The sequence below is a fragment of the Gallinula chloropus genome (genome assembly GCF_964237585.1).
Source record: "Gallinula chloropus genome assembly, chromosome: 10".
NCBI classification, from domain to species: domain Eukaryota; kingdom Metazoa; phylum Chordata; class Aves; order Gruiformes; family Rallidae; genus Gallinula; species Gallinula chloropus.
This window is the reverse complement of record NC_140095.1, coordinates 21,799,806-21,910,653: the sequence shown is the minus strand read 5'-3', so window position 1 is coordinate 21,910,653 and position 110,848 is coordinate 21,799,806. Positions and strand designations below refer to the sequence as shown.

The 110,848-nt window shown below is 51.6% G+C and overlaps 5 protein-coding genes across 6 annotated transcripts; 2 read left to right on the top strand and 3 right to left on the bottom strand.

Annotated features, from left to right (window-relative positions):
* Positions 1 to 23,577: 23,577 nt before the first annotated feature.
* On the top strand, positions 23,578 to 24,477 carry SPRY4 (sprouty RTK signaling antagonist 4; the record flags this gene model as incomplete). Its single annotated transcript, XM_084268587.1, has 1 exon — positions 23,578 to 24,477. The coding sequence occupies one exon, from the start codon at positions 23,578 to 23,580 to the stop codon at positions 24,475 to 24,477; it is 900 nt and encodes a 299-aa protein (XP_084124713.1).
* A 27,045-nt stretch (positions 24,478 to 51,522) lies between these two features.
* Positions 51,523 to 68,327, bottom strand: NDFIP1 (Nedd4 family interacting protein 1). 2 transcript variants are annotated; one of them, XM_084268743.1, is made up of 8 exons: positions 68,154 to 68,327; positions 58,601 to 58,688; positions 57,314 to 57,444; positions 56,318 to 56,405; positions 56,035 to 56,159; positions 54,981 to 55,047; positions 54,293 to 54,398; positions 51,523 to 51,685 (listed from the first exon to the last, which is right to left on the bottom strand). In XM_084268743.1, the coding sequence occupies exons 1-7, from the start codon at positions 68,196 to 68,198 to the stop codon at positions 54,295 to 54,297; spliced, it is 648 nt and encodes a 215-aa protein (XP_084124869.1). In that variant the 5' UTR covers positions 68,199 to 68,327; the 3' UTR covers positions 51,523 to 51,685; positions 54,293 to 54,294. The 2 variants fall into 2 exon arrangements, with proteins under 2 accessions (XP_084124869.1, XP_084124868.1); XM_084268742.1 differs by having other exon boundaries at positions 51,523 to 51,682.
* A 5,433-nt stretch (positions 68,328 to 73,760) lies between these two features.
* Positions 73,761 to 78,553, top strand: GNPDA1 (glucosamine-6-phosphate deaminase 1). Its single transcript, XM_084268393.1, has 6 exons — positions 73,761 to 73,973; positions 74,054 to 74,155; positions 75,257 to 75,439; positions 76,002 to 76,186; positions 76,795 to 76,969; positions 77,248 to 78,553. Exons 1-6 carry the CDS (start codon positions 73,850 to 73,852, stop codon positions 77,343 to 77,345), a joined length of 867 nt encoding a protein of 288 aa, XP_084124519.1. The 5' UTR covers positions 73,761 to 73,849; the 3' UTR covers positions 77,346 to 78,553.
* Positions 78,554 to 80,635: 2,082 nt separating this feature from the next.
* On the bottom strand, positions 80,636 to 87,198 carry RNF14 (ring finger protein 14). Its single transcript, XM_084268633.1, has 9 exons — positions 87,157 to 87,198; positions 86,526 to 86,665; positions 85,854 to 86,016; positions 85,227 to 85,366; positions 84,380 to 84,901; positions 83,732 to 83,960; positions 82,782 to 82,954; positions 82,132 to 82,262; positions 80,636 to 81,015 (listed from the first exon to the last, which is right to left on the bottom strand). Exons 3-9 carry the CDS (start codon positions 86,005 to 86,007, stop codon positions 80,955 to 80,957), a joined length of 1,410 nt encoding a protein of 469 aa, XP_084124759.1. The 5' UTR covers positions 86,008 to 86,016; positions 86,526 to 86,665; positions 87,157 to 87,198; the 3' UTR covers positions 80,636 to 80,954.
* Positions 87,199 to 88,557: 1,359 nt separating this feature from the next.
* HSPA4 (heat shock protein family A (Hsp70) member 4) lies at positions 88,558 to 106,191 on the bottom strand. The gene is made up of 19 exons (XM_084268851.1): positions 105,947 to 106,191; positions 101,891 to 101,948; positions 100,144 to 100,284; positions 98,920 to 99,042; positions 98,345 to 98,444; positions 97,839 to 97,972; positions 95,734 to 95,978; positions 95,285 to 95,361; positions 94,407 to 94,558; positions 93,360 to 93,466; positions 92,942 to 93,075; positions 92,376 to 92,557; positions 92,005 to 92,094; positions 91,359 to 91,511; positions 90,757 to 90,882; positions 89,962 to 90,069; positions 89,528 to 89,647; positions 89,043 to 89,204; positions 88,558 to 88,809 (listed from the first exon to the last, which is right to left on the bottom strand). The coding sequence occupies exons 1-19, from the start codon at positions 106,051 to 106,053 to the stop codon at positions 88,612 to 88,614; spliced, it is 2,517 nt and encodes an 838-aa protein (XP_084124977.1). The 5' UTR covers positions 106,054 to 106,191; the 3' UTR covers positions 88,558 to 88,611.
* Positions 106,192 to 110,848: the final 4,657 nt, after the last annotated feature.

Sequence of the window (110,848 nt, the reverse complement as noted above, 5' to 3'; positions counted from 1 at the left end):
TCTCCAACCTCCAGTCCATCAAATCCTCATCCCTCTCCCATCAAAGGGTGAACTCTCCACTGCTAAAAATACACCAGACCGGCCCACACTGGCTGCTGGAGCATCCTTAAATAGTGGTTTGGTGTTTTGAAAGCCACACACTTCCATGTGTCCACAATGTGCTGCTCGACTTTGAAAACAAAAACACTTCCACTGGAGATACACACTGTTCCATCAAAAAAAAGCCTGTCCATCCCATCCCTACAGCATGAAACCCTCAAACCAGCAGAGACTGCGACCAGGACAACAGCCCACCGACAAAGCACCAAGCCTGGGATACAGGGTCACAGGATCACAGAGCTGTAGGGGCTGGAAGGGACCTGCAGAGCCCATGGGGTCCCACCCCCTGCCAAAGCAGGGTCCCTAGGACAGGGCACACGGGGTGGCATCCAGACAGGGCTGGAACCTCTCAGCCCCCAGGGCAAGAATACGGTGGCATTCGGATCCAATAATTCCTGTAGGTGCTGAGGTCACTGGATGGAGAGTGGGAAAAGAAACCCCATCACTAACATGGACACACTGTAGGACTCTGCAGAGCATGTGGGGTGCAGGACAGGCCCTGGTTAGGGCTGCCCTGAATTTTGCTAGGCTGCTGCTGGACAAAGCAAAAGGAACATTAGCATCTCTGCTGAGTCACTGTGGGCACACAGAGAGGGCATGGGAGAGTGACATAACCCAAGGGGTATGTGACATCCCCCTGAAGTCTGGGGTAGGGGAGGAAAAGATGTGGCAGAGTGATGAGGGGTGTGGAAACCAGGAGAAGGGGAAGGTAAGTGGTGGTTTCCCCTCAACTCTGGTGTCTCTGCTCTACAGATTTCACTACAAACTGCTGCAGAGCAACAGCAAACCCTTCCCTGCAGCGCTGTGGAGCTTCCCGGGGCCCACGGCAGCTGGAGGAGGGCTCCTGCCCAAAACACCCCTGGGATCTTATCAGCAGGACAAAGCCACACCATTGTAGTAATCATATCACTGACTCTGCCTGGATGTGACAAAAAATGAGGAGGTCTCCCTGCCCCTTCAGCTGCCAAGCTCCTGTCAGCAACACCAGCTTCCAGAATTCAACACTCCTGCCTATTCTTGGGGCCAAAATGTAATTTGATTGTGAAAACTCAGGGTACTTTCCAGACTGTAACCATTCCATAAGCGAGGCAAGTTTTGAGGTCAGGTCTCAAGCATCTTTCAACACACATGTAACTGAACAGGAATTTACAAATCCAATCAATAAGCAGGTCAAAAATCTCTACAAGCAACTTTCCCCTTTGAAAGGATCCCAGGGTCCCAGCCAACCTGGCCTTGAACACCCCCAGGGATGGGGCACCCACCCCCTCTCTGGGCAGCCTGTTCCAGCCCCTCACCACTCGCTCTGGAAAGAACTTCCCCCTAATATCCAATGTAACCCTTCCCTCCTCCAGCTTCACTCCATCCCCTTGTCCTGCCAGTCTCTACCCTTTTAAGAAGTTCCATCCCTGTAACTCAGGCTGATCAGCCCTTAACCTATTTTCACATCGAATTCTCTCCTGTTTTCCATTTCCCAAACATGTCCCATTTGTGCCACAGATAAGAGCAGCTCCTACACCAACACATCACAAAGATGTGCACGAGGACTTCGGAGTGTTTCCCCTCAGAGGAACCTGACCAGCACATCCCATTGCATTTGTAACTCAGGCTATTTTTGCCCTCATGCATCATTCAGCACTTGTCCTCACCAGCTCTCCCCTGCCAGGACGATGACTAACTTTCTCCCTTCACTTCTTCCCTCCACCCCTGAGAACATCCACATCCATCTGGAATTCCTCACAACAAAATATTTTTAAGCAAACCAAAACACCATAAACCAGCATCAACCAACATCAGCCACTCGTCCCTGTGTCCCAGTGCAAGACAGCACCGGGCTGGACCTGGGGGGGACCCTGACCTGGGGCTGGGGGAGGGTCCCCTTGATGCCAATGCCAGGATGCCCTGAGCAAGAAGCCCTCCCTCTTTGAATCAGGGTCTGTACAAGCCTTTTCTTAACCAATTAGATCCTGTTCATTGCCTACTGTTTAATTTAACCTCCTCATTTTAAAAGGAAGGAAAGAGAAGCCCCCCCTTTCCTCCCTCTCCAAACTCCAGAGCCTCCTGTAACGCCCCATCCCAGCAGGAGAAGGATGCTCAGAGGGTACTTTACCCAAACTCCCCATATTCTACCCAAAGAACAGAAGGCTAAGGAGGGACAGAAACAAAGGGATGCTATTAACTGACCAGGAAGTAATTCCACTCATTCTCAAGTGGGAACTCACCAAGAGGCAGCAGGGTTAAGCAGCAGCAGAGGACACAGGCTTTGAGGTGTGGGAAAGTCCTGATGCCCAGGATCAGACCAGGACCCGCCACAGCCCCTTGTTTCCCCTTCCTGTGCATCCTGCTCTGAGCCTTAAAGTCCATATTACATGCAAGTATTGAACAGTTTCCTATGGCAAAGTGATACAGAGCTGACCACTTCCTACCCCCAGCTGGTACCAGCTTGCAGAAGAGCTTCATGTGTCCCCCCTGCACTGTACACAGGTCCCCCAAACACAGCCCAGGTCCTGAGCTGCGACCCTGCCCCGACCCAGCACGGTGCTTCCCCACCTCCCTCCCACAAGGTCAGAAAAACACCTCATGCAAAAGCAAACCCATATTAATTCCCAGTGCTGTCTGCTTCTGCTCATCAGTGGCCCAGCTAATTACAACGCTGAGGAAACACGCTGCCTGGAATTGGTTGCCCAGGCTGTGAGTCTCTGACATCATCATCATCATCATCATCATCATCATCACCGGCTGGTGGGGAAAAGGGAAATCTCTGAAGAGAACCAGGGAAGAACAGGGAGGTGCCCAACAAACATCTCAGGAGTAACAAAGCAAGGGGGGGGGGGGGGAAAGAAGGGGCTTTTTGAGATCCATTAAAGGGAAATCATTTCACATTTCCTTTCCTTTCCGCACCTGTTTACAGTTTCCACATTACTGCACCATTAATTAGGCCCAGCTACAGGAACCAATGGGTGTTTGACAGAGAGGAGGCTGCTGGACTGGGCCCAACAGAGCTGTCATAACACTCTGACGTACAACATTAGGGTGCTGTGGGGTGGTGGGTGGGTTTGCCTTGGTTTTCTTCAAAAAAATCCCAAGACCCCTCCCAAAAAACCCCACCCCAAACCCCAGTAACTCTGTGAAAGGTGATGGGTTAAGGGTGCAAGGAAAACTGGGGTTTGGTAAAAAAATTTTGCTTTGAGATCATATATTGTGCAGCCTGTAGCTTTGTAATGGATGGAATCTGGGTATTTTCAAAGCAGAGACAGGAGGAAATTAGTCAGGGAAATATTTAAGTGTTAGAATATGGTAATTATACACAAGTATGTGACTCTAATGCCCAGCAATACTTCAAGGGAGGAAGGGCTGGGTTAATTGTATTCTACTGCCATACCCCAGGGGAGAGTACCCACACGTGGGATGGAGCAATAGTGGGGTTGGAGATGATCCTACTGGGAGAGAGAGACAGACACCCCCCTCCCCACTACCTACATGGGTCAGGGGGTGAGACACAGCCCCCTGCCCCGCAGCCCCCACTGGCATCAGCCCTTCAGCAGACGGGAGCAGAACCACGGGGTGAAAACAAAGCCCCTGGGATGTTCTATTTTGCTCTCTTGTTTGTTAATTAATTCATTCATTCAGAGAAATCAGGACCTACTGACTCATCTGCCTGCTGAGGGTCAGATCTGAGCCCGGGAAACTCTCCCAAGGGCAGCAGTGACCTGGGGGGGCTTCATTTTATGCTGTGGGCTAAAGCAAGCTCAGCTGGGAGAGGGAAGGTCAACCTTTAGACCAAGAGATAGAGCTGGAAGAGCCTGGGGAAGGCAGTGCTTTCAGTATGCGAGGAGAAGCCAGCCAGGCACAGGCAGCCCACTCCAGCTGGCTGGAGAGGGAGGAGCAGGGTGTTCATTTGGCACCTCTTTGGAAGGAGGTATTTTTGTATGTGTTGGCCAAGGCTTTTCCTTCAGCAGGGTGCACCAGCACAGCCACCCATCACCCAGCCCAGGCGAGCCAGAGGGGAGCAAACACCCATCAACCTGCTGGGCAGTCACACCCAAGGTTCATTGGGAGCAAGCTTGCATCAGTTGCTCAAGTGATGGAAGGAACTCGAGCTTGGAGGAGTACTTTAGCTTGTTCCAGAAGTTATAAATCACTAATGAAACATTATGTTTCAGCCTGTGCTATTGTAACGTGGGTTATATACACACATCACATCCACAGGGATGGAAACAGGAGCCACATCAAACCACAGGAGTGTTACAGGGCACAAAGGAGCTATGGTTAAAAACTGCAGTTAATCATCACCAATCCTGGGGAAACAGCAAAGAGCTTCCACACAGCACAGCATCACACCCCCCCCCCCCAATTGTTCTCCATCAGCACAGCCACCATCTCCAGCAAAGCTGCAGCACTTCCACCCCTAACCCCAGGAACAGCACAGAGGAGTTTCACAGAAATGCTGTTAGCTGCTGAGGTGGAATCAAGTTTATGAAACTTGCAGCAAAAGGAAGGTATTTAAGCCCAGAAAGGCAACAGGAAAGAAACATTAGTGGTGCCTCAGCCATCGAGCACCAGTGAGTTACACGCTCCCATCGCAGGGTTCCAGGGCTCTCTGAGGAAACAGCCCCAACGATTTACCCAACAAATCCTAACCAAGTGCCACAAAAAGATCTTTTTAAAGCTGAAAACAGATGATTTCACGGAAGAGACCTGGGAGATAGTTTTGCTGTAGTCTTTTTTTTCCAGGGAAATCTTGATTCTGCAGGGAGGGGGTGAAGGAAGAACACAACAACAGCAACAACAACAGCAACAACAGCAACAACAACAACAACAAGGTGTTTGGGTTTGTGTGCAGTTCATCCAGCGTGGCTCTTAGTGATCGGTATCCCCATCTCTACCAGGCCTTATTCCTGCCAAAATGAGGATGGATTTGCTGTCTGCTTTTGATCACTTCATTGTAATATAAGCACAATAAAAAAGGAGTTGGTATTTAAGTGTTTCATTAATTACATCACACCCAAAGGGATGCAGTGAAAAGTTATGTGGCTTTTTAGGGAAGAGGGTTTTTATTTTCAAGTCGTAGCTGGGTATTAGTGAGGCTTTCAGGGAGGGATGCAGCATTTTTTCAGGCTGCTGTCAGGAATTTGTAGCTCTCTCTACAGATTGGTGCTGGCAAAGTGAGAACAATCCCAACACTTGGATTTTTTTTCAGGATGGAACTGGTCTGCTAGAGCAATACAAACACCAAAGGGCCCACGAAGCACTGCTTTACAGTCTCTGGGACTTTTAATGTCAGTACTTTTCCACAATGTGGCTTTGTTTGCCAGGGAACACAATTTCCTCCAGATGAAAATTCATTTTCTTAGTCACAAGTAAACTGAGAGGGGTTGAGACAGGAGTGCCAGCAGGTAACAGGCTGGTAGCATCACTTCTTCCTCTGCATTTCAAAAACACAGATACCAACTATCACCAGCCTATAAATCCATTCCAGACCCAGTGGATACAAGGGGCTGTGCCATGCCAGGGACCACCATCCTTCAGCAGCAGCACCTGCCACATCTGGCGGCAGCTGGGCAGCGGCACCCAAAGGGGCAGTGGCACCCAAAGGGACAAGCATAAAGCCTCAGGCAGGTCTAAGGAGAGGTTACATGATTTGGAGTATTTCAGGAGTGGATTTGTCAAATCCTATCAGGCTGAACACCAGCCATGGCAGCCTGGGCCCTGGGGTCCCCTACCCACTGTGCTCCTGCATCCCCAAGCAGCTGTGGGCACACAAAGCCCCACGTGGCCCATGGGGACACAGGACAGGGAAAGGATGACACTGGCATTATGAAGGTGCAGGATGGCAAACATTCCCATACCTGCCTTATACACACCGACCATTCAGTTGCAGAACCCCCCCAACACAGGGTGCTCCACAGAAGGGACCCCCTCCTCATGGCATTTCAGGAGAGCTGGGGCCAGGACTCCCAGGCACTCGTTGAGAACGTGAATAACAACACTTCCACTGCCCTGAAAATATGTTTGCATTTGTTCACTTAGTTGCTAAAAATGCCTGAGTCACATGGGAAGGCCTGGGAAGGCAGCCCAGGAATTCCATTTGTAAGCAGAATTGTGTTTCTGGATATTACTGACCTGAACTGTAAATAAGCATTCAGGAAAAAATAAAAATATTCAGAATTTATGGTCCTTGAGATGAACTATTCCATCAGAAACATCTCCTGCAGAGCCCTCAGTGATGTACAGCCAAGCATCTGAGAGCTGCAGTTCGGTGAATAACCCACAGCCCTCCCACAGACCCACCTCCAGACCCAGAGCCTACCCTGGGAAAGTCCATATCCCAGGTTTAGGGAGTCTCTGCCTGATAACAAACAGTGCTACTCTGCCAGCTGCACAGCAGGAAGGCTCACAGCAGCTTCAGGATCCTGCTTAGTCTTTAGAACGGGGCTGTACCTGCTCTCGACCCCAGGGATTTCTACCTGTGCAAACTGCAGTCAGGCAGAGCACCAGCCTGACATCTGTGTCCTGGGCAGGCACCCACTGCAGAGTTTGCATCGATCACAATGGGATTTTTTATCCCAGCAAGTGGCAAAATCCCTCTGATACACCAAGTACAGATTAAGACTAAGAGACAGCCAGCACGAGCCATAGAATCCCAGACTGGTTTGGGTTGGAAGGGACCCCAAGGGTCACAGAGCTCCAACCCCCTGCCACAGCCTTCCAGTCCCTGAAGGGAGCAGAGAAACAGGAGGGGAATCAGCTTTTTAAAAGGGTAGATAATGGCAGGACAAGGGGGATGAATTAAAACTAAAGGAAGGAAGGTTTAGGTTAGATATTAGGGGGAAGTTTTTTTACACAGAGAGTGGTGAGGGGCTGGAAGGGGCTGCCCAGAGAGGGGGTGGGTGCCCCATCCCTGGGAGTGTTCAAGGCCAGGTTGGCTGGGGCCCTGGGCAACCTTGTGTAGCTCCAGGCCTGGAGGTTGGTGTCCCTGCCTGTGGCAGGGGGTTGGAGCTCTGTGATCCTTGGGGTCCCTCCCAACCCAGACCAGTCTGTGATTCTATGATCCTCATCTTTCATGACCTGAGGCCCCCAAAGCTGAGGCTGATTCCCATTCCTTGTGTTAATACCCAAAAAACAACGCTGCTTCCAGAGCCAGGTAAGAGCACAGAGCAGAACTGCAGGGGAAGGAAGGAAACGAAGCCCAGTCGGTGTTAATTATGCAAAACAAGATGTGACTTAAAGGATGTGAGTAATGTCTGGGTACAGGCAACAGGTGCCTGATAAGAGAGGAAGAAGCCCAGACCTTTCATCCGCGCCACAGACGCGGGCAACTGCGATAGCTTCATTTAGAGCAGAGATAACACTGCCAGGCTCAGGAAGTCATTTCACAACAAGAGGGGATGAGCTGCCCCCGTGTCAGGGAGAGGCCCCCGCAACATGCTGGGGCCTTTCAAGGCAGAGATAACGCCCAGGAACACTTCCACGGTCTGTCACTGCATGGACGGGCCCAGCAGTCACAGCATCACAAGATGATGGGGATGGGCAGGCACCTCTGAAGGTCACCCAGTCCCACCCCTCCCAGAGCAGGGTCCCCTTGAGCAGTCTGCACAGGAATTCTGTGGCTAGAAGCACCACAAGCATCAAACACATCACAAAGAACCTGGACACCGACCTGCGCCCTGTCCTAGGGACCCTGCTTTGGCAGGGGGTTGGACCTGATGAGCTCTGGAGGTCCCTTCCCACCCCTACAGCTCTGTGATCCTGTGAAACACATGATGCTGCTCTAGATGGATTTTGCAGCAATGTATTCCCGTGCAAGGGGCATATCATCTCAGAGGATTAAAGGACAACGATCCAGCTATCCGGGTTTGATGAACTATTTTCAAGTTAGATGCTAAAAGACTGAAATTCCCTTTTCTCATTTTTAATAGGAAATTATAATCTGTTTCCATCCTTTCCCTTTATTCCACAGAAATGGTCAAGTAAATAATGAGAAGGAAACATTTTTCCTGTTTATATCACCAACACGTGGCAAACCCACCAACAAGGGCATCCTTTGGTTGCCAGAGGCAGGGCCAACCTTAAAACCCACCTCTGATAACTTGAGCCCACTGCAAGCAAGTTAGGAAACTCCACATGTGATACCAGTTTAGAGGGGGAATCAGCTCCTTCCTCAGGCAGGAGCACTGCTCACACACTGACTTACCATAAGCCCCCAAACACCAGCCAGAAAGGCTTGGGAGCTACAGGAAAACCTCAGCAGATAAAGGCTACACATGTGCTCTTGATCCAGCCCAAAAGGCAGCGGAACGCCAAGGAACCCACCCGAGATTCGAGGCAGAACACGGCCACACACTGGAAACCTCTGGGAAGCACAAGTCAGGCGTCCCCCAGGGGGCTGCACTTTCACTTCACCCAACTGCCTGCATATTTGCTTCTTTCTGGTGGGAGATTTGGAACCCTGCATTTCCTTAAACCACCGGCTCTTGGGCCAGACACACACACCCCTCCTGGGGCCCTGCCAGCCCACGCTCCCAGGAGAGGCAGATCTGGAGCCCCACGGTGCACCCAGAGCTGCTCCGGGCCGAGCCCGGGAACCGGCTGCCTGCGGCTGCCAGATGCTCCCACAGACCCAGCGCCCTTGCCAGGCAGGCAGGAGCACAGGGGAACGGAAGGAAGCTTGGCTGAGAGGTCTGAACCCTCGGACACAGCCCAGGGCTCAGTCTACAGCAGCTTCTTAAATCCTTGTACAATAGTTTCACGACTGGGAAGGCACGGGTTTGGGAGCTGAGGATGATGCTCGTGTTCCCTGTAACACACCTGACTTCAGGGGGGCTTTTTTTGTTTTAAAGGTAGGGGAAAAGACTGTTGCTTTAAAACCATGTGGGGCAACCCCCATTCCCCTTCAGCAGAGGCAGCTTCTGAGCCTTGAAACCCCTGTGTGCTCTCAGAGGCAGGTTACAGGCATGCCACACAGAGCAGGCTATAAACCCTTAATGCAAAACCCCTCAAAGAGTCTATATATATTCAGCTGTCTGTCTGGTGCTCGCTTACACACATGGCTTCTTCACACAGCATCATCCCCCACTGCAGACAGTCAGGAAGAAAACTGCTCCAGCGGTCCCTGGGTGTGAGATGCTTCCGGACCCCATCCAAAAACAAAAGCCCATTTCAGGTGTAGTCAGGCCATAGGATCACAGCTCTGCTACTAACTGTAGGACACATAAAAGTTGACTGCAGGGTGTTTAGGTGATGAGGGTGAGCATTTTCTATCCACATTAGGAAGAAAAATCCCACAGGCAGATATTGGAGGTTGCAGGAACAGGCAGCATTAGCTGGACAATTATGCTGCTGTTCCATACAGTTTCAGTAAAACAAATAACATGACCTGAACCTGACAGTCAAAGGAACACAAAGCCCCACAGAAGATAAGGATGTGGCCTCTATCACAAAGCACAGGGGACCTCTCAGCTGTTCCAAGGATCCACAAGAAGAAAATCAAAGTATTTCCTTTCCAGGCAGTGCCACAATTCATCCCAGAGAAGAAATCACATTCAAAAATCTTCAGCCCTTCCAGGGTTTAAATGTGTGTGAAATGAATAAGCAATTAATTTCCTGCACAAGAAAGGGCTGTTGAGCTCTGTATCACTGGTACCACCACCACAGACAAACACATTTCCCATCTCAGGGTAAGTGGTGTTTCTCTTAACACGGCGGCTCCCAGAATCACACAATACCCCGATGCTCCTCCCTGGCACTTTTTATCACCCCCCCAGAGCCCTCACTACAAGGACAGTCCCATACTCATCATCTTTTACAGAAGAACAAGGAGATCTGAGGAGCAGAGCTGAGCCTGGGGTGGGCAGCAGAGACACCAGCCCTCCCACACACATCCCACCCCATCCATGTGCACATCTTCAGCTCCTCCTGTTCACAAAGAGAAGCCCAATGAACTGGGAGGTCCTGGAGCACAGATAACCCATACACCACCCTCGTGCTGGGGTTTTGCTCCAGACCCACAGCTCAGCTTCCCAACCCGGACCCAAACCAGGGTCTGCTGGACCAAATGGGAAGAGCAGCTTGGAGGTCCAAGGTGGCCTGACATGCCAGAGCACAGCAAACAAAATAAGCCTTAGCAAGAATCACCTGTGTCTATAGGGAAGAACGTCAAATAGGTTTTAATTACATGTTAGGGACAGAGGCAGCAGGAAGGAGATGGGTTAACTCAAGGATTTATCACCTCAGAACCCCAGGCTTGAAAACCTTTCATACAACTCCCAGAGATACTGGCAATGTCCCGTGCTCTCCCACTCTAAGATTTCTCTCCCTGGCCAGACTCCACTTCCTCCTCACCCCTCCCTCCACACACAAATAATCATTTCTATTTACCTCCTTTCAGTTTTATTGCTGGGATTTTGTTCAGTGTGCTGTCTAGCCAGGCTTCACTGTTAATTACAGCCTCAGCCTCCTCTGCTCCTCCACAGCAGTCTGCAGTTGCCACACGGGTGCCCGGGGTCTCGCAGGGAGATGCTTACAAAGAGCTTCCCCTGCACACAGCCTACACGTGGCCCTGGAACACAGACCTCAGCTCTGGTGTGTGAAAACCTTTCATTCCGAGGTGCTAGACTCTCACCCCACTGTGGGGATACAGCACCCCTGCAAAACTCAAACCAAGGTGCAGAATTCACAGTTCACATGGTGTTGAAAAGTGAGGGGAGCAGAGCAGAGGGTTTTTTTGCCCAGGCATTTGAAGACCTCAGCTCTGAGCTGGTTTCCAACACTAAATGCAGGGAGATTTTTTTTCCTCCTCAACACCAGCTCTTTTAAATTGCATTTTCTTCCATTATCCATTTACTTGCCAATCTTCAGAAATCACAGGCACAGTATATCTACGCTTGCCTGTCCTTCAGGCAATATTATGCTACAAAGAACATGACCCATAACCAAGCAGCAGTTTTAACAGCCACATTCTACTTATTCTCAAAAAGCAAGCATCTGCCTTGCATATTTGAAGTCCAGCAATATTCCACATACTGCTCTGATAAGCTGCTCTTGAGTCTCCTTCTTCTGTCCTTTCCTTGTGAAATTGCATTTGCCCATGACCCGTGAACGCTGCTCCCACTTGGAAAGGTCTCTGCCCTCAGAGACGAGCACGTACATAGCTAAACAATCAGTCCCAGAGCACACACTCCTGGAGACACATCTTTGCTGTAGGGTGTATCTGCAGTAACACACAGTGTTCTGCCACTAGATGTGTTTTAATTACATGTTAGGGACAGAGGCAGCAGGAAGGAGATGGGTTAACTCAAGGATTTACCACCTCAGAACCCCAGGCTTGAAAACCTTTCATACAATTTGCAGAGATACTGGCAATATCAATATATAATATATAGCATATAATATATAATAACAGCCTTTCCCCTTCCCTCCCCCCTGGTGCTGTGCAAGCTTTTAAGTAGACATGCCATAAAATACAGCAGGAATCGAGGCAGGGGCCTGGTTTATACTCTGAAGATGAGTCTTCACATATATTAAAAATACATCATCATCCTTATTGCCTCTCCAGCGTGAAGCAACCTGCCCCCAGGGACCCCAGCACACCGTGTGCTGAGCCCCAGCCACGCAGCTGCTCCCACACCAGCTGCAAAGGGCGATTCCCCATTTGCTGAATGGCAACGGATGCAGGGGAAGGACACGCCAGAGCTCTCAGCCCGCAGTCAGGGTTTTCAGGGTAGGGGGCTCAACACTGCGCTGCGGAACCGCAGTTGTTTGCTGAGGACCATTGGAAACTCTGGCTCTGGGGGCCTGCCTGGCGTTGCCAGCACAGAGCTCAGGGTGAGGTCCAACCCGACTTAGCAAAAGCTAAACATGGAAAAAGCTGCGAGGCTGAGAATAGTGCGGGAATGGCCACGCTTCCACGAGGCAGGAGCATCTTCTGGCTCCGGGTGGGTTTGCGGAGCCGGCACAGCTCCGTCCTGCCTCCCTGAGGGGCGAGGGCCATAAAACACAGCTACATGTTGCACACCCCACACACAAGCCCAGCCGCGGGGTTTGCCTGCGTTTCCATACAGATATTGCCAGCGAATCGCATCCGCCGCCGCGCGCAGCGGAGGGACGGGGGGTGCGGGGGGGGGGGGGTGTGCGGGGCGGAGGGGGGGAGTGAGGGGGGTGGTGGTGACGATACTGCAGTGAAAAACGCACCGCAGGTCTAAGCGCAGGAAAACGAAGCCGAGCGCTGAAGGAAAACCAGGAGTATCCGCTCGCTTCACAGCCGCGCGTCCCAAAAACGGGATCGTTAAATCCACCAGCCTGAGGCAGCCCCGGTGCCCCCACCCCGGCCGCACCAAGCCGGGCCCGGACAGAGGCTGCGAGGCACCCCCGGCTCCCGGGGAGATGCTCCCGGAGAGATGCTCTGCCCGACCTGTCGCCCTCGCCCCGCTCCAACGGGGCGCGGAGCGGGGATGGGAGTCTGGGCGGTGAGGGGGAGAGAACAGGGGGGACACCGGGGTGGGGACACACCAGCTTTACCGAGCGGCTCAGGGCACCCTCCCAGCTGCTCTCCGCGGGGGGAGGTGGGGGGGTGAGGCCAGGAGAGGAGCAGCCAGGGCAGGGCGAGCCCGCGGAGCCCGGAGGGGAGCGGAAGGCTGCGCGGTCCCCCCCCTACCCCACCCCCCGGCTGTGCAGCAGCTCCCCCCGCCCCCGCTTCCCCCGCGGCAGCGGCCGCCGTTACCTCCAGCCCCGGGCGGGGGGCGCGGTGCATGCGCAGCTGCCGCCTGCCCTCCATTCATAAAAAAAAAAAAGCGCGAGCCGTTCCCATCCTCCGCAGCCCGGCGCGAGCCGCTCTCCAGCCCCCCATTCATAAAAGGCAGCCGGGCATGCGCGCTGGCGCCCCGGTGCCCACCCATTCATAGAGTCGGGAGGCCGCGCATGCGCAGGAGGAGCGGCTGCCCTCCCATTCATAAAATAGCCATTTTCCCAGGCGGCGGCGGTTGCAGCATCGCGGCCGGTGCTGACAGCGCCGCGCTCGCAGGTCCCTTCCCCGCAGCTCCAGCCAGGATTTTCCCAGGACCGGCTCCTCTCGTCCGCCTCGGATTTAGGATTAACTCGCCTATGGAGAGATGGTTTTAGCTGGATTGTCTGAAGTAAGTGCGAGATCTGCGTTTGCCAGCCGGTGTTAGAGGGGTTTTAAGCAGGGGAAAGGAAAAATAAAATAAAGCCTGATCCCCGAGGGCAAACCCTGTGCTCTGCCGGGATGGACTTGGCTAGTCCCTTAAGGACCGCGGATCACGGGTATATTTCTGCCTATGACTTTTCTAACAGCAGTTATCCGTAATTATATATAGTGGGTAGCTGCCGGGTGCTTCGCAACCCGAAGGAGACGTTGTGTTCTGAGGAAATATCCTGTTTCTTGCAGAACTGGTGTTTTGGTGTTTCTTGTTTCTGCCTCTTTTCTGTGCCCTTTCATCTACATCTGCATCTGGGGTACGTATATGGCAGGCAGGTTTCACCAGACTTGCGTCGGGTTTATTTGCAGAGCTTTTATAAGCAGAATAAGGCTCCTCTTTCAGTTGAATGGGATGTCTTCTCCTGCATCCATTCTTCCTTTCCTGAAAAGAGAGTATAAATACCTGTTCACCTGGGCTGACAAATAAGAATTTGATATTTCTTGCTCTGGAAAACTGATGATACGCATTTCCTCTCTTTTCCAAAGCCTGATGTCTTGTTAGTGTCAAGTAGTTCTGAGCTGTCTCCATAATAGGACACTTCAGAGATCAGCCACTGGTGTGTCAGATCTTTCCTGCATGACCTTTGCTCTTTAGTATTTTATTTTGTACAGCTGTCTTTTATTTGGCCTTTTTTGTGGTTTTTTTTGGCCTTGGTGCCTTACGCCATCCCTGTTTTGCTCCTTGTCTTGCTGTATACTTGGTTGCTTCAGTGTTAAATCTGGGTGGATTACATCTTTTAGAGGCTAGATAAGTAATAAAAAATGTGTACCTAGAATAATTTCATAAGGGTATATGAAATATGTTTTACATGGAGGGGAAAACCTGTCCTGGCTGCTCCTCTCTACCAACTGCGTAGCAAAGATAAGCCTGGATTTTATTTTCTGGTACCAGTCCTGGCGTCACAGGAGAAAGACAAGCCTAGAGACGACATGTTCTGAAAATTCATTATCAGAGGGGGAATGGGAAAAGCAGAAAGGGGCATATAAAAGGCACAAAGGTCTTAGAGGAAAGCAGGGCTGGAAATGCAGACCTTGGAAATGGCAGTGCAAATGAATATCAGCATTGATCGCAGGAGGAAAAGGCTTCGCTCTTTTTCTTCAAGTGGCCAAGGGCCTGATTTCTTGATTTAAAGCTTGTATAGCCCCAAGTTTTTCCTTGAAGGGTGAAGGAGAGAAAGAAAGAGAAAAGGAAAAGCATCCCCCAGTTATCCACAGTAGGAAAGGCACATTCTAGAGTCTTTAAAACTTCTTCAGCTGCTGCCTTTCTTCCACACCATGCCAAGGATACAGTCCCTCAGAAACCAGCTCGGGAATTGCTGTTTAATTAGGTAAAGAGAAACCCAGATTTCCCAATATTGAGGCTTTCTTCCCCCTGCCCCCCCTTTATTTTGGGTTAAAGAATAAAGCTACAATTTGTGCACTGAATCACAATGATCCTGATGACTAGCTTCCCCCTTCTCCATATAAAAATGAATGATAGCAGGAGAGGAGGGGTTGTTCTCAGTTATTGGAACCCCGCTGGGGATGTCTCATTGATAAATGTGCCATTTTCCATGGGCTACTGTGTTTTCTGTTGCTAGAAGGGGACTGTGTTGGCATTATAAAATTAAAAGGACTATTTCTGAACGCTGCAGTCCTTTTGAAATTCTCCGTGAGGTATGTGCAGGGGAGAAATTATTTGTTCTCCTCCTGAAACAGCAAAACAGAAGCTGTTTTCATGGAATCGTGACTAATTCCCAAATCATACTGGGAAATGAAGCATCTCAAACAGCAATACCCCCCTCCCAAAAAGAAATCCTGTTATCAGACTTCACTGAAGCAAAATTCCCCACCTTTGCAGCACCACAGCAAGATGTAATGCCCAGGTCTGATGGTTTTCCAAATATTAACTGTAAGACAGGGGTAAAAAATTAAATTAATTAAACATATTGCTATATAATTTTCCAAATCCAGCCCAGTACTTAAAACTGCCTTTTTATAGGCAAACAGTTGCAGGATCCTTGCTTGGCTGGGCTGTTTATTCCTTTTAAATTCAATACAACGCGTTTCCTTGGGAAAACAGAAAATCCTCCTGATAGGGTTATCATTTAGCACCATTAGCTTAATAGATCATAGCTGCGTGTGGTTTTCTGGCCTTAAAATTAGTGTTCCTACCCAGTAAAAAGCCTTGACTAAGGAATCTGGGTCCCCAGAGATCTGAAGGTTCGTGGGCCAAGACGCGCTTCATTCACTCGCGCCGCAGGAACAGACTTTAGCTGGACAGAGACAGCTTCTTGGAAGTCCACAGGTCTCATTTCCCAGCTTCTGAATTTCCACGTTCTGGCCAGAATTTAGTGTCTTGTTATAAAAATGGCAGGTTTCCCCCAATAGGCTTTCTAATTTTTTTTCCCCCTTATTACTCACAGAGAAAATTCCAGCTGTCCTCAGGTAGGAGAGGCTGCTCGGGAGGGGGACAAAAGGAACGAGTGGGGATGTTTTGTTGATAGATGCTTTATGGAGAAGAGTTTGGGGTTTTTTTTTCCCCCTTTTTAAAGCTTTTACAGCCTGGCTCAGGATTCAGACAGCCTAACTCATTCTTAATGAACTCCAATGTTGTATATTATTCTTAATCACACGTTAAACACACATGCTTACTGAAAGGTCTCCTCTAACTTCGAGTGTAGCCGTCCCTCATTAAAAGCTTTAATTGAGCCTTTCGCCTTCCTTCAGCAGCGCCGCGTCCCTGGCCGCTGCTGGGAGGTCTGGGTAAGAGGATGTCCTTAATTCCAAACAAAGGCAACGGCAGAATTTGTTCCCTTATCAGCTGCTCCTCTGCTGGGACTCGGGGGAGCGAGTCCTTTATCGATCCCTCTCCTGTGCTCGGGTGGAAGCGAGCGCTGCCCAGCACCATCCTGCCTGGTCCCACGTCCCTGCTCTGCCGGGGCTGCTTCCCCCTTGGCACACACGCTCTAGGAAGCCCTATAGATCTTCTCTTTGCCAAGTGCTTGTTGATAGCCAGGTCAGATCCCAGGTACCCTGGCTTCGTTTTCCATGTGTGTCCTGGGTATCTCCCTCTCCTCCAAAGAGCTGTACATTGCTGGTGAGTCCTGGCCTCACCAGGACACCAACAAGGTGAGATTTGTGTGTGTGTCCCAGCATGTGATGCAGCCATGATCAGCACTCTCTACATAAGGTCTTCTAGACTATGTAACCACACCACCAGAGGAGAGAGAAGAACCACATTTGCTCTAAAAGCAACGAGAAATCAGGAATCTTGCACCAGTCACTGTCACTCCTGAGTGGTGGGACTCACACAGGCCTTGGAATATTGGGCTCCCTTGATGTGATGCTCCTTCAAAGCACAGTGCTTTCCACTGTGATCATCTCTGTCAGTAAAGGTTCTATTGGTCTCTTTGCTTTCTTCCTGTTGCCCAATTGGTTCAGAAATTCCCCTGTCCCATTAAGCAGAGAAAACAGGCAGCTTTCTGCAGGACACTCACTGCCATTGTTGCTGCCCATATGTGACCCTCTATGAGGTGCCTGTCACATCTCCTCCAGAGACTGTAATTCAGCTTGCACGTGGGTAACAACAGGTCTGGGATCGTAGTAACCAGTAGGTGTGACCTGGCTGGTAGGTGACAAGATTTGGATGTCTCTGGTCTATCCCGTGGTCATCACTGACCTGCAGAAGAATGAGGTGAGTTCAGGCCATCATGCAGCCCCAGTGCACGACTCCCACTGGCATCCAGGGCTTGGCCTTTCATCTCTCTCTAGTCCCATCTCTTCTTCACTAAAGCTTGTGATGTTTCAATACTTGGAAAATTCCTGGAAACCTGTGATCAAGAATTCTTACTGAAAAGTCAGGTTTGGTTTTTCTCTGCTAGAAATCACAGGACTGTAGGGGTTGGAAGGGACCTTGAGGTTTGCCCAGGCTAAAGCTCTTCCCTGACCTTCAGGCTGCTCGTGAGGTGTAACTAAGGTGCAATTCATTGGAAGGAGGTAAAGTGCCCCCTGATCCAGGACCTGCAGCTGACAAAGGATAGAAGGAGTTGTCAGTGGCCACGTTTCTTCTCTGATCATACTGGTGGTCCTTCTGATAGCAAACATGCTCCAGACACCACGTTTGGGGCTCTTGTTACCAATAGTTCAGGCTGAGTCCAGGTGTTGGCATGTTGTGATCTCACAGGGAAATTTTCTGCATCCCTCAGAAATGTGTTGGGCGAAGCTGTGACACCTGGTACCTGCAGCAGGGTGGGCAGGAGGTGGGGTGTGGGAGCACGTTTCCCATATTCCTGCTGACTTCACCAGGCCTGTGGCACTGGGGATGTCTCAGCATCACACCAGGGCCAGGATTTGCAGGGTTGCCTCCATGTAGGACACAATTCTGGACTCTGGAGTCCCTATTCTCATTATTCTTCTGTTCCCACTTACATCTGGAATGTTGTTAAACATGTGAGAAAGAACTTATTAAAATTATTAACTATTAAGTAGCTGAGACAGCTATAAATATTTTATATGTCTGCATTCACCAGGTATTTAAGTCAGGATCCATTTAGTTTTTCAGTAACTGGAAGACAAGTTACCCAACCCCACCCTGGAAATGAAGACACTGGAACCTTGTTGCTTCAAGTAGTGTTCTGAAGACATTAATGAGATGGAGTTTCCTGGGGGTTTATGTGACTTTCTTAGGGAATTGCCTGCAAGGATATAGCTTTCTATGAAATTATGTAGTCCAAAATCCTCTTAAAACATGAGATTACTTTTGTTTTCATTTCATGTGACTAAAGAATCTTACAAAAACTTTCAAGCCTGAAATAATCCCAAAACACTTTGAAATAACAGTCGGTTTCCTACAACTCTGGGACTGGTAATTATCTAGTACAATAGTAATTTGAAGCTGGCAATACCTTGATGAGGGGATGAAACAAGCACTGCAGCACACTTAGGAACTTGCCTTTGGAATCCCATTCTACTCCCTTGGAGGGAAGTATATTTTGACTTGCAAATTGTAGGTGGTGAGCAGCCCTACCGCCCCTGGATGGCAGGGGGGAAGAGACGTTTTCCCTACATGGGAGTTTGTTGACGTTTCTGCTGTGAAAAGAACTCTGCTGTTCCACCTGCCTGGAAGGAAGGAATAAATCCTGCTGGAAGAACACACTCAGGAATTTTTCTTCCCATTTACTTTCAGAAAATCACCTGCACAGTTGCACCCAGTGACTTTGTGCCCACCTCAGAGCTATAGTCTGTCTGTAACTACTGGTCATCGTGTTCACAAATATTCCTTATGGCATTTTTTCCTCAATTAAAATGCAATTTACAGTCAGGCTGGGTTAGTGTCGTGCTCAACGAAGTCACTGCATAAACTTCTGTGGCTTTTGCAAAGTTACGGTGCTGAAATGCCCTAAACTTTCTATTCTCTTTTATTATTGTCATCTCTTATTATCTTTTTAATCCACAATTTTCTTCAAATGACACCTCTTGCTACATGAAATCTGTTCAGTCTGGGCAGTTTTGTGTCTAGCAGCCCCCAACTGTGCCAGGAGGAGAAGGTCTGTTCCCAACCCAGCATCACAAACCTCAGCCCTGTCCGAGCGCAGCGGATGAGCCCAGTAGCAGGAAGGTTCTTCCTTAGGGGTTTGGTGCTCAGCCCTAGTAACCATCCCCTTCTCTGTCAGCCAGCGTGGCTGCCTGGGCAGCTTCAGACACTGACTACAGGAGGAGATGGACAGCTCAGCCTGTTCTTTCCTGCCTTCCTTGCCTGGCACAGTCACCCAGCTTTGTCACCACTTCACCCAGGGCTGGTTCAGGTGCACAGCAGCCAGGTCCACGTGCTGCATGCTGGGTTAGGTCACTCCATCACCTGAGCCAACACCAGTAACTGCAAGATGCAGGTGCCCTCTCTGCCCCCTCCTTGCTGACCTGCACAGGCCTTGGGAGCCAAGGCAAGAGTCCCAAGGTTAAACACTTCAGCTCTTGTCCTCTTGCTTGGTCTTAAGCTCTGCCAGGTCACCCCAAACACTGACTCTGAGGTGTTGTAGTTTCTAAGGTACCGATGGTGCCGCTCACAGTGATGTCATCTGTGCTGCCAAACACCCCTTGTGCATAACGGGTTCCTGGTGAGGAGGGGAGGTGAAGGAGGGCACCATGTCCCCCTCCTGCAGTGGGGATGAGCTTTCCTGCTGCTGAAGGGACGGGCATCTTAGCCTCCTGATTGTTTGCAGGAGTATCTGGCGTCCTCACATCTGCCTGCAAACTGACTGTGTGTCAAAGGATGACTCGCTTCATTGTTCCCCTCATCCTGGACCAGTTTCAGACTGGCTGCAGCTGCAGATCTTCCTCTGGGGAACACCAAAAAAGGCCAAGTTCTGATGCCTTTGGGCAACGTCCAGGGAAGTCGCCAGGGTCCATCCATGTACCCAGCCAGGCACACCCCAGCCTGGAAGACTTGCTGGGAGCAGTCTGGCTTCTTGACTTGCTCCTGATCCGGCAGCACCTGAGAACTTCCCTGGACTCTTCTTCTTTGCCATGGGAGATGGGGTGCTGTGTATGTACAGAGCTACCCAGGGCTTCTGGCTCAAGTCTTTCTCCTCATGGGATGCAGACGTAAAGCTTAAAGCAGAACCAGCACGAGGCGTGTGCCAGTGGAAGCAACAGACACCAAAACTGAAGCAACCAGACCATAAAATATTGTCATCACTGTCATCGGGGCAGATCCCAGAGCAGGAGAACCTCCTGGCAGAGCAAATGCCACGCAGCTCACGCTCTAGTTCAGTATTGGAGGTGTTTGACCTGAATCTGTCTCCAGCAATCTTATTTCACTGCTGAAACTTCAGCTGACAAGGCCATCAGCAGCAACACAGTCACGGTCCTTGGAAAAGTCCCTAAACACCAGAAATTTGTGTAGCTTAAGTGACAGCAGTTGGCTGTGGAAACCTTCTGCTCTGGAGTGAGAAGGCAGGGCAAAAGTCGAAGGAGCATGTGTAGCACTAGCACCAAAACCTGGTGTGGGGTGTATCTGTGGTGTGTTAAAGGTGGTCTGCAGCAAGAGCAATGTTCTGTCCAGAGCTGGGGTCTGGGAATCACCAGAGCTGGGTCTTGTCTGGGTCTTGTCTTGTCTGGGTGTCTTCATTCCAGAGATTTTATCCAGGTAGATCCTGTGCCCAAATACCTGCAGGGTCTCTGAGTTCACCACCTCAGGGCTTCCAGTCCCCTTTCTCTGCAGAACGAGGTGCCCTTAAGAAGGCAGTTTGGAACAGCGTTACAATGGGGAAGGCTGATGGATGATTTTCAGCAGGAACCATCCCAGAGCGTGGTGCTTAGCCCAGGGTTCATCTCCTTGCTGTGATAATTAACTCTGGTGTTGGTTAAAGCATCTTTAATGTCTGCCTGGCATGGCCATGCCCAAGTACCAGGGGTTGGGTGGTTTAAAGGTGCCTATAATCCTTCCCCACATCAGCCTGACCGCGTAGCTTCTGCCCGGTGCCATCGCTAGCTCTGGACCATTGCGGATGGTGCACACTGCCTACATGCCAACTCGGGGGTGCAGCTCCCATCTCTGGGGTGCTGCTCTCCATGCTGGGCTGAGGGCCTCCCCGTGTGGTGCTGTGAGGGTGCAGAACAACCTCAGGGTGCCCCACATGCCAGGGAAAATCAGCATCCGAGCAGCCTCGCTGCATTGACAGAGGCGGCGGATGCTGCCTAAGGGTGAACCTGCTCTCCTCACCACCTGTGCTGGTGTGCCCCAAAATAACCAGTGGCCCCCAGGTCCCGTCTAAGCCTGCTGTGGACAGTCCAGGCTCCAGGGCCTTGGTGACAAGCGGGACTGAGCTCAGGGCAGAACACAGAGCCCTGTGCTGGGGGGTCTTTAAAGACGAGGGAGAGGTGGTGACGGCAGCGCTGCGGGTGACATGAGGGACCAGGCTTGTAGCATCCTTCAGTGCCACCATTTCCTCCAGCTACCTTCCAGCGAGTATCAGCTCTGCTGCACTTAGTCCTGGCAGCCAAGGCAGCTGCATCTCTCTCCTTATAAAAACCACCCAACAGACAAACAGCGAGATCCGAGTGCTCCTGCACACGCCCAGCACCGAGCTGCTGCTCTGCCCAGCTCTGCCTCGCAGCAGTGACTCTGATGTCGTGACACTGGATGCTGATGGACAAAAGAAAATTGAATTCTTACCCCTCTGCATGCCTGAAATTGCCAGAATCACTGCTTTAAAAAAAACCAGAACCAAGAAAAAGGAATAGCTACTGTAAAACCTCCTTGTTTTTCAGTCAGGATGTCAACGAGCTATGAATAATGAGGGGGGGAAAGCATTTGCATGAGTGGCTGAGCCGCAGCAGATAATTTTAACTGGTGCTGAGGAGCAGCAGCAGGACTGCATGACAGTCAGCAGCATTGCTGCTGGGTAAAGCACCTCTTGCTGCGCGCCTCGCCCGCGGACAAGGGGAGCGGGGCGGGCAGGACGCGGTGCCCCGCGCCGAGGCGGCGTGTGCCGCGCTGGCCGCGCCTCGCTGCCCCGTCCCGCTGCCCCCGCCAGCCCCGGCTCCTGCCCACCTCAGGGCAACGGCCAGGTTCGGTTTCGGCCCCGCGGATGCAGAGTGCTCGATCAAAGCAACGACTTACAAACACTGTAGTGCACCCCAGTAGCATTTTCTTCGGTGGGTAATAAGCCACTTCCCTGTCTCCTTCCTGAAGTGCCTGGTTAATTAGTTCAGGGTCCAGCTTTTGTAGCGGTGTGTTCAGTTTGGAGGGGGGCTGTGCTTTTGCAGGGGGGCTGCATGCAGTCACTCAGTCACCAGGTTAGAAAAGCCCTTTAAACCCATCGAGTCCAATTGTCCCTGTCCTGTGCTGACCCAGCTCCCTGAGCACCTCATCTCCCCTCTGTTAAACACCCCCAGGGGTGGGGACTCAGCCCCCCCCGGGCAGCCTGTGCCACAGCCCCACAACTCTTCAGTAAAAAAATCGACTTGCACCCACACTTCTTGGTTCCAGTTCTTTTCTTGACTTGGCTGCAGTTTTTCCCCCTGACTTTCCTTCCCAGGCCGCTGTAACATTAAACTCTGTCATGCTGCTGGAAAAGGTTAATTTGTTTTCTGAACACAAACAACTGGCAGTGCCTTAAGCTGTTCACCATTTCCTTTTTCTTGATACCAGAAGCTTCCCCCCCCATCCCCAGCCTGGCCCACGACTGGCTCTGCAGCCTCTCTCACTGGTGCTTTAAACCCATCCCCGACATCATATTATTTATGAATAAAGGTCACCCAGTGAGGAAATGGCACATCTACTAGAAAACAATGTGCACTTTCTAAATTTGAACGGAGCCGTTTCCGTTCTTTGATTTAAGTTTAGTTACTTCCTGTGGTTTCTTGTCCTGCAGAATCTCTGGATGGCCTCCAGGAGAAATTGCACTCCTTCCATGAAATTAGAGACTGCGGCAAGAGGCGGCTTAGCCAGGACAGCCAGTAAACAGCACTTGGGCTGAATGTTGGTCTGCTTAAGTGTTTTGATGAAGAGTGCTTAATTACCTGCATGAGATGACAGAGCAGGTCTGGCCCACGTGCATCCCTGTGAGCTGCACCCATCTGCTCCCACCCCCCAGTTTGCAACCGGGCTGTGGAGCAAGAACCCCCACCTCCCATGGGAGGGTTGAAAGCAGCCTTTGAAACCAGCAGCAGCTCCCAATGGACACAGGACACTTCCTTGCTGATGCTGAGCCACTCTCCTGTAGGCAGAGTCTGGGTTAGCAAGGACAAGTGCCCAGCCCCGTGCTCCAGAGCATCTTTGTGCCAGCCCAACACTCCCTCGAGCCACAGTTTTGTGCCAGGGGTTTCTATAGGGATCAGGGTCAATTGGGAAAACCCCCACACCATAAATAAGTCATTTCAGGCAGTCTGCTGACAAACTCCCCTATGAATATACACTGGGAACACTAAGATGGGCTTTCCCTCAGTAAAAATCATGAGCAGGCAATTCAGAAGCCCACAGGAACCAGTGCCTGCCAGGGACTGGAGGAGCTGTACAGGGCCAAGGTTAGGGAGCAGAACACAGTAGCAAAGGAGGAGTGATGCACTTTACACCTGAGCAAGGGCTCTGACTCCCTTGGGCACAAGTTGACCTTATGAGACCTTCTGCATAATAACCACCTCAGCAAAGAGCCCTGTTCAGGCTGGGTTGCAGGGTAACTCAATAATGATGTGACCTTTCTGTTCCCCACCCCTTTTCTTTCTCCTTTCCTCCCCCCAGGATTCTTCAGGACAGGTTTTCCACCAGTAACCAGACTGCTTTATCAATGGAGCCCCGGGTTCCCCACAACATCACTGTTGTCCCCAACTCTGTGATGGTCCAGCCCTTGCTGGACAGTCGGATCCCCTATGGGCGGCTGCAGCACCCGCTCACCATCTTGCCCATCGACCAAATGAAGACCACCCACATAGAAAACGACTACACAGACAACCCCACTGCTTCCCAGCTGGCAGCCCAGAAGCGCCCCCGAGCCCCCCATGAACTGGTCTTGACCAACCAGCACCTGCAGCGCTGCGAGCAGGATGTCACCCACCCCTGGATTTCGTTCAGCGGGCGCCCCAGCTCCATCAGCAGCAGCAGCAGCACATCTTCAGACCAAAGGCTCTTGGACCACATGGCCCCGGCCCCCGTGGCCGAGCAGTCCTCCCCCAGAGCGGTTCGCATCCAGCCCAAGGTGATTAACTGCAAACCCCTGGACCTGAAGGGACCCGTGTCTCAGGAACTGGACAAGCACTTTCTGCTGTGCGAAGCCTGTGGGAAATGCAAGTGCAAGGAGTGTGCGCTGCCCCGGACTCTGCCCTCCTGCTGGGTGTGCAACCAAGAGTGCCTCTGCTCGGCACAGAACCTGGTCAACTACTCCACCTGCATGTGTCTCGTCAAGGGCGTCTTCTACCACTGCACCAACGAGGACGACGAGGGGACCTGTGCCGACCACCCCTGCTCCTGCTCCCACTCAAACTGCTGCGCCCGCTGGTCCTTCATGAGCGCCCTGTCCCTGGTGCTCCCGTGCTTGCTCTGCTACCTGCCAGCCACCGGCTGCGTCAAGCTGTCCCAGAGATGCTACGACCACGTGAGCCGGCCCGGATGCAGATGCAAAAACACAAACAGTGTCATCTGCAAGGCGCTGCCGGAGGGCAAAGGCAGCAGGGCAGAGAAGCCCTTTTGATGGTTGGGGTGGCCTGGGCTCTTTTTCACAACCTGTGTTCTGAGGATAACGTTAGCCTTTTGCCTTCGGAGAAAGCAGAAGCGACTGTTCCCACAAACTGAAGCACTTTGGGGTATTCAGGGTTTTGGATGGAACTGGTCAGAATTGAAACAGAAAGGGGCCAAAGGAAGAATCTTAATGACTCAGAGTGAAGGCTGAAAAACCTACGTAGATCATGAAGTACAGCTGCTTACAGACTCCTGGGGCTGCCAGATGGCTGCCCCCCACCCCATGCCTGCACACCACAGGACCCACTAACTGCTCGCTTGGCAGGCACGGCTGCACAAGCAATACCCACTCCCAGCTGCAGAAACCTGCCTTGGATTCGCACTCAGGGTGGGCTGCTTGGTTTCACCTTCCTGCCAAACTGCTTTGCTGCCATCAGCCTGTGGAAGGGGATGGGTCAGCTCCCTCCTTCCCCACCTGCACACCAGTAGAAGGGCCGGTCGCCTCCCGTGTCCCTCAGATTTTGAGCCAGGAAGAAAGATCCAGTTTGGTTGTTTAAGGGTCTCTCTAACATTAAGATTATTTCTTTCTTTGGGCCCAGCTGGCCATGTTGATTTGGACCCTGTTTTTAACAGCTAGGTGGTAGCAGGGATGCTCCCTGACGGGGAGGAGCAGTGGCAGGCTGTGTTCAGGCAGTAGCACACACACTGCCCTGCTCTGCCCTAAGCTGATCTGTAGGAATATTAGTTCTACACCGACAGTACGACCCTGCTCCATCCCAGAAGGATGTTGGCTGAGCCCCACTTCCCCGCTGCGTGCGCTCACCCCACCAGGGGGGAGCCAAGGGGGTCTTAACTCACCCCCCCAGTGAAGACACTCAGTGTTTGTTCCTCTAAACTTCTCACACTGTGTTCAGAAGCCACAGAAACTTAAGCATAAGGTACACACAGGTGCACAGGTGTATTTTTATAGGGATATCGATTCAGTACCTCCTCTCCTGGAACAAGCTCTTCTTTGCTCATCAAACATTAAGATTTTAATTATTTTTTTTGGTCTTGGGGAAGAATGGGGTTTGCTGAAGTACAGCCCATTCCCCCATCTCCATTGCTGCTGTACAAAAGTGTGTCCTTCTGAATGTCCAGAATGCTTTCAGTGTTAACAGATGCTAGGGGAAGCCAGGGGAGGGAAGAGAGCGTATTTAAGGAACATGCCCACAGCTTTCAGTAAGTGAGTACCATTGGCTTTGTCCACATGCTCATCTGAGGGCCAGCTCTGCACCCCCTGAAGATGCAGGAACCCCCTTTTGCTTGGCAACTACAAGGTGCTAAATAAGAAAAACCCTATTGTCCAAACATGCAACACCGTAATCAGGAGGTAGGTACTTGTTGCATGCAGAAAACTCATTAGTGTCTCTCTCTTTTTTCTCTTAATTGGAGGAAGTTTCCTCAGTCAGTGCACAGCAGTGACAGTGAAATGTCATCTCTCGTTAGAGAAGCAATAGGCAGAGCTCATGTAGCATTTCCAGGAACCCCACTGGCTTGGTTGCAGTACAGTTGCTGTGAGGGGTTGGCAGGAGCGCTGGAGTCTTTTTGTTTTCAGAATTCCTTAAACCTGGATGACTTGGAGCTTAGTTAAACTTAATTGTAGATATTTATTGAATGGGGAATTTAAAAAAAGTGAAAACCCACAACAAACTCTCTATATTTATAACATTTGCTAGCTTGTATTTGATAAACCCTGGGAAAAGGGATGCTACGTCTGTCACCAGACTCCTGTCATTTATCCTTGTGTTGGCTATATGGGGACACCAGAAAGAAGGAAGCAGGTGGGAATCCAGAGCTGTATATATTGTCTTGCACAAATGTGACAGGAAAGGGTAAAAGGAGAACCAACCCCAAGCTAGCTGAGCTGTTGGTTGAATGTATAAGGTGTTGTATTTAATAAGAGAAGTGATTTCCCTAAGATGCAAACAGGCTGGAAAGCACAGGAGGAGGGGTCTGTACCTGCTGCCCTCCTCTGCTGGGACCACACCTATCCAAACGGCCTCCACCAACGGTTGTTTTGCCTTTGTGACCCTCTGTCCTTGGCTGCTCCTGGGGGATCTGTGCTAAAAACCTGCACTAGCAAAGCCTGTGGCTTGAGACGCATGGTCCTTGCAAGCAAACCCGGCGCTGGAGCGGTCACCACCGTGCCAATCTACACTCATGTATATACACCCAGCAAGCCCCTGCGGATCCCCTCCCACTGTACATAGCTGTAAACTATTTCTCTGTTGGTTTCTTTTAATATAGAAGTCCTGCTATGGTGTAAGCCTGTCCCACGCCGGGAGGCTGTACAGCGTTAGTGGATGTGTTAGAGCAGTGGTAAATGTAGCAGAGCATCCCTCCCTGGAGCCCCCAGCGCAGCGGGCAGGCTCTGCTCCATCAGCTCCCAGCCCCGGGCACGGCAGGGAGGCGGCTGGGCTCTTTGTGGGGGGCCTGGAAGGGCTCGGTGTCGGCCGAAGCGGGGGCTCTGCCACGGAGGGTATGTCTCCGGTCAATAATGTCTTGATTCCCCTCTCTTCCCCCATCCCAACACCTCTGTTCCTCCAACCCCTTTTTTAAGGTACTTGGGTCTCCTGCCACCCCTCAGACGTACCACAGGCACGGGCATGGTGCCCTGTACCCTCGGCCCCGGCGCGGGCACAGAGGCGGCAGCTCTGGCCACCCCCTTGCAGGTCCTGTCCCCCTTGCAAACTGATGAACAGCTGCTAATTAGCACAAACCCAGGGTGTGACATGTGCTCTCCAGCACGATGGGACCACAAAGGCAAGAGGGGAGGGGAGGGCAGGTTCCTCTGGGACAGGCACTGTGCCACCGCAGAGCAGCTCTGGAGGAGGAGGAGGATGTCAGGGCACTTCAGCTTTCCCACCCTGAACTCCTAATTGCTGCAGCAGGGTCATTGCTGGGCTTTGTCCTCTGCCCACTCACAGGAGCAAAGCCCTGGAGAGTCGGAAGAGGTGACTTCACAGGGTGCTGGTGATGCCACATCCCTGGCTGGAGCTCACCAGCAGCAGGGTGGCTTCATCAGCCAATTAAACCCTTATGGCACCATCAGTCCCAGAGCCTGACGGGTGCCAGGAGTGGCTACTAAATTCACATCACTGCTCCCAGGCACCAGCTTTCCCCCCAGCCCAGCCCTTGCCCTTTGGCAGCACTGGGTATTCCTCCTCTCCTCCCACTCTCAGACACGCTGACAAAGGTTTCCCCTCTCTCCTGTTACCACCCCACCACATACACACCCTGAAAAGTTACCACAGAAGGTTTTCTTTGTATAGAATATTTATTTTGAAGCTCTATTTTAATAGTATTTATTTTAGAAAGTCTACTATTGTAAGAGTTCTTCTGTTTGTGAAGAAAAACAAGTACTGATGAATGTACTGATCTAGAAATTATATATATATATAAATATATATTGTTAAATATACAAATGGCTCTTGTGGTTATTTAAAAGAAAAAAGAAGTCTCAAAGAATGTTTATGGCAATTGCTCTAACAATACAAGCAGGAGGCACCCCCAGTCAGCTGCCTGATACTACCCACACCGGAGTGATCGAGGGAGTCCCAGGTGGGACACAGGCAACATACCAGCACATGGGTGCAGACACCCCTCACCCAAACAGGACTCACAGACCCCAATACAGCCCACTGATGATGGGATACCCCCTGTGTGGCTGCAACCACATCACAAGCCCCCCGGGGAAAGGGGCACCCTGAGCCCCTGGCATGGTGGGGAGCTCCCGCACTGACAGAGCCAGGACAAGGGGAGCCTGGCTGCCACTGGAGCCCCAAAGACATGTGGCCCTCAGTGGGATGCTCTCTGGCCCCCTTTTATTCCAGCTGAGGGCCCCAAGGTGATGCTGAGGCTGTTGAGCCCCATGGCCTGGGTGTCAGGGTGCACATCCCATAAATACCCTGCAATTCACCTGCAGTGGGAAGAGCTAGCTCCTCCACCAGCCTGTCCCACTCTGTACACTTGCAGGAGCAATTAACTCCTTCCCTCCTCCTCTAAAACATGCCAGGGAGACTTGACTGCTCAGGAGCCACAACCACACCGACGGGATGAGCACGGTCGGACCACACGTCCCAGGGATGGCTGTTGGAGGTGGCCAGGAGGGCTCTGCCTCCTGCAGCTGCCTCCTGTGCTCATCCAGATGCTCCTGACACAATGAGCACGCGGCCCCAGGCAGGTGTCATTTTCATAATTTATGAGTCTCTGGGAGAGGAGGGGAGGGGAGCTCCAGGCTTTACTGTGCTTGCACACATTTCAGCTGCCTGCATCCCACCATCACCCACTCACACCTGCCACCTAGGATTAGGGACACCACTGCACATGGGGAGCAGGAGGAGACTGAAGACCCCCTCCTCGCTTCCCCAAGTCATTAGAAACTCTCCCCACATTGCCATCACCACCAGCTCCCTGCAGCTACAGCCGTACCCAAGCCTCTCCCACAGGTGGGTACCACGAGGCAGGATGCAGACCCCAGCCCCATTCCTGGCAGCACGTGGGGCAGGGGGCACCAAGCACAGAGCCAAGGACAGCACCAAGTTGCTCACACAAGCGGCTGCTCACACACAGCCACCTCATCAAAGAGCCAGGCACCCTCTCCCTCACAGTGATTTATCCTTAGAGAGAAAACCCCAAGCTGCTCCTACAGCCCGACACCAGCAACAGGCACCACGGGGGCGGATTCGGAGCATCCACACTCCCAGACACCAGCACACACCACCCTGCCTCACCCCCCAGCTTTGGCTGCTGCCTCATGTGTCACCAGAGTCACAGTAAATGGCTAAAAATAGATTATCCAGGTTATTTTTCCCCATCCCTGTTATTTACTCGCAGGCGCTACGGAGCGGTGACTCATTAGAAGACACGGTGTGCTTGTGTCACCTGCAGAGGCAACCTGAGCACTTCACCTGCCCTGAAATCATCTTATTGAAACAATGATGCTGATCAGTCACCAGATCAGATAAAGGGACAATAATGCACTGTATGGGTCATGGCATCTGGTGACAGAAAATGTGCGATGAGAAGATGCTGAATTGGTTACGCTGCTGGTGGTGAATTGGTTATGCTGGTGGTGGCTGGGGTTGGGCTTTATTTAACATGCTGAACCAGGATGTATAAATTTAAATGAGAGTTTGGCAACACTGGCTGATGTCTTGCACATAAAGCTTTAGAAACACCAACTCGGTGTCTGCGGGTCTCTGTGGGAACCAAGCCAGAGCTCTCCTGTTGGTTTGACTAATGGATGTGCAAGTAATATTTTCTCAATCAGAATTATCACCCTTTTTAAAATCATTTTTTACACCATTTTCAGTAAGTGACCACTGAAGGAAACCAATTCCAGCACCACAAGCCCCTGTTATAAGATGGCAGAGAGAGAGATAGAAGGGTACCAGACTCCCCAGTTCACTGTGGGGTCTGGAGCAGCCACAGCTCTGGGAGGTCAGACTGGGAAAAGGGAATTTCTAGTTCCATCAGGCAAAGCAGCAATTCTGAGCGGGTCATAACTTATGGAAAGGAGATGAAAAGCTCATTTTGACACTTCCTTTAAAGCTATTTTGCTAAAATATGCATTTAATGAACACACTGAGCTGAGGGGTTAAAAACCCCACCCTCCATGAGATGAGACTCGGCAGCCAGGGAAGGGGACAGGGGAAAAGCTGCATCCAACTTCGCAGCCAAACATGGAATCCCACAGCTTCACACCACAAACTAAAGCCCTGAAGATGGGGCTTTTTATCCCCTGGCAGCTCCGAGGTGGGCTGCTCTGCCTGGGCAGCGGGACGCATTCTTCCATGGTGAGAGAGCCCAGGGAACAATAGGCACAGGGTGATCCAGGAAAAGGCAGGAACTGCAGCAGCATCACATGCCCAGTTTGAAAGCTGGGGCTTGGGCTGTGCAGGGCTCGCTCAGCACCCTCCCAGCAGGATCCAGCCCTTCCCAGCAGGATCCAACCCTTCCCAGCCATGTGCACAGCACCACTTGCTCTCAGCCCTGGGACCAAGGCAGAACCCGTCCCCCACGTGCAGCTTGTTGGGGACATCAGCACCAGCCTGCCCAAGCTTCTCCAGTCAGGGAACTCACTACCTCTTTGCAATCACACACGTGTCCCAGCGTGTGTTCACACACCAACACAGACACAAAGACACCTGCACGGAGCAAGAGGGGAATCAGTCGGTGCCGTTGCCCCCGTGAGCACCTCGCAGGGACACTAGGTAAGGGATTCAAGGTCTGGGCTGTCTTTAAATTAAAAAACAACAACAAAAAAAGGTGAATGAAAGGCAGCAGATCCTCCTCTGTGATCATGGCACTGGTACAGGAGCTTTCCTTTCTCAGCTTGCCAGGTGTGATGCTGGGGGAAGCACGGCAGGCACGAGCCCAGCTGCGGCATGGGAGGGCTGCGCTGCTCCCACGCTCAGACCACCTCCCCCATGCCTTCTTCCCCAGTAATCAATAATTTCTCTCACTGGGCTTAGATGCCAGCAGTGTGTGAACAAGCCTGACAGCAGCTCTGCCCAGGGGGGCGAGCCCCGTGCCCGGGAGCTGGCTCCTCGCAGGGGTCCAGACCAGCACATGTCACCTAGGGATGGATGAGGTTTGGCCTTTTGTGAGCAGCAGACAAATGGTCAGGGGGAAGATAAATTGCCTTCACATCTTGTTTTACTTCCTCAGGACAATAACCTCCTGTGTGAGGCGGGAGGGCCTGGGCTGCCCGCTCCCAGCCCCCCTCCCCCAGTGCTGTAAAGCTTCAGGGATCTCCTCAAAGAGCCCAGAGCGACCACGACCCTTCAGAGGGCACCTGCGCTCCCACCCGAGGAGGGTGCTTCCTGTTGGGGGCAATAAGGTGGATAGAAAGGTCAAGGCAGCACCTTTCAGCTGGGAGATGTGGGTCTCACCCCTCCTCTCACACCCCATCGAGCTCGGGGCTCGGCTCTGATGCAGAGTGGCACCCATGGCCTGAACAGAGTCCAGGGCCCCAAGTTAGACACCAGGTTTTGAAGCAGAGGTGGAGGGGGTCCACAGAAGCCACTGGTCATGTCAGGGCCACCAGAGCCTATCATGGTCTCAGGTAAAGCAGCCCTGGGCACACCAAGGCTTCCAGGGGTTGTTATGGCAGGTTGAAAACAACCCAACCAGCAAGCTGAGGAACAGCAGTCAGCAGCACGAGCTGGGGAACTATTCTTCATGAGACTTTTTACAATAAAAACGCAAACCATAATCTTTGGGTGTCCCTGGTGTCAAGACAGATGCATCTATATCACCTGGGCTTGGGCTGAACAACGGTCGGGACTCAGAGCCCACCCCTCCACAGCAACCCCCCCCAGAAAACAGCAAAGGGCACAGCATGGGGGCTCTGAACCCAGCAGCCAGGGGTTCCAGTCTCTAATGTTTCTGTCCACTTCTGCCGGATCATCACCCCACCAACCTGCATCAGCCCCAGGGCGGGCACCCTCCCAGCATCTCTCACTCTCATCACATCCCACCTGGGTTTGTGCTCCCAAGCACAAGGAGCCAGGAATTTCTCAACAGACAGCAAGGAACAGTTTGTTTTGCTGTTTACCTCGATGGAGGGGAGGTGGGGATGTGTGCTCCCCACTGCACTGCAGCTTTCCCTGACGCTTCTCTCCCCTTACAACAGGGAGCAAATAGGAATTTATGCATGAAGAAATCCATATGAATAAAGCATAACCCCACGCTCAGAGCAGCACCAGGTGTGTCTGTGATTATGTGAGGTGGTTATGTAACTGGGTTTTCCTAATCACAAACGGGATATTCTCAGAGCAGGAAGCTGGGATGTTCTGCCCCACATCACTTCAATTACCTCACTGCAGCATCCGACTGCGCCATGGAGCAGCAAAATCCTCCACTAACAATTGTCCTGACTACAGCTACCTGAAGGGAGGTTGTAGAGAGGTGGGCAATAGTCTCTTCAGCCAGGGGACAGGAGCTGGGACAAGGGGCAATGGGCTCAAGCTGCCCCAGGGCAGGGTCAGCTCAGCTGGGAGGGCAAAGTTCTTCCCTGGCAGAGTTGTGGGGCTGTGGCACAGGCTGCCCAGGGAGGGGCTGAGTCCCCACCCCTGGGGGTGTTTAACAGAGGGGAGATGAGGTGCTCAGGGATCTGGTTTAGCACAGGACAGGGACAGTTGGACTCGATGAGCTCAAAGGGCTTTTCCAACCCTGTGATTCTGAGCTGGGAAGGAAACAGTTCACGTTGGCTCTTCAGCAGGGCCATCTTGCCCAAAGACATGACAATGGGAACACACACTTGCAACAAAGCCAGCGAGCTGTCAGCACAGACTTTCCTCTTTAGACCCTACTATGGCCCAAAGTGCCTTGGGCCCCACCAATCCCACACTTCCATCATCTCTCACGTTGGAGCATGAGGAGTCATGGTTCTGTTTCCCCCAGCTGCCCCATCCCTCCGCAGCACCTCATCACTGCTGTGCTATTGCAAACAGCTCCAAGGCTCTCCCCATAGCCCTGCAGGGAATCCTTACAGACACAACTATCAAAGTCAGTCTTTCCCTTTACATGGGTGCCTGTATCTGCTGCTAAGTGAAGCCCAAACACCTTTCAGTGGGGAGCTCGTGCCTATCCAAGTGGGATTCAGCTGCTCTGAATAGCAGGTGGGAGAAATCCCAGCTCACCAGCACCAAGGTGAGGATGTGAATTAAAGCCAGAGAGAGCTTCACTGCACCTGGAGGTGAAAGCATGGTTTGGAAAGACCCCATGCTGCTGGGAAGTGATGGGCTTTTCTGCCAGTCCCAAAGAAAGGAGCAGAAAACAGGAGTTAGGGCCCCAGTGAGGCAGCAATACACCTTAACCATCCCTCAGCCCGCTCCTTTCCAGGCTCAGCCTGGCCGAACGCTGCAGGCTGCAGAGGAAACACTGGGCAGCAAACAATTGTAGGAACCTGGAAACCCAAGTTCCCCTGGATTTCATGGGAAGTGCAGTTTTAAATGCTGCGACCTGTCTGTCTGGGGGGAAGTGGGCAATAAATAGCAGCCTGGTTGTTATCGGGAGGATGTGAGCTATTTATAAAAAATTCTTGGGCTTTTTGAACTCTGTTTAAAGAGGCAATATCCTTCTCCTGGGTAATTGGGGGGCTGAAACGCTAAGGCAAACAAGATTACTCAGCCACCTTGGGAAAGTTTAGTGCTTACTTGTGCTTTTCTGGAGCTTGGGGTGTATTTAAACAGCTGTGCTGTTATTGTCCTGGAATCCAGAGGAGAGCGTGAAGGGGCCTTTCAGGCCAGTGCCTGTGTGGGGACACACTGACAGCCAGGAGCTGCTCCCCACAGGCAGGGATTTCACCCTGTATCCAGCTGCTGTGTCACTTGATTAAATAATACCTTGTATCAATGAAATCTGAAAAGCGGCTTCTACACACCCTGTGGTGTGCTGGCTTCCCAGCAGCATTAAACCCTCCACAGCTCCCAGATGAAGCGTGGGTATCAGCTCACAGACATCGCAGCAGCAGGAGAGGGAGAGGTTTTGGTGGGAGGGCAAGGGGAAGAAGAAACAGGCACCCATGTCAGGTGGGATGCTTCGACAACACACGTCCTCACAAAGCAATAAGGACCCCATGAATTTAAGGGAACCTCATCCCATCCCTCTGACAAGGGTTTAGGATCATTTTAAAATTAATTCTGAACCTCTGCCACCTCATCTGGGACAACCAGCTCCCCACCAAGCCTTCCTCAGCACAGAGCTGCACCAACCTTCAGGTGCTTCCAGAGAAGCCAGGGCTGAGTGCCCGGTGCAGTGCCCAGAGCCATGGTAGGCACAGCCACCATGGGAGGGATGGTTAAACACCAGCATGGTGCCCTTTACCCTCCCAGCACTGTGAGACCAGCCAAGAAGTGATGGGTTTAGGGTTCTTCAAGTGGGGAGCTCTGCGTGCAGCCTTCGTGAGGTCTGGACCTCCGTGGTGCAAAGCTGACACACGCTGGGGAAACATCCCTGCTGCCCCTTCTCACTGCCCCACTGTCTCCCACCTCAGGATGTGGCCCCGAACGGAGCCCTCAGGGCTTTCCACTGGGTGCTTTTTTTATTCCCTGAGGGCAGACAACCCTGCTGCTGTGTGGGAACCACACACACAGCGTCCTGACAGAAGGATGGCATCGCCTCAAATACACAAACAGGCTCAAAAGAAGGAAAAACCATGAAAATTAAGGATAACAAACAACAAAGAGAAACTCATACACAGAATCTGTTAGTGTTTATGAGTCACCACGGCCTTCCTGTCTCCTCTTACAAACTGTGGGAATCCGCTGTGGTCCATCCTCTCCTCACAAACCACCGAGGTGCTATTTTCCTCACAGCCCCAGAGCCCAGGGCCTGGGTGGGGGGAGGGGAAGATGCTGCACAAATGAAAGATTTCTTCTATTTTTATTTTTTCCTTTTATTCTTTTTTTTTTTTTCCCCCCCTTCAAAGTCAGAAACCAAATCTGAGGAGCCAAGGCTGGGAGGCGTGTAAACAGAGGCGCCTGCAGCAGCCTGGGCGATGAGATCACCCAGCGCCTCGGCCGGGCGCTGCTCTCCAAGGGCTTAACAATGGAATGGATGGGGGATGCCAGGAAAAGTTAAAGAGCTTTGGACACGAGGTCTTTGTCAAAGCTCATTCTTTGTTATTAACAAACAACTTCTCCCCATCCTCCTTTTCCTTACTCCCTTCAGCAAAGGAGGATTTTCTTTCTTAAATTTAACTCCTTTTTAATCTCAGCGTTCTGAGCCTCTCCCAGTGCACCCATTCTGCTCCATTCAGAGTGCCCCACCGTGCTGGGGTGCTGGGGCACCCACACATCATGCCAGCACGCACCTCCAGTGACACCCCACGCCGTGCTCTGACTCCAGAGCCAAGGTCACTGATGGGTTTGGGGGACGGCACAGAGCCCACCAGCCCCTGCTCAGGGCTGTGGAAACGCCACCTGTAACCCCAGGGAAGGGTGCTCAGCCCACACCCCCTGGTTAAAACCTGGATGCACAAACTAGAACAAGGAGCAGCCAGTCTCTGTGGATACTTAGGTGACAGCCTCACACAACAGCCTCAGGAGGCTTTGAGAGGAGCCACCCAAACAAGGGCCAGCCTTGAACAGCTCATCCAGGCTGCAAGTAAATCACCAGCTAAACACATGTACCTATTTAGGGACTTCCAGAACCTTCTTGGCATGTGGAGATAAAAGTGGCATCATCAGATGCTCTGTAATGGCCCTTGACAGCAGAAGGCAACCCCCAGGCTTCAGGAGCACACAGCCCTGCTCAGCACCTCGACACAACACAGCCTAGAAAGCCCAAGAGAGACACAGTCTGGTGGGTTTACTGCCAAAATTCCCTCCTTTGCCTTTTTCCTGGGGAAACACCACTGGCCAGTGAGCCCTTCCTTGATTCCTAGAGCTTCAGAGGAAGGACAGCTGGGAGCAGGAGCTGTGTCCTCTGCCTGGAGCAGGTCCTGTGAGTGGGGGGCTCTCACAGCACACCTCCACTGGAGGTTCTGCTCCTGGCAGTTCACAAAACAGCTTTCCCCTTCCCTCTGGATTTCTTGGTTTCCACACCACAAGCACTGGAAATAAGATTATTGTAATAATGATTATGCTCCAACAAAAGGGCTACCCCCAAAATTACACCCTTTGGAAGAAACAAGGGAGCTGAAAACCCTGACATGTCGACCCAGAGTGCGATAGTTTTATGTTTGCACTAATGGGGGACATGCCTCAGCAGCCCCTTTCATCACCTGTAGCATCTCCCTGGCATCCCAGTCAGAGGAGCCCAGGAGGGGGGACAGGCAGGGACCCTGCTGCTAATGAGGAAGAAGCACCAACAAAAAAAGGATTCCAGCATGAATGGTGTGGGATGTGGAGAGGAACCCAACCAGGATTTTTACAGCTATTTTTGTAGCAGTGCAAACAACTGCAGAAGGAGCAGAGCATCTCATGGGTGCCAAACCCCACTGGACCCAAAGTGGGTCCCATGTCTCCATGAGATGGGTGTCTGGAGCTGAATTTTTCATTTGGGCTGAGTCATTCAGAAAGTTGGGCCATTTTATGTCAAGAAAGCCTCCTTCACCCCTGTGCACAGCATCAAATCCTGTGTGGTGGCTCCTGGCTCCTCAGTGGGGCTGGTGTAGCACAGGCACAGCCAGAGCATCCAGCCCCGTGCCCAGAGACACCCAATGCTGTGGGTGCAGGTGTGTGTTTGGGGAAGGGCTGGCAGCACCACTTGAAACCTCCCTACAGACTGGCAGTCCTTGGGAAACATTCCAGAAGCCTCTCCATTCCCTCAGGAGTATTACAAATAAACCCAAACCCAGGTAGATACCTGCAGCATCCTCACAGGTTACAGTTTCCAGGGGGCTGGGACGGGCAAGTTCATTCACTGTCAGTTGTTTCAGTACCCTATCAGTGGCACAGTAACTGAGAATAGAGCCTGGGAGCCCCATGCCATAACCCTGCCCACAACCCCATCATCATCCTCCTCACATCTGCAGGGAGCTGCCGTGTTCACGAGCCCCATCCCCGGCCACCAGCAGCAGGTGTGGGCACAGGCACCCCTGGCACTGAGCATCAGCCTCACTGGCTGTTCCCACCACAGGAGCACTGTCTGCACACAAACCCACCCTCCCCCTCCTGGTGTTCATTTGCTTCTTTCCCCTGCTCCACACAGAACCGGTGCCCCATTAATCCCACAGTAGGAGTGCTGGAAACTCACTCGCCCACCCGAAGCCGCATCTCCTGCCTCCTCAGGAAGGGAGAGGATGGGGTGGCATCGCCCGCATGACACGGGCACGTGGGTGGCACTGCCAGAGACCCTGGCTGGAGGCACCGAGCTTGTGCCAGCTGCTGGGCCAGCCCTGCCACCCCAGCCATGCCCCAGTCCCAGACTCACACCAGTCCCCTGGGGTAAAACCCCGGCGTGGGTCCCCGGCACCAAACCCCCACCACACCCCCCCCAGCCCCAGTGGCTCGGTGAGGCAGCGCATGTGGTGGGCGCTGGGACAGGCAGAGCTGCCAGAGAGCATGAATAAAACAATAGGTGCCGCTCATCCCCCCAGGGCTTCCTCATCCCGGCACTTCACTCCCCTGCGAAACAAAGAGCAGCTCCCTGCATCGGCTGGGGATGAGCCCTGGGCTGGGTCCCCGGCGCAAACACACACACGCAGCGTTTCCTCTCGCAGCTCTGCCTTGTCCCTTCCATGAGAAGCCTCCTGAAAGCCAAAACAGCCCAAAACACGCAAAAATGTCACACTGTTTCCCATTAGCTTCCAGAGCAATTCACTGGCCGTTGGAAGAAGTGGCATTAAAACGTCAGAACAACAAAAATCTACTATGTATAGAAATAAATATGTATATGTGTAAAAACACCCATTAACAAACCATCTGGTGTGATGGAATCAGTGAGGAGCAAGAGCATTGTGGTGGGAAGAGCCACTCTGGGGCACAGGACAAGGGGGATGGAGTGAAGCTGGAGAAGGGAAAGTTTAAATTGGATATTGGGGGGAAGTTCTTTGCAGAGAGAGTGGTGAGGGGCTGGAAGGGGCTGCCCAGAGAGGGGGTGGGTGCTCCATCCCTGGGGGTGTTCAAGGCCAGGTTGGATGGGGCCCTGGGCAACCTTGTGTAGCTCCAGGCCTGGAGGTTGGTGTCCCTGCCTGTGGCAGGGGGCTGGAGCTCTGTGACCCTTGGGGTCCCTTCCAACCCATCCCAGGCTGGGATTCTATGGTTCTACGGGGCACCTTTGTGTGGGGATGGCTTTGGTCTGGAAAGAGCTGCAATGCTGCTGCCCTCCAGCAGAGCCCACGGGCATGAGATGATTAGGGAAAAACCAAAAAAACCCCAAAATCCCCCTTGCTCATCCCTCAAGAGCCCTGCCTGGGGCAGAGGGCTTGTGCCCTGGGATGAGCTGCAGAGCCGGAGCAGGTCCGGGGTGGGAGATGCTCTGGGGAGCACAGGGGGACAGAGGAACCCTGGTGGGACTTGGCACAGCCACACCAACACCCTGCCTGGTCTGGGGAAAGCCCCCTGAGAGCCTGGGCAGGGGTTGGGTGGGCAACACACTCAGCCCTGACACAGGACACAGTGTCTGCATGTGAAGGGTAACGTGGTGCTGGATGGGGCAGCTCTGTGCAGGCAGCTGCCAGGGGGGCTCAGAGACCTGTGCCTGCCTCTGAACCCCCAGGGCATCACCCCAGCTGCCAGCAGCGAGGGCTGACAGCTGTAAAGCATCCAGACACCAGAGCGTGGCCACGGGGGAAGGGGCCATCCCCACCCTCGATCTGGAATAGCCCTCACAGGCCAGTAACACCCTGGGAGAGAGTGGGGCTGCGATGGAGTGAAACCCTCCAGCCTCAGCAGGGCGGGAGGGCGTCCTGGAGAGGTTTTTCTTGGCAGGAGCCAATGGGGCTCTTGCTTCCTGCAGGGATGGCGCATCCCATCCCATTCCCTACCTCCCTTGACTCCAGCCTGGCCAGTGGGGAACAGGCTCTACCCTCCAGCCACATGGGCATGCTGCCCAAAACCACCCCCCAAACCCTACCAAAACCCACCAACGAAACATCCAGGCTGCCACAGGAAGAACAAGGAGCACTTGTGGTTTAAACCAGGGTCTCTCTTCGCTTCCCCCACCCTTCCCAATGTATTTATAAACTACCTGGGGGGCTTGTAGGGCTTTTTGTCATCCTGTGACCCCAGCAGCTTTGGGAAACTGGGAGTAAATATTTCAAAGTGTGACCTACACCTACAGCCTCCTGTAGGAATGGGACAAGTTCTTGGGGAAGCTGATAGTGGACTGAAAAGAACCTTTTCCGACTCGGATTGTGCCAAGCAGCTGCAAGAAAGAAATACCAGCAGGAATGGAAAAATGTTTCCACTTATTTTCCTAGGCCACCTGCCATCACAGAGCCCCTGGAGCGGGACAGGGGGCACAGCAAGGACCCCCCTCCAATCTCCAGGTGCTTGCCCCATAGCCTTGGCTGGGGGGGTGGATGTCCATGGCATCGCCCTGCAAAGCATCAGGCAGCCCCACCAGCCAAACCAGGGGCAACCTGAGTTGGGGAAGGGGAAACCGGCCCCTGCTTTGCAATGCAAAATCCAGTAGCTAAACTTTAAACCACTTCCTCTGCCTCCTAACAATGCACAGAGGAATTTCCACAAATCCCAAGGCTGCCCCGACTTCCATTTCTAAACTTGGAAAAAGAAACACCAGGACATTCCTTTGTTGTTCCAGCTCACTCGCTGTTTGATCTGGGGTTTTTCTCCAGCTGAGCCAATTAAAGAATCACCATTTCCCCTGGAAAGAAACGTAAACTGGGAACAAACAATGTCCTGGCTGCTTTGATTTTTAACTGATTGCTTTCGGGTTGGACCAAAACCTGCCCCCTCGCCCTGGTCAGGGTGGGTTAGTGCCTAAACAGCGGTTTGGCAGAGAGGAGAGAGTGACAGAGGCATTTATAACCACATTCCTGCCCTCTGCAAGGAAACAGTCTGGTGCTGCACCCCCTGAACAGCATCTCTTTTGGATCACAGAGATGTATCCCACCCCCAAACCTCAGCTAGTCCCAGCCAGTGCCCAGCATGGCCCTGCCATGGTTGCTGAGGCCACCTCAACCCTTACACACGTCCCCAGGGGAACATTTCCATCCCTTGCTTTGATTTTCAGGGGGTTTGCCCACTTGTCTCCCTTTCCCACTGGCCATGCTGCCTTCCCAGCTCCCTGCCACCCATTGCTGCCCACCAAGACCCCCATCTCCCTACCCCTCCTCTATCCCTTGGCACATTCTCTGCCTGTTCCCTCTCCCAAGGGTCCAACAGCTCCCACACCCATCACCCACACGCAGCATCCCGGCCACCCCCAGCCCACCACAGGGGCAGCCCCTCCACTGGTGCCTGCGACTCTCTGCCATGGGAGCACTGGGCCCCTGCAGAAGGAGCTGGGAACGAAAGCAGCAAGGCAGCAGCCCCAGTGTTTGTGTCCTCCCCTGTCCCCCCTTGGCACTGGGGTGGGAAAATGCCACTTCCTTGAACCTAGACAGAGCCCGGGGCACAAATCACTGCGCTGAGATGCACAGGCTCAGATGGGGAGCACTGCCCTTTGGTGTGCTCCAGGAGGACTTAACAGCCCTTAGAGGAAGTTGGGGAGCCCCAAGGAGCAGGTCTGGGTGCCCAGGCTGAGCAGAGATGAGCACCTTGGCTTGCAGGGGGGGGGGGAAGCTGCTCATCAGCAACTCTACAGCCAAAAGCAATCCCAGCAGCCGCCTCACCACAAGCGAACAGCGGAGCTCGCGGGGTGAGCCCTGCCTGGAGCCTGAGGAAGCATCTATTCTTCTGCCAGGAAGAGAGGGAGACGCGAACCTTGAACTTGAGGAGGAAGGACCGGGTTCCTGTTGTTCAGCTCGAGTAATTAATTGCATATGTAACGAGAGGGGCCAGGAGGGGAAGCACGTGCTGCCTGCGGGAAGGCAGCGTGGAGCCCCCGGCGCTGGCGGGCGGCCTCGGGGACCGACACCGGCTCAGCCGCGGCTCTGCTGGGAGGTGCCGGGGGCTGAAGGGCATCACCACAGCCAGGGTCCAGCTGCAGACCCGCTGGGGCTGGCAGGAGCCCCACGACACAGGCAGCGAGTGGGTCCTCAGCGGGCTGGAGCCTGAGTAGACCATAGGAGAGAGAAGCTGCACCCCAGCGTCCTTGGGTGCCACCAGTGACATTTTCTTCCTGGGACAGGGCAGAGCTGAAGCCCAGACCTCTGTCTGTCAGGCTGTTTGGGTTTTTTTTTCTCTTTTTGGTGGTATCTTATCATCCAAGAGCTCATTAGGCAGGAATTCCTCGTGCTGTTTATTTTCCATCTGTCCATATGCTCCCCACAAGCTCAGCCTCCTCTCTGTTTCAAGTTTATACTTAGAAGCAGTAATTGGAAGGGATGAACAAAGGCACGAAGGCAGGCAACACAAGCACAAACAAACTCACCAGATGGTTTGGATTCCTGCATTTCCCCCAAGAAGCAGGATCCTTAATGGTTTGATCATGTCATCACAGCACAGAGCAGTTGCAGCCCAGAACACCACCCGCTCCTCTCCTCTGACTACTGGCCACAGCGACAGGAATTCAAGTCTCCATGAGCAGCCCAGACCTGCTCTTAGCGCCAGCAGAAGCCAAAGCTCCAGCTGTGCCTATTCAGCATCAACATCTACAGTGGGATTGATGGGTTTGGATTCGGATTTGAGGCTGCAGGACGAAGCCAAACTCCTCAGTTGGTACAACCAGGATGTAAGGGAGACCAAGGGCTCGCCTGGCCCCACAAACCAGCACCGGCTGCAGAGCCCAGCCCAGCCCAGCCACCCTCCACCCCTCTTGTAAACTCTCCTGCCCACTGAGGAGTGCCAATGCCCCAGGAAGAGCCATTTGCAGGACAGACAGCTGACCACCCACTGGTTACAGGACCGACAGGGGCAGCTATGCCTGCATCTCCTGAGGCTCTGGAGGGGCTGTCATGTACACCCTTCTGCCCCCAGGACCATTAGTCCAACCAATGCCACCAAGAGACTCAGCTCTTGCCTGCACCAGCCCAGGGAGTGATGCCAGGGAGGGCCTGGGGCTCTGGCTGAGCTCTCCTGGTGCACAGACACGACCCAAGCCTCCCTCCTCACATTTATCATGTTTAAAATACACTTTATCATTAGTTTGTTTGCTGCTAGTGCAAAGCCCTGCAGCCACCCTGGCCTCTCAGTGTCCCACCACCACTGTGTGTCCCCCCGGCTTCATCCTGCTGCTGCCCCAGAGACAGTTCTCCCAGCTAAGGGGAGTCACATCCCCAGGGATGGGCACGGCTGTGTCTTCTGCAGCTAAAGCAGCTGGTGCAGCCATGTAGGTGTGAAGTCATTTGTGTGTTTCCTTAGTTCAGTTTGAGAGTGCTTTAAGGTTTATGCCAACCTGAAATAGACCTAAACATCACCAAAATAAACCAGTTTTAACCTGAAACCAGGCTCTCCACGAGTTAAATTAAACAGGTGGGTGTTTGCTTGCAGATAAGGCTTCATTTTTAGGCACAGCTGTTGCTAAAGATACCAGGGGGTGCCCACAGCCCGAGGGGCAGGAGAGGAGATGCAGTAACCTTACGGCTCAGAACACAGCAGTGGAAACAGGCCCCAGGATGGAGGAGAGGAAAACCTGTGATCACAGCACAGAGAATGGCTCATGCCCACCTGACAGTCTTAATTTCTAATCTGGAAGGGTAATTTCCTGGTGGGCTGGATTCGAGTTGTTCCTCTGCTGCTGAGCCCATAAGGGTCCAGCCACCCCGAGCACCAGGTGCTGCTCCTGGTTAGTGGCTGAACGAAGTCAGCCCCAAAACCTTCCCAGCTCTACCTCAGGGATGTGCCAGGGAGCACAGGCTGGGCATGGAGAGAGAGAAATGCAAGGCAAAGCCAAACCCCTCCAACCTGCTGCGGGGCACCTGGGGAGCAGCTGAGCCCTGCAGACCCCACGCTGCAGGAACCCTCTGGGTACGTGGAGTTAATTAAAGGGAGAGCTCTAAAAGCAGGGTGAGGCATGGAAATCCTGTACTGAAGCACAGCTCACATCAGGATCGGAAGGGCAACTTCCCAATTTGATTGCAGAAAGCAATTTACTCCAATTAGCAGGGGTATAAACAGAGTGCTTGCTTAATAGGAGTGTTGTGACTGCAAAAAGATCAAGTGCTCTCCTGATTGCATCTCCCCCCTGGCACTCACTGGACTGCCCAGGCCCCTTTTAGGAGAGGAGGGCTGGAATAACCCTTGGGCTATTGGTCAGTGGGCTGGGCAGCCCTGCCCACACCTCCAGCTGGGAGGCACATTCCTACTGGGAGACTCCCAGTAAGGAGAACACATGTCATGACACAGAGAGTGCTGAGGGAAAAGGCAGCAAGCAGAGCCTTCCTCTCCCATCACCTCCTTCTCCTCCTCCTCCTGGCAGAGCCCTGCCCACGATGCTCTCACTGCTGCCAGCCTGATCGGGCTCTGCTGTACATGTGGATGAGGCCATTCCCAGAGGCTTTGGGAAGTTTGGGCTCTGAAAGGGCTTCTGCATCCCTGTTTGCAGCTGGGGAGTTGGGGCAACAGACCCAGCCTGCCTGTCCAAAGCCCTTCTGGGAAACCAGCAGCGGGGCAGGACCAGAGGCACGTGTGGTACCCAGCACATCCCACCCTGCACTGGAGCCCAGCACCAGGTTGATCCCCGGTGCTTTGGAGCTGCTTTACAGTAAAATCCCTCCAAAAGCTTTACTGTTACTCCAAACTAAAACCAGCAAGAGGTGAGGATACCAACACAATCACCTGCATGACCTGCAGGAGCCAGAGGCTCACCCAGCAGCCCGGGTACAGGGCTCAGGAGCCAGAGGCTCACCCAGCAGCCCGGGTACAGGGCTCAGGAGCCAGAGGCTCACCCAGCAGCCCGGGTACAGGGCTCAGGAGCCAGAGGCTCACCCAGCAGCCCGGGTGCAGGGCTCAGGATCCAGAGGCTCACCCAGCAGCCCGGGTACAGGGCTCAGGAGCCAGAGGCTCACCCAGCAGCCCAGGCACAGGGCTCAGGAGCCAGAGGCTCACCCAGCAGCCCAGGCACAGGGCTCAGGATCCAGAGGCTCACCCAGCAGCCCGGGTGCAGGGCTCAGGAGCCAGAGGCTCACCCAGCAGCCCGGGTACAGGGCTATGCAGCCCACGCCATGGGAAAACCATTCCTTGGGAATCATTTTGAACCGCGGGTCCCACCGTGCCAAGGGGCAGCCCCTGCTGCTCACTGCCCACCTGCCAAACCACCCCAGCACCAGGGAACAGCACTGAGAGCACAGCTTTGCAGCTATGATGCTCTGTGGAGCTGTGGCTGAGGAAGCAGCAGCTGCTCAAGGACGGGACTGTCCCTGGCTGGCTGTGCCAGTGCCCCTGCTCATGCCTCAGCCTCTCGCCCCGGGGAGCAGGGATGAGACAGTTCACCTGACTGTGATTCCCAGTTCCCCCACAACAGCGCCCTGCTACAACAGACAGAATCACTTCACCGACTGCGGAGCGTTCCCAGGGCTGAACTCGTGTCACCAGGACGGAGCGACGGGCCCGGGGCAGCTCAGAGCTGCAGACGCCGGGTCACACATCCCGACCAGGAGCCACGGCCCCCCCGTGCCTGCGCCCGGCTCTCACTCACCTGGGGCTGGCAGGGCGCTGCTTTGACATCCCTCTGTGTCCGTGCTGTGCTCGTCCCCACCAGCTCAACAGGCCTTGGCAAAGCCAGGCAGGTCTGCAGCCTCTGCTGGGATGCAGCCCATCACCTCGCACCGGGATGCGGAGACCCCTGGAAGTGAAGAGTTAGTGAAATCACCGGTGGCATCCTGCAGCGACGGAGGAGGGAAGAGCAGCAGGAGGCTGCCAGGAGCCCCAGCTCCACACTGGTAGCCCAAACCAAGCACCAAGGGGAGCCCAGCTCTGCTGCAGGCTGTCCTGTGCTTCATGTTTTAACCTCCAGCTACTACAGGGGGCTGAATCTACTCTTTTGGGGGTAGTTTTAAAACATCACACAGTCAAAGCTGAGCTCTGTGTAACTCTTCACATTACTGATTGCACCTGCCAAGCTTTAGATGTGCTGGGCATCACTGGGGCAGGGGCTCGGTTTTGAGGGGTTTTTGCAAAGCCAGGGCTAAGGCTTTGGTTAGAAGGAAGTTAAGGTGGCTTTGCTGCCCACTCCTGGGGCACAGGGTGCTGCCACTAGTCCCCTGTCCCACCCCCACAGCAGGAACCCAGCCTCACTGATACCTTCACCCCAAAGCAGCTCCCACACTGAGGGGCAAATCCTAACCTCAAGCACAGCCTCATCCAAACACAGAGCACACCTCACAGCAAGGTGAGGTGCCACTGCAGGTTAGAGCTGGTTTGGGGACCCCAGAGCTGGGGTGGGGGGCTTGGGGAGCTGCCTTTCCCCAGGCAGAGCTTCCCATTACCTGCTCAGGCACAGAGGCTCCAAAGCAAATGATCCCTGGGCACAGCTGGGGCTTTTGGGCTGCCCTGGGGCTTTTGGGCCGTCCCACCCTGGTCCCAGCTGAAGGGAGTCAGCAGTGACTGCAGCTGTGTTCCAGCCAGGACCCCGCGGCTCCAGCCAGAGCTGCTGCCTGGGGAGTGCTGTGGGGGCAGCCAGGGGGGCTGCAGCTCCCATGACCCCTGTGACCTCTGCCACCCCTGCAATCCCTGTGACCCCTGCAATGCTGGCAAGCCCTGCAGCCACTGCAAGCCCTGCAATCCCCACAACCCCTGGGACCCCTGGAGTCCCCACAACCCCTGGGACTCCTGCAGCCACTGCAGCTTTCCAGCCCCAGCCCCAGTCTTGCTGCATGTCATGCCTGTGGCAGCGGTTGGGTGGCCTCAGGTTCTCCATCCCGACCCCCCAGAGCAGGAACAGCTGGTTTCAGGGCCAGCATTGGGGATCCGTGTCCCATCACACCGACAGAGCAGCCAGGCCCTCTCCCCAGCACAGAGCCTTGTGTTTCCATCCCAGGCAGGAGTGTGTCTGGAGAAGGTCAGGGGCAGCCCCAGCTGGGCACAGCAAGTGATTTCCCCCGTGGAAGCCAGGGTAGGAGCTCACCACCACGTCCCCTCACCACACGTGTGTGCACGGGGCTGGCAGAGCACGGTGCTGCCGTGAGCAGGGTGTACCCTGTGGGCAGAAGGTACCGGGAGCATCCTGGGGAGGACGGGCAGAGCTGCAGCAGGGAGGGACCGGTGCTCAACCGCTGCACATCTGCAACCCCTTTTCTCTTCTTTCTGTTCCACCACCCCCCGCCCCAAGACCCCTTTAGAGGTCCAGATTAGGGCATAATTAGAAAAGCAATTAAAGTGGGGACCTGGCGAGGGCAGTGACCTTTGGCAGTGGCAGGAAGCGGCAGCGGTGGGTGGGCTGGGGGTGCAGCCCCGCTCGCTCTGCGCCCGATGCCCAACAGGCACCCGGGAGTTGTGCTCGGCTGTGAACGCTCCGTCTCCAGCCCCCATCACAGCTTCAGTGCCGCCCTCTGCTCCAGGAAAGCGGGTGAAACAGCCATGCTGAGCTGTGCCGAGCACCCACCCCATCCCTGTCCCACTGCTGTGTGCAACACGCCCTGTCCTCTCTCCATCCCTCGGCTGGGCAGCACCAGGTCCGACCCATCACAGGGTCTGCCTGGCCACCACTCGCCCCCAGCACGTGGCTGCTGAGCTGTTCCCATCTGCCCCAGGCAGGGACCAGCACCGTGCCCCTCTGCGCTTGGCCATCGGACGCGGCGCAGTGTGTGTCCCCACGCAGGGATGTCTGTGGCTGCCACGGGCCCTTATCGCCGCCGTGACCTTTGCTGGTCCCAGATTAGTGGCTGGAGCCAGTTGGATTTGTTTGATTTCTGTTGATGGTTATTAGGCAGAGGAAGTGCCAGAAGGGATTTTGACCTCGCGTTTAAACCTAGTCCAATTAGAGCTACTGAGCCTTTAATTACCACGCTCCAGACACTTCAGTTAAGGCAACAACAAAAACAAACACAAAATCTGGTTGAAAAATGGGATTTTCTTCTCATCAGCCCTTCAATCTGCTGCCTGCTTTGTGGGTGTGCTGCTGTGTGACTGTGGGCGTGGGGTGTCACAGCCCACACAGCCCCTGGTGCTGCAGGTGACAGCGCTCCGGGGTGATGCCCATGGGTGGGGAGCACGTTGCCCTCACCCCACCGCCCCACACACCGCCCACCACTGCCCGAAGGATGCTCCCAGGACCATCTCTGGGTGCCCAGATGGCTCCAGCCAGCAACCCCCCCAAGGTTATGGGTCAGGGACCCATTAAAGCTCCCAGGGTGGTGGTGGGTCTTTTGGAAACACAGATTTCTTACTCAGCATCACTTCTGTTGAGTAATTCAGCTTCCAAATAAAGCAGCACAGAGCACCCATGTGCTTTGCTCCCCTTGGCCCTGGGACACGGATGGTGTTTTCCTGGCCCCTGGGACTACAGCCCCTTTCGGCTCCCGGCCTGGCCCCTCTCTGGCACCCCAGGCAGAGATCCCAGCCCAGCCTGGCCCCTCTCTGGCACCCCAGACCCCAGGCAGAGATCCCAGCCTTTTGCTTTATTTCTGACATCCACTCCAGACGAGCTCAGCTGCTCAAAGTCGAGCAGGTAAACTGCAGGAACAACACACCCAGCTGATGCTCTGAGTGAGACTTGTGTTGGTTTGGAATTTAAAAATCAACCCAAACCGCACCAAAGAGTGTGTTGGTGTTTACACACAAGGGGCTTTGTACTGTGAGGAGACCAGCTCAGAGCTACTTGCAGGAGAAAACCCGTTGTCTGAGGTCCCTGTAACTCTCACCACAGTGTTTCCTCAGCCAAATGTGTGGTAAGGGTGACTGAGAACACAACCCTTTGGGCAACAGGGATACCTGAAATGCAAATACACACAACTTCACTGACCCACTGCTGAGGGACAGATGCTGAACTGATGTGAACTTACTAATCGGAGCAGCGAAGGGACTCGGGTGTTAGCAGGGTGAGCGTGGGGACCCTGCCAGCACTCACACTGTGAGTGTTTCTATGTGATGAGTAGTGAGCATCACCACTAAAAAGGGCTCGTAAACCCTCTGCGTCCGAGGAGGTTTTATAAGGTTCATTAATCCAGCTGCTCCCAGCTCTGGCTTATCACACGCATCCTGCAGCGTGTTTCTCTTCCCTCCCAGTTGAAGCTCTGCCCTCCTTTCAACACAGGGCAATGGAAGCAACAGCAGGTCCCAGGAAAACTTCCTTCACCGTGTAAAAAGGCAACAGCAGGTCCCACAGCCCCTCCAGACACGGTCTGGGCACACTGAGGCCCCACAGCCTTGTGCTGGCTGTGGCTGTGCTCTTGGCTGAATGATGTTCTCTGGCCCTTTCAGGTGCTTCAGGATCTCTGGGCTGTCTCCTCCACTGTCACACGTGTCTGGAGAGAGGAAAGCACACAAGGCCAGGGAAGAGGCGCTGGTAACCCAGGCTGTGAATCACTTCCACTAACAAGGGCACCGAAAATGAGTCAGTCCTCAGCTTTGTGTGGGCAAAGCAGAGGGCGATGGATGCACCGTGGATGCACCGTGGAGCTCTGCTCCTGGGCAAGGGCAGCAGAGCTGAGGGGGTTACAGAAACCATTAGCAACCCCAGCAATGGGAAATACCACTGTGTGTGGAGCAGAGCAAGAGGAGAGGAGGGAAAAGTCCCTTCCAGTAAGTGGGAGGTCTCCCATTGAGCTGTGGTGCTCCTCAGCTTAATCCCCTGTTTCCCATGGATGCCAGGGACAATTAGCACCGATCTTTCCACTGGAGCTGGGGGAAGAGCAGGGACAATGGGCAGATCCCACTCGCTTCCTACCTTCTCTGTGGGCAGATTTGATTTCCTCCAGCACGTGCTGTTCCTCCTTCATCTGACCCTTCTCCCCTCGGGCTGCTTTTCCTTCTTTGCATGGGAACTGGAAACAAGACCTCAAGATGCTCTTGCTGTAATACCTGGGGAAGTAACCTCAGAGCCACTTGCAAACGACTGCAAAGTGTTCAGAAAAAATCAGTTGTACAAACAACTCCGGAATTTGGACCAAAACCCCAGCAGCTCTGTCAGGCAGCCGGGATTTCCATGCAGGGCTGTTACTGAGGCCACATGGTTGAACCATTTTGAGCCTTGCCATGGAATAACCTGTGCCAGCAGCCAGGGCATCCCACCCACAGCTCCCCTTCCTCACACACGTCCACACCCATCTTCCTCAGAGAAGGTTGCAGAGGTGTCTGCTCACTCTGGTGCCCAGCACAAGGCTGGCTGCAGACCCTCTGCCAGGCTACAGGGAGTCCTAGAGAGCCTGATGCCCCCCACATAGAAATGGTTATTAAATTCGGAGTGATTTGCTACAGAATCCCTGGTCAGGTCTTGTTACCCCCTCTGAGGGCCGTGGCAGAGGTGCTGTGTCTGTGGGGTCGCTCCCACCCAGCACCTCAGTGGGATCATCATCATCACAGCCCGACCCCAGCACGGCTCCAACAGACGGTCCCAGTGCAGGAAATCCCGGGGTTATCCACGTGGAAGCGAATCTGAATCGGGGGTGAGGGGGGGCAGTGCTGGGGTGCTGAGACTTCAGAGATGCTGGAGCAAAAGGTGTGATGCAAACCCCCACCCCAAGCCAAGGAGAATCACGTTGCTGGGTCTCCTGCAGAGGCCACTGAGTGAGGCAGCACCTCCTAAACCATGCTGAAGTCACACGTGTCGGCTGTGGTGAGGGCTGAGCCAACACAGCCCTGTCCCCTCTGTGGAGGAGGATGCATGGAGCACCCTGGTTTCCACCTATCAGGGGGGTCTGAACCCTGTCTGAACCTGCTCAGAGGTTTATGATGCTGGAACAGGAACCCCTTGCTGATGGGATGTGGGCAGGACGGGCAAAGGTTTTCATTTGGTCACTGCAGCTCACCCCAGACCTGCTGGGTGATCTGCAGCCACCTGTGGCTGCGCTGTCACCAGCCCCAAATGCTTCTCTGAGCTGGGGGTCGGTGTCACCCGCCCACTGCCTGTGAGGAACCACCGGCAGTAGGTGCTGGCAGCTTCAGGCCAGGGAAGGAAGAGAAGCAGGAATGCCAAGTATTCCGGTTCCCTGAGTCTACAAGACCAAATAAGGCCCAGCTGCCACGGGAGCAACACCAGGCTCATCCACCAAGTTTGGGCAAATGCAACTCTGAGTTCCCCACACTACAGATTTTTGCCGTGTGGGACAGACTTCATGATTCCCTCTGCATCCACTTGATTCTTGTCCAAAAAGGAAGGAAGTCTCTGTCTAAGTCCTAAGCCCAGTTTAGTGAGGACTATACCCTGGAGAAGTTCAGCTGTGAACCAATCCCATGAGCAAACTGCTCTGGGAGGTGGGTAAGTTGGGAGATGTGAGGCCAGGAAAACCCCAGCACACCCCAAACCGTAGGGAATGGCTGTTCCCCACGCTGCCAGGCTGGCACTGGGGTCTGGCTCAGGGTTTGAACACCTGGTTAGGGAGAGGAAGGCAGACCCACTGGTGATGTGTCACAGCTCCTGTGGAAAGGCAGGGGACAAACAGGTGCTCTGCACTTGCAACCCGTTGGGAACGGCAGGGAAGCTGAAACGAAGCGTTCCACAGCAGCTCTTACTACAGAAGTGACATTTATTCATGTTCTGCTCTATTTACAGTGGGAACACAGCGAGAGCCCGAGGGGAGCGGCCGCGCGGCAGGACGCAGGGGAGGGCACGTCCCGCCCCATTCACACGCTCCGGAGGCTCGGCGAGCACAGGGAGTGAAGCAGAGAGCTACAGGAGGATGTGAGGAGCTGCCCCACAAGCCCCCAGCCCAAGGAAAGCAAAAGGCCTTTTGTTTCTGCAAGGGAAGTGTTTGTACAAAGTTGCAGGGTGACCTTTGATTTGTACACCAGCGTGTAAATCCCGACCTAGTCCAAAAAGTAGGCAGTAGGAAAGGGAAGTGTGCTACAACACTGAGGATACGGACGAGTAAAAACCCCTAACGCCGGTGCCACTGCCACGACGATGCTCTCTCCTGCTCACACCCCCAGAACCTGCCCTGCAGCCACCCACCTCTCTGGGCAGCCCCTGGGCAGCCGCGGGGTCTGAGCAGCAGCAGCATCACGAGGCGCTGGAGTCACAGCGGGGCTGGAGTCACAGCAGGGCTGGTGTCACAGCAGGGCTGGTGTCACAGCAGGGCTGGAGTCACCGCAGCTCTCCGAGCTGGCTCCTGGGGCAGGCAGCTGTCTGCGGGCTGTGAGGACAGAGCAGAGCCCAAACCCATCCCGGGAGGGAGGAGGGAGGAAACAAAGCAAGCCTGTCCCCTGCTGGCCCCGGGGCAGGGCTCATGCTACCCAAAGCACTACAGCAACTATGGATATAAGGCTTTATTAGCACGTCACAGACTCGACTGCAATAGCTTTTCCAAACATTAGCCACTAATGATTCGATGATTACAGAATTCTGCATTAATTATTAAAATTTTACACCTAGAAACAAATAGAAAGAAATGCTTCTCCTCTTTTCTTTTTAATTATTTCCAACAGTACTTTTATTTCTTTATTTTAAAGCAGGTGATTCTTTTTTCTTCTACTCCAGAGTCTTGATTCACTTCCTGCAGGTGTCCTGCTGCTTCTTGAGGGAGAATTCACTAACGCAGGAAGACATTAGCCAGAAAACATCTGCTGGAGAAGGATATTGAATATTGAAACTATAGTTAGACTGCTATTTTGGCCAGCAGAAGGATGTAGCTCACAAAGAGTGCAGGATGTCTACAGGCTTGTGAAGCATCTCAGCTCACAATGACGTGACTCTAGTGTGATGCTCAGGAGCTTCGTGTGTATGTTACGGGGCTGAAGGGTTTAAATTCCTTGGGGGAAACCAGACACTGAGTCAGGCAGCGCTGGTAGAAACACGTATGGGTGTGTGAAATCACAGGATCACAGAGCTGTAGGGGTTGGAAGGGAGCCCATGGGGTCCAACCCCCTGCCAAAGCAGCTCCCTAGGACAGGGCACACAGGGCGGTGTCCAGACGGGGCTGGGATCTCTCCAGAGAAGGAGACTCCACACCCCCTGGGCAGCCTGTCCCAGGGCTCCCTCACCCTCACTGGGGAAAAGTTCTTCCCCAGATTGGGGGGGAACTCCCTGTGCTCCAACTTGAGCCCATCGCCCCTTGTCCTGTCCCCAAACTGCCTCTGCACAGAGAGAACACCGTGTGTCCCACCCTTAGCTGCTGTGCTCAGCCAGGATGATTCTGAGTTTCACCTCTTTCCATCCAGCTGCCTGTTCTGGCTGTGCTGGACAGGGCTGTTCACACCCACATCCAGCCAGTGGAAACGCTGACACGTGTCCTGCCCATGGATGTGCCCTACCTCAGATAAAGCCCTTCACACACAGACTGAATACTAAACACCAACCTGTCAATTAGACTCATTTTCACCAGCTATTATTACCTGATCTGCACTAATTATTCCACTCTTCTTCCCCTCCTAATTTCCTAGAGGTTCTCCCTGCTCTAACATGACACCAGTCGCTCTCTGTGCCCTTTTCATCAGTGGAAATCCAATCTTAAAAACAACCAGAGAGGGAACATCGAAGTCTTTTGTGGTTTCCCTGCTTGTAATTTAGGATTAAAGATTTATTTTCAGGGGAAGTGTCAAAGCTGGAATATTCAGAACTTATTCTAGGTGTTTATCTCCAGATACCTGTAAGAGCTACAGCGTTTTGAAAGGGCTGAAATGACAAAAAAATAAACAAATAAAGAAAGAAAATACTGAAGAAACCCACACCTCCATCCTCACAAGCAAGGAGCCACAAAAGGTCTCAAACATCATAGAATCCCACAGGCAGGGACACCAACCTCCAGGCCTGGAGCTACACAAGGTTGCCCAGGGCCCCAGCCAACCTGGCCTTGAAAAATCCCAATTTCAAACACAGGAAAAGCCTGTGCCACAAGAAACTGCACAGATCCTTTGGCAAATGAAAAGCTCCACTGCAGGAAAGAAGCAGAATTAAAATAATGTTCAGTGAGAACAAAGGACAGATGATGAAGGTGATGGCTACACACACTCTGTGACCATAAAGGAGGGGGAAATAAACCCTGGGGTGACTCAGCAGGAATCCCAGAGGATATTACAGATCCTGGAGGGGCTCACAAACTGTAACTTCATTAAACAGAACCAAAACACTTCAACAAAGTGACTGAACTATTTTTACCCAATATCACCAGTGGAAAAGGAGCTGGGAAGCACTGGACAATGGCTGGTTTGTGCAGCCTGTGCTCACTGCAGAGGAGAAGTGAAGTGGAGTCTGGTGCAATCTGCAGTTTCCAATAAAAGGAGAGCACGCTTGGAAAAAATCAAGCCTCAGGTTTGAAACCTGCCCAGTTAAATGAGCCCTCAGTTTAAAGCTGGGGCTTCCTGGGTTTCTCTGTACCACTGTCCCAGCTGCACTCATCTCTAGCCTGTCTTGGGGAAAACCAGCTGTTTCTAAAGGGAGCATCGTGTTGCAGAGCCACAGAATGAATCCCAGACTGGTCTGGGTTGGAAGGGACCCCAAGGATCACAGAGTTCCAACCCCCTGCCATCTGGGAAGCAGCCTGTTACAGGATTTCCTTCCCCTGCAAGGCCATTATCTGCCTGAGCAGGAAATGGGCCAGAAGGGTTCAACTACTTAAGCCTCCTTCTTCAGAGTCCCATTAAGAAGGGTTCAGCCTCCAAGGGAAGGGCTTGTAGGCATTCAGATGTTTGGAGAGATGGCCAGGCAGGCAGGACAGTGTGCTGGAGTACCTGGGACTGGCTTTCACAGAGCAGAGGTGTGCAAAGTTTAATTCCTGGAGGAACGTGGCAGGAAATTCCAACAGAGAGTGAAATTCAGGCAGATTGTTCTCTCTGGGACATAAGCCAAAGACATCAGCACCATCTTCTACTGACACTTTGTGACCTTTGCTCATGTTTGGGACATCCCACGTGTTTCAGGCACGTGGTTTGTTCTGACACTTGCCAAGCACAGGGCAGTACCAAAGGGCAGTGACTTCGTTCTCAGGACTCAATCATGGATATTCATTAGATTCCAATTCCTCAAGGCAAAAACTCAGGAAGAAATGACAAATATTCTTCTGCTCCCCAAGTCAGTGGAGACTGTAGAACAGGAGCTGTGTATGGGATGCCAAAACACAACTGTTTCCTGCTGCTTTGTGTTCCAAAAGCATTCAAGCACAGAAAAGTCTCACTTAAGAGGCACTAAATAGTTAAAACCAAAACAGAACAAATTTGGGGAAGCAGAATGCTTACCTTTAGTAAATAAAGAGAACTCTGGTTCTGGGGAGAGTGGAAAAAGTATCTGGCATCTTCCTAACCTTTGCATAATTAATAAATCCTCTGAGAAACAGCAGAAAACCTAGAGGGAAGAAACAGTTCTCCAGTTAACACAAGTGCTGCTTCTCCAAAGAGGGAGCTGTTCAACTCACCCTGGCTTGTGTGGAGTCACTGGGATGCACAGCAGCAGCTTAAATGCAAGGTTATTGTATTTTTAATTAATCTTTATTTTTATTGAATTTTTTATTTTTAATTAATCTTTCTGTTTCAGGCAATCTGAAAGGAAACTTGCCTTAGGCAATCCCAATGCTGTTGACTCCAAATAAGATGAGACACTTCCAGAGGAGGAAAAAGAAAAGACAAAAGAAAGAAAAGTGCCACCCACTCTTCCACTTAAAATAAAAATACAGATTCAACATCAGCTGCTTGGAAGACAAGCACTGTTCTTCTCTGCTCCTTCTGGATGATCAACAGGATGCTGCCACCAAGGAATGACAACAGGGACAGTGTTTATGCCCACCTTTAGAAGGTACATGGCATCCAGGAAGAGGAGGGGTACTAAGGGGGTCCCAGTTTGACATCTGTGCACACATATTTTAGCAGCCAGTGAAGCTGTGCTCACAGAGGCCCTACCTGCACTTCAGGGATGCATTCAGACACTCACCGAGTACAAGGAAGACCCACCAAAGCCAGTACTGGCCATCAAAGTAACCAGGGAAATAGGTGGAGAACTGAAAAAGGAGGAAAAAACAAAAATATGAGTTAGAGCACATGGCAGTTCCGGTACCCAAATGTCACCAAGCTCAGCAGTAACACAATCAAGCCCACTGCATACAGGAGACCTCAGAGAACACCACGTTTCCTCAGCTGCACAGGCTGCAGGGAACAAGCCACTGCCACAAACTTAAGGAAAACCTTAAGTGACACCCCAAACACTAACACCTTCTACTTCTGCTTACACACAGCTAATGAGATTTTTTGCCTGAAATTCAGACTTTGGCCTGGGGTGTCTGCAGGCCCTTTCCAGACACCCTCTTTTCACAGGCTTTCTGGTGTTTCAGATACCTGATATCTTCTCACTGTCCCTCCAGAACACACTTTGACTTTCCCACACACCCCCCCAATCCTTCCAGCATCAACACATCTCTTTTGGTGGTGGTGTTCTCCAGAAAGGTTTCTCTTTCTCCCCCTCCAAGTTTTACAAATACTACACCAGCCTTCCTTGCTGCTACAGGCAGAGCTCTGCACCCAGACTCTCACACTACCAGCCACCCCCGTCCTCTCCCTGTGCGATGTGGTGGAGGGGAGCACAGTGGATGTTCCAGCAGCCTGGATGTGTCCAGAGTTTACAGGGAACTAAAGGAAAAGCGGGTTTCCTCTGCTCCCTCCTGCTTGTGCCGCAGGCGTGTCGCACCAGAGGGCACCAGTGGGCTTCTCCCATCCGTGGGATGAAGCAGTGGCTGCCTCTTCCTCCAGAGAAAAGCAAACCTCACACCTCCTGATTTCTGTGCCCCTGCTTCCCTCTCCTCATCAGCCACCCCACATTTGAGAGAATTTTTCCCCAGAGGAGCAGCACAGGCACATCACACCAGGTAGAACCAGCACGATGTTGTTTAAAAAAGCTTCATTTATAACCAACTACAGCGTGAGAGAGATAAACAAGCCAGGGAAAAGGAGCACCAGGGGCTACATACGTGTTTTTTCACTCCACAACTTACCCTGACAATAAGGATCCACTTAATAAGAGACAGACCAAAGCCAGAAATGGCCCCGTATCGTCCCGCGGCCGAAGTAGTCAGGCAGAAAGACAGGAAGAATCCAATCCAGTTGAAGAGGAATGCCACTGAGAGCAGGAGAAAAGCAGCAGGTCAAGCTCTCTTCGTGTTCCAAGTGAAGTAAAAAACCTTTGCACACAGGTCTTTTCCTGGTGCTACATAAAGATAAGTGTGAACACAACCCCAGCTCTCCTGGGTCAGTGCCTGGGGAAGAGGAGGTACTTACTGAAGAATGTCAGCATGAAGATGCCATCGTTTCCTATCCTCAGCTGGTCGGTGTCATCAAAGTCATCCCGTGTCACAAAGTCCTCATCCTGCAAACCCAAGGGAGACAAGACAGGGGGGGATTTCAGTCAGTCCAGTCCCAGTTCTGTGTGTGGCTCTTGGTGAGCAAAGCAGCAAGGTGTACAGCCCTCAAAAAGCAGAGTGCAATGGCAGGGTACACAATGCTTTGCTTACAGTTAAGGAAAGCCCTTTGTCTGGGGGATCCTAAAGCTCAAAAGGTTACAAATGCAAGCAGGAAAAATCCCTGCTTCTCACCCTGAGAGGATGCAGAGCATGGAATATTAAATCACTGGTTGTATTTTTGATTTTTGAAAGAAAGCCCAGATCCAGCACGATGTTCTTCTCGCTGGAAACAACTCCCCTACTCACAAAAACACCCCAAAACTCCTCATCTCAGCAAGGAATTTGGGTTCTGTGGAGGAGTACAATAAGGAGTGGACATCTAATGTTAACAGAGGTGGGGGAAGAGGCTGGAAAACAGATAATGTTAGGAGAAACAAAAGAAATAAAAAATGAGGAAGCAGTTATTCTGACAGAATGGTTTGAGCATCCTTTCACCAGCTACACTGACCCCTGGAAACATCAACCAAGCAAGCAGCAGGACTATCAAGGGTAGATGTGCTAACTGGCTGAACAATTCATCCTCCATCTTTTTGAAAAAAATCCAGCAACAGTGCACACACAGAGTATGGTGCTTCTGTCAGCTGGCCAAAGTGATGTGGAGAGCACACGCTGGCGTTACTGAGATGCCTGACATCATCATCACAGCTGCCCAGAGGAAAGCTACAAAACCCCAACAAAATCAGCCACTGAACCCCTGGGAGCGTGTGCCATCGCCATGCAGGAGAGCTTGAAGCAAACCAGTCAGTAATTGACTCTTGATCAGCAGGAGTTCAAGCAGAAACAGGACGGATGTGCAGCCAGCCAAGCTCCTCACCCTTCCAGGAACCAGAGGAATCGTGGCTTCAGCCTTGGTTCTCTCCGCCTCATCGTAGCTCGGCAGCGTCGTGGCCACGTTGTAAGATGGAGGCTTAGGGAAGCCTGACTCATCCTTGTAGTCAAAATAAGCTGGGGAATAAAAAAAAAGGAATACAGAAGGTAAGTCATCAGTTCCTTAAGAACACTGTGTTGGGAATGAGAAGCATCTCAGGTGACTTCAAAGACCCCATTATCCCAGACTGCTGAAGCCTCCCCTCCTGCCCCCTCCCCTCCCTTCATCATCCCAGAAGGCAAAAATCCACAGGAACAGAAGGAAAAAGCCTTATCTACCATAAAGCAGTATGCAGAGTGCTGCTTCAACAGGCCTGGCTGGGTTTATTTTTAAAACAATCCATGCTGTGACTCTCCTGGCTTCAATAAACAGCAGCAGTTGTATTTCCAAATTCAAGTGGTTCGAGTGAGCCAGAGAAGGATCACTGCAGGCCTTCAGCCCCCAGTGACCAATCTGTCCAAAGAGAGACTCCCAATTGTTCTCTGAGGGTGAGGAGAGGGATTGGAACAGAAATCAGACAGAGCATTTCTGAGCCCCAGTCGCTGAGGCACAGCAAGGCCCCAGAACTGATGGGTCAGTGTGCCAAGGCAGCACACACCATGGGCAGCTTGAGAAACAGGAGATTCCAACTCCTGCCCCAAGCTGGATGGGAGACTGACAGTTTGTCACATTTGATTCACACTCTTATTTGAACAACTGACTGCAAGAGTTCTGGAGGGAAAAATATGAGATTTACCCAAGCCAAAAGGCTCCAACACACAACCAAGACAAAGCAAGCTGTACTGCTAAAAGCTATTAGCAACAGGACAGTCTGATAAATCACAAGTATAATCCCTATGACCAAGTCCTTAGTTATTGACAGCTGCAGGAAGAGTGGATTCTTTAGTCCCTTTTTAAGTAACAAGCCCTTTTTGGAAGGAGCACAGCATCTTCCAAACGCCAAATAATGAGGGGGGAACCACAAATCCTCATAGCACTTTGATTTTAACTGTCTTCAATCTATTAAGAACACTGTGAAATGTAACTGCAACACCACTTGATGGGATGACATCAGATGAACGGAGCCAAAATGCATCTCCTAAACCACAAGTAACAATAGTCTCCCTGGATCAATTCTGATCCTCTGCAGCCTTAGCAGGGATGCTGCAACACCATCAGTCAATAAGGAGAACACTTAAGAAGGTAAGAAAGAGCAAGAGAGCAAATCTAGCTGTTGCTTTCAGTTAAATTTACCTGTGTTCTCAGCTGAAATGCTGCTGTAAGGCGGAGGGGCATCGCTCACCACTGGCGCAGTCTCACCTGGCTCCTCTTCATTCTGCAGCTGAACAGACCCAAACATGAGAGGTGTTAAGGGGGCTTCTCAACTCCTGTGAAATTCATAGAATCATAGAATCACAGGCTGGTCTGGGTTGGAAGGGACCCCAAGGGTCACAGAGCTCCAACCCCCTGCCACAGGCAGGGCCACCAACCTCCAGGCCTGGAGCTACACAAGGTTGCCCAGGGCCCCATCCAACCTGGCCTTGAACACCCCCAGGGATGGGGCACCCACCCCCTCTCTGGGCAGCCCCTTCCAGCCCCTCACCACTCTCTCTCTGAGAGAAATCCCCCCTGTAGTTTTAATTGCACCTGGCAGATTCTTCAGGCAGACAACTGCTCCGTGGCATCAGGGGGCAGTCAAGCAGCTGCTCGGCTCCACTCCCAATCACTCCCACTCGCAGTGATCAACAGCCCACCACAGCTCCAACGTGCTTTTTAACGGCATCCTCACACACCCAACTTCAACAAAGCCCAGCAGGTATCTCTTCAGCACCTCTCCATTGCCCTGGCACCCCCTCAGACCCCCCAGCCCACACTGCTTAGGAGCTGCAGTGTCATGTTTTACTCGAGGAAATAACCATGAGCCACCCAGCTAAAGACCCCGGAGCTGCCCGAGGCTTTTTCCACGGACACATTACATAATGACACATGTACTTATGGATCCTGCCCTTTCCCTTCACCCTGTCTCACTGCATGACTGAGGAGAGGGTTTATTCTTCCCACAGAGGCTGTATAAATAACCACACTGAATGAGGGGGGTCGCTTGCAGGAGGCAGGTTCACAGACACAGGCTTTGATCAGAGATGCTGACGGTACCAACCCAGAAGGGTTGAAAGCAAAACACATCAGAAAGGAGTTTACCCATCAGCTGCCATCTCAGGTTCTTCTCCTTCCCATTTCTCCACATCTCACTGACAAAGCTGCTGAGGTTTCATGCAGAAAGACAACTCCTTGCTAAAAAGCACCGTGGGTCTGAGTCTGAACAGAGAGGCAACACTCTCCCTCCTTTTAATCACCATGGAACAGCAGCAACCCTGCAGCTTCTTCCTTAACATCCCGAGCTGTCCCTCCTGCACACCCACCCCCTTGAAGCCATCCCTAATATTGTGTTAGATTTTGGTTCTGGAGAGAAGTGTTGCCACTCAAACGCTGCCCAAGCACTTAGCACAGGGGTGGGGATATTCCTTATTTTACCTGTATGTCTTAGCAGGAAGAAAAAACCAACCCCAAACCAAACCAATCAGCTCACACTTGTAAATGAAGAGCTTGTGTTATAAAGAACTGTTCTGTGTCTTGGGCTTTTCTTGCCTTTGCTGCCTCAGATCACACCACATCCACGTCCTCTTGAAAGCCCAAACTTGTTCAGATGTTTTAAGGGCAATTCATGGGATGTTTGCATCCAAATCCCATGGTCACATCTGACCTGTGAGACAGGTGAGTCCTGCCAGCTTGCCAAGAGAAGTGTGGATTGTTTCACTTTCTCTGCTGTTAACTGGAGAGCCGCCCACCTCCATCCCCTCCACGGCCACCAGTGTACATGGGATGAGCAACCAGTCAGCTGCTCCTTGCATGGCAGCCAGGCACTGTGTCCCCACCGGCTTCCCACCTGCTCAGCGAGGATGCTGCTGGCACAGTCGGTGTGCCACAGGTCCCTACACCAGTCATGGCACAATGGTTTTAAACACACCTGCTGTTAAAGGCACCTGGCTTGGGTGACAGGTGAGGACATGAGGGCAGGTCCAAGGGGTTGGCCCAGAGGGGCAAGGGGAAAGGACCACCACCAGGACACCCAGGAAGCATTCAGCAGCACTGTCACCATCGAGCTGTACTGAAACAACAGCCCCTCACAGAAACGGGGCTCTGTTTCACCAAATGAGGATCATCTTGCTGCTCTCACAGCGAGCCCCCATCCTCCCCCTGTTAACACTGTCTAAACAGGAAAGGTAGGAAAAAAGAGGGAGCTGGTCAGCTCCAAACCTTCCGGGTAAGAGCTGTCCCTTGTGGCACAGAGGCAAACTGCCTCCTTCAGGAATGAGGATTTAATCGAGTGCCCGATGAACGTTTAACCTCCTGGCCCAGACGCCAGTGCTGACAGCAGCACTGGAGCCCATCCCTCACTGCGCCCCAGGAGCAAGGCCATGGGGTAGCAGGGCAGAGGTGGCAGGTACCTGCCTCTGCAGCTTTAATTAGCCTCAGGGTGCCAAGCAATTAACAGGAGAAGCTGCAGCGGCTCCTACAATGGCAACACATCTTTTCAAACCAGCTAACTCAGCACGAGCCCTCACCAAGAAACAAGCCCGCCTTATTTCACAGACCCTGTGGAGTTTAGTCATTAGAAGAAAATGCTAACTAACTTAGGAAGTAATTGCCTGTTAAAATAAGCTTAAAAATTGTTAAAAAAGAGAGAGCACTGCTGTGGAAACTGAAGGGCAGCCTACACACAGCACGAGAGGAGCAAGCTCAGGGGGAATCCAGTAAAATCCAGAGTCAAACTAGTTGATTCAGTTTCTTCCACTGCTTTATATCTATGAATTCTCAGAAAAAGCTCCACCACGGGTGGAGTCTTTCCATGGAAATTCAGTATTTCTTCCCCTTTTCTCTTCTGCCTATGCAGGGTGCAGTCTGTCAGCTGGGGAGAAAAGGCTCTGACACCCTGAGACCCTCCCTGGATACCACACACCCTACATTACCTGCTCTCCCAACAAGGTGGGGGGCAGAAATGAACCCCTGATGTTCCTAAGAGGACACATCCAACCCAAAAGTGCAACCTCCAAGGAGGGGAAGGGAAAGCACTGGGCATGACAACACTGTGAGAGGTGAAACAAAAGAGGACACAGAGAGTTGGATGCAATATGAATTCCTACCACTGGAACTCTTGCCATGTTCTTCCTTCAACAGCAGAAATACATAGATATATTCTTACAAGGGCATCCTGTGGGAGAAAGCAAGGTGAACACACTGCTAGCCACACACCTGCGACTCAGGTACCGACAGGAAAAGCTGGGTTGCTCTTTACAGCGGAGCCAGGGGCTGTAGGAGGTGCACAGTTACACTGAACAGACTTCTCCTCTAAGGGACGAGGTACACAAATGCCTTCCAGCCTTCTTAGTGATTCCAGGCATCTACAATTCACCTAAGTGCTTATTAGCAAAGCAGGAGGCTTCATGTGACAGGAAGCCTGAGTCATCAGGCCTGGCTGGGCCCAGCACCACTGTGCGGTCCAGCTGCCCTGCGCAGCAGCGCCAGGGACAGCGTGAGGAAGGGTGGGACACGGCAGGAGGAAGGCTGCGCTCCAGGGGGTTGCAGGGAATTCCCCTCTGGGACACTGCTGAGGGTCTTCAGCACCTGGAGAACCCAATTAAAGCCACGTTTGTCTTACCTCTGCTTTGCTGAGGCTGGGAGGTATTCTTTCTATGTGTGGCATTAAAACCCAGGCCACTCTTCACAGTGCTGCCTGCAGGTATTAACCCTAAACTCTGCTGTCGGTTTTTTTCCCCCACCAGACTGCTAAACCAACAGAAAGTCGCCTGGCAGAACAGACTGAGGCCCAGGGACGTTTATCTTCCAAAAAACACCACGAGAAACTCAGCCCCAAGCAAGACATCACCTCTGCCTGCCACTTCCCCCTGCCTGAGCCACATCACGTGGAAGTACAGGCCAGTGGCACAGGGCTTACAAAATGCTCTGAAAGATTTCCACATCGACTCTGAATAAGCACTTCCACTGAATATATTTGCTAATTCTTCCAAATGTTCTCAACTTAGCATAGGTTTGCATCTTTTTTTAACTTCCCCTTGCCCCAAGTCCTTAGGCCACACACAAATATTCCTTATCCTAACTCAGGATTACTCAGCAAGACATCACCAGTGATACATTAACTCAGCCCTGTATCACGACTGTGCACTGAGGTTCAGTTCCTATTGTATGCTCTGGCACACGAGACAGAACTGCCCAGAAATCCCACAGGAGCCCTGAACTGAAGACAGCCCTCATCACATCTCGGGTTTGCTGTTGCTGTGCTTTGTGGGAGCTCTCCTTACTTCTCTCCTTCACATTTCTGGCTTTTCAGAAGCAAACAAAAGTTTCCAATAAAGCAGAAGAGTATAATTTTTATTGCCTTGTGCTTCACTTTAAACATACCCAGGCCTGAAATCCTGACTCCTGCCCTACGCAGAGTATCAACTTATTCATCAGCAGGAATAATGATAAGCTATTAAGCAAGTCAACCCACGTGCACCAGCCCTCTCCTTGATGAGCAAATAACTGTTTTCTCCCGTAGGCACTTCCAGCTCATTTCACTGGAGGCCTGAAGAGTGTGTCTGCCCCCAGTACCTGCTCTCTGGCAGGGCACGGAGCGAGCTGTGCAGCTCTGAGGTGACACACTTGGCAGTCACGCTGTCTCAGCACACCCTGCCCGGCTCGTCCCTGCTCCGGGGGATGCTCGGTGCTCCTGCCCCAGCCCTGTGCTGGGGAACGGGTTCTCCCCAGGGCCCCGAGCACAGCCCAGCTCCAGGGAGCGACCTCCCGAGGTCTCTGCTGACCTGAGCTACCCCTTCAGTGTAGTAACAGACTGGAAACCATTCCTCCACTCTCCTCCTCCAAAAAACACCGTTTCTTTCCCCAGCCAGACCAGCTCCCTGCCTGCAGCAAGCACACAGTGGGATGCACGGAGCAAGGGCTGTGCAGGAGCATCCACCCAACAGGCACATTTGCAACAACCCTCCCAGCTACCGAGTTACAACCACAAACCAAACCAGCTTTATGTCCATCAAAACACAACCCCTGCTCACAGGGATACTGCTCGTCACTGACTCGCTGCAGCTAATGGCCTGGCAAGAGGGGAACACACCTGACACTGACCTGATTCAAGTGGGGAGTTATACTGGTCTAGCTAGACTGTAAACAAGCACTTGGCCCTGCAGACTGTCCTCAGGTCTGAGTGTTCCAGGCCTGAATGCAGAAGAGACAGGTTATCAATATGGTGGTCGGCACTTTATATATAAAAATATATATAATTTATAAAAAACAGAATAGTTATGTATAAACATATAAAATATTAACCTATATTGATAATTTTAATATATTTCCAAAGCTGTAATTAAATTTCAAATACTTAACAAAGCATGAGGCCTGACTGTGACATTTAGGATCACGTTAACATTCCTTCTGGGCATTAAGACATGACAGAAAGAATTCCAGATCTTGCAAGATCTTTACCACACTTTTTAAATTGTCCTATGAGGAACGTGAAGTATCTCCAATGACAGGAGACTCTCACAGAGCTGCCATGTATCAGATTTGGGTATTTCACAAGGAGAGGCAGAAGCAGAACGAATGCATACCTCTTACATCAAGTACTTCTTACTACTCACAGCAATGAAGGATCACACACAAACCTCCTGCTACCTGCTCTCAGTCTGGCTCCTTTGAAACCCTGATGCCAGCCCCAGCTGAGCAGCACCACGGCTGTGAGCCACTTCCCAGCGCGAAGGGACCATCCCTAGACCTGCTTCCCATACCTGGTGAGAGTCTGAATTGTCCTGTCCCAAGCCACCAAAGCAGCCTCAGGAAGAGCCAAACACAACCCTGATACCTGAGATAATTTATATTTTTAAAGTTTGCATGTGAGGCTATTTCCTGCTGTTACCCAAGATACATACGTGTCGATCCTGGACCACTACTGCTCCACTGCCTTTCCCAAGTCCTTTGAGTTTTAGAGATGGAACGTGGTTTAACTCTATAGGGGATTCCAAAAGCCTTGGAAACTCACCTGACAGGTGAGAACACCACAGGGAGATGTCAGCCACCCAAACCCGGGCTGGGGCAGCTTCAGACACAAAGCCTGGCCCCACCAGCTGCAGCAAAACCTGGCAGTGCTTGTGCAAGAGACCTGACTCTGCACCCCAGCTTTGTTTACAATATTTGCTGGGTTTGTGTCAATACCTCCCTCCCAGCCTACTTCTCTGAATACAAAAAACACACTTAAAAAGACAGTGAAAACCACCTACCTTGGCAATGTCCTCACCGTTCCTATCAGCTGCCTGTATCTCTGGCAAGCTCATCTCCTGCACACTGCCAGTACCTCACCAAGGAAACCAACAGCCACTGGCATCACTAATTCTAACTGCTGGCATTAAAAAAATATGGCATATTCTCCTCTCTTAGCATCAATCTGCGTGCCCATTTCAGCTGAAAAATTAAACACAAGCTTAAGGTAAGCACAAGGTGGCAACTGATGGCCCCTATTTCACTCCAGCCTTCCCAGATATTAAGTAAGGGCTGTGGTCCTTCATGGATTCAAGCCACATTCCCATCACATCTTCAGCAATACATTTCTTCTCCAGACCAAACAAGAGGAAAACATCTTTCTTCCTTATGCTTCCCATAGACACCTCCCCTTAAGGAATGATTCATGATCCATGTAAGCCTTCCACAACGGGAGCAGGAAGCAGTATCACTTAGAAAGGACCGTGTCTTCAGTACGTAACACACCCACCATTCTCCAGGTGGGTTTACACTACTCATACACCCCACAAAGATTTTCAAATGCCTCAAGTAAAAAGCATGCCTTGGTTAACTTACAGTGTAAATAAACCTGTTAAAACCCTGGGAATTTCATCTAAGGATGAAACAGTTCTGCCTCCTATCTCACAATCCAGGAGGGAACTTAAATGCCTTTGAGCCACCAAATCCTAACAGCATCCCTGTATAACTTACCCAATGGCTGGTCTAAAGGAGAACAGCCTCCCAGTGCCCCGTTTTGGGACACAGCACTGCCCAGAGTAAGGGCACCAGGCGTGCCACAGCCTTCCTCCCCCCAGACTTCTCCATTCCCACCTCCAACAAACACAGCCCCAGCACGGCGCCGGCAAGGGAAGAGGAACCAAACCCAGGGGGCTGCCCCAGTCCCACATGCTGTTCAGCCTGCAGGAAGGGGCTGGGGGGAGCTGAGATCCTTTCTCTGGGCTGCTAGCTTTATTCTTCATCAAGCTGCACTTCCCTGGTGTGTCAGAGCAGACTGCCACAGCATCCACAGGCGTCATCGCCGGCTATTTTCTATCAGATTATCTAATGCCTGAACAAAGCACACGGGCTAGAAAGTTAGCTTTAGAAAATAAACCATATGCCACTGCACATCCCTTTAACACCACACCTATCAGTGAACAGACACAGCAGCAAAGGAGGCTGGGGGGGTGCACGGCCCAGCACAGCCCCCACCTGCAGGCAGCACAGCCGAGGAACGGGGTGGAAGAAGAAACACTCAGGTTTCACACTGTGTTACCAACTCCTCTTGTCCTTCCATCACCCCCATTAACCACAACCCTGAAAATACACACACTCTGGGAATCCTACAAGTATTTTACAGGTTAACTAGTGCTCACCCCTCAGCAGCGCTGCTCCTACACACAGGCTGAGACCACGGCCAGCTTGCACACTGTAACACATTTAGCTGTAGAGGAACCGCTCTGCTGCATCAAGCTCCACTACACCCCTCAGAAATCGACTTGTAAAATTCTTATTTCTCCTCTACTGCCTCATAATCCAGTAATTTAAAGGATTAAATGAGCTACTTCTCAATTTCCACAGGTCACCTCCGCTTGCTGGCTCCTGTATTCAGCTCTGGCCCTTATGGTTACCAACTCCCTGCAAGCCTTTCTTCCTCAGCACGTGGTACATTCGTTAACTGTACATTCATAGGCACAGTATGGAAAAAAACCTGACACATTCAGTGCTAAAGAGCCTCTCCCACCCTCTCATCTCCTCTTCATCCGAACACCAACTCTGCATCTTCAGTTCCACAGCTTGCAGGGTTTCTGGAGCAACACGAGCGCCGAGAGCCAGCTCAGCAGTAACACACTTTACAACAGCACAAATACCAGGGTTCTGGCAGAGGGCGAGGAGACAAAAAGCCATTTCTGAGCAGCTACACAACAGTAGATATATTTATACACGAGTTTCTGATTCTGTGCCCCAGCTACACCAAGTCTCTTCATGCAGGCTCCATTATCTGTTTGTCTTTAGCAACATAAATCCTTCGGGGCGAGCCTGGCTCCCTAATCTCTGCGGTACCACGCGGAGTTATGCTCTACAGCAGCACCAGTGTCTGCTACTCATCTGCTGGATGTGTTAGCAGGAGCTGGCGAAACGACAGCTTTACACATTCCTCTTTCAGGAGGCCAGGACTGTGCTCAGCAGCCAGGTGCAGAGCCACTGAAGAGCACCTCAATAGTGTCCTTCAGCACGTTTTGTCACCTCTCTCCACGGGTTCAGGGCGATGGGGACTGCAGGTAGGTCCCTTGGCAACAGACATTTGTTGTGGCCAACACCGAGGGCAGGACTCTGATGGGAAAGGCGATTAGTGAGGAGAACTGCTTATCTCTGCCTACTGTTTCCGAGAACAACACTAAAGAGATTTGTCTTCATAAGTGAACACATCTGTTTTGCAGAGAATGAAACAAAAACAAACCCCCAAAACAAGCCTAAGTTTTACTTAACTTTTACCTTCCTAGTATGTCAGAGCCAGACATCTCCAGCTGTCACGACGAGACTAATATCCTGTCCCGGTGGGGAGGTGCATTTCATTTCCTGAAGAGAAAGCTACCCACGCTGGAGATGCTACCAAGGCAGAGCCATAACACAGGGATTCCTTGTAAGAGCCCTGGCTAAGCAGGAGGGCATTGGGTGCTGTCTCCAGGGATTTCTCCCCCTCGCTGTAAGTAATGGAGCCTCAGGTCTGTGGGTCAGGAGCACAGGCCAGCTGGAGCCTGCCACTGAGCGACCCCCAACCCTCCTGACAAAACCCCTGCCCACCTTCAGGGGTAGGGTGGGGGGAGCAACCCCAAAGCTGTGAGAGTGGTCTCTGCCCCGCGGGGATCCGAGGAGAGCACACGCAGGACATAAAATCATCGCGAACTCGCAGACAAAGCCGAACACGGTCGCTGCCCCGTGCGCTGGACCCGAGAGGCGACAGGGCGTCTCCGCAGCATCGCAGGGGGCCAGCGAGGCCAGCGAGGGACACGACCGGCGGGGACAAGGTCGCTCCCCCGGCCCCTCCGCCGCGCTCTGCGCCGAGGCCGGCAGCGGGCAGACACCCGGGGCCGGCGGGGAGCCGCTCCGCAGCCCGCGGCCGCCGGCGGGGCCCACCGCGCCTCGGCGGGCAGACGAGGCCTCCAACCCCGGCGTCGCTGCCGCCAGAGGCCGCGGGCCCGGTCACCGCCCCGCTCTCCCTCTTCCCCGCAGGCCCGGCCCAGGCCCAGGCCCGCCCGCCGCCCTGGGCGACGCCGGGCCTCGGGCCAGGACAGAGCCACCGCCCGCTTCCCCGGGACCTGGGGCACGGCCGCGGGGGAAGGCGGCGGCGCCCCGGGCCCCACGGAGCGGGGGCGACGGGTCCCCGCCCAGCCTCCGGCTTCGTCCTCCCCGGCGCGGCCTAGAGCGCCGCGGCGCTCTCGTACCCGCCGCCCCCCCTCACCTGCTGGTACCGGCCGCTGCTGGGCTCGGCGGCCGCGGCCGCCATGGCGCTCGGCGGGGCGAAGGGCGAGCGGACGCTGGAGCTGGGGGGGGGGAGACCTGGGCTCGGCGGCGGCTCTGCCCGGCCGCCTCCCGACGGGCGCTGCGGAGGCGGAGGCGGCGGCAGCCGGGTCGCTCCTCGCTGCGGGCTCCGCTCCCGCCCTCCGCCCGTCACGCTCGGTCGCACCCGCCTCCCGCTCCGCCCGCCCGCGGGGACGGGCCAGGGCCCGCGTCCTGCCGCCGGCCAGAGCCGCCCCGGGGCGGAGAGCAGCGCTCGGCGGTGGGGGGGTGCCGGGCCGGCTCCTCCGGTGCCCGGAGGGCGACGAGGGCCAGGCCGGAGCCGGGGGGACGCGGTGGGCCCTGCCCTCGGGGACGCTGTGTGCCGGCAGCAGGTTCCCTGGCAGGCTGCGGGAGCTGCCCGAGTAGCCCTACAAGCTCAGTGCACTGCGGAGGGATGATGGAGCTCCCGGTGTCATTAATCAGCGCGAAACCTTCCACAGAAAGTGTGAAAGAAACCGCAGGGAATCAGAGAACTGATGTAAACCCGTGTGGAAAACTAACGCCGCCTCCGCGGTGACCCTCTGGGGCCAGCACTCGGGCACCATGCTGGGCCACGGCACCCTCGCCTGGGTCAGGCCCCCTCGGCCTCCCCAGCGCGGCATGGCGGTGCCCGCGGGCAGGGAAGAGGCCTGCGACGCGCTGCAGCGAACAGGAGATGTTGGCCAACTCCTCCGGCAGCCCCGTCACATCTCTCATACCCACATAGAAGCAGATGGCATCGCAGAGCTGAAATCTCCTTCCAAAAGGAGCACGTGTAGGAAACAGCGCAGAGATTCACTTATTCAGAGCGGGTTTGCATTGGATGTTCCAGTGATGAAGACTTTCCAGCTTGTGTAACCTTTATTTCCTACGTGTGCAGTTCAGCTGTGGGCAGGCTTGGACAAAACTACCCACAGCAGTCCCTAAGGTTGAAGAGACTTAGATGTATCAGCTTTGGGGTGAGAAAAGCTGAATCAGCACCACTGGGATGCCAAGCTGCAAATTCAGAGAGCTGCAAACGTTTAAAGCTGAGGATGTGGGTTTGAACTGCATACTCAGTCATAAATACATGCCTCAGTGCTCACTGCTCAGTGCTGTGACTGGGTTGGACCTTTTTTTCTTGCATTTTGCCTTTGCAGGAGTAGATCGTTTGCTGGTGTCTCAGTGAATTAATCGCTCCGTTCTCATGCTGAAGGAGAAGCAGGAATTGTAAAGCATTTAAACCAGGAATAACCTCGAGGCGTGACTCCTGAGAAATGCCAGAGACAGGAGGAGGAGGAGGCAGGTTTCTGGCAATGCAGATGCCTTTGAGGGAGCTGGCGTGAGAGCTCAGGGCTCTGACAGTCTGGTTTCACCTTTCCATGAGATTCACAATTTGCACAGAGAATCTCTCTGCAGACAGAAGCTGTCCTGATGACAAGCAGGGATTTACTTGCTGCTGAGGTGGGATTATATCCCTAAGGCTGTAGCCACAGCGGTAATTAGCTGTACGCTGATTGACTTGGACAGCGTAGAGACTAAAATAAGAAGCAACCTGTATGTGCCTGCAGAAAAGATGCTGGGATGTATCCTGAAGACAGGGTGAAACAGTTTGTGTCAAAGTCACTGCCTAGTTAGGCCATCTAGTCCAAGCAAGGCGAATTCAGGAGGGGCCATGGCAGTTGCTTCCAGCTGCTCTTTGTGTAGGGAACCTGTGTGGAAAGACAATGGTGTGGTTACCGGGCATGACTGGTTCTGCCTTCATTACCCACATGGGTTTAGGCAAATCACTTCACACCTCTGTGTTCTGTGACTTTTCTTCCAGTGCAAAATGTCTTTTATCCCAGGAGACGCTCTGAAGCTCGAGGTCATTGCTCTTGAGTGACTTCCTCACAGGATGTGCTGTGAAAGTACTGGAAAGTAATCGAGAGTATTACTGAGGCTTCTGAAATCCTAGAGCTGCACAAGTGTTCCTTCAATTAGTGTCAGTGACTGAGCAGTGAAGGGAACACTTGCCATCTACGCTTTGTCATCAATATTGAACTCTAAAAGCTAAACAATAAACCTCAGAGGTTTGAAAGCTAGACTATTAAGAAATAAGCAGGGCACTCAAACTAGTTCTTCTAATTTTCCAGTGATAAATGACCCAATTAAGAAAAAAGCAAAGACAAAACATTCACAGACACTGATGGGTCAAATTGGACCTCAAAAGGGCTCCAGTCTAATGGCTTAAACATAGGGAAGCAAGCGGCAGGTTAGGGAAAAGCAGAAGTGCCATTGTTCACTGCAAGGCTGGGTTATCCACCCACAGCCAATGCTGGGCTCAGGGAAGGCAGAAGTTTCATTACAGGTCTGACCCCAGGGCCGCTGCCATCAACAGAGACTCGGCTGTGCTGCCACGAACCCCCGTTGAGGTGCTGGGAGCCTGGCTGGGAGCTGAGCTGTGGCTCTCTGCTTGCTCCCTTCAGTCCCAGCAGCTGTTTGTGGTGTTTGCTGGCCGAGGAAAGGGCAGGAAGATAGCAGCAGCACCCAGGTGGAAGACTTTCCCAACAGGACTTCCCCTGAAATTCAGCAGCAGAAGAACTGAGGTTCAGATGTTGTGTGATGAGGCCAAGTCTGTGCTGGCACGTCGGGCTGTGGAGGGGGCAAGGCAGACATCCAAGCTCCAAACTGCCTTCACCTGGCACAGCCCCCTCTGCCCAAGCCTGATTTTCAGAGCCCTAGCTCACCACTTTCACCAGTTCTTTCAGTTTCACCAATTTCTTTGTCGCTCCATTATTTCTTCATCCTACCAGAGAAAGCACAATTACCCGATGGTTAATTCAATTCTGCTATCCAGATTGAATCCCTTACTGAGAGACTAGCAGCCCAGGCAGGGGCTGGCATGTGTGCTCTGTGGAGCTGCCTGCTCGTGCACACCAGCTTTCTGTGACCCCCAACAAACTCCTCATGGGGATTTGGGTGCTGCTGGGAGAAGCTACGCAGGGAGCAGGGCTTGCAGGGAAGAGCAGCTCCCCTCCAGACCTCACCAATGTACCATCTTGTTTCTCCTTTTCTTATAACTAGGGGTGAGGAGGTAAGTGGGACATGCTGGAGCATGAAGAGGTGACAGATGGTGGGTATTAAATAATGACTTTAATCACAGGAGTTGGAGAGAGGGTCCTTTATGCAGACAAATCTTTAATTTTTAGGAAAAAAAACCAACCCAGTGCTCCCAAGCAGTTCCCAGTAGTGAAGGCTCTGGTCTCTGAGTGCTGCTGATTCCAATCACTTCACCACAGACAGAAAGAAACTGCTGTGCTTGTGAGAAGCCCTCGGTTTAACTTCAGCTTCTTCTGCAGAGGAAGAAGCGTTTGTTTCCTTCCATCTGCTGCCTTTGCAAGGAAGGAAAATCAGCCTGTTCGGATACCAGGAAGTTCTTCAACATTTGAACAGCTAGCTGTAAACACAGAAACAATAACATGCATTAATTATCATACCTAAAAATACCCTGCCTGCTAGTCACACATCGAACCCAGCCCTGGAGCAATTCCTAAGTAACCTAAGACTGAGCGAAGCACGCAGAAACACAGGATGTGGGCAGGACAGGGCAGCTGTGGCAGCAGATGCACGTGCCTGGCTCTCTTGCACCACTGTGGGGTTTTTTTTTTGCCTTATCAAAACATGTTTTGCTTTTACTGGGAGCTGCTGGCTGCCTCCTACGTCTTTGTGTGCTGCATCTGCCAAAGCCACTTGCACGGGAGATTAAAGCAAGAGCCAGACCCCTCGCAGTCCACGGAGATCCCGAGTGTCTGAATTCAAACCAAAGCCAGTCCTGATGCTGGGGCTGTCTCAGCAGCGTGGCAGGATGCTGAGAGGCTGGTCCTGGGATGTAGCTGCTCTCCACACCACGGAGGGGGGCACAGGGAAGGGAAGAGCACCTGGTGGGCAGCTGGGGATGGGCTCACTGCTGTCTGCACCAGGGAGCGACACGGTCGTGGCCCTCCAGCTCACTCTGTGGGGAGCCCACGGTGTCTCCTGCAATCCATTCCTATGCAGTCTGTGCCTCCAGCGTTGGCTTTTCAGAAATCTCCAAGCCCTCGTTTCCATGGGAACGCTGAGCCATCCAGGGTGGGTTATTTGTGGAACGGAGGTGACCGTGCACTCCCCTTCCCCATCCTGCAGCAGGTTGGGCTCTGCACACCAGAAGCCAGAGGTGTGTTGTGGTAACTGGGGTGTTTGCTTCACAGCCATTCCCACATGTGGGTCGGGAGGGACACTCACCACATTCCCTGTGCTGCTGGTACCAGGTGAATGGACTGAACCAGCCCCTGGATGGGAAGTGTTCAGGCCCACAGGTCCCCACTGCCCCTCCATCCCAGCTCAGTGCCCCATGCCCCATGCCCATGAACCCACTGATGCTCTAATTCCTGCCAGTGTCCATGGGACCCAGGGGTCCAGCACTCCAGTACGACCTCAATGGGAATAGTGGAAACACTTTTAGGCAGAGCCCAAGCCCGGGCTGTCTGCAGTGCAGGAGGGCAGAGGATGCTGCTGGATCCAGCCCTAGAGCCACCAAAGTACTTCCCTGCCTGCTGGTGAGCCGCTGCCGATGCAAACACATGGCACTACCAATTCACTTAGTTTCTGTGGCATAAAACTCCTCCTGTGTCTGACCACGGGCTCCTGGCACCCGTCATTCCCCATCGAAGTGCAAACCAAGCCAGGGCTTCTCAGCATCCAGGCTGAGAAGCTATCAGGAGCACTCAGCCTGGCCAGACCATTTAAATTATTAAAAGCAGCAGGAACTGCACGGGCTGGATGCTAGCAAAGCGATTTCTGTGTCATTCCTTCTGCTAATGTAAGGGAAACGCTGTCAAACTTCGACGCAGGAGCTTCGCATCGGGGGGCTGGACTCGATGCTCTCCCGAGGTCCCTTCCAACCCCTACGGTTCTGTGACTCTGTGATCTCAGTAACGAGCCGAGGGTTGGCAGGGAGAGGTGGGGCCCGTTTCCATCGCAGCCTGGAGGCCCCGGCAGCAGTGGGGCGGCTTTTGGGGACACTGCTGCCATCGGGGACCGCGCAACCCCCACCGGCGCTGGGCGCTCACCGCCCCCGCGGCCAGAGCCCTGCGGCCGGTCCCTGCCGAAGGCTCCAAGCGCCGCAGCCGCCTCTTCGTGGCCGGGAAGCAGCTCGGGGCTCCGCTCTGGGCGGCTGCCCGGCTGCAGGGCCGGACCCAGCCATGACGGGACAGCCCGCAGGGACACGGAGGCGTGAGGACATTTAAGGCCTCTCCTCGCCCCTGGGGACGAGGCCGGGTCCCAAAAGCTGTTTCCAGCGCGGGTAACTGGACCCCGCTGCCCAGCCCCAGCGCCCGGCCGCTCCTCTCAATCCCACCCCGCGGGGGCCGGGCGCGGCCGGACCGGCTCCTCCCGCCCTCGGGGCTGCAGCGCGGAGGGGCCGGCCCGGGCCCGGCGCTCCCCGCCCACCGGCGCGGGGGGGCGGCCCGGAGGGTGCCGCTGCCTCGGCCCCGCCCGCTGCGGGGATCCCGGGCGGCGGCGGGGAGCGGAGCGGCCTCAGGCGGACCCACGGGCGAGGCGAGGCGAGGCAGGTAAGCGGGCGGCGGCGCGGCTCTCCTGGGCTCCCTCCCCGGCCCCGCCATGAAGCTGGTTATCCTGGAGACGTACGCGCAGGCCAGCGAGTGGGCCGCCAAGTACATCCGCAACCGCATCGTCCACTTCGGGCCCGGCCCCGGGCGCTTCTTCACGCTGGGGCTGCCCACAGGTGGGTACCCGGGAGCGGGGAGCGGGGCCGCCCCCCCGGCCGGGCCGCGGGGCTGAGCGGCCGCGCCCCCCGCCCCGCAGGCAGCACGCCGCTGGGCTGCTACAGGAAGCTGGCGGAGTACTGCCGGAACGGGGACCTCTCCTTCCAGTACGTGAAAACCTTCAACATGGACGAGTACGTGGGTGAGTGCCCGCCGGCCGGCCCCGGCCGCCCAAACCCCGAGCGAGAAGCGGGGCCCCTGCCCGGCCCCTCCCGCTCTCCCAGCACGGGGCCCGGCGCTGGGTCACCTTTGCCCCGGGGCTGGAAGGGCGCTGCGGCTGCCGGCCCCGCCGAGCTGTGCCCCGCTGAGGCAGCAGGAGGAAAGAGCGCGGCGAGGTTCCTGCCCGAGCCTGAAGCTCCAAAGGTGGAACGGGCAGGGGCTGCGACTTGCGAACGCTGCTGCTGCTCCGGCCGGGATGTGGCTGCGATTAATCCCAGTCGAGCAGCAGGAGGGAGCAGGCAGCCCAGCGCGGGATTACGGTGTGCAAGGGAGGGCAGCGCGTGGGGTGAGCTACTCCCCAGGCTGCTGCACGGCTGGGTTATTCAGTCACAGAAGGGCAGGAGTTAGAAGGGACCCTGAAAGCTCATCTAGTCAACCCCCTGGCAGAGCAGGATCACCCAGACTAAATCCCGCAGGAACACGTCCAGGCGGGTTTGAATCTCCCCAGAGAAGGAGACTCCCCAACCTCTCTGGACAGCCTGGCCCAGGGCTCTGGCACCCTCACAGGGAAAAAGTTCCTCCTGACATTCCCATGGAGCTTCCTCTGCTCCAGCTGCACCCACTGCTCCTTGTCTTATCACTGGTCATCACTGGCTCCAGCCTCCTGACTCCCACCCTTTACATATTTAATAAAGTCACCCCTCCGTCTCCTCCAAGCTGAAGAGCTCCAGCTCCCTCTCCCTGTCCTCATAAGGATGGTGTTCCACTCCCTTCATCAGCTTGGTGGCCCCGCACTGGGCTCTTTCAAGGAGCTGTATGCCCCTTTAATTATCTTTCCTAATACAAACTGCTAATGCCAATACCAGTAAGTAACAGATGATGCACAGTGCATACCTGCTTTTCTGGAACATCCATCGTGTGTTAACAGGAGCTATTGTGATTGATTGTAGAGGGAGGTAAAGCCAGCTCATGGCATTGAGGGAGTCACAAGGGGCAGTGCTGATACCACAGCCACTGCACAGGGCTGTGTGCTGGGTGTGGGACTCTGCAGCTGGGCTCAGTGCTGTGTGTGCTCTGTCACCAGGGCTGCCCAGGGATCACCCTGAAAGTTACCATTCCTTCATGTGGAATAACTTCTTCAAGCACATCGACATCTCAGCAGAAAACGTTCACATCCTGGATGGAAACGCCCCTGATCTGCAGGCAGAGTGTGACGCCTTTGAGGCCAAAATCAAAGCAGCTGGAGGGATTGAGCTCTTTGTTGGAGGTGAGCCCCCCAAGGCATAGCAGTCCCTAGGCACTGGCAGGAGGCACTGCTGTGCCCCCACGAGCCATCTCATTATCAGGAGAGTTAATTTGCAGTGCAGTTGGGTGGATTTGCAGTGGAAGCCAACCCCTGCACCATCACCCTGGGTGCTCCTGTGCAGGCAGCCTTGTCTGCCAAGGTACTGCTCCCCCAGTTGTACATGTTTCAGTCCAGTGAGTGGATTGTTCAGGAAACACAGAGCAGGAGAAGCAGGCAGGGCTGGAATCGTCCTGAGTACAGAACTGCCAGTGCTAACGGGACACTGTTGGCATCCTCTGAGCCAACAGGAGCCCAACACAAGCTTTTCCCATCAGTTTCCCTTAAGATTCTGCCATCTACTCAGTGGGAAGAGTCTCTGAAGTTGGTTTCTGAGGGGCCTTTTGCTCTCCTTCCTACGATAAGCAGATTTGATCAGACAAAAGGCTCAGATCTGTATCTGCTGTGGAAGCACTGAAAGTCCTCCTGATAGCAGCGCTGCTTCCTCCAGCCACTGCAGCACCACTGACCTTCCTCTCTTCCCCAGGGATTGGCCCCGACGGTCACATCGCCTTCAACGAGCCTGGATCGAGTCTGGTATCCAGGACACGAGTGAAGACCTTGGCCATGGACACCATCCTGGCCAACGCCAGGTTCTTCAACGGGGACCTCTCCAAAGTCCCCACCATGGCTCTGACGGTGGGAGTCGGCACCGTCATGGATGCCAGAGAGGTTAGGAGGGAAGCAGAGACACCCCAGGGCTGCTCTTGCACGGGGCTTCCTGGAGCAGCTGGAGGCCATCCCGTCCTGGAGCAGCTCTGCACCCTGTGCCAGGCCAGCTCACACCTCTCCTGCCGCGGGCTGCCCCACGCCTGGTCCTGCTGTGCCGTGGAAAGGCTCCTGCTCCACCTCCTCTTTCAGATTTGGGGTGCCCTGCAGCACAGTTGTGATCCACACGCAGCTAGAAGGGTTTGGGAGGATGTCTTTGGGGAAGCAGCTCATCTGAGGATGTAGCTGAAAGAATCACTGGCTGGCTTGATCCAGCAGCAGATGGTGAAAGCTGTAGGGGCTGGCTTGTCATTGAGTGGTGTCTGGGTGCTTAACAGGAGAGCTCAGAGGACCCAAATCATTCCAGGGACCACCAGGCTGTGGTTGAATTGACAAGTGAAAGGCAGCCAGGGCAAGCAGAGCTGTGGTACAGTGATAGGCTCCTGGGGATGGGGATGGAGATACACCCTGCTAGGGGCTGGGCTGTGTGCTCAGTCCATAGGGTGTGGGTGTGCTCGCTCTGAGCACATCTGGCACACCCTGACTGCCACCCTCTGTGTCCCGGTGTCCAGGTGATGATCCTCATCACAGGAGCCCACAAAGCCTTTGCTTTGTACAAAGCCATTGAGGAAGGTGTCAACCACATGTGGACGGTCTCTGCCTTCCAGCAGCACCCCAACACCGTGTTCGTGTGCGATGAGGATGCCACGCTGGAGCTCAAAGTGAAGACAGTGAAGTACTTTAAAGGTGAGTGTTTGCCCAGGCCAGGCAGCTGCTGTGGTTAGTTTTGAAGTGGCACAAGAGCTTTGCAGTGGATGCTTCTGTGTAATCAACTCCCAAAGAAGTTTCTGAAGTGAGGCAGCTGAGGTGTACAGGGATAATAAAGGCACAAAGGGAACGATTAACTGTGGGCCTGGGAGCAAAGGAACAAGGACTCCAGTAATGCCTAATTTCATTAGCATCCAGGGAACAGGAGCTTTGCTTTATTATGTCTACTTATGCCCTCTTTTCACTTCCTACAACAGGTTTAATGATGGTTCACAACAAGCTGGTGGAACCCTTGTACAGCATGAAGGAGGCAGGAGGAGAAAAGAGCCAGTCGAAGAAGCCATACAGTGATTAACCTCCTGGCTGTCCAGGGCTCCTCTGGTGAAACCCAGCTGTGGAGAAAGGGAATTGCTGCAGAAACTCTCCTAATTTTTATTCTTAATTGAGAAAAATGATTATGTGCTTGCTTCTCTATTATAAAGATGCAACACCTGCCTTAATTAACCAAATGAGGATGGGATCCAATTTGCTGCCTTCCACAAACTCCCACCACTTGCTTATTCTCTGAAGGTGAAGTCAGGGGAGAGGGAATTGTTTACAAAGCAACTGTAATGATGAGTGAAGGCTCCAAACATCAGCCTGAAGCAAGGTGAAAGTACAGCTGCAGGAAGGGAACAGGTGATCACTGGGATTACTCCTTCCAAGTACAAGTACCTTTTCCTGCTGCTCTCCCTCCACAATGCACTCCAACAGTAACGACACTTGAAATGGGAACTGAGCTTGTGCTGCCTGGAGAAGGGAGAGCTCCATGCCTCTGAGGAGGTCCTGAGGAAGAGGAAGCCAGGCTCTCCTGGGCACTGTGCTGGGGGAAGACAAGAAGAGACAACAGGGCTTGAGCTGTGACAAGATGCTCTAACTGGATATAAGGAAAAAACAAGCCCTGGGGCCACTCAGGCTGTGGGGCAGAGCGACCAGAGGGGCTGTGTGGCCTCTGTCCTCAAGAGGTTGCCCAGGGTAAAGCCCTGGTTGAACCCCACTTTGATCCAGATGTCAGATGTGAGACTACCTCAGCAAGAGGTGACAGGCAGCACTCCCCAGCGCTGTGTCCGTAACAGCCTGTAGGACTGTACCTGTTGGCACACAAGAAGCCTCACACGGTCACTTTCAGGGTGTAAATTTTCCATGCCCTGGTGCTTTGTGCTGTGCTGTGGAGGGTGGATTCAGATGAAGCACAAACAGCTTCCCCCAGTGCTGCTCAGCACTCTGTGTGTCAGGGAGAGCCTGAGGCAGTAAATCCTCTCTCCTGCTTTCTGGTGCTGTACATTGGTGCAAGGAAACACCAGGTCCAGCTGGGAGGAAGCGCTCAGTTCCCTCTGGTGGGGTAGAGGTGAACAAGAGCCTGGGCTGGTGTGACCCCACCACCTCTGAAACTCCATTCCTGTGTTTCCTGTCAGCTGCTGGCACAGGAGGGGCAAGACCAACCTGGGAGGTTTTATTTTCATGATGTCCCGTTGATCTGTGCTGTAACTCTCTACAGTAAATGTCTTCATCTTTCCTAACCAGTCACACTGTGTCTGTCCCTTGGCCACACTGAGCACGGAGACGGGCGGCTGAATGGGACCTGTGACCCCCTCTGGGAACAGCAACACCACCCCCTTAGAGCCCAGAACAGACCCAGTGCTTTGCACTGGATTTCTCCACCACCTAACCCCAGAGCTGTAGTGAAAGCTGCTGCTGCTCCCTCCTTCAGCAGCTCCTTGCTGTGGTCGCTGGCAGGTTCTCATCAGCCACCCACTGTGGTCCTGTCCTGCCAGGGAGCAGCCAGGTCCTGTGGAAAAACTGGGATCTTGAAAGAAGGGAGGTCACAGCTTTACCCAGTACCATCAAGTGGCTGCAAATAACCCTACACTCCTTCGGGGTATGCACAGAAAGAGAGGTGGGCCAAGGGGAGAGGAAGAATCTGTGCCAGGGTGGAGGTGCCTGTCTGCTCCCTGTACATGAGGACAGGGTCTGGTTTTGGCTGTTCCACCTCTGCAACAGCAGCTGCTTGTCCCATGCGTGTGGGTACCTGCCTGTCCCCCCCATCAGAGGCTCTGTCCCCCCCTCAGAGGCTCTGTCCCCACCCTGCACACTGTGGCACACAGAGCTGCAGCCCAGCACTGCCCCAGGCCCAGAGCCCAGACACATCCCCACACTCTGGGGTTTCACTGCAACACCCTCCCCCACTTCAGCGCCTGCTGACAGCTACCCCAGCCACAGCCTTTCATCCCCACACGTCCTGAGCTCAGCCCACACCTGTCCCAGCCTCCAGCAGGTCTGGGCAGAGCAGGACAGACCCTGTGCCTGCCCGGGCACAGCTCTGGCCTGTGTCATTCCAGAGCTGATGAGTGTCACAGCCAGAGCCCAGCAGCTCTCCAGGCTGCTGCTGCCCAGACCCAGAGCAGAACTCTGGCCCCTGTGCTGCCCTCCACGTGCCACAATGAAGAGAACCAGGAGACGACTCCATTTGCTGTCTTAAAGTGAATTTAGTGCATGTGAAAGGTGCAGGAAATACAATTTAAACCATACACAAGGGACCCTTTCCCTACACACTGTCCTATGGCCTAAACCAGGAGAGATCTGCTCTCACCCTCCCTTCTGGTTTCCATCCCTGCCCAGTCTAAGAGCAGAGACTTTCACCCTCTGGGCCAGGAACTAAATAGGCACTCACTTTGGCCAGATCTCAGAGTAGAAATTTATTTGCTAACAGTCAAAACTGAGTGAGAGGTGTTCACCTTGAGGCTTCCTGATGTCTCCCAGCTCCTGGGCTGTCCCCCCCCAGGGCCCTGCTTGTTCTGAGCACAGCATGTGCAGGTGGAATTTCAAAATAAATGCTTAGACCCTTCTGCAATTGGAAAAAAACTTCTAAAAAAAATCAGTGGTTCTCTCCAGTAATTCCCTCTCTGCTCACAAAACCACTTACTGAACTTGTAAGGGGAACAATTTGGGGTTTGCAGCAATTTGAAGTCCAAGCACAGTGGAAATAAATCAAAAGTATCAACTGATCAGATTTCTCATGTGAGGAGTTAGTCAAAAATAACTTAATCAGTGTCTTGAAGAATTCAATTTTAAATTATGTAACCAAAAAAAGGTGTTTCAGCACCTGACTGAGCCCTTTCACCCTCTCACCAGCCACATGCTCCACTCTCTGCCTTACCCCACTCATCACCACCAGAACAAGGAGCAGCAGCATAAATTAACACAGGGGCAACACTGAGATGAGCCAAGAAGCTGATTCCAAGCCCCAGAAAGGGCTGTTGGTCATTTTCTGCCAGCACCTTCAGTAACACACAGACCCAACAAGAAGGGGGTGAGGGAGAATCAACTCTGCCATCATGAGAAAGTGTCAGTGATGGAGCAGGGAGCTGCTTTTCAGAGACACAGGTCAGGAAGTGCTACAGAAGCAACAGGCTGTTGCTGAAAAACAGAAGAAATTCCCTGTATCAGTGAACCTGCCCTGTGCAAACAGCACCACTGACCAGCTGCAGAGCACTGCAGCCAGAGAACAGCCCAAAACCACAATGGGTATGAGCCAAGACCCCTGCAAAGTCAGTCTCCCTGAAGGACACACCCCACCCCCCCCCCAATACTTCTGTGATTTGGGGCTTGGCTTTTATTTGCTGCTTTTGAAAAGGGGGCACCTCCCAAGAATTCCTTTGCCCAGGAATTTTCCAGGTTCAGCTGGCAGTGTGTGTCTTTAACGATTGATATGATTATTAGGGCCTTCAGTGGTCACCCTGATCACAGGATGGGTAACATGGTCTCCTTTGGTTTTGGCAAGAGCCTCTGAAGTGTGAGCACCCTGCAGTGCAGGGTAGTTCTCCTCCTCCTATCACGTAACAGAAGCAAAAAGCAAACAAACATGACACAAACATGGAAAGCATCCTCCATCTCTGATCTATTCAGCTCCTGTCGCTGGAGAAAGCTACTGGTCTTCATCTTCAACTTCCCAGAACTCCCCATCAACGTCCATGGCTTGGAACAACCTGCAAGAGCCAGAGTTTCCATCAGTGTGGAACAACAAAGAGAGGAAAACACGTCCAGAAAATTAAGTGGGATAAAAAATACAAAAGCAGCAAGTTCCACTCCTGTCTTCAGTCTCGTGACCCACTCACACTGTGGCCCCCCAAGGCCATTAAAAGAAGCTCCTCTGCACCTGTGCAGATTATCCCAGAGGGTGTCACAGTCCCAAGAACCCCTGAGAACCTTACCCACAGGATCAGTTACCCAGCGAGCTGCCAGCCCAGGCTGGGCCCTGGCAGTGCCAAACCTGCCTGCCCCAGCAGCTCACCACCTCATGGACAACACAGCGCTGGGCAAGTGGGGAACTAGAGGGAGGGAAGTGTTTGTAAAGCAATGAGCTCAGTCAGGGGAGGCAGAGGTTACACTGAACTAGCAAGAACAGGAGGCACCAGAGGAAGAAAAATAGGAAAGGTGTAGAAAATAGGAAGTGAAAATGTTCCTGCTGGGAGAAAAGGGAATGCTGAGTAAGAAGGGCTGTGAACAAGGGGGAGAAGCTCCTGATGCTGTCAGCCAGGCAGCAGAACAGAGAGCAGAGCATCCAGCACAGCTCTGGTGTGCCCAGGGATGACACACCACAGCTGAGCTCAAATCCCACTGGAACACACCGAGGGACAGAGGGTGCTGCTGTCCCACCTCTCTGACCTGCCAGCCCTTCCACCTCTCCAGACAGCAGCAGCACCCTTTGCCACTCGATTTAACCCTGACAGTGATGACACAACCCAAGCTTGCAGGTTTTGAGGAGGTTTCTTGCCCCAAGCCTTGTGTTTCACTGGCCCCTACCCGAGCTCTGCCAAGGAAACCTTGCACTCCAGGCTGTCTCAGCCAGGGGCAGGAAAAGCATCAGGAACAGGCCCAGACCTCTCCAGGATTCTGAAACCAAAGCTCTTACAAAGCAAACCCATGTCCCAGACCAGTCCTGGCTTCTCCTATTGGCAGTGCCAGGGTCTTGTGAGCGTCAAGAGTTGGGAAAGGGCATCTCAAACTACAGATGCCAAGGTGGGAATAATCAGGGAGAGACTGATCAAACACCAAGAGTCGGTGACACGGGGTAAGAGAAACACTCAGAAACACCCACATACCTGTTGAAGCACGGGGAGGCCGGGTCGTTGAAGTGCCTGTACGGGTTCATCCTGGAGAGGGAACCCATGCAAAGCCAGCAGAAATACTGCATGCAGCCAGAACATGTCATTTTGTTACAGCCATCTAGTTTCTGGAAAGGAGAAACAGTAAGAACATCCTGTCACAGCAGTCTGCAGGTGTCCCTGGGTGGTCACCATCCCCCAGGCCCCACCAACTCCTCAACACCTTTCACCCCAACTGGTGTTTTCTCACTTCAGAACTGGGAACTGTGTGCTGGCTCTGACACTGACCACAGAGGAAACTGGTTGTACTGAGTGGGTTTTATTTACCAGCTGCAGTTCAGAACAGCAGCAGCTGGAAAAACACTGTGGGATCCATATGGATCCAGGTTCAACCTGGATCTCTTCAGCTCTGGGGGCTGCACAATGCTGTACTTACTCAAGTCCCCAAGCCAGAAACATCCCCTCCTCTTCCATACAGCACAGAGAAATGGAAAGTTCTCTGTTTCCTTAGAAATTCCCCTTCCCTGGTGATCTTGGAGCCCAAAAACAACCAACCCCCTGTCCAGCCTGAATACCAAACTGACTTCATCTATGTTTGCTCCTGGCATGAGCTACGCAGGCCCCTGAGCCTCTCCCCTTGTGCTCACCTCTATGTGAGTGCCACAGCAAGGACAAGACTTGGAGTTCTTCTCCAGCCACTCTTTGCTCTCCATCTCCTCAAGGGCTTTCTGAATCACTCGCTTCCCGTAGCGTTGTTCCAAGAACCTCTTAGTTGCCTCATCTGCTTCTAAATATTTATTTCTCAAGTCCATTAATTTCTCTGGGGAACAGAGCAAACCAAAACCAAACCAGTTTGTCTAATGCAGTGCATAAGGAAGTCCAGCTAATAACAGCATCAAGCACTCTGACAGGAAACAAACCTAATTAATTAAAAAGCCAGGAACACATTAGGATACCTTAGAAAATAGTTAGTTCATTATTAATTAATTAAAAAGCCAGGAACACATTAGGATATCTTAGAAAAAGATGGGAATATTAAAGCCCCTCTACCTCAAAATTCAACAGTTTCACATTGTTTCATTATAAAAGAGATTGGTCAGTGGAATTACAACAAATCTACAATGTAAAATAAACTGAAAAGCAAGTATTTTTACTGAAACTCTGTCATGTAGTTTTGAGGCCAAAGGGACACAGAAGCATCCACCTGACTCCCATTATCAACTCCAGAAACATGAACTAGGGGATTCATGGGAAAGGGTCAAAAAAAGGCACCAGAAAGTGATCCTTCCCCTGCTACAGCCCCTCAGAATCTGGCACTCAGCAATTTAGGGGCTTCTCCAGCTGTGGAGTGTCATCTGTGGAGTGTTTATCTGTGTAATATGAGATAGGGAGCCTGCTTTGGCAGGGGGGTTGGACCCAGTGATCTCTTGAGGTCCCTTCCAACCCCTAAGATTCTGTGATTCTGTGATCAAAGGAATACTCTACGACTGCCAGCAACAGCCTGACCCCAAATGAGTCTGTCCAAGCTTGGGAGAACTCAGGTGGTGCCGAGTTTCCTTCCTCAGCCTCCCCCACAGGCCTCAGCCCGGCGCCTCACCTGCGGTGACCTTGCAGGGGGACACCCCGTGGTAAGTCATCTTGCAGAGGGTGCAGAAGGCGTAGTTGCAGCAGGAGCAGATGCCCATGGTGCAGCCCGGCTCCTGCATGACCGGGGTCTGGCAGCCCGGGCGGGGGCAGTACACCACGTCTGCCATCAGGTCCAGGCTGGACTGCAGGAGGAGCCGGTCGTAGCGCGCAAACAGCTGCTCCTCAACCAGCTCTTTAACCTGAGCAAAGATGGGAGAGAGGGGACATGCATCTGAGGTCCTGGGCACACTGCCTTCCGCAGAAAGTCAGTGAAAAAAGTACCTACAGCTGGGATGAATCCAGTGTGTGTTCTCCAAGGGGTCGGGGAATTACTCCTAGGATGCTACTCTAGTCACAGCTAAATGAACAGCTCGCTGTGTCAAAGGTGATGGGATGTTAAGTCAGGCCTCTGACCAATCCCAGTACTGACACAGTGGGGAAACACCTCCCATGCTTTAACTGGGATGCCTCCACGTGGCTCTGAGCATGGAAAAGCCCATCCCCAGGCACGGTCAGGATGCTCACCATGAAAAGCTGCACCTCATCTTCTGTAAGTACTGGTAAGTTAGCAGAACTCTACCACCAGTGCCTGCACACTGCAGCCTGCACACTGCATTACCTGGCCAGGAGTAGCAACAGAAGAACACTTGGGTTCCGGGCAGTTGAGGCAGTGGACCTGCCCATCCCTGATGAGTATTTCAAAGTAGTCCTTCAGGCAGGCCCTGCAGTACACGTGGCTGCACTCTGAGAAGTACATACAGTCGCTGCCCAGCTTCTCACAGAAGCAGATATTGCACAAGTACATCTTGCTGTTAAAGCACTTTCTCCTCTGAGCCTGGTCGAAGTCCAAGATTTCCCTGATCAGGCTGGATAACGACTCCACATCCTGCACAGCTCTCGCGTCGATGATTTCTTCTCCAGCTGCTGCAGAGCCTGCTGCACCCCCACCATCCTTCTCAGCATCCAGAGGGGACGCCCTGCTCTGCCCACTCCCTTGATGACACATCTTGAGCTCGTACGGGGAGGAAATATTCAGGTAGCTCAGCGTCTCCTCCTTCAGAAACTGCATCCAGGCAAACAGCACCACGCAGCCCCGATTCTCTTCCCACACGTTGTCCAAGTGCTTGCACAGAGCACTGAGCTAGAGGAGAAAGAGATGATTTCAGAGGTAAGTTCTGATGACTCCACACTGGTTTCCTCCCCCATGGTCCCACTTAGCACACAGTCAGATTTCAGATTCTGGAGGTTTTATATGTAAAATGCATATGAAAATAGCACAAGCTCTTGCTCCTCAGATGGTGACCAAATGAAAACAAGCAGGAAACCCAAGAAGGGCCAACTGGGAGAGCAACATAATCATTTATGCCTCAATTTCACTTCCATCTACTCCACTGACATCTCCCAGAGCGCTGTTACTTGTGCACTGACTCAGGAGCACAAGAGCTCTGTTAAAAGGCTTTGCAAACCTGGGCTTGGGAGAGCCATTTCCCACTGAGGGTAAATGCTGGCGGGGAGGCTGACGGGTAGTCTGGAGGGAGCTCAAAATTCAGCACCAGGGGAGGCAGGAAGCACACGGTGTATTCGAAGCCGTTGTTCTGCAGGCTTTCTGGGGAATCCAAGAGATGTGAGACAGTTCAAAAGGCAACAGGAGAAATTCCAACTCACGAACTGCAACTGCTCTGCCAGCCCTCAGTACAGCTCTCTTCATCTGACACACTTCTGAGCTTAAAGAGATGTATTCCACCCCAGAATAACACAGCTTCTCTCAGTGCAGTAACACCTCACAGCAAACACCAGTACTGGGAAATACCAGTTCCTGCACAAACCAGGAACCTGGGAAGATTTATCCCTCAAGGGAAAGAAAAAAAAACCCAAGTGAGCTTAATTATTCCAAAGTGAGACTATTACTCATCTCTAATTTTACAGTTACATGTGTGAGGATGCAGATAAACCCCAGGAGACCACAAGCACAGCGTGGGGTGGGTCAGGGCTGCGTTCCCACAGGTTGCCAGAGCAGGAACCATCCCAGTACATACCAGAAAGTCAGCTGGGGAAACCCCAGCCCTGGGAGAACACAGAACATCTCAACTCACCACTCACAACGATTTTGAAGTTTTCAGGCAACTCCAGGCAAATTCTTGTTTCTCCTCCTTGGGCAGACTCTGCTCTCTTAAACTCATCTTCATCGTAAATGCTGGCCAAAGCCAGCAGCTCATCCTCCTGAGCTTCTTTGTCTTCTGAAGACATTTACACTTTCTGTGGAGTTAAAACCATTCTACACGATCAACTGAGTTACAGCCACCTCTTCAGATTAACAACCCAGGACATCCTTCTTATCCCACACTAAGGTTTAGAGCCCCAAGCAGCTGATATAAACCAATGTAAAATATAATTAAAGGGTTTTCACAGGTTGAAAAAATATTGATAGCTTTATGAAATGGAAATGCCCCCTGAGCAGAACACTGAGTCGAAAAGCAAACTGTGTCAGTGGCTAAAGGCAGCTGTAAGGGGGCAAAGCCAGCTGAACACCCCAACAGGGATGTTTCACTGATTGAAAGGGAAAACAGACCCCCAAAAACCCAAGAAAAAGGCATTAGCAACGGTATCTCTCCCCCAGTGATGTAAAACAAACAAGCAACAGCCCCAGCTATGGCCAAAGCTACTGAAAACAGGGGTAAGAAGCTTCAGATGCCACCCAGGTACCAAGGGGATGTAACCCCGAACCGCGCTGGCTCTGGATTGCGGGAGATGAAGCCCGGGGTTACCTTTTATCGGCAGCTGCGCGGCGGGGAAGCTGCAGGTGCCGCGTTAGCAGGGCCAGAGCCGAGCCCTCCGCGTCCCTCCGGGGCAGCTGCGGGTCCCCGACTCCTCCTGACGCCGCGTCTGCGAAGGGCGCCGGGGCCGCCTGCAGCCAAACACACACCCAGCGGGGTTGGAGCCCCTCGGCGTGCCCGCGCCCAGCGCTGTAACGGGCCCTCCACGGCCGCAGGCACACGCCGGAGCTCGCCTCGCCTCACAGGCCCTGTCTGCGGCCTCGCCGGCTCACAAGCCGGGACCGCCGCGGCTCCCGGGGGGCCGGGACCAAGGCGGGAGCCCGGTACGAGCCCCCCAGAGCCGGGTCGGGTCCTGACCAGCCGCTTCCCCCCGCCAGCCGGGGAGGCCGCTGCCTGCCGCGGCCCTTCCGAGCCAGCGGCGCGGGGCCGCGCCCCCGCACGGGAGGCGGCGGGCAAAGCCGCGCCCGAGCCAGGCGGCCCCGCGAGAGGGGCCGAGCCGTGCGGCCGGGGCTTCGGGCTGCCCCGCTGGGGAGAGCGGCAGGGCCCGGCCCGCCCGGCGCTCCGCAGCCCAGAGGCCCAGCGCTGCCCACCGCCACCCGCGGCCCGGCCCGGCCCGGCTCACCGGTCAGTTGAGCGCGGCCCGTGGGACGGCGAGGCGGGGCCCGGCCCGGCCCCTCGCAGCGCGGCCGGGCAGACGCGGCCAGGGGAGAGGAGCGGATCGGTTGCCGGGGCGAGGCGGCGGCCCGGCCCCGCTCCGCCGTCGCCGGCACCGGCCGCCACAGCGCCCCCAGCGCCCGGGAGGGACGGCAGCGCCTGGCCGAGGGCCCGGGGCCGCGGCCCAGCCCGGGCAGCGCGGGGCGGGTTTCCCCGCGGAGCTGCCCCGCAGCCGGGCAGCGACCCCCACCGCGGGCAGCGCTGCCGCCGGCCGCCCCCTGCGCCGTGCTCTCGGCAGGGGCAGACACCCCCCTCCCCAGCATCCATTAGCGCTACCAATGAACGTGGTGCCCAGGAGGCCCGGCTGCACCCCGACAGGGCCGGGCTCAGGGAGCAGCAGGTACTCCTGCGCCTGCCCCAGCGCCCCCCGGCAATCAACAGCGGCAGCAGGCCAGGCGGGAGAAGCCAGGGCGTTTATTCCTTGCAATATCGGCACGGGGGGAGGGTGGGGGTGTGTTCAGCTTTGGGTTTTAACACAGACAAACGAATGTTTGCAAGTTTAATGACAGTTGGTACCAAATGCAAGTCATTAGCTAGAGCTCAGAGGGGAAATAAACCTGCCAACGATGTCCAGCCTCTCTTTTCCCCAAAGAAAAAACAAACCCAAAGCCCCAGCATTCCAAATGAAAGCCTTGTAGAAGCAAGAATAACCCCTGCACAGTCAGGAGCAGCTCAGAATCAACTATCAGAGCAGGCAGCTGAATACAAGTATTCATTCTTCCTCCAGACAGCTCATTTAACTAGAGGGAGGGAAAAAGGTTCCATGGCCTAAGTCCCCAGGGAGTTTGCCAGGAACACACTGCCACATGGGGAGCCCCAGGGGCTGCTTTCTGAGCTGCCCACCCTGAGAGGACAGTGACAGTGCCAGCTCCACCTCACAAACACTCTGGAAGTAGGAGCTGCTCAAGCACAGATCCAAACAAAGGTAAGGTAGTGTGTTAATGCTAAAAGGGTGAGACCAGGATAACTCAGATCAAGGTGCTGGCAGAAACCCCCTCTGCCCTTTTCTCACCAGGCTGGCACAAGGCTGTTGTAACCCCCACAGGCAGGGCCAAGAAAGTCTTGGTGACTGAGTGTGCAGTAAGATCAACTCACACAAGAGATTAAGGGCAGAGAATCAGCTCTTTTAAGTTTTAATAAGAATACCAGAACTCCTACCTACACTCCTAAAGGCAAGCAGCACTGCTTATTTGACTGAGGAGTTAGCTACCTAAGTGTTCTGACTCAAAGCATTGAACAAACCTCTCCAGACATTCCTCAGAGTGTGGTGGTATCCACTTGCTTCAATTTGTATTCAGAACATACAAAGTCGACAACTTAAAGCTTTATTGTAGTTTGCCATGATATAAACAGGTGCTGGAATTCAGTCAATGTCCATTTCAGGAAGCTTCTTCTCAGGGGCAGGGGCAGCAGTGCCCTGGTCAGGGGCCTGGGCCCCAGCACTGGCTTCACCCTCACCTTCCACAGGTCCGTTGGGCTCAGGGGGTTTCTGCTCCTCCTTGGGGAGTTCAACCTTGGGTTTTGGTTTTGTGACTATAGGATTACAGATACTTGTCAATTCCTAAAGAGTAGAGAAATAAAACACTGTTAGAAACTGTTTTAACTACCAAGAGCTGCTCAAATTAACTTCTGAGCACCCCACACACAGCTGGGGGCTGAGAGCTGCTCACACAACTCACACCCAATCTCTGCCCTGCTATCACACATTTCTCACCTCAGTTTTCTTAAACACAATTAGACCAAGAAGCTCTCAGAACAATCCTGCATAACTTGCTGTATTTCAACAAGACTTACTTTAGTCTTGGCTTGTATCTCTTTAGCTTTTATAACTGGGTCCAAAGTCAGACTCCTCTTGTTCTGAAGGTTAAGCTTGTTGTTCATCCACTCCATCGCTTCATTCGCGCTCTTCTCCACTTTTGCTACATCTGCTTCATCTAGGTGGTCATACTGTTCATCCTGGAACAGCCAGAGGGGTAGCTGTTAACTCTTTCCACATCTGAAGCACATGCTTATTTCTTCAAGTGACTGGCTTCAAAATACTAAAGAAAGCCCATTGAGCTCAAAGGCTCTTCAAATTATCAGAGCAGTGAAGGTGATCACACACAGCTCCAACCAGAGAACTTCAGTTCTACCACTGATGCTATTCTCCTCTCCAGGAGGAAAAGCTCAGAAGCTAGCCAGGACATTGCACCAGCTTTTTGTTTAGAGGAGGTTACTTAAAATTCAGAAGATAGCTGTACCACCTCCTTGCATTTGCCTGGAGTTAAGAATGGCAATACCTTTGCTTTGAATGCATGAACAGTTTTCATGTACTGTTGGATTTGCTTCCCCAGGTCCTCAAATGCTTTTGGTCTTTCTTCTGATTCTTGAAATCGTGCCTGGATGGGCTGACCCAGAGTCTGAAACAAAGTACAACAGCCATCAAAAACCAGGCAGCATCACAATAACATCCTGCAAGCCTTGACAGGGCACATCAACATTCCCAACCTCCCTGGAACATTGACTTGTCCCTCTGCTTACAGGAGGGACCAAGTCTCCCTCAACCCCATACTGTTACAGACCTCCTGGAGATGTGCTCCTCAGACAAACTGCTTTTAAAAGCAGTTCATTACACCAGTGCTAATCTCAGAAGCAGCAGACCCAAGACAGCTCCCTGCTTGAACAGAACTCTCTAGATTCAGCAAATGCCAGTGGGGGTGTAGGAGCCACTTACCTTCAACTCGGTGAGTTTGTCAATGTAGATTTGTTTGGGTTGGTCTTCACCATCCTCATAAAGCCAGTTTTCTGTATCTTCCAGCTTCAGCGTGAAGCTGTTACGATCCTGAAGCAATCCACACACAACAGGAGGTAAGAGCTCTGTTAGGTGGCATTAAACAATACCTGGAACTGTTCTGGAAGGGGCACAGGTTTAGAAAGAACTCTGCCTGGAACTCTGATGGCACAGCTCCCATCATAACCAGGGGGGATCTACTCAGTTTGGAGTGATTCATTGAATGCAGCCATCTAATTTAGTTATATTAATTACACACCAAACTTCCTCTAGTACAGCAGGGAAAGCTAATTAATAATACCAGTTCCAAGAGGGTTTTATACAACCTGTTCAGATACAGGTGCCCCCATTCAAACTAACACCACCTGTCATGTTCCTAGGCAGGGTTATTGATTTTAACTACTCCTAACTACTGACAGAGAGCCAAAATAGAACAGGTTGCCTGCACATGATTGTGTAAGCACTCCTAGTCTGTTCCAGTCTGAGCACTCCTGCTCTGATATGATCTCAATTACTGCAACTGCTTTGGAAGAGAACACACAGCATATCCTGGATACCATCTGCCTGCACCTGAAGGTGATCTTCACAGCCAGAAAGGAGGTTACAGAGCTATTTCTCCAGAAGTCTGCAAACACAGGCTAAGTAAACATGGTATCTGATACAGGTCAAGTGTTATTGAAATGCAGCTGTCGATTGTAATGAATCATATTAAAAGATAACCAAGCTAGGAATACTTACATCCTCACTAACGAATTTCTCATAAATACCGCAGAGTTTGTCTCTCATATCATACACATATTCTTCCACAGCATTCTTGGCATCATTCCTCTCCTTCTCTAGCTTATCCTGCATTATCATCTTACCCTGTGAAGAAGTTGTCAAATTAGTTGGCTTAAAAACTAGAGTATTCAACATTTACTGGCAAGATACCTTGTTAGCAAGGGCTTCAGTTTGACTAAAGGCTTTGAAATACTGTGTTAGCAGAACTGTTCTGAAGACAGCACATGAATAAAAACAAACTTCAGCTTTGGTGGGATAACCAGCACCACCTGAGGCACCTCCAGCCTGATGGCAGCAAACATCAAGTACCTTGTAACCACCAGCAGTTTTGGAAACAGTCGTCCTGTGAACTAGCCCTTCTGCAGAACCTCTTCAGTGAGAGCTACAGCACTCACTGCACAGGAATCATGCTTTGGCTCCATGGAGCTCTGTTCACCTCAGTTAAATACTGTATTTTTTTTTCCCCTTTTCACCTTTCCTGATCACCATTTCCTGCTTAGCATAGCAAAACTCCCAGAGATTGACTGGCAATTTTCTTCTCTTGGGCAAGTGTAATTTACCTCATTCTCAATGAATAAGTTCAGCATGTCTTTCCCTATCTGCCACACCAGCTGGTTCTCAATGGGAAGGTCCACTGTAGTAGTCTTTACTTTTGCCTTCTTGGCTTGGGGTGGTTGATCCACTTTCTTGTCTTTTGAGTCACCCTGAGAAGTCTGCATGAAAAAAACATTCAAAGTAAACACACTGGTCAGTTCAAGCTGAGTATTCAAGTTTCACAATATGAGAAATTGAGTTGGTGCACCTCAGAGCTCCTTACCATGTCATTCTGACACTCGGGCTGCTACCTAGTCAGATAATGCAACTACTGACCTTTCCTGGGCACTCTGACTACATCCACAGGGTGATGGTGCTTGTAGCTGAACACTTTTCTAGCCTTTAAATTGCTGACACCTAAATGATTAGGTCTGTCATGAAGAGGATTCCACCCATTTTCCCAGCACTAGGCCACCTGACAGGTCTGCAGTGATTCATGCCACTTAACTACTTTTAAAGCTCTCACTGCAATACAGGCTAAGCAATATATTCAAATAAAGTCTGGCTTCCAGAGCTATGGCAGAGGCCAGCAGATACTCTCACAGACTACATATCCTCCAGAAACTTCCAGCAGTAGCCTGTAAGAAAGTAGGAGCCTCAAATGTTTGTTACCTCCATCTCTTCAGACTCAGCTTTATTTTCAGGTTGGGCCTGCTGCTGTTCTTCAGCCTTCTGCTGCTCTTCCTGGTCTACCTGCATTTTCTGGAACACAGAAATCCAGTTTGACATATGAAGCAATGCATACATAAATCACTGCTTCAGTTCACTTACATCTAATATTCTTCAGGCAAAAGAAGCAGAATGAAAACCAAAGTACAGTCTCAAGGCAAAGTTACAAGCCTCTGCCTAAGTCTTTGCAGAGGAAAGCAACAGCTCCAAGATTAAGAATTTCACTTACACCTCACAGTCCTGATTTTAGACCTGTCACTGGCATAACATACAAACATGATTAAGTACTAATTGGAGTATCTGAAGTCTATTACCTCTTCCTCTTTTGCATGCTGATCTGTTTCCATAGGCTCTTCATTCTCGTCAGATTTATGAACCTCCACTAAAGATGCACTTGAAACACTGAAGATACCGTGGATATTTACTCTAACTTTGACTTTCACTTTTGAACTGGATCCATCTGTTTGAGGAGTGACCTTCTGAACCAAGAAGTGAGCTAAACAATCCCAGAGAGAAAAAACATAGTTTGATTAACTTAATCATTGAGGGTAAAGTAAAACCTGACTGATGCTGACAGATCACTGCAATACACTCAGAGGATATCAAATCCCACCCAAGCCAAACAATTTACTTTTACTCAGCAATGCTAGAAGCTCTCTACACTATGCTGTCAAAGCTGCTGTCACTGGTATCACAAGAAGAGACAGCACAAGTCTTAGTATGCCCTTTTCAGGCTTGCATTAACATCAGGATGCTCTTTGTCTGCCCTACTTGTTCACAGACTTTGTGTTACTGCACTCATTTTGCTATTTACAGCATTTTTAGCAGCTTGTACTTTCCAAACTATTTATAAAGCTTAAAACTACAGAAAGGTCTTGACCTATAGCAGGATCTGGATAAGGCAACTCCTTGGGAGAGCTGTAGTACGCCTCAAGAGTAAAAGGTTCCTTTCTGTAGAATGTGAGGACCTTAGAAAACGGAGCAGCATGGTTCTTGGGAAAGACTTCACAGTCACTGGAAGAGAAAACAGGGCATTTGGTCAGTGTGGAAGATAATGCATCTCAACAAAACGTTTCTAGATACTCTTCAAGCAGTAAGAAGAGAGTCCTAATCTTTTAGGTAAAAGCCCAACAGCCATATAAAGATGTACCAAGCTGCCACCCATCCTTGCTTGTTTTCTACTATCATTATCTTAGAAAAAATATCAAAGCTTGAATTATGTGGGCACTGTTCTAAAGAAGTGCCATCGTTTAGTTTTAAGCTGTATGTAAGCATGCAAGAAGATTGAACTTGTTTACCTTAACCCTTCCTCTGCTGGTGAATTCCATCGTAAAGAAATAGGATACAGTATCAAATCTGTGATAGAAAACTCTCTCACTTTGAAAGCCGGGGACAAAATAGCACACTGGAAGAGCACAAGAGTCAGATTACACAGTCAGACTTCACAGGGACAGTAGTTTCATTCAGTAAGTAGCTATTCATACTACTTAGTAACTAGATTTACTCTGGGTCAAGGAAGACTAATACTGATGGTCTTGGGACCTACACAATAAGCACTGGAAGCTGGTGTGTACTTTTCAGGAAGCTGTCAGGTATTTCCACTCTGAGTGAACAGGTTAAGTTTGAGAGACATCAGGTTGGTTTGCTATCATTAGGCTCCTGAAGTGTCTTTAGTGCTGACTTAAAGTATCAGAAAAACTCAGTTACAGTTACTTTTTAGAGTGACCTGAATACCTGGCCTTTTGCATACCACAACACAAAGTTCTCTCTTAAGAAGATCCTAATAGCTAGTCCACACCACTGAATTTACTAGCTCCAAGTGTTTAATATGTAGTTACAGAAGTGAGGGATCAGAGCAAAAGTAAGGTGCATTCAAGAGATGCTTAAGTCATTCAACAGTGACTGATTCCAGCCTGGGACACAGATTTCCATCAGCAAGAACCTTAATAAGCTATTACTTCCATCCCCATTATTACTGGCAAATTTGTGACATGGCTACTGCTTAGTGCTGTAATAAAAGATGCTTCCCCTGGTGAACCTAGGCCCCCAAAGGAGCTTGGAAGAGAAAGCAGCATATAAGCTTTACCAGACTCCTAGTTTGCAGCCACAGCAGAACCAGAACATGTTTTGTTTCAGCAAGCTACACTGATCCACTGATTTGGCAGAGACACAATAGAGGAATCACTTAAAGCTGCTACTCTTATTCTTCCAACCATGTTCTTGAAGCTTATTCAAAGCCATTCTATGACACACATGAAGTATCCTTCAAGTTACTTATGGACCCTGGCTGCAATACTCATGGGTTTCAATAAAAACACTCCCAGCTGAAAAACAGCCCTTGTTACCTGCAGTGCACAACCTCGTGCAACAGCCTCATCTGCATTCAAAGTTGTACTGACTTCTTTGCCAAAAAATTTACTGATCTTCTCTTTTACTGCAGGGATTCTTGTCGTACCACCAACTATCTCCACTGCATAAATATCCTCCTTCTTTAACTCTAGAAAGGAATCCAGTGTTAGTTTTCATAGGTTACACATTGTTTTACTTTACATGAATATGCTGATGCTGTAAAGTTTCACTAAACCAGCCATTAAGCTTGTTCTCCAGGTTCCTAAGCAGTAAGAATTTCAGTATTTCCTCACACAAAAAATAAGTTAAGAAGCTTGAAACTGCTAGGCAAGGAATTGCTGGCTGCACTAAACCCACCTGCTGACACCCAAAGGAACTGCACATTACGGATGTCTCTCCTGGAGAAAGTCCAGGAGGCTACCAAGATGATTAAAGGCCTAGAGCATCTCCCCTGTGAGGAAAGGCTGAGTGAGCTGGGGCTGTTCAGCCTGAAGAGAAGAAGCCTGAGAGGGGATCTGATCAATGGGTATCAATATCTGAAGGGTGGGACACAGGGGGACATGGGCAGCCTCTTCTCAGTGTCTGTGGGGACAGGACAAGGGGTGATGGGCTCAAGTTGGAGCACAGGGAGTTCCCCACCAATCTGGGGAAGAACTTCCCAGTGAGGGTGAGGGAGCCCTGGGACAGGTTGCCCAGGGGGTGTGGAGTCTCCTTCTCTGGAGAGATTCCAGCCCTGTCTGGACACCGCCCTGTGTGCCCTGTCCTAGGGACCCTGCTTTGGCAGGGGGTGGGACCCCACGGTCTCTGGGGGTCCCTTCCAACCCCTACAGCCCTGTGATTCTCCACACAGAACACACAAGACATGCACACTTACTGGCTTGCTCCAGCACACTGCGGAGGGGCGGCTCTACTCTCGCAAGGAGTCCATCACACATCTCTAGGAATTTGCTTCTGTTGGAAGAAGCCACAAATAAACCTTTAGCATAGCACAGCCAAGGTAATGCTGCAAATACAACAGCATGCCAGAATTGGAGGAATGCTATTTGAAGTGTGTACTGCAGGGTTCTCTCACCAGTGCTGCTGTTAAGCTCATTCAGCACGTTCACCCAGACAATCTTGGTTCTAGTACTCTGGCACTCTCACCACTGAGGGACCCCCACGCCAAGGCCACTGACCAGCCTCAACATCAGAGCAGCACCGCTGCACACAGTGTTCCTACAGTTCCCACCCCCTTCCAGCCCCAAGAACTGACACTTTAAACCAAGATTCTTCCTTGACTGAAAGCCACTCTAAAGCTTACCTTGGAAAGAGTATAAACATTACCTGTTCATTGTTCCAGAGACATCTATGTCATTCATGAAGCATTCTATGTTCAGGGGCAGGTCAGAGGCGTTAGCACTCATCAGTTTTTTCAGTTTCTCACACTCCTGGTGTAGCCTCAACAAGGCACGAATCTTTGACTTTACGTCTAGTTTATATTTCTTTCCAAATTCTTCACAAAAGTATTCAACTAACTTTTCATCAAACTTCCTGCCTCCAAGTGTTGTATCAAATGATGTAGCAAGAACCTTAAAAAAATTGAACTCTTCAGTAACAGTGCAATTTGGCATCGCCTCAGTGAAGCCACTAAGCAGTTAATGTCAAAGCATTTCTTTGTTTCAAATACAGCCCCACTTTAAATCAAAGCAAGGAGCACAACATCACTACAAAGGAAGAATTATACTGGTACAGCCACCAAAGAAAAAAATCTGGTGGAGTTATTTTTTATCCTGCCATCACCAGTAAGGAATTTCTTCCAGTGAGCCTTGTCTAGAAGTCTAACCCCCATGCCCCCTCAAAGCTAGATCTCATACTCATCTCACTGCTGGCAAGAATTAAGCTATTCAGTTATACTTCAGAGCAACCACATCACTAACATCTGAGTTCATGTTGATTGTAGCTGCAGTGATAGTTGTACCCATCCTAAGAGATGCCTTCTCTTTTGTAAGGCCTACCAATTCTAACCCATGGTTATCCTATGCCAATACTAGACACATTCCAAATGCTGTTGGAGAAAGAACCACCTTTACCAAAGGCAAATGCTGGCAACTACTCAAGTGTCAGACCTCTTTGTGAATGGTAATTCTCAAACTGCAGCACTTACACACAGCAGTTACAAGCTCAAGGAGAAAACACATCTGCCATCTCAAATGTCAGACAGCAGCCTTGGGCACCCAGCCTTCCTGTAATGAGGTGATGGCTTTTAGAGAAACAGGGCAAGGCTTATCCACACAGTCTGTGCAGTAGTCTGTGCTACAAGCAGACCATCAGTTCCCAAACTCTGCTTAGCCACTGTCAGTTTGAGTCATAACCCAGTTTAATATTGGATGCCTCACAAGGGTGGAACATGCTTACACCAAGCTAAAAATAAAACATGAAGGGAATATATACTGTTAACTCTTGAAAATAGGGGTTCATGTCTGATGAGGGAATTAACTGCAGAGAACATCTCTAGCTCATCCACCTCAGCCTATTTTACTCTTTAAGCATACTGTCTCAAGTATTTTGTTTTAGGAATAGAAATCAGTGAAGTATTCATGTTACTCTCATTACACCTCAGACTAGGTTTGGTCTCTACCCTGTTTTAACTGCCTTGCTGTCCAGTGCTCTGTTCTATACTCAAACCCATCCCTCCTGTACTTATATAGTCTCAGAGTTTAAAGGAGAAATCTGAAACCAACTAGTAGGTTGTGTTTCCTCACAAGAGGAGACATAACTCCAACAAAACTAACAAACAAACAAACATTCTCAGAACTCTTGCCTTCACTTCACTGTCCCATGCTTTACAATTTGTGCTTCTCCAACTGATAAAGTTACTGGAGCTGCAAAAATCCAGATTGCAATCTTAGAGAGACAACTAAGAAACATTAGTATTTGCTGGAAAATAGTAATCTTTGTAACTTAATACTGTAATAGTAATAAAATCATAACAGTTTGTACACTTAGAAGTACACTGCCTACCTTCCATTCACAGCTTAGAATACTTTTAACACTCACTGTGGTGCTTGTGTAAAGAGTAACAATATTTTGAAACATATTTGTCACACCATTTAGTAATTCCTTTCAAAAGCTCCATCTCATGACTGAGCTAGAGTCTTTTCTGAGGGCAGCAGCTAGTCAGCACTGTAATTTCTGAACAGATCATTTACTCCAGGTTTTTATTCTTTGCCAAAGCCTGCTGATTAAGGAATGCTTGCTTCCTCCATGTACTGCTCAAAAGCTCTTTAGCTCCCTGCCCTACTTCAAACTCCAGACAAAGTGCAATTTTAAGAACTGAGCTGTCTGGACGTTCTTATGTAAAGCCAGGCAAGCTTGCCTGTCACAGGCCATGTATGTACTGATGAATACTTCTACAGGTAATTAAAACAGATGCATAACAGGTTGTTTACTTTCAGTTTTCCTTTGTTGAATGCACAAACAGAAACTTGATATGCAGAATGCCCCATATCCACAAAAACAACGTTCCGAGGCTTCTCCTCCAAGGCAGGCAGGTCTTGCTTATAGATTCCATATGCAAGGGCAACTACACAGAAACAGAGCCAAGAGTATAGTTAGGACAGTCTTGTCGTTCCTTAATAAATGGAACATCAGCAAACAGCATCAGCATTTCATCTTGCTTTCCAAGCTACAGAAACTGATCTCCCTTCAAACAGAATTGCCAATGCTAAAGGAACATGGAAGAACAGGAAGCAGCAGTAGAACACAGATTTAAAAAAAAGTATCTTTATGCCTCTAAAGTAGTAAAAACACAGACCAGAGCTCAAGCTTTATGATCAATTAATCTACTTAAAGTTTACAGCCAGTAGTAATTCTAGAGGGCACTGATCAGTGACAGATTAAAAGCCCTTTTATGCAATAAAACTACAATATTTAAGTGGAAAAAGGAAGGTATTACCTGCAGTTGTTTCATTTATTAGTCTCAGACAGTTGAGACCAGCAATCTGTGTAGCATCCATCACAGATCTCCTTTCTGCGTCTGTGTAGAAGGAAGGAACCTGCAAGTAGTAGTAAATGTTACTATTAGCTGATGTAAATGTTACTGTTAGCTATCTGTAAAGCTATCTTCAGCAGACAGTCACAATGTAGTCTGTTCAGAGCACAGCTAAGTATCCTTTAAATTTATTTTGTGTTGCAGTAAGGAGAAGCAAAGGAAATGTTACATTAAAGACAAAGTTATTTTGTGAGTCTCTCCCACTCTGTCTCACAAACCACTCACTTTTGGAACAAAGAACCAGAGACAGACATAAAATACTATGTTGCTAAACAGCAACTTCAGACATTTTGCCATTACTGAGGTCAATCTCTTACTGAACCCTCTTCAAAGCTGGTAAGAAAGAGTCAGCAAGATTCAGTCTTAAACTGAAGAGACAAATGCCTGAATAGCCACACATTTCATGGCCGATTTAATGCTGTTACCTTCACAGCCTGATACCAACCAAGTACTCCAGACATTTCCTGTCACATACTTACAGAAACAACACAGTCAACCACGGGCTTTTTAAGGGCATTCTCAGCAGTCTCTTTTAGTTTGGTAAGGAGCATTCCTGTCACCTGCTCAATAGTAAAGTTTCTTTCTTCTTCCATATACATAGCCTTCAAAAAAAATGGTGTACACACACATTACACTACAGCATAACACACATTACACTGCAAACATAAGGAATCATAGAATCACAGGCTGGGCTGGGTTGGGAGGGACCCCAAGGATCACAGAGCTCCAACCCCCTGCCACAGGCAGGGACACCAACCTCCAGGCCTGGAGCTACACAAGGTTGCCCAGGGCCCCATCCAACCTGGCCTTGAACACCCCCAGGGATGGGGCACCCACCCCCTCTCTGGGCAGCCTGTTCCAGCCCCTCACCACTCTCTCTGGAAAGAACTTCCCCCTAATATCTCATCTCACCCTTCCCTCCTCCAGCTTCACTCCATCCCCCTTGTCCTGCCAGTCTCTGCCCTTTAACAAGCCCATTCCCCTCCTGTTCCTCTGCTCCCTTCAGGGACAGGAAGGCTGCAATGAGGTCCCCCCACAGCCTTCTCTTCTCCAGGCTAGACTAGCCCAGCTCCCTCAGCCTCTCTCTGTAGGGGAGGTGTGCACACTGAAGAAAAGAGTCTTCACTAAAAGCAAGCTTAAAGAGCAATGCAGCTCTATACATCCTTCTTACGGCCAAGCTTGTGCACAGCAACTGCAAGAATAGAATTCACACACACAAAGCTGCTCTGGACACAGGTTTGCTTTAAATCCCAGTCAATCCAGACAATGGCTGGATGCCTTCCTCTCTTTTTTGGAGTAAGTTAATTAGCTGTTGCCAAAATCTAAATTGGAAGTTCAGCCACTGTTGTAAGAGACAATTTTTTACCATTTTACCATTTCACCATAGAGTACTATGTTGACTTCTCACAGCCCTGCAATACCTGGAGAGCAGCTAAGTACGTACCATGGAGTGAAGGGAAAGAGGCACTGCTAGAGCAGTTTGGGGGGACTGGCGTTGCAAGGCAAAGAATCATGTAACTGTGCAAAAATTAGTCTCACTTAACATGTGGAGAGACCATCTGCATTTTAATTAGTCTTTTATTACCCATTTAAGACTTTCCATTCACAAGCAAACAAACTACAGCAAGCAGCTCCCAAATAAAGGTATCAAAGGAGACTATCAGTTTCCTCTGCTGGCTCTGTCTCAAATATGCCAGACTCACCTTGATGCCAGTTGAGCCTGTTGACAGCTGGACAAGTTCATAGGCAAGGCTTTCTTTTTCAGCTTGAACAAAGGGATCTGAGAATGCACGACCATGAAATCTTTTAAAACTTTGTACTGTATTCTTTGCATTTGAAATAACCTAGAGGAAAAGAAATCTTTAATACAGGCATGTCAGAGGAACATCTGAATTTCAGACAGAAGACAAGAGTTTTGTTCTCATGCTTCCCTTGCCAGAGTATTTTTCTCATTTCTATCAGGGCAGTTGCTAGAAGACAGCTTCCCTCCAACTGCTCAGGTAACCAACAAGAATTTGAGATTTAAAAAAGAATATGCTAGAAAACTGATCCAGGACTCTACAAAATAATCATTACAGTAGCACTCAGTTTTCATTGTGTACATGTAGGACACAAAGTTAACAAAGTGTCTTTTCATTTACCTGTGTCCTACCACCCTACTGCTCCACAGCCAGCAATTTAGCCAAAGAGAACAAGCAGATTGATGTAAACTCCAGTTCAGGTTCATCACATGCACGTGACTGTCAACACACAGATATTCTCATAAAACAGCTCAAGGACCTTGTCATGAAGTTTTAAAAAGTCAGGAGGGCCCCCAAGATGATGCTGTCAGCTTGATTTCACTGACAAAAGGTAGGCTGTCTTTTATTAACAGCAGAGATCAGTGTAAATGTAGAAGTGACAAGTCATTCTAACTTTTTTATGTAGAAAGAATGAAACAAGTTTTCTTGCATTTATATTAGAGTAAGACACATACTAAAAACCCCACAGTAACTGACAAAGCAGACAAGCACTGTACCATATAACATTTACCTGTGATTCAGGCTCAGTCAAGCATCTATTTCCTAAGTAACCTGGTTTTGATTTTCTGTAAGGACATACCTCATCTCTACTGGATCTCTGTATCAATGAATTTCTTTAAGCTAAGCAGACACTCAATTCCAGAAAAAACATCTGTATTTAGTTCTAGTACAGTTCTTCTGTTCTTGAATAACATGGTTGTGTCCAGTCATTTTTGTATTCTAGATAATGAATCTTCACACATCTCTAGGTATTTTAGCTAAGAAAATACAAGTGTTTGCATAGTCACTTCCTGTAGAGGACTTCAAAAAAAATCATATTTTATAGGGGTTTCACAGCAACACAAGATACGTTACAGCAGGACCCAAATCAGCTTAACTTCTCAGTTCTTATATCACATTTACCTACCTACACCAACAGAAACTCAAAGTATGACCAAGAATGTTTAAGATGCTTTCTTAATTCTTTGTGGTTTAAATACAACCTGAGTATCTGTATAAATATATATAGTCAAATATGTCCCCTTTCTGACAGAGTTAGGCACTTAATGGAATTCAATAGAATGTAACCCATAATGAAAAGCTGTCATAATGCACATGAATTGGAACGAGCTACAGGAGGACAAAACTCTACTGCTCAGGTTTAGAATTTACATTTTCAACCTAAAAAATAGTATTTATCAGAATTTCTTAAGAGGCCAAGGGTTTGTTGGACATTTCATCACATCCAACTATTAACCCTCAGACTTCTCTCCAAGATGACAAAGCAACATTACATGCTGAACAGCTGAGCTCCATTCAGCTGTTCGTTACAGCTATGGAGACACTAGGGAGCCAGAGCAGACATTTGTCATCTTCACTGATAAAATTTACACTGGGCTAATCTGATTTTTGACTACTGGAGTTGCTTTTCCCCAAGCTAGAGGCTCACCTGACTTTTAGCTGCAGCGCCAATAGAGCGATTCTTGGGTCCAAAGGCTATACATGATCTATAATGAGAATAAAGTGTTCCAGTTAGTGATTGGTAGAGCTGCATAGTGTATCTTTGTGTTAAAGAGTGTCAGTAACATTAGACTGGAGATATTTTAATCAGCATTTGGTCCATTAAGAAAGTTCCTCACTCACTGCAATATATACAGGGACTATTCTGAGCATGACAGGCACTCCAAGGTAAAACAGCAATGCTCCTCACTGCAGGGCAGTACTAAACCCAAGATTTACTCATCCTACTTCAAGTTTTACACCTAAGTTATAATTGGGTAGACATCCTTATCTCAATTACCTAAGCCACTCAAAGATAAGGCATTAGCTAGTAGTACAAGAAACAAATATTCATCCATTCACTAGAAATACACAGGGTGAGTCATATACAAAGAAAAATCATTCCTACATGTCTGTACTGAATGCTAAGCTCTTCAGTGTTAAAGCAAGCCCTTCAAGAGCAGGCAGGCAAAACCTGCTGAGAAAGATTGGGTTTATGGGTTTCCTCTGTACTCACAGAAATAATGCAATTATGGAAAGTCATACTTCATTAGAAACTGCTTTGTGATAGCTTGCAGGTCAGAGAGATGCAAAATCCTCCTTTTGGAGAAATTCCTAGGCCCATTAAGCCTCTTGATTCATATATTTAAACTGAAGAAGCCCTAACAAAGTTAAATTCAACCCTCTAATCCATGTTCCTCATAGCACTGAGGTAAACTTAGCAGGGGGAGAAAATGCTATTAGTCAAGCTGATCTTTTCTATTCACACAGCACACCCAGAGTACAACTAAGCTGCTCACTATGGTCAAGAAGCTGCTTTACAGCAGGGTTATGCCATAGGGTTGCCACAAGAAACCAATTCCAACCCAGCCTGAGGTTTAGAATTGATCCTAACAGAAACTGTTAAAACCAACATTGAAGACAAGAGCAATAATTACATTTAGTTTATACCTTCTTCCAATCATTAACAAGTCACAAGTGAAACAAGGTCTACCCTAGAGCCTATCTTGCAACAGAATTAAGTTATGAATGAATCTTACTGTTTGAAACAACTTTTCAAGGGAACAGTTAAGAGTGAGAAAGCTCTGTGCTATGCAGACGTCAGAGCCCACACAAAAGGAACTGGAGCTGCTGAAAATACAGCTAAAAAGAACAAAAGTCTAACAAGCCCCAAGCAGGAAGAAAGTTATTCATTTACACTGGTCTCCAGAAAGGAATTAAGATAGGAACATGAATTGGTGCTTTCCTCCTGGACGAAGAAAAGATAATCCAGCTATTTCACTGCTGGAGTCACAAGCCATCAGCCCCCATTCAGAACTCTCCAAACCTGCCAGACTAAAATCTCAAATCTCACTAGAGGAATACAGCACAGTAATCAAAAAACCAGGCTTCCTTGTTGTACACAGAATAAATCCTTGAAGTGCATTTATTCTTCTTAAGCGTGCTTGCCCCCTGCTTGGCTTTCTGACCAGCAACACTTCTCCCAGGGGCTGCACAGAGGGGACAGGTCCACTCTGCTCCTTCCCTTTCTGCCCATCCCAACCCTTCTCCCCAGTTAACCCTGGCTCCCAACTGAGCATCAGGGCCACACAAGGACCCAGTGGAAGGGCAAGTTAAACTGGCAAGAGGGAGAGAAGGAAGAACTTTCAGCCAGTCTCACTCCCCAGATCACCATGGGAACCAGGGTTAATGCATTAAATACAAATTATACTATCACACAGTGTACTGGAAGTTAAATAGTGAACCACAGCATTTTAAGGAGAAACAAATCACAGCCATGGTCAGCAGAGACCTAATGAAGCAACCTAAGCAGAGCTTTGAACTTCCTTAGCACACCTGAAATCACTACTCCACCTTTGCCTGCCCTTCCTCTCTCAATTCCTTGGAAGAACTCTCCTGCCCCTGACTGCACATTTCTCTACACAGAAAGTCAGCACTAGCTTCATAAGATCAGTTACAACTACTCCACTTAATCCAAATCCCTTTATCTTTATGAAGACAAAAAAAAAAGCTATCTTACATTTCCCCACCTCCTCACATTTTTACAAGCTTTCTTTCTACCATTTTGCCATTTTAAGACTATCATATTAAGAGAACAACAGGTTTTACGCTGGTTTTGAAGGCACAAGTTTGAATTTTAGAGGATTCTGGCACAATCCCAAGTGCAGAGCTGGAAGCAGAATGCCACCTGTGCCACTGAACTGCACACAACGTATTCAGTGCAGTTTACTTCACCAATACAAATGACTACAGCAACACAAATCTACTAATCCTTCCCAGAACGTGCCTGTCATCATAGAAAACACCCTGCTTCACCCTGACCACGAGCCAGTGCCTGAGGAAACCCATCACAACACCTTGCATGACTCTCCCCAGACCTCACTGTAAGGAAATGCTCAGCACTGGCTTTTTGAACCAGGCTGTTTCCAAGACAGACACTTTAAAATCATTAAGCATTTCTTTTAATAGCTGTGTTTGCTTTCAGAGTGGGTTCCTGCACTGCCTCAGAACTGTACTTGGCGATTAAGTCCTGCTAAAATTTAATTTTCATTACGTTAATTTTTCTCCAATTTCACTTCAGCCTCTTACAACAATTACTGCCTGAAAGATGCATTGTGTCAGCTATTTTATATAGCTAATCTCCTCCACTCGGTGAGACTTGTGTTCGTATCTCAAATAGATAGGAGCTTAACTCCAACTCCTCCAGGGCTAGATACACAGAGCTACCAGAAGACTGCTTTAAAATTCTTTATTTTTATAGCACATCTAGCCCTTAAACTTTCACTGATAATACTTAAAAGATTAGTCTTTAGCACGTGTGAATCGAAAGTTTCCTCTCCACTTACACATTGCTTGGAGAAATCAGCAGGCAAACAGAACTGAGGCACTGTCTAGTGAGCAACAAGGTCATTTTATGCCTCTGGTCTTTTTAATCAGATGTGAGGAATCATAAAACACCCAAAACAACACTAAGACAACACAGTTGTCTCATTAAGACAGCTATATACTTTAGTATCTACCTAAAGCTATGCTACAACATATAGTAGGCTGTAGAAATACTTTTAGGACAGCTTTCCAAACAGATCGGTTGCAGGGGAAGTCCCTTTTCCACCTTTACCTGGCAATTCAGCCTGAGGAGTTTCATCCCAGCTATCCCTACCTTTCTTAGGCAGTTTCTGACTAGAAGCAGGCAGTACACACTCTTCCTGAGGAATGTGCTGGGAGGCCTATTTGTAGAAGCTGTGTGAGGATAAATATACCGTACAGACTGCAGAGAGGAACACATGTCAAGACCAAGCTCACCAGCAGGTTACACCGACCCAGGAGAGCCGGCGGCTGCTGCTGCAGTGCCCGTGCACATCCCGCTTCCCCGAGCCCTGCCGGTGTGCCGGCCCACACGCGAAGCAAGCCCGAGCCCACGCCGGGTGAGGCAATGCCCAGGCTGGCGGAAGGGCTGCTAAGCGGCTTCCCTGCGCCCTGACCCGGCCCAGGCCAAGGCGCCCGCGCAGAGCCAAGCGGCAGCCGCCGCCGTCACCCCCGCCCTGGGCCCGGCCGCGCCGGGGGACACCCACAGGTGCGCCGATACCCTGCGAGGCCGCGGCCTCCCGCAGCCAAGGCCACGGCTGCCTCTTCCCTCGCCCCAGCGCCTCACGCTCGCCACAGGGCGAGCTGCGCCCCGCAGCAGGGAGGACAAAGTGGCCGCCCCAGCACGCAGCCAAGGCGCGCGGAGGGGCCTGCGGGACGCCCCAGCGCCCACCGCGCAGGAGCCGCGCTCTCCCTGCGCCCTCAGCCCGCTCCCCCCGACCCGCTGCGAGGCTAGGGGGGGAAGGGAAAGCCCACCGCATCCCCCCCGGACCCCCAGCAGCGCCCCGAGGCTGCCCCGGGACGCGACCAGGCCCGGCGGGCGCCTTCCCGTCAGCGGGAGGGAGGCCGCCGCCCCGGCACCGCTCCCCAGCCCGGCGGCGGCGGCGGGAAAGCGGCGCGGCCCGCCCCGAGCCCCACTCACGGCGTGCTGCGGTCGCTGTACTCATTGGCGATGGTCTCGATGCCGCCGGCGCGGGCCACGGCCACATAGCAGCTCTGGAAACCCAAGTCGATGCCCACCACCGACATCGCTGCGACGGGAGGGAGGGAAAGACGGAGGCGCCTGAGGCCCAGCGGCTCGGCCCGTTTAAATGCGCGGCGGGCGCTGCCTCCTCGGGGCGGGGGGACTTCTCGAAAGATCCCGTCGGGCCGCCGCCGAGCGCAGCGCTGAGAGGAGGTGGTGGTGGAGGGGGGAACCTCTCGCGAGACTACTGCCGGGCAGCACCGCGCAGGCGCGGGAGCGCGCCCGGGGCGGGGCGGCTGGTGGTGGTCGCGGCTGTGGGCGGGGGGGGGGCGGTGGCGCCCGGTGTCCTTCGCCTCAGCGGGGCGGCGCGCGGGAATGGCGGCGCCTGGTCTCGCCTCAGCCCCGCGCTCCCTCTCACGGGGTCCCCTCGGGCTTGGGGCCGTCGTAGGGTGCCCGTGTCTTTCAGAAAATAAAGGCCTTGTTGGTTTATTCCCTCCTCCTCCCGCGGTAGTCGCCTGATTAGGACACACGGGGTTTGAGGGGCAGCAGCGTGCCGGGGGAGCTACAAAACACCTGACTGGGGGCCGGTGGGAAGCAGCGGCCCGAGCGCCTCCTGAGCCGCTGGCTCCCTTCTGCGGTTGGGGTGCCACCGTTCGGCGGCCTGTCAGTCCCAGAGGCCCACACGGCTGGTTTCTCCCCCAAACTACAACAAAATCTCTCGATTCTTTCTCTATTTTAACACCCTCGGGTAGTAAGAAATTCACAGGAGCCTTGCGGTTGGTGTTTGGGAGAGCTGACAGGCACGATGGTGGCATCTCTGCGCCCCTCGCCTGTGTATCCACTGACTGCAGAGCAGCCGGGGGCCCATGGCCATTTCTTCTTACCTAGGACCCCTCAGCAGCACCGAGTGCAGGGATAAACCCCTCATCTAAAATGTGTGTGCGCACACAGAAGCATCCAGCTGGTCTTGACCATGTTTGCAGCACAGGGGAGACCTCCAGGCCTCAGCGTGACCAGCCCAGGATGCCCAACCCGCCCTGTGACGGCATCTGGCTCTCTGAACAAAAACATGCGCCTGATCCACAAGTTCACAGTTTTAACACGTGCTTAAAAGACAGTTTGGTTCCACCTTTGCTACCCATAAAGTGTAGCCTGGGATTGCTTTATATCCAGCGCAGCCACTCTCTAATTAACACATAAAATTTTAATATGAGTGTGTCTGTCTTCAGGGCTCAGGCCGCTGCCACTCCTTCTGTATCTGTATCACTACATCGTGTTTTCTAGGGCAGCCTTTTGCCACCAAGTGCCTGTGAGCTTGCTGGAGAAAAGCCCGAACAGGGATCAGGAATCTCTAAAAAGCTCAATAATACTTATTTAAAAAATAAATAAATCCCTAAAAGCGCCAAGCCGTTCCGTTGTCCCAGGGGGTGGGAATGGGTTGAGGATGGACAGGGTGCTGAACTGAATGCTCTGCTGGGAGATGTGGGAGGGTTCTGCTGAGGGGACATTTTGGGAAGCAAGCAGAAGGGATTGGGATTCATCCTAACACAAGCCTAATCCTGGTACTTCACCTTACCTTCGTGACTGGCGTGAAACAATGTTTGGGATCGGTTTTAATTCTGAGATAAAAGGTGCCTAAAATACAGCAATGCCACGTGTTATAAATAGTGCATTTCCAAATTCCCAGCCCTATATTTACATCGCTGCTCTTTATTTTAATGACACAGAAAACACATGGCGGAGAAATCCAATATTTCAGGCAGGAAGGACTCTTGCCCCAAAGGCTGTTGAGCAGCCTCAGCCCCGCGTGTTTGCGATTCCTGGCAGCGTGCTGAGCGACGCCGCACTGGCAGCTGCTGGTGGGCTGGGAATTGCATCATGGTGCTAATGACAGAATAATAATGAAGCGTTTAACCTCGGATGTCCTTGAGCGTAGAGCGAGGTGCCAAGGAACGAAACCAGCCTGCTGCTCTGCTCTGCGTGGGGAATATTGTACAACACAAACCCGCCACACAATGCACAGCGAGAAAGAACATCACCTGGTTCTTGGTTCCTCTTTTTTTAAGTCTTTTTTGCTTCCGTGTTCCGAAGGAGAGTCCCTGTCAGAGGAGAGGAGCCTGGCTCAGAGGGGATCTGTCTCAGAGTGCCCGAAGCCCCACCAGGCTCCCACCAGCCACCAGCTGTGTGTGACAGTTGCCCCTGTGTTAGGACACGGTCCTGGGACCTCCCCAGAGCTGCTGCCCATGGGGATGGAAGGGAAGTGTCCTGATCCGCACATGCAGCCTCCCCTGGCTGGAAGAAAAACAAATAAATCAACTCAAAACCTGAGGTGTCGTGATGTAGCCATCTCAAGCAGAGCCGATGCCATGATTCTCTCCCACCACCACTACCTTCTGAATGCTTTTCCTTGTAAAAACTGAGACTTCTAATGTATGAAAGATGAAGACACTGTAAGAAATATTTCCATTAGTAATTAGGATTTGATGACAGCTGAAAGACACATAGCTTATCCTGAACTCTTGCAATACATATACTTGAATGAGGCTTTATTATCATCTCTCCCCCGGTGAAGACTGATTAGCAGTAGAGAGAGCGACTGTAAAAAGAAACAGCAAAGTGCCAGTGGGGGTAATACAACTTTCTGGATTTCACCTGTGAGTTTGACAGCACTTGACTTTTGAAGGCATGACAAGTACCTGGTTCTATATGTTCTTTCTTTTTATTCTGTGTATGCTTTTTGATATTCCCTCCCCCCCCACCTTTCTATAACTTCTGATGAATCCTGTTTGACTTCACACTGGTTGTTCCTTTTGCCACGGATTTTTCACTGTGTTTGACAGGTTTGCATTTGGAAAGGAACTGGAATGACAGAAGCGTCTTTGTCTGATCTAAATCCAATTTCCAATATAGATATGCCAATATAGATATCTATATTTCCAGTACAGATAAGACCTTAGTCAACATTTCTAGACCTCGCTGGGGCACTGACCAGTGTCTCTTGTCTTATAAATTTGTAACAGGCTGAGATAATTGCTGTTAGAGTGTAACAATTATGCTTAGAGGAGTGACCTAAAACCAAATGATAGTCAAAAAGTAAGTCTTAATTTCTTTATTGCTTACATTAACGTGGAAAGCAAACTGGGCAATGAAGTCTGCCTGTGCAGATGTGGTGGGTAAGATGCAGAGAGAAGGAGAAGTGAAAAGGGAGAGGGGAAAGGGGAGGAAAAAAAGAGTGGGAAGAAAAAAATGTCTGGAATAATGGCCAGCCTGCTCCTCAAGTGCATCCTTCAGCTGTGTTTCCATCCATGCCCCAGTACAACAGTGAGGTGCTGAAGGAAGAAGAGACCCAAGTTTAGGTACCCTTCATAGCCCCTGTGCTGTGGCTCGGCCAGAGGTGTGTTTGACCTGATTCGGAGCGCACGGATGAGGGTCCCTGCTTGGCTGCAGCCCAGCCAAATGCCCCAGCGATGCTGCCCCACATCCCCTCTCCTGGCAAACAAACACAAACTGAGACCCCATACAGAGGCAGCAAACTTTGCTGCGATTCCCTGAGAATGTTTAAGGAGCATCCCCAGAGCATGTGGATTTGTTTCCAGTGCCTTCCAAGCTGGGATTTGTTCCACAGGGCCCCACAGAGAGATAGATCCTCTGCTCAGGTGTGCACTGAACTTGTTATATTGTTTAAGCCTTTCTGTGTAAAACTGTCCATGAGCTTCTGAAATTGAGTTCCTGCTGGTTTGGAATTGCCCAGAACTCATGACACTGACAGCCAGTGGTTTTTGGCTTTTAATCCACAGAGGCATTTATTACAATTCTAAAACTCTGTCACGGGACCTAATTATTCCAGAAGACCTGAACCATGAAAACCAAGAATAAATAAACCTGACACACTGGAAATTATGGGGAGGAATCTGCATGTTTAGCATGACTTTCACAAGCTTTCTCACACTTTTTCCAAAACGGGTTTGCAGCCCCAATCCATTTGTTTTTAATGGTGACGTGTGGCCAGAAGAAATGTCTCAGTACATTAAGAAATGTCAAAGCAAAACTCAACTATGGGGTAGCACAGCACCTTGACACGTTAATTTAAGGAAGGAATTTAATTTCTTGTATCAAGGCAGACTTTGCCTTCTTTTGAGCAAGTAACTTGCCAGTTTATTTTGCACTTAAATACATAATCAGGGAATCCCCATCAGACATAAATACTCCTTATTCATGCATATGAATGTTGTGCATGTTGCTACTTAGCTGCCTATCAGTAAAGTGATAAATAGTTGAACACTTTTTGTTCTCTTATCACAATATTCAACAATTTTATTTTAAATTAAGGAGATAAGTCCAGAAAAAGAATTATCTAACAGGGGCTGTTAGAGATACAGCAGGAACAAAATGTCTCAGAAAGTCTTAGACTTTTGAAGGTAATGTAAACAAAACAGCAAAAGCATTAAAGTTTCATAATCACATCAAGACTGTCAGAATTCAGTTATATATTCCATCAACGACTGCTGTATATAAGAAAACACGAGTCAGAGAATATATCCAACATGATATATTGTGGCCTAAGTCTCCTGACTATTTTTTAAAGAAGGAATAATTTGCTGTGGATATAGTTGATACCATTTCACTGCTCTGAGCTGCAAAGGGGTCTTCTGTAGTGTGGCAGGCATCACAAATACGTAATCCTCAGAAAACATGGGTAGAAAAAACAAAAGGGAAAAACGACTGATGCACTGCTGTTCATTTCCATGCTACAGGGGATTTTACAGCCTCTCCAACGGATCCTCATCGTGCTTTCCCTCAGCGCCTTACTCAATCTGTGCCTTAGTCCTGCTCTATCTGCAGCCTCGAGCCTTGCCCCAA

Bases quoted from the DNA above. Each gene is read 5' to 3' on its own strand.
- RNF14 (XM_084268633.1), bottom strand. From the start codon at position 86,007: ATGTCTTCAGAAGACAAAGAAGCTCAGGAGGATGAGCTGCTGGCTTTG. The intron at 83,961-84,379 runs GTAATGCAGTGT...ATCTTTGCTCAG, and splicing joins CTGTTGCTACTCCTGGCCAG to GTTAAAGAGCTGGTTGAGGA. The intron at 82,955-83,731 runs GTGAGGCGCCGG...TCTGTTCCCCAG, and splicing joins CCCCTGCAAGGTCACCGCAG to AGAAATTAATGGACTTGAGA.
- HSPA4 (XM_084268851.1), bottom strand. From the start codon at position 106,053: ATGTCGGTGGTGGGCATCGACTTGGGTTTCCAGAGCTGCTATGTGGCC. The intron at 95,362-95,733 runs GTAATGTTTATA...TTCTTCCAACAG, and splicing joins GTCTCTGGAACAATGAACAG to AAGCAAATTCCTAGAGATGT. The intron at 90,070-90,756 runs GTAAGTATTCCT...GGATTGCTTCAG, and splicing joins AGAAATTCGTTAGTGAGGAT to GATCGTAACAGCTTCACGCT.
- NDFIP1 (XM_084268743.1), bottom strand. From the start codon at position 68,198: ATGGCGGCCGCGGCCGCCGAGCCCAGCAGCGGCCGGTACCAGCAG. The intron at 56,406-57,313 runs GTGAGGAGCTTG...TTGGGTTTGCAG, and splicing joins TTCCTCTGGTTCCTGGAAGG to GATGAGGACTTTGTGACACG. The intron at 54,399-54,980 runs GTGAGTGTCTGA...TCTTCCCTCTAG, and splicing joins GTGGGTCTTCCTTGTACTCG to GTTTTCTGCTGTTTCTCAGA.
- GNPDA1 (XM_084268393.1), top strand. From the start codon at position 73,850: ATGAAGCTGGTTATCCTGGAGACGTACGCGCAGGCCAGCGAGTGGGCC. The intron at 73,974-74,053 runs GTGGGTACCCGG...CCCGCCCCGCAG, and splicing joins CACGCTGGGGCTGCCCACAG to GCAGCACGCCGCTGGGCTGC. The intron at 74,156-75,256 runs GTGAGTGCCCGC...CTCTGTCACCAG, and splicing joins CAACATGGACGAGTACGTGG to GGCTGCCCAGGGATCACCCT.